Source organism: Bubalus bubalis, chromosome 13, assembly GCF_019923935.1.
Source record: "Bubalus bubalis isolate 160015118507 breed Murrah chromosome 13, NDDB_SH_1, whole genome shotgun sequence".
NCBI classification, from domain to species: domain Eukaryota; kingdom Metazoa; phylum Chordata; class Mammalia; order Artiodactyla; family Bovidae; genus Bubalus; species Bubalus bubalis.
In genome coordinates this window covers 76,931,846-77,053,741 of record NC_059169.1, presented here as the reverse complement: position 1 = coordinate 77,053,741, position 121,896 = coordinate 76,931,846, and the positions used below count along the sequence as shown (strand labels likewise).

Sequence of the window (121,896 nt, the reverse complement as noted above, 5' to 3'; positions counted from 1 at the left end):
GAATTCTCCAGGCAAGAACACTGGCATGGGTAGCCACGTCCTTCTCCAGAGGATCTTCCTGACCCAGGGATTGAACCTGAGTCTCCTGCATTGCAGGCGGATTCTTTACCATCTGAGCGACCAGGGAAGCCCCATTGTAAGTGAAGTCAGACAGAGAAAGGCAAATACCAATACATGTGTGACCTCTCTGAGTTTTTTCTGGTAAAGGAACCCTGAGGACTGATCAGCTCTTGCAGGTCTAAAACCAAGGCCCGTGGATCAATAACATTCAGGGCTGTGGCCATAGAGTTCTTTCAGCATGAGTGGGAATTTCTCAACCCTGTTCCAAAGAAGGTGTACCACGATATGATGATGGAGAACTATAGTGACTTGGTCTCATTGGGTCATTCCATTTCCAGGTCTGATATAACTGTGTTATTGAAGGAAGAAAAAGAACCCTGGATGGTTGTAAGAGAAAAAACAAGAAGCTAGAGTACAGATTTTTATTCAATTTGTAAAATAACCAGCAGTATAAAAACATTTATATATAGAAAACATACATCTCTTTTTCCAGTGCTTTTTGCTCCCATTTGTCAGACCAAGGCTCGAGGCCAGCATATGGAAAAGAGAGAGCTACAGGATATAGTGAAGCAGCAGGGATGAGTCTGCTGCCTAAACGATGCTCATTGCCCAGTTGTTGTTGTTTAGTCGCTCAGTTGTATCTGACTCTTTTGTGACTCCATGGCCTATAGCCCACCAGGCTCCCTTGTCCATGGGATTTCTTTCCAGGCAAGAATACTGGAGTGGGGTGTCATTTCCTCCTCCAGGGGACCTTCCCGACCCAGGGATTGAACCTGTGTCTCCTGCATTGGCAGGCAATGCACTTTATCACTGCACCACTATGGAAGCTCCTTGCCTAATTTTGTGACTTGGGGAAAGTCAACGATAAACAACACAGTCCCTGCCTGCCTTCAAGTAGCACAGCTCTCAAACAGGTTACAATGAAGCAAAAAATAATGGGTGAAGAGGGCAGGATCAGAGTGGAGAAAAATTTATCCCATGGAGGCTTCCTGCCAAATGAGTTTTCAGAAATTCTCAGGGGGAGTTAGACCCTTGGGGATAGGTAGTGATGTCACTTTCTCTAAGTGGACTAGATAGTTTTCTAGGGCCCAGGTGGCAATAGACACTTTAGAATTATGGGACTCCGCATCATCTGCATAGGTTAATGGCCTAGGACTGCAAATGGCAAGCAGAGATGAGAAGGCAGGCTCCCAGCCTTGGTCTTCTGCTTGTATTCCATTTATCGAAGTACTGGAATTTTTTCCAGGACATCCAAAAAATCTGGTATGACATGAACTACGTATTCCTAAATATCCTTTATTAGTGGGAACAGTGGGGATTGTGCTTGGCGGGATGAAGGAGAGGCTGCTAGATTTGAGAGCTGTAGAATTTGAGAGCACTTAGGAGCTGTAGTTGTGGTCAAACCAATATGGCAGGCTTAATGTTGAGAAGATGAGACAGGTGTCAGGCAGCTTTGCAAAAGCTTTTAAAGAGAAATTACCAGGATGCTACTGAGATTAGTAACATGCTGGTAGGGTTGTGCCTGGGTACCACTATTGACATATCGCTTGAAGGTCACTTTGGCTTCCTTGAGAAAGCTTGCCAATTAGCCTTTGTGACTTAGAACTCCTCACCATATTTTACAACTACAAACACTGACAAAGAGAATTAAGTCCAGGAAGTACCCTAGTTAGAAAATGTGGTTCATGTACTTTTGATATTCTGAGGTAAGGGTGGATGATATTTCAATTTAGATGGTGGGAAGGAGAAATGACCAATTAGATTTCTTGGTAGGGGGAAGAGTAGAACTGAAGATTATAACTTTAGGATTTGGCTGGTTATTTCTCTCTGGAAAGTATCCCAGGACAGGTCCATTTTGACTTGGCAGGAAAGAAAAGGTCTGTCTAGCAGGACATACATACAATGTCATTATAATTTATTTTACAAACTGAGATTTTTTTTTAAGAAAGAAAAGAGGTACCAATCACAGGCAAGAACCATGATTGTATCAGGATGGTATATGATTGTACCAGGCAAAAGCAGGATGTAAAGTGATCCTGAATATAAATATTGGGGCTGGGGTGACAGCGTGGTCCTGAGACTACAGTGATTTTGTTGATGCCTTTATGGAGGTCAAAGATGACCAATATGAACATCCCAGTGGCTCCTGGCATAGGTGGAAGTGGACCACTTGTCACTGGAACAGCCATGAAGTTGCTGTTACATCACTGAGAAGGAGGGAGCTTAGTGAGGAAATCCATCATGAAGGTGGACAGGGAAACTAATTTCTTGGCAGGGGACACAGAAAGCCTTTGGCTTCTCCCTGCAGGTGTTTGTGCTTGTCTATACTTGTGCATCTTTATGTTTCATTACTTTCACCTTTTGACCTGCAGGTATCAGAAGCCATGAGTCATGAAAAGCAGAACCCAAGTTGGCCAAAGTTAACAAATGAACAGAGGTCAGGATTCATGGCAATTCATGACAATCTTCTCTGACTTGTAGGTAATTTGAGAGAGACTTCTGATTGAGGGAAGGCAGAGAATTTGCTGGGTCTCTTCATATATTATGGGCTTCAGATGGTAAAGAATCTGCCTGCAATGCAGGAGACCTGGGTTCGATCCCTGAGTAGAGAAGGGAATGGCAACCCAGTCCAGTATTCTTGCCTGGGGAATTCCATGGACAGAGGAGCCTGGTGGGCTACAGTCCATGGGATCGCAAAGAGTCAGACATGACTGATCAACCAAGACTTTTTGTATATTATTGTCATTTCTGGATGAGGGACAAGAGTGGAATACAGGCTGGATCAGAGGATTGAACATTTTGGTGTCACAAAACCCTGTCTCCAGGGGAGGTGGTGAATCACATCGTTAAAACCAAGAAGAGGAAGCATTTGCCGTGTCCTGGCAGAAGGACGTGCCATGTCCTGCATACCATGCCCTACAGATTCCACATGGCATCTAAGAATCAATTACTTCTTCAGAAAGAGCTGTTCATTGTCCATTTCTGTTTTAATGAAGGATGCTGTAGCAGAAGGCTGCACTGACCTTTTTGATAGAGACTAGGTAGAAATGCAGGCACTTTGGAGCATGCCAATGTGAGGAGGTAATAATGATTCAGAATCAAATAGGATAGCATACATTTCAGCAGACATCCACCGAAGGCTTTAGTTCCTCCTGGAAGTTAGCTGAATTCTTGGCATTACATAAAGAGTACAGTGAGCAAGGAATGTTCATAATAATTAAGAATAGTCAAAAAAATTCAGACTAATATTAAAGTTGGCAGAGCACAGGATTTGACACTAATGTCCAAAGTACCTAGTATTGGGTTGATGAAAAAGGGATTGTGGTTTCGGACTGTGACTTTTAAATCAGTATAACTAGGCTCGAACACAACTTTATTCATCAAAATAGGAACCATTCCAGTCAATACATTTTTTTGCCAATGAGAAATAAGTTTGTTTATTTCTGTAGTGCAAAAATCCACACATTGGGATTTGATGAACTCTTGGAAGGCATCTTCTGCCTCCTGCTCATCGTGAAAGCGTTTTCCCTGCAAAAACTCATGGAGACACTTGAAGAAGTGGTAGCTGGTTGGTGAGAGTAGCCCAACTCATTTAACTTTTGAAGCGCTGGTTGTGCGACCTGCCATGTGGTCACGCATTGTCATGGAGAAGAATTGGGTCCTTTCTGTTGAGCAATGCCGGCTGCAGGCATGGCAGTTTTTGGTGCATCTCATTGATTTGCTGAGCATACTTCTCAGATGTAATGGTTTCTCTGGGATTCAGAAAGCTGTAGTGGATCAGGCCAGCAGACCACTGAACAGTGACCATGATGTTTTTTTGGTGCCAGTTTGGCCTTGGGAAGTGCTTTGGAGCGTCTTCTTGGTCCAGCCACTGAGCTAGTTGTCTCTGGTTGGTGTATACAATCCACTTCTTGTTTCACATCACAGTCCAATGACAACAACAATTTTTTTGTTATTTGTTATTTGTTCAAAACAACAATTTTTTAAAAAATTTGTGGCCAGCTCATGAAGCACCCACTTATCAAGCTTTTTCAGCTTTCCAATTTGCTTCAAATACCAAATGACTGTAGAATGGTTGACTTTGAGTTCTTTGGCAACTTCTCATGTAGTTTAAGAGGATCAGCTTCGATGACGGCTCTCATTTGATTGTTGTCAAGTTCCTATGGCTGGCCACTACGCTCCTCATCTTCAAGGCTCTTGTCTCCTTGTACATTCATTAGCAGTTCCTGGGCCAAACACGTTGCTGATCTTTTGAGCTGTCTCCGCTGCTTTACAACCCATTTTGAACTTGAAAAAAAAATCACTCAAATTTGCTTTTTGTCTAACATCATTTCTATAGTCTAAAATAAACAGCAAGTAATAAGTCATTAGCAAAAAAACATAAAGCAAGAAATGTGCATCAAAATGATGTATAACATAACCACATTCATTTAAGACTGTATTCCAATGTCAAAGTGCAACAGTGTAAAACCATAATTACTTTTGCACCAACCTAGTAAAGTCTTGACTTGTATTTTCCATAAAAGAATGACATTTCCACAACCCATATACAAAAGGTAGTGTGGTATTCTATTGGTTTTATTTTACTAAACATCTTGTTTTCATCAGATGTTTATATAGGAATTTCAGAATAGCTACTGACCAGCCCAGGTGGTGTCAGTGGTAAAAAGCCTGCCTGCCAATGCAGGAGATGAGGGTTTGATTCCTGGGTCAGGAAGGTCCCTGGGAGGAGGGCAGGGCAACCCACTCCACTATTCTTGCCTGGGAAAGCCCAAGGACAGAGGAGCCTGGCGGGCTACAGTCTATGGGGTCACAAAGAATTAGACACGACAGTGACTAAATAACAACAACAACAAAACTGAAGCGGCTAGGCTCGCATGCATGCACCTGAAAAAGAGAGTTACAGGCTATTAAAGTGTGAAACAGGAGCTCAGCAAGAATCATGTTACACCCATTACACCTTGCCTTTAATCATGATGTTTCAAGATAACAAGATCCTTGTAAGAATCTTATTACAGCAACTGATAAGGATAGCAACCTGTTCAATCAAATGTGAGATATGGACAGGCTTTCAAAAGGCAGCACTTTCCTGGCGGCTCAGATGGTAAAGAATCAGCCTGCAATGCAGGAGACCTAGGTTCCATCCCTGCCTGGGTCAGGAAGATCCTCTGGAGAAGGGAATGGCTACCCACTCCAGAAAAGCTCCAGGAAAAGGCCAGAGTTCATTCCAATACCAAAGAAGGGCAAGGCCAAAGAATGTTTAAAACTACCGCACAATTGCACTCATCTCAGATGCTAGCAAGGTCATGCTCAAAATCTTCCAAGCCAGGCTTCAACAGTACATGAACCGAGAACTTCCAGATGTTCAAGCTGGATTTAGAAAAGGCAGAGGAACCAGAGATCAAATTACCAACATCCACTGGATCACAGAGCTGTGCTGTGCAGGCTTTTCTCTTGTTGCTGCCGGAGGGGGCTACACTCTAGCTGCCATGGTCCGGCTTCTCGTTGCAGAAGCTTCTTTTGATGTGGAGCACGGGCTCTAGAGGACAGGCGCTTCAGTAGTTGTGGCAACATGGGCTCAGTAGTTGTGATTCCCCGGCCCTAGAGAACAGGCTCAATAGTTTGGTGCATGAGTTCAGCTGATTCTTGGCAAGTGGGTTCTTCCCGGATCAGGGATTGAACCTGTGTCTCCTGCACTGACAGGTGGATTCTTTACCATCGAGCCACCAGGGAAGTTGCTGTAGTAAAAATTTATTTTATAAAGTGTTGCTCTTCTATTTTATGATTAACTCTTTGTGCTTGTGCTCAGTCATGTCCAACTCTTTTGGGACCCCATGGACTGTAACCCATCAGGCTCCTCTGTCCATTGGGATTCTCCAGGCAAGAATACTGGAGTGAGTTGCCATTTCCTCCTCCAGGGGATCTTCCCAACCCAGGCTTCGAATACGTGTCTCTTGTGTCTCCTGCACTGGCAGGCAGATTCTTTATGACTGCACCACCTGGAAAGCCCACAGTTAACTCTATACCAACCACACAAAATAAGAAGGGCACTGATATTTTAAAAACTGTCTTATGAAGCAGTTATATTTAGACATTGTTTTTGAATTTCATACACTCATACATTATGTTTTCTTAAAAGACGGTATACCTGTATTTTACATATTGGAAGTTAAGTTAGTAATTTAGCTATGTGGGCTGCTGTCTATGGGGTCGCACAGAGTCAGACACAACTGAAGCAACTTAGCAGCAGCAGCATGATGTTTTAAATCAGAAGAATTATTATATATGAGTATGATATATAACAGCACTCAAATATATTTTTCCAATTCAATATATCTTTAATTTGGAGTGGCACTTATGAATTATCTTCTGTACTGTTTACTAATACTTATAGTCAGGATTTTAGCAGTCATGGAGCATTTAATAAACACCTACTATACATAAAATCATTACTGGGATTAACCATAATGGAAAAGAATATTAAAGAATGTATATATGTCTATGAGTCATTTTGCTGTATAGCCGAGACTGACACATAATTGTAAATTAACTATACTGCAGTAAAAACAAACAACAAAAAATGTTACTAGGTATCATTTTATACAAAAGGTTAAGATGAATTTTTGTCCTTTAGGAGACTCATTACAAACGAGTAAGGTAAGTGTTATAAATGACACAACAGATTGTGATGTAATATACACACTAGTGAAACTAAGTCAGGGCTTCCCAGGTGACTCAGTGGTAAAGGATCTGCCTGCCAATGCAGGAGATGCAGATTCAATCCCTGGGTCAGGAAGATCCCCTGGAGTAAGAAATGGCAACCCACGCCAATATTCTGGTGGTTGCTTTACATACATTACCATTTTTCTGATGGCTTAAACAGTCGGACATGACTGAGTAATCACTCACGCAAAACAAAGTCATGAATGAGATACTTCATCTTTTAAATTTAAAAAGTATTTTTATGTTTTTAACTGGCTGATGAAATTATAACTTTCATATTTTCCCACCTTCCAAAGTTGGTTTATTAAATATTACTAAATAATGTACGTAAAGTGAAAACGTTAGTTGCTTAGTCATGTCCGACTCTTTGCAACCCCATGGACTGTAGCCCACCAGGCTCCACTGTCTGTGGGATTCTCCAGGCAAGAATATTGGAGTGGGTTGCCATTTCCTCCTCCAGGAGATCTTGCTGACCCAGGGACTGAACCAGCATCTCCCGCATTGCAGGCAGATTCTTTACAGTCTAAGCCATCAGGGAAATGGTAATGTATGTAAAGCAACCACCAGAAAGGGAATCAGCTCTATTCTCTTTTCCTGTATTTTCCATTATTCTACATAACGTGTGAGTATTGATTTGTTATTACTAAAACCTCCCAAATCCCCAAACAGCAGCATGACAAAGAAGGACTGACATCTCTCTGTCACAAGTAAACAGCCAGCTGGCACCATCACTCAGGCAGGAAACAGGAATTTAGCAAGTGGGCCAAAGGGAGACTCAAGTTTTCAAACAGGAAGCGACATGGAATCTACTCCTGGCTGTCAGAGGTTGCTGGGGTTGCTGGTGTAAAGCTCCAGAGATCTGGAGGAAAGATGATGCCTGCTTTGTCGTCAAAAGGCCATTAGGAGGATTACATTGACAGCTAGCTTTGTGTCGCATGCCTAGTTCCATGGAAAGGCGGAACCAGACTGAACGAGCTAACTTTAGTCAGAACCATGACACTTAGTGGGCTTCCCAGGTGGCTCAGTGATAAAGAATCCACCTGCCAATGCGGAAGATGAAGGTTTAATCCTTAGGTTGGGAAGATCCCCTGGAGAAGCAAATGGCAACCCACTCTGTATTCTTGCCTGGAAAATCCCATAGACAGAGAAGCCTGGGGGGCTACAGTCCGGAGGGTTACAAAAGAGTTGTACCCGACTCACTAAACAACAGCCACAACAACATGATGCTTAATGCCCCAGGTGATCAGAACAAATCATTCATCCGGGCTGGGCCAGGATTCTTTCCTGCACCTATAACTCAAATGTCTTGGCTCCATTAGGCTATGCAAAACAAATGGAAGTAACATTTTCATTAAGTGGCAAAACTACTTTGGAGGAGATTCACCAGCCACTAACTTGACTGCTGGGAATCAGTCCACTAAAATGTGTCCTGGGGACTGGGGGACCACTGAGGCTTTCCTTGGTATATGTTAGGTAAAGTAGACACAGCCTGTGTTCTCTGACTTGTCATACTGAGGCCTCAGCTTCACTGTACACCAATGCCTTTCCCTCCGCACATCGCCCTCTCTGTAAGAAGCATGGGGTAGCAGATATGTGCCTCCCTTGCTACACCATCTCAAGCATGGGCCAGGCTTTCTATTCATTTCCTTTACCACAGCACAGATAGGCCTTACAACATTTATCAGGACCTTGCTTCAGGACTTGCTGAAGACCAGGACTTTCCTGGTATTAAAAAAATGCTTAAAGTAAACAATTTAGGTGATACAAATGAGCTAACTCTTCATGAAGTAGACAGCCTCCATTCCAAGAATTGCAAAATGGAATGAAAGGCAGGAAGCTTTTACAGGTTAAAAAACAGAGAAAAACAAAAATAGAAAATATCTGAGTGCCTGGAGCCACACTGCCCACCTTGCTTGGGGTGAGAAGGAACAAGGAAATAAACTCAGCGTTGCCTTGGCATTTGGGGATTTGTTGCTGTTTAGTCGCTCAATCATGTCTGACTCTTTGCCATCCATGGACTGTAGCCCGCCAGGCTTCTCTGTCCATGGTATTCCCCAGGCAAGAACAGGGGGGTTTGTCTGACTGAATATGCTGTGTTTCTGGTCTAGTGGATGAATTACAGGAACATAAAAGTTCTCTAAGTTTTGGTTTGCTGAGGTAGTACTGTGGGCCCAAGAGCCTCCATGGTGGGCTTATAATTTAGTTCAAGTCTAGAAAAACAGGGAAAAATAGAAACCCCCTTTCCTTCTCTTCCTTCCTTCTTCCCTTTCTTTCTCCTCCCACTCTCCCCTCCTTCTCCTCCCTCTCTCTTCCTCCCTCCTTTCCTTCTTATTTTTCTCTTCCTCTTCCTTTTCCTCCCTATCCCCTCCTTCTCCTTCTTTCTCTTTCTTCCCTCCTTCCTTCCCTCCTCCTCTCCCTTCCTCCCTTACTTCCTCTGAATAGTTGCTGAAGAACTACTAACACCTGCTGTGTGCCAGGCATGTTTAAGTAAAAACAGATGTGGTTCCTGCTCAGGGATCTTGCAGTCTAGCAGGGGAAAGAGACAGACAGTAACCAATTACTCAAATAGAAATCATTTTAAGTTGATGAATGCTTTGAAGAAAAAGTAGAGAGTCCTAGAAAAGGAGGAGTTTAGTCTGGGGAGTTAGGAAGAGTTCTTGACGAACTGAGAGCAGAGCAGGATGCTGGCAGATTCACGGGCATTCATTCAGAGGCTAAGGGGAATGGGGAGAGAAAGAACATTTACTAAGGAAGGAACAGCTTGTGGGAAGGCTCTGAAGCAAGGAGGGTCTGGCCCTACCTCCAGGAACTGAAACGAAGACTATCTGAGAAAGAGAATGACATCAGAGCAGGGAAGAAAGTTAGGAACATCATGGGTAGACCAATCATAAGCCACTGAAAGGTTTTAAACAGGGCAGTGATATGGCCAGATGTGAAATACCCAAATAGAAATGCCAGCCTTCCGGGGATGAGTGCAGATTTCAAACAGTAGGCAAAAAAGACAAAGCTAGGGGCTTCCCTGGTGGCCCAGTGGGAAAGAATCCACCTGCCAAGGTGGGAGACACAGGTTCAATCCCTGGGTCTGGGAAGATCCCATGGACAAGGGCGTGGCAACCTACCGCAATATTCTTGCCTGGAGAATCCCATGGACAGAGGAGCCTGGCAGCCTAGAGTCCACGAGGTCCCAAAGAGTCAGACATGACTCAGTGACTAAATAACAACAAGGAGCAAAGTAATTCTGCTAGAAGAAAAACATATGGACTTGTAAACTGGATATATATTATTTTTTAAAGTATTAAAAAAGAATAAACACCATCCACACAAACAGCCCCAAAGTGGAAATAAAACAAATGTCTATTAATTGATAAGTTGATAAATAAAATGTGCTATATCCATACAATGGAATCATTATTGGGCAATAAAAAAATGAACTACTGATACATGCTACATGATACATGGATGGCCCTTGAAAACATTAAATGACTGGAGTGAGACAAATGACCACATATTGGATAAATTTGTTAATACAAAATTTCCAGAATAGGAAAGTCTACAAAAGAATTTTTATATATAAAAAGAAAAAAGCTGTTGTGTAGGGCTGGGGACAGGGTGGAGGATTGACTGCTAACAGATAAGGGGTTTCTTTTGGGGGAAAAAAATTGTTCCAAAGTTAGATTTTGCTAATGATTGGGCAACTCTGGGAGTATACCCAAACCACTGAATTGTACATTTGAACACTGTATGATCAGTGGATTATATATCAATCAAGCTGTTAAAAAAGAAACTAAAAAAATTATCTAGAACTAGGGACACCTGTAGAAATAGATTTCAATCCTAATTTCTTCTCATTTTATATTTGTTGGCCTAGAAATAATTGTAGACCACAAGAGACAACAGTGACTGTCTTGCTAGCTTGAGTTGGGAGGGTTTATTGCTGTATTAGTTTAGGTTAGAATGGGAGAGTTGAGCCCATTGTGCATTAAATTAGCAGTATGGAGCAGCTGTTTCAGTTAATCATTATAAGGACTGCAAACAGCATTCAAAGAGTACTTGATTCTTTCAGCATTTTAAGTGAATGCTCTTAATATGTTAAAATAATACTTTTTCTCATTCAGTATTTTTCCTTTCAAAAAAATAACCCTATAGTGTTGAAATCTTATTTTCATTAAAATCGAGGTGTTGGCTTAACTTTAAAATATTGCTCCATATCTTTTAAACATTTCTAGTTCTTAAATTTTGATTAGGGATATGTGAATCATTATTTATTACACACTACATAGGTTCAAAATAGCTACAGAGAAAGGGAATATGAGGTTGAGCAGGTGGAATGTTTCCATTTTCACACTCTGAGAAGGCCAAGGTTTCTTAGGGAAGCATTCCTGGTATCTGTATTAATCAGTTTGATAGTTTCTCAGCTGCTGTGTGCGCGTGCATACGTGTGTGTGTGTGTGTGTGTGTGTGTGTGTGTGTGTGTGTGCGTACGAGCTTCCAATTTCATTTGACTTGTGCTGCTGATACTGTTAGGTTTTTATAAAAATTCATTTCATTTCCCTTTCCAGCTTCCCTCTTGTGGGTGGGTGCATGCCAAAATATAATTCAGGCTTAACCACTTTGTGTGCAGGCTAGTTCATTGTCTTGTTTTATGCATGAGGAAGCTGAGACTTAAGGATGATAAGGTACCTTGCTTGATTTGGTTGAGTCACCAGTTAATGAGTTATTCTAGTTGGAACCCAGTTCTCCTGATTTCTGTTTCTTGTTAGTGAAACATCTCCATTTTCTAGCCTTAGACCTCTATCTTTTCAAATCTTATACTCAGGAATAAATATCTGCATTGAACATCATTTTATGTTGGCTAATCTTAGAACTGACCTTTAGACAGAAGAGGTGGTTATCTGTGAGTTGTAAATGGAAGGGAAAAAAAATCAAAGGTAATGATTTTGGGGGGCCATTTGTTTTCCCGTGTAATAAAATTTCCCATTTCTCCAATTGTAATTAAACAGCAGTAACTGAAGAATATCTAGATTTTTTTTTTTTTAACAAAATATGGCAAACAGAACCAGGACTCTGACCTAACAGATTTTAGAACAGGAATGTCAATGTCATCGGAAATTAAAAATTTCGGGGCTCCTTCTTACATAGATTATAATCCTCTAATCTCCCTTCTTCCTCTGTGGCCTTCTTAAGATCCGTGCTCTGCAGCAAAGAGCTTAAAATTATTAAACCATAGGTGTCTCTTCCCTATTTAAAACTCTCCAGGGCTTTCCACTGCATTCAGAATAAACTAATTCCTATATTGGCTTACAAAACCCTACAGGATGTAACCTGTGCTTGTTTACTTCTCCAAGCGTGTTTCCAAGCTTACTTTCCTTTTACTTTCTCATACCTTCCCCCTCAAACCCAATTTTGGGCCTTAGAATTAGCAGTTTCCTTCGCCCCAAATTCTTCTCTGATATTTGCATGCCTGTTATGCAAACCGCTTCTTAAATGTTTCCTCCTCAAAAGGGCCACTTCATTGCAATAGTCATCAATCACATCATTCCCTGCATTTCTTCTGCGTGGAGCTTAACACCAAGATATTTTATCTCCCCTGCTCATAAGCTCCCTAGAACTTAGATTTACGTGTTTTTGAGGATGCTCAATCGAGAGTTTGAATAGTCCCTAACATAGAAGCTCAACAAAAAATTGTTAAGTGAAGAAATAAACATACGAATATGCCCTTTTTTCCTTGCCCTCCTCTCTCCCAGCCTGGGCAAAACTCATAATGAAGATATACTTAAAAATGTCCTTCTCATCTATCAGGTATCTCCACTCTTGAGGAATAGATGTCTCTGAGGAGACTGCAACTTCACTGGACTAGCCCTTCCGATTCTACCTTGATTCTAAACATACTAGCTTTTCATCTCTGTCTTGGTTTCTCCGTGATCAAGGCTTTACTTCCCGATTCTGACATCGCCTCACGACGGAAAGGTGAGCATTAGGGCCTGGAGATCCCTTGATACCAATTGTCCAGGTCTGCATGGGGCGTGGGCCTGGCGCGCTGTGAGTGGTCCTCTGGGAAATGCTGGGGGGAAGGGGCGGAGCTGTGTCAGAGGATGAGCCCTTCTAGAGCCGTCGGATCTCGAGGGGCTGCCGCTATGGGAAGGGGACCCCGGAATCAGAAGCAAGCACAAGCTAATCTGGGGCGAAGAAGGAGCCCAGCTGACCTCCGGCGGTAAAACCTAGGGGACGAAGGAAAGGAGGCAGGGCCTTACACCCGAACCGCAGAGCAAGCCAAGATTTGGATAGTTTGCCAGAGGAAAGGGTTAAACGGTTCCCCAGGTAACGGACCAGGAAGCGCGCAAGACGTCTGCAGAAGGTTCGTAGGTCAGCCTCGAGTTTAAAGCTCCCGTAGGCCTAACGGACTCTGACCAATGGGAATGCCGCTGGGCGTGGTCACGTGACGCGCGCGGCCATCCGGCTGGCAGCCCCGGAGCACGTGGGAAGGCTTTTTCCTGTTCCTTCTCTCCCCTTTAAAAGCCCACCCACTTTTTGCGCGGGCTTGGTCGCGGAGTTCTTCTCGCGAGAGGCGGGGTGTCCTCTCGCGATAGCCAGTGGGAGGCGTGAGGACTCTCGGAGGTGTTGCGGGCTGGAGCTGCGGTGGCGGAAGCCGGGGGCGGGCGGGCCGGCCGCGGGGCGGGGAGGGGGGGAGGGCTGGGGGCCGCTGCGGGAGGGGGGCGCCCGCCTCCTCGGCCGCTCGCGCCGCTGGTCGTTGCGGGCGGGTGTCATGCCTGTGAGCTGCGGAGGCTGCGGCCCCCCAGGTGAGCCTTGGCGCGGGTCCGCCCGCTGAGGTGAGCGGCGCCCGTTGGCTGGGGCGGCGGCGGGGCGTGGGGCCTCGCTGGATGGAGCGGCCGGGAGCGGCCCGCAGCCCCGGCTCTGACTTAGGGGCTGCCCGGAGCTGCGCCTTCGCACGGCGGAGGGAGGAGCGGGGCGGGGAGAGGAGAGGAAGCCTGAGGCCCTGGGCCTGAGGGGACGGGGACGAGCGTCCTCGGGCTCCGGAAGGGTCTTACCGGGGTCTGAGGGCGGCGTCGGGGCGGCAGCTCTTTGGGTGACAGGCCTAGTTTCCGTCCCCTAAGGTGGTCTTCAGAGCCGGGCCCTCGCCGTGCGTGCTGCTGCGTGTTGCCTCGTTGGTGTGCGTGCTGCACGCACAGAAACCTTTGCGGGAGGAATAGGAGGATGCATTTTGTCCCCCGAACCAACAGCCATCCTCTGTCAGATCCCTTTGAGCCCTGGAATCGGGCACAGCCCAAATATTGTGACAGAAACGGAAAGCGTCAAGCAGCTCCTCGGGGTGCTCCTTGGATTTATCTGCTCTCAGATTTACTTCAGCGCTGTTAAACAGTTCAAATGCAGGCCACCACCCCTCATCTGAATGGACTGGGTAGACTTATTCTTTTATTCCAGGCACTTAAACTGCCTAATTAAAAAAAATACGTGGGTGTGACCAAAGTGTTAAAAACGTTGGCAGAATAACAATGGCAGTAGAAGCTGAACCACAGTGTATGACGTGGGGACAGTCTTTCTGGTTTCCTTCCACTGAAACCCCTGTTAAACTGGAGGTGGTTTAGCTTAAGATGCTAAGGAAATTTCAGGGTGAGAAATACTGCTGAGACATATATCTAATGGCCTTTTTGCAGCCTGGCGTTAAACATTGTGGTTCGCTTTTCAGCTTTGTAATTCCTCAGTCCCTTGCAAAACTCATAAGCTTTCCTTAGGTGTTTTCCACCTTGTTAGGGATGATATATTGATTGATACTGACTTTGGTATGTCTGGAAATAGGAAATGTACTCAGAAAATTTAGGGTTCTCAGCAGTTATTTTAATGTCTTATTATTGTCTTATTTATGGTTTTAGAGGAAATGGCATCCCAGTGCCCAGCACAATCACTGTCAGTTTAGGTAGTACCATTTTAATGAAGCTCTTTAAATATACAGTTGTATTTTTCAAGTAGTACCCTGATTATGCATACTTCTTTATGGCCCTTGTGGCAGAACTGACCCAGAGGTTGACCGTGAATTTCACTCTTGGCTGTAACAGAAGTTTATGAGAAATCTGAGAATGTAGAGGGCAGTCAGAACAAATTCCCAAAATTGAACTGGTACCTGGTGATGAATATCTGTACCCACATAGCTGCTCTGTTAATAAGGGCCTAGTGGTTTACCTCCAGGACTCTTGCCTGGAAAATCCCATGGATGGAGGAGCCTGGTGGGCTGCAGACCATGAGGTCGCTGAGAGTCGGACACGACTGAGTGATTTTACTTTGACTTTTCACTTTCGTGCATTGGAGAAGGAAATGGCAACCCACTCCAGTGTTCCTGCCTGGAGAATCCCAGGGACGGGGAAGCCTGGTGGACTGCCGTCTATGGGGTCGCACAGAGTCGGACACAACTGAAGTGACTTAGCAGTAGCAGCAATGATATTTCCCAGTTACTGAGGAGATGGGACCTGCCGGAGAAATTCTCTAGCTTTACAACTCTTTGGAGAACTCTAGAAGCTGAAGAAGTCTTCCTTTGCCTTTCAAGGATGGAAGAAAGATAGTACATTTGTTTTTCTTTTTTTTTAATGAAACATTCCAGGAACTTAACTGTCTGGAAAAGTAAATCAAACCAAATCAGATGATACATTTTAGGTTGTTCTTAGGGAAATTTCCAGTAATGAGTAGGCTGTGCTGTTGTTTGTCTTTTTGAGAATGGGCAAGAGACTTGTATAGATTTAAGAAGTTCTCTGTCATTTCATCTTGGGAAGCTGATTTTCAGGGATAGAAAAAGTTTTATGCTGGTTTTTATCACTTTGGCAATATTTTCAGGTTTAGGATGTAGATACTTGTAAATGAAGTGACTTTGGGTAGGATGATTATTTAGGTAAGCTAAACTGTTCTTTTTCTGGCCTGCATTTTAGTAGTAAAATCAATGATTTGGAGGAAATGAGGAATGGGGCAGGTTAGGAAAAGATCTAAGCTGGCCTGGGCTTGAGTTAAGGGTTAGTGTATAAAGTGGTAAAGTAAGGAAAGAAAAATACTTCATCAATTTAGAAACAAATCAGACAGCTCCAAGTGGCTTTATTCTGGCACTCATCTTCATTATTAAAGTTTATTATAAAATACTAGCATAAAGGCATTTGAAATGTATAGGTTAGAGACTGGACAGGAGAAAAGAAAACATTTTTGGACTAATCAGAGAATGTTTCATGGGAAAAAATAGATAAATGGCATTGAGGATTGGAACAGATTAGATGTTACTTGAGTGAAAATGAGATACAGAGTAAAAGAAAAAAGTAGAAGGAAAAGAGTTTGTGTTTGGGAGTCCAGCAGATCTGTCCATTGATATTACAAAGCCTCTTTTTCTTCATCCCCGACAGGAGAGTTTTTAAAACCTTAGTTACGGTGAAGCATATAGTAACTGCTTACCCAATGTTTTTTCTTTGACCTCTTGTAATGTCTTGAGAATTATTTGGCTGCAAGAAACAGAAACCATTTGAATTAACTTACTTAAAAAGGGCATTTGTCAGACAGAAGCGTCTGAAGTCCAGCTCAGTGTTCTGGAAACCAGAAGATCTTCAGGCAGTTAACCAGCCAGTTTTTCTCTGGGAAGCCATGGCATGGGTCTTGTGTCTCTGTTACTCTGTAATGTCTGTTTCGACTTCTTCAGACTGACTCTTTCTTTCAAGTTCTTGGTTTCTGCTTCCCCATACCTTTGGTTTGCATGAGACTTTGGTTTGCTTTAGTGCCGACACAAGATGTTTTGATTTTGCAGTGTGGTTCTCTTGAGATATCTCTATGTCTTAATTCCGAATTTCTGGAGATATAGATGGTCCAGTTGGTCAGGTACCTTCTTGTAGTCCTGTTGGCTGAGGGTGGGGAAAGATGGGGGAGAAGATGTAGGTGTGCCCTACACAAAAGTCCCAAAAAAGTCCCACAGTTTGTATTTTTTCAGGCTGGGTACTGCAAGTTCTCTAGTAAAGGGGGTGTGAACAGGCAGGAAAAGGTGGGTATTTCCGGTGTACTCTGACCTCCTACAGTTAGAATTTTCCCCTTCGTACTCCTCTGAACTTGCTCTCACCAATGATCTCCTTCAGAACAGGTTCTAGGTGTATGAGGGAGAAATGTGTATATAAATCAGGTGTCCCCAACCTCCAGGATCTAATGCCTAATGATCTGAGGTGGAGCTGATGTAATAATAATAGAAATAAAGTGCACAATAAATATAATGTGCTCGAATCATCCCGAAAACATCCCCCCCCTCCCCAGCCCTGCCAGTCTGAGGAAAAATTGTCTTCCGCAAGACTGGACCCTGGTGCCAGAAAGGTTGGAGGACCGCTGAAGTAAATGTTTTGCGTCTCAGTTTTCTTATGTAAAAATGGGTATAAAACAGCAACTTCTGTTGTGAAAAATATAAATTCTGTGTATCAGCAATTCAGCAGTGCCTGCCTGGCAGAGTGTAAGGGATGTGGTGTGACTGACTGAGGGCTGTGGGTATTGTGTGTGGGTATTGTGGTGTGTCTCCTGCAGCATTTGAAGAAGAAACACTCATTCCTAGCTAAGTCTAGTACTTACCACTGCATACTTAAAACTGTTTCTTGACTTCAGTGATACCTGCTGCTGCTGCTCCTGCTGCTAAGTCGCTTCAGTCGTGTCCGACTCTGTGCGACCCCATAGACGGCAGCCCACCAGGCTCCCCCGTCCCTGGGATTCTCCAGGCAAGAACACTGGAGTGGGTTGCCATTTCCTTCTCCAGTGCACGAAAGTGAAAGGTGAAAGGGAAGTCGCTCAGTCATGTCCGACTCTTTGCGACCCCATGGACTGCAGCCTACCAGGCTCCTCCGTCCATGGGATTTTCCAGACAAGAGTACTGGAGTGGGTGCCATTGCCTTCTCCTCAGTGACACCTAAATTCTCCTAAATTGCTACCCCACTTGCTTTGACTGCCGCTGATTTGTGGTTCTTCGTTTACCTGCCCGGGGACTGTTTGTCATGATTGTCTTCTGTCTTGTCAGAGTCTCTAGGGTCGGTCAGCTTTCAAGCTGTCTCTATGCAGATAATTCCTAGAGTAGTGTCTCTGTCTCTGACTACCACAGCTAAATGTATTTTTTAGGTGCTCTTTGGATATTATCTTGACATAAAATAATGCTATCTTCCACTTACCCTCTAGTTGGCTTCACTTACAGCTCCCCAAGCTTGAAACCTTAAAATTACCTTTCACACTTTTTTTTTTTTTAAACAACTATTTATTTTTTTATTTGGCTCCACCTGGGTCTTAGTTGCAGCTTGCAGGCTCTGTCGTTGTGGTATGTGGGATCTAGTTCCCTGAGTAGGGATCGAACCCAGGCCCCCCTGCATTTGGAACACAGAGTCTTAGTTACTGGACCACCAGGGAAATCCCCACACTTTTTTTTTATGCTTCATGTATTCTGTTGGTTAATAGGTTCTGCACAGAATTTTAGAATGCTTCATATGTGCCAAGCACTGGGCCCATCTGTAAAGGAGATCTGTTCACTCATTCCTGCTGCTGGCAGTTTGGGGTAGAACCTTATTATTATTTGCACGAGCTGCTTAAGTGCCTTTTCAGCAATATATTCTTAGAGCTGTGAAATCACAGATGCCACTGACATGGAGAAATGTGTTCCTGAATTAAAATTTTGAGCATACTTTTTTGTTAAAAATAATCTTGTACGTGGCGATTGTGCAGAAGGTTAAGAACATTATTACCCTACCTTCTAGGACGTGTATTCACATTAAGTGCACAGCCTCAGTACTTTAGGGTATTTTTTTAAGTTGTGTTTGTTGTTCATATACAGGACATTTATAGAGAAGCAGATACCTTAGTAGATAATCAGATTACATTCACACTTCTTTTTGCATGAATGATTATTGTGTTGAAAGACAAAGTAGTAACTGATAGCTGTGATATTTTTAGATTTTAAATCAGACTGCAGGACTGTACCCAAGGAAGAAGCTAACATTTTTCAGTTCTTTCTACATCAGGTATTGTTTTTAAATGTATTAATTGTATTCTTATAACCATCCTGTGAAGATGAAGCTTTGAGTTCCTTACCTGCAAAAAGAGGATAGCACCTCTTCACACCACTTTGCTTTGTATTTGATGGTTGCTCTGGGGTTAACAAGATAACTTATCAATATCACTTCTTGTGTAGAACAGTATTTTTTTTAGTTCTTAACTGTGTGTAATTTTGTTACACATCTTACTTATATGTATGTTGTAAACCCCATAATTCATTGTTATTTTCAGTTTAAAGTTATTTTTTAAGGAATTAAAAAAGCAGAAAATATTTTTTATATTACCCTTATATTGACCCTTTGAGATATTATGCTTAGTTTAGATCCAAATTTGCATGTGATAGTGTTTTTCTTCGCCTGTAGAAAAAAAATTTTTTTAACACTTATTATAGTGCTGGTTGGTTGGTGATGAATTCTCATAGCTTTTTTTAGTTCACATAAATTTATTTTCTCAATTTTTGAAAGATATTTGGGAATGCGTATCTGGGTTGACACTCTTTAGATGTTTCCCCATTGTTTTATGGTTTGGCATAGTTTCTAATAAGAAATTTGTTGCCTTTGTTCCTCTGTATGTAATGTGTAGTTTTCTCTCTGGTTGCTTTCAAGAGGTTTCTCTTTATCACACATTTGCAGAAATTTGGTTGCAGTATGTATTGGTGAAGTCGTTCTCATGTTTGTTTTCCTTAGGGTTTATTAATCTTCCTTACATCTGTCAGTTTATGGTTTTCCTCAACTTTGGGACATTCTGAGCCATTTTGTCTTCATATGTTGCTCCTTGTTCTCACACTTTTTGGGATTCCAGTTACTCATCTTTTACAGTGAGTCATTTGTTTGTTTTTAAGTTTCTCTGTGCAGCATTTTGGGTAGTTTCTATTGCTATGTCTTTAAATTAACTGAGCTTCTCTCTTGCAGTGTCTAAGCTGCTGTTAATTGCATCTAGGATGTACTTTATTTTTATCTCCAGAAGTTCAATTTGAATCTCTTGCATCTTCTGTTCTCTCCTTATCATAATCATGTTTTCTCTCCCTTCTTGACTGTATGGAACACATTTGTAATATAGTTTTAATATCTTTTCTGTGCATTCCATTATCTCGGTCATTTCTGGATCTGCACTTAGTGACTTTTATCCTCCTGCTTATGGGTCTTATTTTTCTCCTCTGTATATCTGATAATTTCGGACTGTGTGCCAGCCATTAAATTTTATGCTGTTACTTGCTCAGTTTTGTTGTATTTCTTAAGTGTTGGAGTTAGTTGGAGTATACAGCTAGATTATTTGTAGTCTGTTGGGTGTTTTGAGGCTGGACTTTTATCTTTGTTAGGGTAAGTCCAGAACAGACTTTAGTGCTGACTTAGTTCCTCAGCTGAGGCAAATTTCCTTCTGAGGAGTCCATCCATTTCCTGGTATGTTACAGAGTTTTCCCACTCTGGTTGGTGGGACTTATTCCAAAAGTCCTGTGTGGCTCAAGGTACTATTTGGCCTATTGCTCTCTGGAAATTATTTCCCCACCCTCAGCTACTCAGCACATATCAGCAGTAGACCAAGGACCCTAGGAAACCCACTTTGCAGGTCTGTAAAGTTCTGACTCTTTCTGAGCTCTTTCTCCAGTACCTGCCCTGCAAATTCTAAGCAACTTGGCCTTCCCAAACTCTGGCCCCCGTTTCTTCAATTCGGTGAGACTGCCAGACTGCTTGGCATGCGTCTCTTTGTGTTGTGACCTGGAAGTATTTCTCTTGGATGATAGTCTTGCATAGATCAACTCTTGTTATGTCTCTTGTCTGGTAGTGTCTGAAACCAGTGTTTCACATATTTTGTCCTATTTAGTTGTATTTATATTCAATAGAATATTTATTTTTAACACTGGATATTTGGGATTTGGCCAAAATATGTATTTGGTGTATTTATTATAAATATGTTCCCAAATATTATACAATTAGAAATTATTGGCGACTTATATTTTCAGAAATAATTACTTAAATGTAGAGGTATCCATTTCAACATTTAAAGATCTACTTTGTACTTTAAAAATAATTTTTTATTTTTTTCAGCAGATGTTTGAATGCTTACTGTGCTTGAATACAAATACAATAAAACACTTTTGTTTTCAGAACTCAAAAAGAGGGAAACATGCAGTGTCAGTTTTGTATGTATATAATTTTTTAAAAAAATCACCGAGAGCACACTATTTACGTTGTTGTGTAGCTTTCTTTTTTCCTTAATATATTGTGAACACGCTGGACTATTGTCAGTATATATTGCTTTCTTTCCAACACAGTCATATGAATTTATTATAATTTATTTGACTTGTTGGGCTTCTAGGTTATTTTTAGTTTTCATCCTTTTTTGTCTTAGTGAATATTCTTTCACATATATCCTCGTGAATTTTGTGCAAGTATGTATATAGGATAAATTTTAAGAAGTGAAATTGTAGGATCAAGGATAGGTACAGTTTATGCAAAGTGTCTGATACCTGTTTTCTATGCTCTTTATAATTGTTTTTCTAGTTTTCATTTGTTTTCTTTTACATTCTGTGGTATTTATTTTTCCTTTGTGATATTTCTTAAGACTTTCTTGGTTGTTTGCGTTTCAGCAATATCTATTCTGCTTTTTTGCTGCTTCTCAGAAGATTTCATTTGTTTCATGGTGTTTTATATCCTGTGGCTTTCCTGAGCTCTCACAGCTTACTCTTCAGTTGTTTGCCTTGTCCATCTGTACTTTCTTTTCTTTGAGCTGTTCAGTAAAACATTATCCAGGTTCACTCTAATATTTGACTTTAGAGAAAAACCCTTAGTGATTTCCTGTTTAGGACTCTTGTTTATTCACCCAGAATGGAACACAAAACAAAAAAGCATTAAGGGAAAAGTTTATTATCCTAACATAAAGATGTTCCAGGGAAAAATACTGTATTTTTGCACCTTTTGTAAAATCTGTTTAAAAGTACATCTTCTGTAATTATGAAAGAGTGAGGAACCCTACTCTGTTACTCTTTCTCCCTCTATCTGCCTTTGTGTCTTTTCTAAAGAGATTTTTGTTTCTTTGCTTTATCAGAAGTATGAGTCATACCATCTCATGCTGGATTCACTGTTATGGACTGTTTCATAGATATTCTTTGATAGATTTCTTTTCTCTGCAAGGTTAATATTTTGCTTATGTTTTAAGTGAAACACAGAAGTAATGGAGTAGGATTCAGTAAGTATTTTTCTTCAGTGAGTGAAGCAGAGTGTAAACGTGGGATTAAAACTAGTTTCTTAAATTCTAAAAATAGATAATGTGAGTTTTGGGTGGCATGAGTATGTTCGGAGTTTGTTTTTTTTCCCTTTCTTCAGTGTATCTCGTGTGTGTGTGTGTTTTAATGATTCTTTGTAGGTTCATACTGGATTGTTTAGTTCTCAGCTTTGAAAAGGTTGTCCTGTTTAGGTCTGCCATTCAGGAATATTTCAGGTAGTGAGCTGGGGTAGTACACGGTGTCAGATACGGATGTTGTATCAGAGGCCCTGGCCTTCCCCGAAGGCCTTGTGACTGCTTCTTGCCTTGGGGGCTTGGCCTGTTGCAGACTCCACCTTCTGGTGAGGTAATGGGTCAGTTTCATGTTTGGTGACGCCACCATTGAGTTCAAGTTTAATCTTTGCTCGTGTTGCCTTTATTCTGCAGCTGCAAAGTTAATTGCTTTTAGCAATTACCATCTCTTAGCAACTCCATCTCTTGGGGAAGATTAGGGGTCAGAGAAAGTAGAGATGCTTTGCATGCTGGTTGTTTGTCCTTGCACATTGTGTACCATGGCCGACATCATGTCATGGTGGGAAGGCACTCTCGGGCATTCAGTCTTTCTGTTTCTGACATCTGGGGTGGTCCTTATTGCTATTACAAAGTGCGATGAACAGCTTTTCAGGCCTCTGTACACTGTAGAGAGGAGGATAAGCGCCTGGGGGCTAGAGTTTGAAGATCTGGATTTGCGTCTCAGCCCTCTGCTGCTAACTGTGGGGGCCTGGTGAGTGGTTAACTTTGCTCACCTCTGTTTTTCTCACTGTAGAACTGGATTCTGCCGGTCCTAAGGATTGAACGGTACGTGCAAGGAAGTCTTTTAGCACAGCTGTTGGTGTGTCTTAAGCCCTCCTGAGAACCCTGGCTGCTCCAGGGGCATTCTTTCCTTTGATGAATTCCCAGAAGTGGAGTGGCTGTGTCAGAGTGTAGGGGTGTTTTCAGGGTTTTGGCATGCATTACAAAATTGCGCTCCAGAAAGGTGGTGCCAGTTTACTCAGGAGCTGAGCTAGAGTTTCACTGTTGTCGCATCCTTGTGTTGGCCTCTTAATTTTATATGCTTTATGTGAAGTTTGAGGCAAGTCCACTTGTCTCTGAGGGTTTTTGGTAGCTGTAGAGAACTCGGGGTGGGGAGGGGTGGAAGGGAGAGTGTCTTGGACTGGGACAAAGAAAAAGATTATTTCTTTGCTTTGGTTACATAAACCTTTATACCTTGTTTTGAGAATTTTGGTCCTCTTAATCATTTTGGTCTGTAAGTAAATCTTTTACTTATGTTTATAGTTTTTGAAGTGCCTCTTATAAATTTCTATTTGATTCTTACAATAAACTTGTCCAGTAAGTAAGGTAGTATACATCGAGGTTAACATATATCATATACACCCAGATATATACATAGAGGAAACAGATCCAGAGATAATGCAGTTTGCCTAGAGGGAACAGAGCTAGTGAGCGTCACAAGGGGGATACAAATGCTACTTTTCTGTATCCCAGTGTATCGCTCTTTATCTTGTGCTATCTGGACATTCCTTGTCTTTCTGACAACTCTGCTTCAATTCCAGTCACTAATCACATTTTATTGTTAAAGAGACCAGAATAGAAGTTTATTTTAGTTCAGAATAGAAATTCTTTGTCTGAAACAATTAAATTCTGGGACTTCCCTGGCAGTCCGGTGGTTAAGATTGCACTACTCCTGCAGAGGGCACAGGTTTGATCCCTATTTGGGGAGCTGATAGCCTCCCCAAATGTGTGGCCCCCCCAAGAAGTAAATAATATAATTCTTTGGGAAAAATTAGAATCTAGGAATCCCTAAAGTGAGGTGCATTTGTGTGCAGGCGCTGATACTTCAGTTTTATCTTTGTAGCAAAAGAATATAAAATTAGAGCTCCACTATAATTTAGGTTTTCTTTTTTCTTTTTTTTTTGCAGTTCTGTGGGGGACTAGTTTGAAGTTTGGTTTTGTGTATAAATCTCTTCATAGTATAAATTAATACCAACCAAATGTCTTGAAAACTTCAACTAGGTAATTCTTGAGAAGACCAATTTGACTAAAACTGATTAGGCATGTCTTCAATCTCTATTCAGATTTTTTTTTAGTATTAAGGATTTAGAATTCAGTTCTCACTCCTGCCCTTTACAGTAATAAAGCATTTTCCTTGTAAGGTTCTGACCCAGAAGGGCTGTATATGCCCCGTTCTATACCTGTATCCATAGCATCTGGTGCCCATAGATTGTGAACGAAGGGACAAGTTACTGTGGTCAAATGTGGGTATTCAGTGGTTAATACTCAAGTTGATTTAAGCTCTCAAAGGTGTTTCATTAAAGCATTGATAAAAAGTGACAGAGCTCTAGCGTTTTCTACCAAGGAGGGTGTGTGTGTGTGTTTTAAATACTATGGTATTAATCATTTGAATTGGATGTTTTTGAATTCTTGTCATTGGTATGCTCTTAAGAGCCGTGTAGAAGGGATTTGTTTTTATCTGATTTTATCTGATATGTACAGATTTCATATTTTCATTTGTATATTATTAAACCTTTCTCCCCAAGAAATAAGAATATCTAGAGCATTCATGGTTGCTGTAGGAATAGAGTCACTTTTAGGAGACAAGAACGTTGAGGTTCTTTCTGTGATATTCTGTGTTTTAGGTTTTGTTAAAGTTTTTGAAATATTTCTTACTAAGGCTTTCAGATATTATTTGTAATTAAAAAGGGCTAAGACTGACTAGATGTGGGTAATTTTGAATATATAATAATTTTGAACCTAAAAATAACATTTTGTAATAGTTTGATCTCATTAAGGTGCCAGTATTCATAGTTTTCATGAATATTCAAATATTCATGTTAGACTGTTGAGTACATTTTTATGTCTGAGAATTTTTGTTTATGTTTTCATTTTTCTTAAGTGACTGAATTTGAAGAAGTTATTTTAGGACAAAATGCTTGCCTGAATTACTCAGATCAATAAATTAGTTTCTTTTACTATTTTTTCTTTAGGTCTTTAGTGGATTAACTCTTCATTGATTACATACAACAGCAGAATAGTCATGGCGACCTTCCAGTCTTTCAGAAACAATCACATGAAAACTAGAGCATCTGTCAGAAAAGTAAGTTCACTATATTAAATTTCTTTTAGTGATCGTTTTAATAAAAATGTTGATCCTTTTTCTGAAGTCAGAGTCTTTTTAAGCAGCTGTGTTATATTACTGTTTTTACACTTGATCTTAGCCAAAAGGCCAAGAAGGAATTGATATTACTGTTTTTAAATGCATTTTAATTATTGAAATCAATAATGATAAAATGCAGAGATTGGGATATATGAAAATAGTGATATGAAGTCATGGAGACAATAAACTTTATTTCCCAAAGATCAAAATCTCTCCCTATTCCTTCTCAGTAGTTTTCTTTCTTCTTCTTCACAATAAAAGCATCAGGTGTGACTTTTCTTACATAGCTTTAGCTTTACCTCAAAATATTACTGTTCACTGATTCACTTAGCAGATATAAACTTGAGTGCTGCTAGTATGCCTGGCCCTAGGCTAGGTAGCAGGTGGAAAATAAAGAGCGAGCAAATGAAATGCGATTCCTAATGCTTCCGGGTTTCTAGTCTGAGGAAGAACCCTCTCTCTTTTCCTCTCGTGATGATTTTGTTACCCTTTCATTCTTGACATTTTTCCTGACTAACACTGTGGGGGTGTCACTTGATGAAAGGGAAAATGAACACTGGAGGACGGTTAGCAGTCTTTGTCAAACCTTTTTTTAGCTTCATCTCTTACATTATATGACACTGTTGACAAGTCCTTGCTTGATAAATGGTTTCTGACTTCTTGCATTGTAGCTTTTTCTTGCTCCTCTCTTATGGTAGCTCTTGTCTTCTCTGCAGATCTTCTTTCCAGCTTCTCATTGTTAGTGTCCTTAAAAGCTGCTAGGCCTGCTTTTTCATTTAGCTATTCATTTCTTCAGAGATCTAAGAAATGTTTGGGTTTGACTGCTAACTGGAATAGAGTGATTGTCGAAAAAGGTGCCTGTAAAGTTGGAAAACAGAAAGTAAACTTATTTATTTTATATTTTTTATTGGAAGATAATTGCTTTATAATATTGTGCTAGTTTCTGTAGTAATTATATTTCTAAGTAATATGCCCTTTGTGTTTTCAGGGACTTTTAAACTTAGTAGGTCCCCTTTTTAATTTGAAAAAAAGAAACCTGGGTTCTATCCCTGGGTCAGGAAGATCCCCTGGAGAAGGAAATGGCAACCCACTCCAGTACTCTTGCCTGGAAAATCCCATGGATGTAGGAGGCTGCTGGGCTATAGTCCATGGGGTTGCAAAGAGTTGGACACGACTGAGCAACTTTACTTCATAGTAAAAACTATTTTCTCTGTGTTTTTACTTTTTGTAAACTATAGGTATAGTATAGTTTTTTCAGATTAGCCATTGGATCCATAGCTTTAAATTAGTAATTAAATTGTACTGATTGCTTTAAATTAATATTAGAACTAAGAAATGCACATATACAGAAAATATAGTAGTGAGTTAGTGACCATGTACTCCAAGCATTGTACTACCTACCTATTTAATTTGAATTCACCAGTGTATTCAGCCACAGCCAAAATTTCATACTGTTAATTTAATATTGTTATTAGCAACCCACTCCAGTACTCTTGCCTGAAAATCCCATGGACGGAGGAGCCTGGTAGGCTGCAGTCCATGGGGTCGTGAAGAGTCGAACTTGACTGAGCGACTTCACTTTCACTTCTCACTTTCATGCATTGGAGAAGGAAATGGCAACCCACTCCAGTGTTCTTGCCTGGAGAATCCCAGGGACGGCGGAGCTTGGTGGGCTGCCGTCTATGGGGTCGCACAGAATCGGACACGACTGAAGTGACACAGCAGCAGCAGCAGCAGCAGCAGCCCATTGTTTATATTAGACATATGATAAAATTCTGGTTTGAATTCTCTTGAATATTTGAAAACCCTTTTAGATAGAAGTATATGAATCTAAATCTTACATACTCTTTGTATGTGTGTTCTGCATGCACAGTACAACTTCTGACATTTTTTATTTCAAAAGGTCTGTGTGTGTGTGTGTGTGTGTGTGTATAAGCTGGAAAAACTTCCCTGTTGGCTAATGTGGAAATTGGAAATGTATACTCAGATTTTCTAGATTTCACCTTACTTTGCATTAAAGATAAAGAGATACTTTGAATATTTATTGGGAATCAAGGACTATGAGAACCAGAAAGAACTGCACTTTCTATTTCATTAATTTTTTCTAACATTTTATTATGAAAATTTCAAGCATATAGAGAAACTATAGTACACCCATATGTTAACCTACATACCAACCACCCCTATTCAGCACTTAATATTTTTGTTTTATTTCTGTGTGTATTTAATTTTTGGCAGAACCATTTGAAAATTAATGGTCTTTATTTTTTTAAAACTATAATTGATTTACAATATTGTGTTAATTTGAGGTGTAGAGCTTCAGATTCTTTTCCATTATAGGTTATCACAAGATGTTGAATATAGTTCCCTGTGCTATACAGTAAATCCTTGTAAAAGTTAACATTCTTGATGTTTCATCACTCCAAACATGATCACATTCAAGAAAATTAAATATAATCCCTTATATCTAATACCCAGCCATACTCAGATTTCCTTTATTACTCTGAAAATGTTTTTTATAGGCCGTCATCCACCCCACTTCCATTTTGGGTTCAATGTAGGCTCCTATTGCATTTGAGCTAATTGCATTTGATGGTTATGACTCATGTTTTTGAGGAGTGGTTCTGAAAGAGCTTCTCTTCTTTTTCTCTGTTTTTAAATTCAAGACTGACTGGTTGAATGGGCCAGGCCAGTTTCTTGTACAGTGTTCCACATTCTGCATTTGTCTGGTGGTTTTCTCACAGTGCTGTTTAACTTATTCTTCTCCCCTCTCTATATATTTCATATAAACTAGAAGTTAGGTGTAAAGGCTTAACTTAGATTTAAGTTAAAAATTTTTAGCCAGGATACTAAAGGGTAGTGAGAAGACAAAATTGCAGGTTTTCCTAATGATTAGTGTTGCTAGAATCGATCAGTTGATTAGGGTAGTAACTGTTGTCCATTTTAAAAGTGTCTGTTTTTTAGTTAGCAAATAATCTATGGGATGATACTTGGTGGTGTGCAAGCATCTTTTTTTTTCAACCTTCATTAACACTTTTGGCATCCCTTGATGGTCCTTTCCTGCATCTAGTTCCTGAAAGTTGCAAAATGGTGATTATCAATTTTCAGATGAATGATTTGGTGGAATAGTCACCTTACATGGATGCTAGTAGTTTAAATTTATTTGTGTTGCTCTGGAAGCATTGATTTTAAAATAACTATGTTTTCTTTCTTTTATTTATTTGCAATCATTTATTTATTTATTCACTCATTTATTTAAGTTGCTCAGATTGCCCCAGACTTGGTCCGTATAAGCCCCTTCAGGCAATGCCAAAGTCCTTTTGTCTCAGGCTTATAATTCTTTAATTGCTTCCTTGCTTTCTAGTATAAGACTGACCCTGTTTCTGCTTTACCTTCCTCAGACCTGGAATGGGCTCTTTCTCCACAGAACCTTTTGATTTTAGAAATCAAGATCTGGGTACTAACTGTGACTGTTGTTCTTTTACTATCAGGAGTTTATGTTGATTGCTTATGTTCAGATTGCACATTTCATATTTTTTCCTTTTTTAAGTTCATGTTCATAATTTAGCCTGAAAATTTCCACTCATTAGTGAAAGAAGAATCATTTAAAATTTTGAATATTCAAATATTGGGGGGAAAAGCAGTACAATGAACACCACATCCACTCTTCACTTAGATTCACCCTGTTAACATTTTACCAAACCCATTCTATCTGCGTGTGTATATATGTACATACACACTTCCCTTTTGAAACCAAATGAGAGTAGGCTACAGACATTATTTTACTTCTCGTCTTCCTATGCCAGCATGCTTCTCTTAAGAACCTCAGCATTATTACTGTCCTTCAGAAAATCATTAATTCAGTAGCACAGTCTTAACGTGCAATCCATGCATAAATTTCCCCAGTTGTCTCAGTATCCTTGTGATTTTCCCCTTGCCTCTCATCTAGGAGTCAAGTAAGGTTGACATTCTCTATTTAGGTATTGTATCTTTTTGATCTCCCCACCCCCGTCGGCTCCATCTCTGGTCTAAATTCTTTTCTCATGATGGCAAATCTTTGGAAGAGTTTGTAGCACTTATCTTGTAGAACATCTTCATATTCTGAGTTCACTTGTTTTTCCCTGTGGTTAGGTTCAGTAGGAACACCTCACGGATCATGTCATGGTCATTCTAGTGTTTCAGATCAGAAGGTGCATCTTTTTAAGGCCAGGCTTGACCAGATAGTTAGTTACCCTTAACTACCTTAACTCTGATAAACCACCAGTTATCTGCAGCATAAAGACACATAATCCCTTTGTAATTAATACTGTTAATAAGTAATCTATAGAGTGATGTGGCAAAACACTATCTTATTCCCCAGTAGCTTTTAATCTGGTAGATTAGGATACATTGATAGTCCTTTCCTGAATCAGTAGTTATATTGGGAGTTACAAATGGAATTTTTAAATTTTGTCATTCTGTTCATATTTGTTAGCCAGCCTTCTAAGGTAAGGTAGCACAGTCCTCCAACCCCTACCCTTTTATCTGTCTCTTTTAATGGACTGGTAGTTTCTTTTAAAACTCAGCTGTCGTACTCCATTACCATCTGTATTCTTTTGATGCTTAGATTATCCCATATTTGGCCAATTGGAATTCCTTCAAATGTTCTTCAAGCTTCTGTGTTCTTTTGAGACACTTTCTTCCATTGTGTCACAGTAAGATGTTCAGCTGCACTTCATAAGTTTCCGCCTCAGACCTGGAATTCCTTCACTCAGAGAACTTCTAGTTCTTTTAATTGGTGAATGGTATTTAATTGGTGAATGGTAAATACCATTCCAGGAATTTGTGTGCTGGATTTGCTCATTGCTTTTAAGGGTCATTGATCCTATGATCTATCAATGGAAAAAATGTAGTACATATGTTTAAAGAGCCCTGAGTTCATATTGAAAGTTCAGATTTAACATTATATTTTTTTTGTTAATTGCTTTGATTTCATATTTGCATCTTTTCTCTTTGAGTTCATATTGTATGTGAGGTACTGAAATCTGGGGTAATAGATTGAGTGAGGTACTGAAATCTGGGGTAATAGATTGAGTAAAGGACAATTACTTCAGTAATTTGGATTAACAGGTAGGAAAGACATACATACAAAAGCAGTAATTATAATACATTGTGGTATAGATTAAATGATCTTAATGTGCAAACAATACAGTAGGAAGTTTGGGAGAGCTTTATTACGACTAAGGGATGGGAAATCTTCACAGGTCTTGGAATACGTAGGATTTCTACAGGGGAACATTAGGGAATAAGGACATTTTTGCCAAAATAGCAGATCAACAAATCAGAAGGGGAATAAGGTAGAGAGAAATTAATGTTCTCTTTATATCCAACTATAATATTCATTTATGAAATTTTCCTCCTCCTCTGTTTCTTTGCACTTATGACATCCTTTTCTTTCAAATCTGGAATGCCTTCCCTCTTTCATCATACTGCTGCTTTAAGAACCCTGAAAAGCCTTATTTTGGGTTCTTACCTCTTTGATTTTTCCATCCCCAACTTCGCTATGAAATTAATCACATTGTTAGCATACCTTACTGTAAGCCCCCCCATCATCATCTTGTGAATTGTTTCTTCTGTTCTGCCAGTGACTTGGAAATCAGGTGTGCGATCTGCTAGGTGTCAGTGCAGGGTGGAAGGGAGAGGGCCTGGCTGAGGGCCTCACGACTCTCTAGGTTGAGAGCCTGGGGCTGTTGTGTGTTGAGCATGTGGAGTTCTGCTTCAGCCTTTTGTTCTTTCTTTCTCTCAGTTGAGTTGAGTTCTGTTACATCAAAAGGTGCCCACTGAATATTCTTTGGAAAGTTACGGACTCTCCATTTAATCCATCACCAGGTTCTTTTACATTGTCTTAGAATTAAGTAAAGTAAGAGTATCTTTTGTTTTCAGAGCTTCAATGAAGATGTGTTCCAGTCTGTGAAGTCTTTATTGCAGAGCGAGAAGGAACTATGCAGTGTATCAGCCGAGGACTGTTTGAAGCAGGATGAACATGCCAATTTGACTGAGGTTTGACGGATTACTCTCTATACCCTTTTCTAATACAGCACAGTGTATTTTCATGTATCTTTGTAGAACTACGTGGTCTGTTTTTAAATGCCTAAAATCTTTGCACGTTAATTCATGTGTGAGAAGTACCTGTTTTAAGTACCTGCTAAAAGAACCTGCCTGCCAGTTCAAGAGACGTAAGAGATGCGAGTTCTATCCCTGGGTCAGGAAGATCTCTGGAGGAGGGCTTGGCAACCCACTCCAGTATTCTTGCCTGGAAAATCCTAGACAGAGGAGCCTGGCAGGCTACAGTCCATGGGATCGCAAAGAATCCCACACACCTGAAGCAATTTAGCACGCACACACAGCATAGTCATCTTAGTGTATTATAATGCACACATTTAATTCAGTGCACAGACATTACTGACCACTCATCAGACACACAGCTGTGTATTAGATGATTTCTACTATGTTCAGTAATTGGGACTTACATTCTGAAATTTTCTACTCTGAAACAAAATATATACTTATTTCTAATACTCATTTATTGGTTGTTTAATTTCAGTGCTTTGATTCAAAAATGAAATAGTGATATATTTATTTTGAAGTAAGATATTTGCCACTTAAGGATATGATATACTACTTGCTTACCTTTTTCTCTGTTGCATCGATGTTTCCAATCTTTGTTTGAATTTATTACTATTAAAAGGGGTAAAGTTTTTTTCTACAATATATAACCATAGTCCATCTATACATTTATTTACCAAAGAAGAGTGACAGGATATTGGGGTCATTGAAGCTCAAAACTGATAAATATGTTGATTAAAGATTCTTTTTTGAAATCAGGGTTCTAATAAAAATATTGGTTATTATTTTGGGTATGGTTTTCTTTCATATTCCTTGAGAAACTGTTTGAAGTAGCTGCACAGGATGGTGAGCACAGCTTTCAGGCCTGCAGTGGCTTCTGACCCGAGCCTCTTCTTTTTGTGTGAGCTCGGTTCTCTGGCTCTTGGCTGTTTTCCTGTTTGTTATCCCTTATTGTTTTATTTTAGTCGAGCCAAGACTCTCCTGATCTCCTCAGCTGTTGCCAGGCATGACAGGTCTTCTGTGTCCTCTGCCCTCAACCGGGGTCCCAGCCGCCTCTCTCCAGTGGTTTACTCAGTGACCCTCTGAGCCCACATTCCTTAAGCACTGCGAAATGCAGCACTCTGCTGGCACCTTCAGACCTCCATGCCAGCTCATTTTCTCTCTTGTATTCAGTAAAAGGAAGCTTAAAAGAATAGAAGGAATTTCTGTCTCATGTTAGGGCATATATATTTGCCAAGTATCTTTGTTGAAGAAAGGAAGCTTGTTATTTGAGTGTCTCTTTGTTGTTGAGGGCCTGTGATATGCTGGGCACTTTCCTCCACATTCTCTTATTAACCCTCACAACCGTAGGAGAGGAGTTGTGTTGCCTTAAGATTTATATGTAAGGAGACAGGTTCCTACAGGTTAATGACTTTACCTGGACACCTGGAAGTTAACTGTAACATTTCTGTGAAGGCAGTACTCATAATTAATGAGAATAAAGATTCTGCAACAATCTTAAGATTCTGACTTGCTTTTGAGTCATCAGAAAGATGTCAGAAGTATATTGAGTGTTGCTTTGTATTTTAACTATGCTGTTTTCCATTAATTCTTGAGAATTGATTATCTATATTGTTGCCACTTATTTCATATTTTTAGTCATAGAACTTACTTGGTGGACAGTTACTAGTCTAGCTTCAAGCAGTCAAAATTTCTTCTTATGATGTCAAAGACAAGGAAATATAAATTTTTAAAGTAATGTTATTCAGGTTACAAAACTGTACATATTCCATATAGAAAAATAAGAAATACTGAAAGTATTAAAAAAAAATGTCATTAATCCTGTAAGTGAGGAAAGAAAAAACCATAGGGGGGAGAAGTAGAGAAAAATAAGATCACTTATAATTCCATCATTAAAAGTTAATCCCTCCTTATAATTTGGTATATTAACTTCCAGAATTATTTTCCTGGTGTATATTTTTAAAAATAAGGTTGAAATTGTGTAATATAGTCTATATCATTTTTCTATAATTTGTCCTTTTTGCTTAATAATGTGACATTTCTTCAGACCATTAGATTGTCTTTAAAAATTTAATTTCTATAAACTTTTGTAGAGAAATCTCCATGTAAAGGTATTGAAGGAAATAAATGTGATATCACAGAGAGTCAGTCAGGAGGTACCTTGGGAGGTTCCCAGGGAAAGCCTCTCTGTGGAGATGACATTTAGGTTGGAACTAGAAGAACAAGAAGCAGCTAGACAGGTAAACATCCAAGGAATAGGGGTCTGGGTTGAAGGCTCCACTCTGAAGCCCTTAGGCAGGAACAATCAGGCGTGTCTTGGACCCAGCGAGGGGGCCCATGTGTTTGAATGAAGGTGAGGGAAAGTTGAAGCCACCAGCTAAGCCGGAGCCTTGGGACCTCCATTAGGACTCTGCATTGAGCAGCTTGGAAAGGTTTTGACAGGGAAATGACAGGATGATTCCTGAGGCAGGTAGGAGAGGACTGGGGTCATGTCGGGGAGAAGTGGCCACAGAGGCTGTGGAGAGAAGAGACATGTGCTTTAAGTTTGAGGGTGAGGATTGAATTTGCTAATGAGTGGGTGTGGGAGAGGTTTGGGAACCCCAATTGGAGCCAGACTTTTGGTGAAAAACCTTTGTGATCATCTTTGAAAAAATTAATCATCTTGCAGTAGCATTTTAATGCATTGTGTGCTTTGCTTTCTGTTTCTCAGCTCTGTCAACAATCTAATTGAGACAAGACTTAAAAATTTTAATGGACCTTTATTCCTTTTTTATTCAGGTCACATTTCTAGGTTTTAATGAAGAAACAGATGCTGCTCATATACAGGTATGGTCGATTTATTGAACTGGAAAGGGACATGAGAGATTATTTGAAACAAATTTTGAGAGCATGTAAAATTTGCCTCATTAGCCTTAAAGTTACATTAAACTCTTCTGTTATCATTCCTATTTAAAGTTAAAAGATGACATTTTGAGGTCAACTTTTGAGTGTGTCCTCGACATTTTCACTTTTAGTGTTTTCACTGAGTGTTTCTGTTACGGAAAGCAGTTTTAGGTCAGGGGACCACAAAAGTCATTTATCTGAGAAGGTTGCAAACCACAGGCTAACTTTTCCTGCATCTGTCATAATGTAGAATGGAAGATTTATTTTTTATTTCAATGGTTTTTATAATCTAACTTCAACAGTCATATTCTTATGTTTTTAATTGAGAAAAGAGTTAAATTTGTTAAAGTAAGAGTATGTTTGTAAAAAATAAGAACCAGTGTAAAAATTGTAGCCTGTTTGATTTAGGCAGGTGTTCATAGAGGCACTGGCAGTTGAGATTAGGATCAGCCAAGCAAAGCTGCACACTTAGGTGAAGAGGAGTGGAAGCCCGGGTAGATGTGATAGGGGTACTTCCTTTTCCACCTTGTACTGCTTCTTAAAACTTGTGCTTGTTGTGTTTCCTTTTGTGTCCGTAAAACACCTGGCAGAAGCAGCAGCACTAGCACTGCATTGTTTGCAAAGGTAATGCGTCTCTGGTGATGAGAAAAGAAACCTCTGCTGTGTGTCTTGATTGTGCCCTTACCTGAAGGAAATAGTTTAGACAGAGGGCACAAGAGAAGATATAGTTGCGAGAGCGTAAGGCTGAAAAGATGAATCCAAAGTTATTTCTTTCATACTCCACTTCGTCTTTAAAATGACTGATAAAACCATGTTTACGAAGGAAAGTACTGTATGAATGGTCAGAGATGGTAATAATTCTTGCACTGGGCCAAACAGTTACATAAAAGGGGCAAATGGAAAGAAAAACAGGCATTTTTCTTTACATCTTCATAAAATTTTCACTAAAGGGAGGAAAGGCAGAAAAATAGACTTGGATTATACAAATATGTAATTTAACCGCCAAAGAAGTGTAAAAACAAGAATCCCATTTGAGACATTTCATGGTTAAACTTGAGGACTCCAGATTTGACATTTGCTGCTGAAAACTATTAAATGCCTCGTTGTTGTTGATGTGTGAGGTACCATGTGAAATCTTGTTACAGTTTGGTATCATTATGTTTAAAATGCTACAAAAATTGTCAATTTTAAAATATTTTCGTACATTTTATTTTTGAGTTTCTAAACAATACATGGTGGTCAATAAACTGCAAGTGTTAGCTATTATGAACTGGAAAGTTTACTAACTAGTAGACTTTAGCGTGCTGCAGTCCACGGGGCTGCAAAGGGTCGGACATGATTGAGCAACTAAACAACAATAACAAGTAGACTTTATGATTTTAGTTCAGGGCCACAATATAAGGGACTTAAAGTGTTATGCTACAGTGTTATTTATTGTGTTATTGCTTTACATTAGGATTTGGCTGCAGTTTCTTTGGAACTCCCAGATCTTCTGAACTCACTGCACTTCTGCAGTCTAAATGAAAATGAAATTATTTGTATGAAGGATATAAATAAATCATCAGATATAAACAGTGATCCTCTAAACCAGGTAACTTTTATATCTTATTTCTAATGAGTTTTTGTTGGCACATTTTATAAATGACTTTTAATTTAGCGTTGTAGTTCACTCTCTCAGTCCTGTCCGAATCTTTGCAACCCCATGGATTGCAGCATGTCAGACTCTTCTGTCCTCCATGATCTCCCGGAGTTTGCTCATATTCATGTCCATTGAGTTGGTGATGCCGTCTAACCATCTAGTCCTCTGCCTCCCGCTTCTCCTTTTGCCTTAAGTCTTTCCCAGCATCAGGGTCTTTTCCATTGAGTCAGCTCTTCATATCACATGGCCAGAGTATTAGAGCTTCAGCTTTAGCATCAGTCCTTCCAGTGAATATTCAGGGTTGATTTTCTTTAGGACTGACTGGTTTGATCTCCTTGCTGTCTGAGAGACTCTCAAGAGTCTTCTCCAGCACCAAATTAGAAAGCATCAGTTCTTCAGTGCTCAGCTTTCTTTATGGTCCAACTCTCACACCTGTATATGACTACTGGAAAAACCATAGCTTTAACTGTATAGGCCTTTGTCAGCCAAGTACTATCTCTGCTTTTTAATATGCTGTTTAGGTTGGTCATTGCTTTCCTTCCAGGGAGCAAGCATCTTTTAATTTGATGCCTGCAGTCACCATCTGCAGTGATTTTGGACCCAAGAAAATAAAATCTGTCACTGCTTCCACCTTTTCGCTTTCTATTTGCTGTCAAGTGATGGGACCAGATGCCATGAGTTTTTTTTCCATTGTTGAGTTTTAAGCCAGCTTTTTCACTCTCTACTTTGACCATCTTTTGGGTTTGCCAGGTGGTGATAGTGGTGAAGAACCCGCTTGTCAACGCGGGAGACAAGAGACTCTGGTTCAATCCCGCATGGGAAGCTCCCATGGAGGAGGGCATGGCAGTCCACTCCAATGTTCTTGCCTGGAGAATCCCATGGACATAGGAGCCTGGCGGGCTACAGTCCATAGTTGCAAAGAGTCGGACACAACTGAGACTTAGCACCCACGCAAGAGACTCTTTTCTTTAGTTGCTTTTCATTTTCTGCTATTAAAGTGGTATTATCTGCACATTGAGGTTGTTGATATTTCTCCTAACAATCTTAATTCCAGCTTGTGATTCATCCAGCCTGGAATTTGGCATAATGTACTATGCATATAAGTTAAATAAGCAGGGTGTCAATATGCAGCCTTGACGTATTCCTTTGACAGTTTTGCACCAATCACTTATTCCTTGTCTGGTTCTTTTACTTCTTGACCTGCATACAGGTTTCTCAGGAGACAAGTAAGGTAGTCTGGTACTCCCATCTCTTTAAGAATTTTCTACAGTTTGTTGTGATCCACGCAGTCAAAGGCTTTAGTGTAGTCAGTGAAGCAGAAGTAGATATTTTTCTGGAATTTCCTTGGTTTCTCCATGATCCAACGAATGTTGGCAGTTTGATCTCATGTTCCTCTGCCTTTTCTAAATCCAGCTTGTACATTTTGAAATTCTCAGTTCATGTGTTGCTGAGGCCTAGCTTGAAGGATTTTGAGCATAACCTTACTAGCATGTGAAATGAGTGCAATTATCTGGTGTTTGAACATTCTTTGGCATTGCCCTTCTTTGGAATTGGAATGAAAACTGACCTTTTCCAGTCTTATGGCCACTGCTGCATTTTCCAAATTTGCTGGCATATTGAGTATAGCACTTCCATAGCATCATCTTTCAGATTTGAAACAGTTCAGCTGGAATTCCATCACCTCCACCAGTTTTATTCATAGAAATGCTACCTAAGGCCCACTTGACTTCACACTCCAGGATGTCTGACTCTAGGTGAGTGATCACACCATTGTGATTATCTGGGTCATTAAGATCTCTTCTGTATAGTTCTTCTGTGTGTTCTTGCCACCTCTTCTTAATATCTTCTGCTGCTATTAAGTCCATACCATTTCTGTCCTTTTTTGTGTCCTTCCTTGAAATGTTTGCTTAGTATCTTCAGTTTTCTGGAAGAGATCTTTAGTCTTTCTGGTTCTGTTGTTTTCTTCCGTTTCTTTGCATTGTTCATTTAAGGCCTTCTTATCTCTCCTTGCTATGCTCTGGAACTGTGCTTTCAGTTGGGTATGTATTTCCCTTTCTTCTTTGCTTTTTGCCTCTCTTCCTTGCTCAACTATTTGTAAAGCCTCCTCAGACAACCACTGTGCCTTCTTGCATTTCTTTTTCTTTGGGATAGTTTTTGTTACTGCCTCCTGTACAGTGTTAAAAATCTCCTTCTGTAGTTCTTCAGGCACTTTCTCTACCAGATCTAATCCCTTGAATCTATTGATCACCTCCACTGTTTAATCATAAGGGATTTGGTTCACTGAATCAAATCAAAATGGTTTTGATTTGAACCACTGAATGGTCTAGTGCTTTTCCCTACATTCTTCAGTTTAAGCCTGAATTTTTCAATAAGGAGCTGATGATCTGAGCCATAGTCAGCTCCATGTTTTGCTTTTGCTGACTATAGAGCTTCTCCATCTTTGGCTGCAGAGAACATAAGCAATCCGATTTTGGTATTGACCATTTGGTGATGTCCATGTGTAGAGTTGTCTCTTGGGTTGTTGGAAAAGGGTGCTTGCTGTGACCAGCATGTTCTCTTGATAGAGCTCCGTTAGACTTTGCCCTGCTTTGTTTTGTACTCCCAAGGCCAAACTTGCCTGTTACTCTACTCTGGGTATCTCTTGACTTGCTACTTTTGTATTCCAATCCCCTATGATGGAAAGGACATCTTTTTTTTGGTGACAGTTCTAGAAGGTCTTGTAGGTCTTCATAGAACCAGTGAATTTCAGCTTCTTTGGCATTAATGGTTGGGGCGTAGACTTGGATTACTGTGATGTTGAATGGTGTGCCTTGGAAGCGAACCAAAGTCATTCGGTCATCTTTGAGGTTGCATCCAGTTACTGCATTTCGAACTCTTTCATTGACTATGAGGGTTACTCCATTTCTTCTAAGGAATTCTTTCCCATGTAGTAGATACAATGGTCATCTGAATTAAATTCGCCAATTCCTGTCTATTTTAGTTGACTGATTCCTAAGATGTTGATGTTCAATCTTGCCATCTCCTGTTTGACCACATCCAATTTACCTTGATTCATGCACCTACATTTCAGGTTCCTATGCAGTATTGTTCTCTATATATCTGACTTCACTTTCACCACTAGACACATCCAAAACTGAGCATGTTTCCACTTTGGCCCCTGGTCTTCATTCTTTCTGGAGCTATTTGTAGTTGCCCTCTCCTGTACCCCAGTAACATATTGGACACCTTCCGACCTGGGCAGGCTCATCTTCTGGTGTCATAACTTTTTCCTTTTTTATAGTGTTGCTGGGTTCTCCAGGCAAGATTATTGGAGTAGGTTGCCATTCCCTCCTCCAGTGGGCCACATTTTGTCAGAACTTTCAACTATGACCTGTCTGTCTTGGGTGGCCCAGCATGGCATGGCTCATAGCTTCATTGAGTTACATAAGCCACTTTGCCACAACAGGCTGCAGTCCATGAAGGGGTTAATTTAGAGCATTAAACTTTAAAATGCTTGGGTGAAGTTTCTTTTTGTTTAATACCATCTCAAGGAAATACAGTTCATAAGAAATCGAACTCATGAATCTTTGAAATCACTGAAGGGTAAAATAATTTTGGTCATAGCTTTAAATTAGATTTTCCATGTGTGAAGCTCCATAAGTTGTATGTAAGACATACTAACTTTTTTCTGAAAATTGATTATTTCTGGATTTCTTGAATTTTTACCTGTGTGTAAGTCATATAAAATTTTCCCTCTTCTTTCCAACTCCAAATTTATGTAAATATTGAGCTGTATCTTTTAAAGAATATACTTTAACTCATTTTCTGGTTTAAAAAATTTCATGTTGAATCAGTACCTGAAGATGTGTTCTTTCTTTATTTATAAGCAAAAATGTCACCTTTCAGTGAGGTCACTAGTATCATAACATTGAACATTTAGTTCTTTACTAAGTGTTAATTTATTGATAATGCACCAAACAAAAATGCATTGCATATTTTCCCTCCTAAAAATTGAATCAGTAGGTTTAAATTTAGGTTACTTATTCCTTCAAGTGTTATAGACTACTGTGTTTTTTATGAGATTTACAGATAAAAGTAGAACTGTGCTCATTTCCTTCATTAGATTCTTCATTTATATTTACTGTGTTTTATTTACGAGAAGAGGTGATCAACTATTTTATCTCATTTCTAGCCTTTTGAACAAGTCATTTGTCAACATCTGTCTTTTAAAATAATATGTATGGGAAAGTTCAGTTGGCTTTTTATTTTTAATCAAAGCTATAAACCTTGGAAATTGAAATACTAGGGGAATTTAGGAGAAAGGAAGGGACAGTTCTTTTATGATAGAAGAGAATGTATTATCATGCTGAAAGCTGCAGGAAAATGGGATACGGGAAGACTAAGACCTAGTTCCTGTCCTTAAGCAGTTAATAATATAGTTAGTGAACCAGGTGAATGATTAAGAAAAAGCACAGGGCTGTATAGTAACAGGAAAGCATCATTGTCACAGAAATGGATGGCAAGTTCTTTTGACATTTAAAGAGACGTAATAGGTAGAATTTGAATACCTGGTTAAGAGAAAGGTGGGAGAAGACACTGGAAAGTGAGAAGTGTTGTGAAGAAAGAATGAAGAAAATAATTAAACATTACAAAATCAGGCAGCCTTTTAGGATGCATGTGTTTCTTTTTTTTTTCTTTTAAAATGGTATCGTGTTATTTCTGGGCTTTATTTCCAGGTAATGTGTCTTGTAAGTATAGTATATTTTGAAATTAAAATTGTTATCATCTTTTATCTTTTCCCAGAGTCAACATCCTGGAATGCTTTGTGTCATGAGAGTGTCACCTACATTACCAAGACTTAAAATTGATTTTATTTTTAGTCTCCTAAGTAAATATGCTACCGGCATAAGGTACACCCTGGACACATATTTGCATCACAAGCACCAACTTGAGGCCACCAATGAAGACGACGATGATACTAACCAGTCTGTATCTTCCATCGAAGATGACTTTGTCACTGCTTTTGAGCACTTAGACGAGGAAGAGACTTCAAAGCCATATAATGATGGTTTGTTCTTTGCTAGATCTTTTTTCTTGAAATAGAGAATTAAGGTTTAAAGTTCAGTTTTAAAAGTTTTAAGACAGACTTGTTCAGTTGACATTTATTTTGAAATTTGTTCAAATTAAAGCATTGATACCTTTTTTTTTGTCTGATTGAGGAATTAACTTTCTTGTGTCTTTTAAGGTCATTGTTACCTGGTTTTTAGTTTTGCTCTTTCTTTTATTAGGTTGTACTGTTCAGACACTGTTTCTCTTAAAAATGCCTAAGTTCAGACTTGAGTTAGCTGTCAGGGTCACCTAAATATTAGTGTTTCTAACATGTGGCAATGTGCTAGATATTCCTTATACCAGGTATTCCTAAATGTGGGGTAGAATGAGAATATTTTAGTAATGGGTAAACTCCAATACTTTGGCCATCTGATGCAAAGAGTTGACTCATTGGAAAAGACCCTGATGCTGGGAAAGATTAGGGGCAGGAGGAGAAGGGGACACCAGAGGATGAGATGGTTGGATGGCATCACTGACGCAGTGGACATGGGTTTGGGTGGACTCCGGGAGTTGGTGATGGACAGGGAGTCCTGGCGTGCTATGGTTCATTGGGTCGCAAAGAGTTGGAACACGACTGAGCAACTGAACTGAATACTTGCTCTTAAGTACAACTTGAGATGAATCTGTTAATTCAGTGGTCCCCAACCTTTTTGGCACCAGGACTGGTTTCATGAAAGATAATTTTCCCATGGAACTAGGGCAGGAAGGGGATGGTTTCGGGATGATTCAAGTGCATTACATTAATTGTACTTGTTATTTCTAGTATTATTACATCAGCTCCACCTCAGATCATCAGGCATCACATCTTGGAGGTTGGGGATCCCTGTGTTAAAATAGTATAGAAGATACTTACAATACAAATGAGTATTTCATGCTTCAAGTCTACTTATTCCCATCGATTTAAATCAGTTAAATTCTTTTCAGGAATAATCATTTTATTCTTTTCCTCTAGGATTAAACATAATTGCACTAAGGAGCCAGTGTGATGCTGCTTCACAGACTATTTCTGGTCACCATTTGGATACCCATGATTTCAGGGTTCTGGTTGGCTCTGAGCAGCAGAAGTCATTGGCTAAACCTTCAGCTTCTTTAATAAACATTCTGGGACATAAAAAACTGCCTCCAGCGAGAACTTCAGTCACGACATCAGTCTCTGAACCATGGATCCAGAGGAGTTTCTATAGTTCCTTTGCTGCTTCAGAGAAAGGTAGTGATGCCCAGAAACCATTGTTCTCGTCTTCTCCTGCCTACTCGTCTGAATCAGAGTGCTCAAGTCCAAGTCCTGTTATTTTCTTGGATGAAGAAGGTTATCAAAAAAGTTTGAAAGCAAAACTTGAGTTACCTAAAATTCCTGTGATGAAAGATGATATTGAGGATTCAGACTCAGAAGTGAGTGAGTTTTTTGATAGTTTTGATCAGTTTGATGAACTAGAACAAACGTTAGAGACTGCTTGTCCGTTTCTGAAAGATCTTGCTGTAGGGAAGCCATCGCAAAAGAAAGGGCACAAACATGAAAAATTGTGCTCTGTAACCACTACTATGAATCCTCAAAAATTCAAGTTTGATCGGCCAGCTCTCCCAGCTAATGTTAGGAAGCCAACACCTCGTAAACCAGAATCCCCTTATAGTAACCTGTGTGATGCCCCAGATTCTCCCCGCCCCGTGAAGGCCTCAGGGGAAGACAGTGGTTTGTTTAGTCCTATTCGATCCTCTGCTTTCAGTCCTCTTGGAGGCTGTACTCCAGCTGAATGCTTTTGCCAAACAGATATTGGTGGAGATAGGGGTCATGAAAATCCTGATTCTCTTTATTATACCTATGAAGATTATGCAAATAGCCTTTCCTGTGAAGTTCTGGGCTCAGTTCTTCATAGCCAACATACTAATGCAACATCCAACACTAATAGTGTTAAAAAGGGAGAAAATAAAATGGTAGCTTTTCAGCATGGAAGCCTTGATCAAAAAAGTAAATCTAAAAATAAACCCATAATGATTGATAGCGTTCAGAAGTTTGCAGCAGATCTCGTGGAAAAAAGTTTTGGCAGTGCATTTAAAGACTTACAGAAAGGGGTCTCTTCATGTACCAATGCCTTATGCCAGTTAGCCATCAAATTGACGTCATCCATTTTTCAAATGGCATTTAACGAACTGAGAAGGCAGTGTGCCTTTTCACTGAAAGAACGAGCCATTAGTGGCCTGGCTAGTTTTTTGGTGAGTGAGGCATTCTCAAATGCTTTAAAAGATCTACAATATGTAAAGAAACAGATCTTCACTAACACCGTCACTAGATTTGCTGCAGATCTTGCTGAAGAGCTTGTTTTTGAAGGCATCATGGAAGTGTGTCAGTTCTCATATCCTCCAACACCTGCATCTCTGCAGGGTCGGTCATTTCACTGTGAAGACAGAGTGGTGAAGTCCTATGCAAGAGATCTGTCTGAATCTGTAATACAGGAAGCATTCATTGAGCTGTCTCAAGTTGATGTTACCTTTACCACAAAGGCAGCAGTTAGTGTTTCCCCAGAAAACATCAAGTTTGTGAGCACAGAAGATGTAGTGCCAGCAACACAGACTTCTTTGTGTTCTTCTACTTCTAACAGTCAAACAGTTACGGTGACAAAACCAGTGCAGGAGTATAAAAAGGAATACACGGTGCAGCAGGCCTTGTTCTGTACTTCAGGAATTGTTACTTCAATACCAGTGCCCTTGGCAGGAAGTGCCCTTCACCCATACCGTATTTCTTCTAATACGTATCAGACAAAGTCTCATCCATCATGTGATGATAGTCATTTGAATGGTGGTCCTACCCCAGCAAGTGTTGCCACAAAAAACAAAGAAGAGGAGCTAGCTTGTCTCAGGAATATTTGTTTACCTTCAGACCACAACCCCGGTAGCCAGAATGAGGTGAAACCAACTAGTGATGTTGTTGAAACAAAAAGCTCTTCAAAGTTAACAAATGATCCTGTCATTATTGGCGATTTTTCTGCCGCAATGGTGCATACGATAGTAAATGAAACTATAGATTCACTGACATCTTCCAAAGTTGCAAAAACAGAAGAACACACAGATTGTTTAACTCAAACAGGAAAGGGAAAAACCCCTTCTTTCTACTGGGATCAAGCAACAGTGCCACACAGTGAGGCTAGAAAGAAGGACATGTTCGCTGATCGGTTATCTAAATCTATTATCAAACATTCCATAGATGAAAGCAAGTCAGTGATCCTAAATGTAGATAAAAATGTCCTCCCCAAGAAAGACTTGCCTGTTTCTGGAGATGAGTCACAGTTGACCTTGGAAGAGTTCCCCAAGTTTCTTGAAGCTCAAGATCATTTAACTCACTGTTCACTTTCAGAAGTAAAGGATTGTGTTCCAGAAGGTAAAGGTTCTGTGGCTCCTGGATTTTCTTTGGAGACGCTACCACCTTGTCTAGCAGCGGCAGGCCAGAAAGCTGATCTGAAGGAAATTGCTAAGGACAAATCTGTGAAAAAGCAGAATTTGCATAATTCAGCCCTCGAGCCCTTGGCTTTTGGGCAGGAAAACTCTTTTCCCCATTCACATGCTTTCTCATCCACAGTGCTCACCTGTGTAGATGGTTTGCATGTGGAAGATAAACAGAAAATGAGAGATGGGAATGTAATACCTGACACCCCTCCATCAACTCCTCTGGTTCCATCCCAGGCTCCTTCTGATTGGGATATCAAGAAGTTAACCAAAAAGCTTAAGGGGGAGTTAGCAAAAGAGTTTGCACCGGCCACACCACCATCCACACCTCACAACTCATCTGTAAGCAGTTTGTCTGAAAATGAACAAAATGCAATAGAAAAAGAAGAGTTCATGTTGAAGCTCATGCGGTCTCTCTCAGAAGAAGTTGAAAGTAGTGACGGCGAAGAGCAGCAAGAGATGGACGTGAAATTGGAGCCAGCAGGGAAAAAAGTTCAGTTTGCAGACGCATTAGCGACGCACATCGTTTCTCTTGCAACCGAAATGGCAGCTTCCCATTTGGATAATAAATTGATTCAAGAAGCCGGGGTGACAAGTCCTTGCTTAAATGTGCAGAGTCAAAGAAGCCTATCACCTGCTTTTTTAAATTGCTCAGATGAAAGCTTACAAGCATTATGCAGTTTTGCAGGTGATATGGCAGCAGAAGTCATTACAGAAGCTGAAAAAATAGCAAAAGTTAGGAGCTGTATGTTTTTCAGGAGGAAGAGGAACAGTTGTGTTGATGGTGACCAAGATCGTAGATCCGAAGAGAAGTTGGATGTAGAGGCTGTAGCGCACCCGGGAGGAGTAGATCCGTTTGTTCTTCCTTTACCACCAAGTTCTTGTCTGTCAGGTCTAACGTACAAGTATCCCAGCTGTGAAAGTGTGACAGATGAGTATGCAGGTCACATTATCCAAATACTAAAACAGGAAGGTGGCAATAGTGAGTTAATAATGGACCAGTACGCCAACAGACTTGCCTATCGGTCTGTTAAGTCAGGATTGCAAGAAGCAGCTAAAACAGCCAAAGTGAAGTGCAGCTCCAAAATACTCCCTGTGCAGAGCTCACAGGTGAAAACCAACGATGAACTGTTACTGTTTTTAAATAAAGAACACCAGCAAGAAGCAGATAAAAAAAGACAAAGCAGAAGTGCTGCAAGTTACCTTCATAAAAACCGGACTTGTGAGTGGACACGGGACATGTACAGAAACGAGTGCTTGGAACTACGTAGTTTTTCAACCTGTCTTGCTCACAGCATCACAAGAGATGTTAAAAAAGAGTTGATGGCATCAACAGGTGGCTTGCCAAAATCCTTAACAGATTCTTGTCTTTATGAAAAAAACGTATGTGACGAAGATACTGAGACTCATGTCGGGCCAGAGTTTCCCAAGTCTCTTCAGCCTTCTTCACAGAATCACAGATTTTCTCAGAGTACAGGCAGCTTGAGTGGGTGTGGCTATGGAGAGACTGTCGTTCAAGCTATAGAGCAGTATGCTAACAAAGTCGTGGGCGACACTTTAGAGCTGGGTTTAGGATCTGCCATCTTCCACGTGTCTGAAGCCACAAAAGCAGTTGATAGGATTACTTACGCAGAAAAGCTGTCACCTCTGGTGGGTCAGGCTTGCCGATACTGTGACCGTAAAGAGCTCCATGACTGCACTAGAAATTCGTCTCCTCACTTTCCCAGACCGGATTCACTTGCTGGTAGTAAGCCAGTTTCTCATTCACAGCTTAGCAGCTTCTATCAGAAATCTAGGATTTTTCATCTTGATGTTCCTCAAATTCACGTTGATCTCGATAAGAAGACAGTGCTTGCTGAGAAGATAGTTGCTGAAGCGATTGAAAAGGCAGAGAGAGAGCTGAGCAGTACCAGCCAGGCAGCCGACAGTGGGATCGGACAGGAAGGTGTCAGCTTTGCCGAGAGCCTCAGCACAGAGATACTGGCGTCAGCAGTGGTCAGTGCTGGACAGGCCATCAGCAGGTAAGCTTCTCATTTCTTTTGGGTTTTGCAGTAAAGAGTTAACTTGATTATTTATGTCTTAGAAGGATGTTCAGAAAGGTGTGATTCTTTTTAATCCTAAATGAACAAAAAGAAATACTCCCTATTACATTTGCATATCATTGATATCCTACCTGTTACTTTTCATAGACACTGTCTCATTCTCCCCCAGCAGCCCTTTGGGGGAAGAAAGGTATGAGCCATTTCCTTAATTGGAAGGTGAGGCTTAGAGTAGAAAGTCCCTTTGCCCAAGTTTACACAGCTATAGACTAGGTAGGGTTGAATCAAGGAAACAGCTGGAGAAGTTCATACAGCAAGTACTGAGTATCACCATATTAATGTACCACTCTGAGATTATGTTTTTATTTCTGTTCACAAAGGTAAGTTTTCTTACAAAGAGTATAATTGAACGTGCCAGGCGTCTCTGTCCATGGGATGTCCCAGGCAAAAATACTGAAGTGGGTTGCCATTTCCTTCTCCAGAGGGTCTTACCCACCCAGGGTTCTGTGTTGCCGGTAGATTCTTGACCAGTTGAGCCATCAGGGAAGCCCCATGAAGAAAGCAAGTGTTCTCTACATAGCTCCCTCCTGCCACCACTCCTCTTGATAAGCCGCTGTCTAAGGGGCAGTTCTCTGTGATAGTCCTACAGTGTTTTGTGTTTCAGAGACTGTGCCTTGTGCTCAGTGGTCCTAACAGCTTAGTTCAGATGTTTACTTTTAGCCTTCTCTCTCCCTGGGAAAACATCAGGACTGACTTGTGTTATTAGTTTGTAGGATTATTTTTGTTAGTCTTATGGAAAGAGAAAGTTTCTTGAACTGAGAAGGAATTTCAATGAGCCACATGGTAACCCAGGATATTTTAGTAGCTTTTGTCAATGCTGTGACAAGCACTGCCTCTTTTCTTGGCCAGAGGGAGATGCAGGGAGCTAGTGCTGGGGGTGGCGGTGGGCAGCAGCAGGCGGGGGTGGCGTGCAGTTTTGAAGAGGTAGCAGGAAGCAGCTCGGACAAAGTGACATTTGAGCAGCGAGCCAAAGGTGAAGAGACAGTAAGCTAAGTGGGAATCAGGGAAATGGGGTTCCCAGCCAAGGTTAGTGGGACTGTGTGTTGGGGAAACAGCAGAGAGGCTTGTGTGGCTAAGGTGGGTGAGCCAGGGAGAGCAGGAGCCCAGTGGAGGTCATGAGAGGTTATCATACCAGATGCATGTTAAAAGGGTTTGGACTCTTATTTTGACTGATGAGAAGCCACTGGAAGGTTTTGATCAGAAGACTAACACTTCCCCTCTTAATGTTTGAAAATATGGGGCAAGATTGGGGTATAGGGTTAAGAGGCACAAACTACTATGTGTAAAATAAGCAACAAGGATAAATTGTATAGCATTGGGAAATAAATATAAGCCATTATTTTGTAATAACTTTAAATGGAATATAATCCTCAAACATACCGAATCACTGTGTTGTACACCTGAAACTAATAAAATAATGTAAATCAACTGTACTTTAACAAAAAGTTAAAACATCACTTTAAACTGTTCAGTTCAGTTGCTCAGTCGTGTCCGACTCTTTGCAACCCCATGAATCGCAGCACGCCAGGCCTCCCTGTCCATCACCAACTCCCGGAATTCACTCAGACTCAGTCCATCGAGTCAGTGATGCCATCCAGCCATCTCATCCTCGGTCATCCCCTTCTCCTCCTGCCCCCAATCCCTCCCAGCATCAGGGTCTTGTCCAATGAGTCAACTCTTCACATGAGGTGGCCAAAGTATTGGAGTTTCAGCTTGAGCATCATTCCTTCCAAAGAAATCCCAGGGCTGATCTCCTTCAGAATGGACTGGTTGGATCTCCTTGCAGTCCAAGGGACTCTCAAGAGTCTTCTCCAACATGACAGTTCAAAAGCATCAATTTTTCGGTTCTCAGCTTTCTTCACAGTCCAACTCTCACATCCATACGTGACGACTGGAAAAACAATCGCCTTGACTAGATGGACCTTTGTTGGCAAGTAACGTCTCTGCTTTTGAATATGCTATCTAGGTTGGTCATAACTTTCCTTCCAAGGAGGAAGTGTCTTTTAATTTCATGGCTGCAGTCAATCTGCAGTGATTTTGGAGCCCGAAAAAATAAAGTCTGACACTGTTTCCCCATCTATTTCCCATGAAGTGATGGGACCGGATGCCATGATCTTCGTTTTCTGAATGTTGAGTTTTAAGCCAACTTTTTCACTCTCCTCTTTCATCTTCATCAAGAGGCTTTTTAGTTCCTCTTCGCTTTCTGCCATAGGGGTGGTGTCATCTGCATATCTGAGGTTATTGATATTTCTCCCAGCAGTCTTTATTCTAGCTTGTGCTTCTTCCAGCCCAGCGTTTCTCATGATGTACTCTGCATAGAAGTTAAATAAGCAGGGTGACAGTATACAGTCTTGACGTACTCCTTTTCCTATTTGGAACCAGTCTGTTGTTCCATGTCCAGTTCTAACTGTTGCTTCCTGACCTGCATATAGGTTTCTCAAGAGGCAGGTCAGGTGGTCTGGTATTCCCATCTCTTTCAGAATTTCCACAGTTTATTGTGATCCACACAGTCAAAGGCTTTGGCATAGTCAGTAAAGCAGAAATAGATGTTTTTCTGGAACTCTCTTGCTTTTTCGATGATCCAGTGGATGTTGGCAATTTGGTCTCTGGTTCCTCTGCCTTTTCTAAAACCAGCTTGAACATCTGGAAGTTCACAGTTCACGTATTGCTGAAGCCTGGCTTGGAAAATTTTGAGCATTACTTTACTGGCATGTGAGATGAGTGCAATTGTGTGGTAGTTTGAGCATTCTTTGGCATTGCCTTTCTTTGGAATTGGAATAAAAACTGACCTTTTCCAGTCCTGTGGCCACTGCTGAGTTTTCCAAATTTGCTGGCATATTGAGTGCAGCACTTTCACAGCATCATCTTTCAGGATTTGAAATAGCTCAACTGGAATTCCATCATCTCCACTAGCTTTGTTCGTAGTGATGTTTTCTAAGGCCCACTTAACTTCACATTCCAGGATATCTGGCTCTAGGTGAGTGATCACACCATCGTGATTACCTGGGTCGTGAAGATCTTTTTTGTATAGTTCTTCTGTGTATTCTTGCCACCTCTTCTTAATATCTTCTGCTTCTGTTAGGTCCATACCATTTCTGTCCTTTATTGAGCCCATCTTTGCAGGAAATGTTCCCTTGGTATCTCTAATTTTCTTGAAGAGATGTCTAGTCTTTCCCATTCTGTTGTTTTCCTCTATTTCTTTGCATTGAACGCTGAGGAAGGCTTTCTTATCTCTTCTTGTTATTCTTTGGAACTCTGCATTCAGATGCTTATATCTTTCCTTTTCTCCTTTGCTTTTCACTTCTCTTCTTTTCACATCTATTTGTAAGGCCTCCCCAGACAGCCATTTTGCTTTTTTGCATTTCTTTTCCTTGGGGATGGTCTTGATCCCTGTCTCCTGTACAATGTCACGAACCTCATTCCGTAGTTCATCAGGCACTCTATCTATCAGATCTAGTCCCTTAAATCTATTTCTCACTTCCACTGTATAATCATAAGGGATTTGAGTTAGGTCATACCTGAATGACCTAGTGGTTTCCCCTACTTTCTTCAGTTTCAGTCTGAATTTGGCAATAAGGAGTTCATGATCTGAGCCACAGTCAGCTCCTGGTGTTGTTTTTGCTGACTGTATAGAGCTTCTCCATCTTTGGCTGCCAAGAATATAATTAGTCTGATTTCGGTGTTGACCATCTGGTGATGTCCATGTGTAGAGTCTTCTCTTGTGTTGCTGGAAGAGGGTGTTTGCTATGACCAGTGCATTTTCTTGGCAAAACTCTATTAGTCTTTGCCCTGCTTCATTCTGTATTCCAAGGCCAAATTTACCTGTTACTCCAGGTGTTTCTTGACTTCCTACTTTTGAATTCCAGTCCCGTATCATGAAAAGGACATCTTTTTTGGGTGTTAGTTCTAAAAGGTCTTGTAGGTCTTCATAGAACCGTTCAAATTCATCTTCTTCAGCGTTACTGGTTGGGGCATAGTCTGTTAGTCAAGAATAAAATGTAGAAGGGGCATACACAGTAATTGAACAGCAAATGGAATTTCTTGTGAAGATAGAATAAAACTATAAATGTTTTTTCGTTGAGGAAAAAAATGAGAGGGATTATGATCCATGCTCAGAATGTTGAAGAGATTTGGCTAGTCAGACTGTACCCTCGATTGACAGTCTAGAATTCCTTGAACTACTTTTTTTGTTGTTCTTAAAGCCAGAAAAGGGGTAATTTTTGGTACAAATAAAAATACTGTTTTACAAAGCAGATGTGGCAGACTTAGGAACTTGTGGTCCTTCATAGTGTCACTGTTGAAAATATGAACTGCTTTGAAGAGAATTTGAATAAATGATGTGCTTGGGATGAACCCATAATGAACAGAGTAGGTTAGGGGTATCAGTGGGTATCTCAATTAATTTTGAAATTAATAAGCTCTCCTGCCAAGTCTCTCTATTAGCAGACCCAAACAAAGGGTTAGATCGACCACTGGTCTAATTCTGAAGGTCCCATTTCTTGTTTTTGTCATCGATATCATCAAATGGATATTCCTGTTAATAATACAATTCAGAACCTGATGCTTTTGGACTTATTTTCTTTCTTTCTTTTTTCTAGTCCAAAAGAAACAGAAGAGATTCAGTCAGCTGAGTCTCTTGGTAGCCAGCAGATGCATCTCAGTATTGGTGAGGACAGTACTGGGAGCTGGTCCAACTTAAGTTTTGAAGATGAACACCAGGATGAAAGCAGTAGTTTTCACCATCTAAGTGAAAGGTAACTCTGATTTTGCATGTAATTGCATAGTTTAGGTACTTAGACTCCTCAGAAATAAGTCCCAAATTATACTGAATTTGATTTTAAAATTCTTAATTTGTAAACCTAACCATTATTATCAAAGTGTATTTAGTTCCAACATTATTTCTAATGGTTTGACATTTATTAAATATAGTAATTAGCTGGACTAATTTTCTTTGTGCCAATAATTGAAAAATATATCATACATTTAATTTTATATGCTTCATGCTATACTTGGCCTTCTCATGACCTTTTGAGAAAAAATTTTCTTTCTCACTTTAAAGGACAGGAAAAAGAATAATTATCTGTAAAAGGCATCAAAATGGTCCTATAATTTTTTTAATATTATAGTAGTATTTTTCTAGGGGAAGGTCCTTATTTGTCCATTCAGGAACACTGTAACTTGAGCAGTTATACCTGAATGACTGAAAATATGTAAACTCATTACAAAAATACAGTATAATATAACAGAAGGCACTTCATGTATCATTCTCTCAGTTAACCTTGTTCCTAAAACCAGTTTTAGAATATTTTATTAATTAGAATTATTTCTTTTATTCGTAATGCTGTACAGACCTTCCTGAGTAACCTATAAAATGTTACAAAATCTTTATTCACATTAAGTGATACTTGGAAATAGTAAACACTGATCATAGCTGAGCCTGGGGAGAGGAGGGGGTTTTGGGCACTTGTAGAAAGGACCCTGTGAAGCTTCTGTAGAACAGGCCCTTGGAATGGACTTACCAGGAGGAGGAGGAAAGAGGGGATGAGGAAGCAGAAGGAAAGGAAATGGCTTTTCAGCTGTTAGAACACATCATCTCGGAGTACTTGGTTTGATGCTTGGATTAACCAGTGAGTGTTAATATTTTTATATTTTTATTGTCATAGTTTTTAAAATGTGACACAAGCCACCAATATTTTACAAAATTTAAATCCAAAAAAGGCAGTCTTTAAAACTAGTAGTAGGAAGTGGGGTAATATCACAGATTATCATTTGGCCCTCTCCATAGCTTTAGAAAGTTTACACTTAAATTCTTCTCTCACTTTGAGAAACAGGCTTCTAGAATTTCAGTGGAGTTGACATTGTTGCTTATGAAATCCTGGTGTTAAAGTGGAAGAACTTAAAGACTAGTGGCCATAAAAGGACTGTAGCTGGTTGAACGACTCAATATGGAATGCTGTCCAATATGATGAAAAGAAGGAAGTGCCTACCAGGGTCAGCCCTTGGTTCTTCCTCTTTAGCATTATTTTATCAGTGGTGTAGAACACTCATTATTTGTGAGTGACTCAAAACAGAGATGAAAAGGTTAATCCTGTTAATAGAACCAGAGTTCAGAAAGACCAAATCAGGCTGAGGCTAAACCAGTTGTGTTTAACGTGAGTAAATATCTTTAGGTTCAGAAGATTAATTACTTGAATGGGAAAAACCTGACCTGATAGCATTTTGTCCAGGAAAAAAAAAAACCTGTGGTTTAATTGACCATAGAATTAATAAGAACTAACAATACTGTGTGAATTTAAGGTTCCGGCACAAAGAAAAACTTACTGGGGCTCATCCAGGGTTGGTGGTGTGCTTGCCTCCTAGAGATTAAGATTCACTGGGTCATTGGCAGTCCCAAGATTCTGCATGCTTGATAAGTGCCTCAGATGATTTTAAAGCAGGTGTTTCAGAGACCTCACTTAAGATACATCCACTTTAGTGTAGAAATGGGTAAAAATTTTAATTTTGTAATTTTTTTCTGTGTGTAATCATTGTATTAATGGAAGTAAATATGGTGTTTGAGATCATTAATTTTCTCTCTCTTTGGCTCACAGCTGTCTAACCATTCTGTATTTCCATATTTTCTCGATTTTGGTTTGTCTGTCACCAGACTGTGTAGGCAAAACTGGTTGGTTTCATGGTTTTACACTAGAGCTAAATTTGTTTGAATGTAATGCTGAAAAGACACTGATCAGTTTTAATTTTTATTCTGTAATGCTTTACGGTTTGTAACAGTTGGATAGTGCTAATATGTACATGTTTATTATTGAGATAGCCTGAAAACTCTTTAGAACTTTTAAGTAATCAGCCCCTTTTTGGGAACCGTATCAACATTTACTGATGCATAAAAGGTGATTTTATGTTAACTCATTTTTAGAACCCAAATTTTATATTGTGTAAATATTTTTATAATTGTCTAGCCTACTATGGGAAAATACAGCTGCTTATCACTGCAAACTAATGTGCTTACTAATTATTTTAATGATAAGAATTTTTAAAAATTGCATGTTTAGATTTTAATCTGAAAAGCTGAATTTAGTTTTGTTTCCAAACACAGTTGCTTTTTGTGTTGTGTCGCTTTGCCGCACTTGTGGAATATAGTTGCTTTCTTCTTCTGATTAGGCAGTAAGAAGGTATTGGTGGGGTGTTAGTGACTGGCTGATCTGTCAAGTGTAACACTTGATGAGACCTTGGCTATGCAGTATTCTGAAGAAAATGTATATTATTTAACCTGCTGAATTATACATAATGTGTGAAATGAAGGTAATTGACATAATAATGAGTATCTTAAAATGAGAAGATGTCTTTTCTCCCCGTAGTTAGACAAGGTCTTTTGGGAATATGTTTCAGTGCCTTCGTTCTCATCCTTTTCCCGTCCTCCTTCCCCGCCCTGGCCGTCACTGTGTGCACTCTCTGAAGACTCAGGGGAAAAAAAAGACTCGAGAGAATGTTAACCTGTGTAAACTTGATCCAAACTGAAGAGCATTGGCTTTTTACAAATTATGTCCTAAGTTTTGCCATAGACGTTAATTTCATTGTGAAACTTTTTCCTTCTTCCATTCATTTACTGTCCTAAAAGTCACTGTCTGAATCTGTAAAATAAATATAAATTTAGAATAATTTTCATGAACTGCTGAGGACAAGTAAGAAAACTCCCTAATCTCTGAAGCTGTCAAACACCTCGTGTAGTAGCAACAATGGTCTTCACGTAACTCCATGGATGCTGCGCCCACTGAGGCAGCTTCAGAACATCCTCAGTTATCAGTGATGGATGCCGTTCCAAGGAAAACCAGTGTTGTTTTTACCATTCATTTTCTAGTTCAGCTCTGTTCTTTTCTTCCTCTGGCAGTAATGGTAACAGCAGTAGCTGGAGCAGTCTTGGTTTAGAAGGAGATTTGTATGAGGACAATTTATCCTTTCCAACATCAGACAGGTTGGTCCAGTCCAGAAATCTAAACACTGATGAGTCTTTCACCACTAATGCATGATATCATATTCTTAAAAGAATGTGGGTTAGAGTGCCAACATGTATCAACCTGCTTTTCTTCTATATTTGATTCTGCTTGATAAATTTACATCTAATGAAAAAATTCAACTCTGCTAAGATACGACTGACACCTAATTGCAAAATGTGTTACTTTTATGCATGTGTTGCACTGCTTGCTATTTTTCATTCTACCAATTACTGTTTCATTAAAAAGAGCTTGCTTCCTACAGGATTTCTGTTGTTTTGTTTTATTTTGTTTTGTTTCTGTATATAGTTTCATTTCATTTATAAGAAAAGTATAGGAAAAAATGTGTTTTTAACTATTAAAAATAGACAAATGGCATCAACCGAAGCACTAATAAATAATTACTCATGGCATTCTGTGATATTCAAATGCTGTGTTATCTAAAACCAAATTAGCATATTTTTGCTTTAAATTATTTTAAATTTTATTATGTAATTACTTGACACTCTGTATGTCATGGTCAGGTAGAAATTCTATTACTGATAACTTCCCTTTAGGCACCATTGGCACTTGAGATTTTAACATGAAATGGTGTGAGAAGCAAAGCTTCCTTTTTATTGTCATTTCTCCCCCTTTTAAATGTCATATGTCATATTGTAACATTCATTTTTTGGTCACATTTTAAGAATTGACTTTAATACCATTATTAATTAAAGCTTTTTTTTTTTTTTAACTGCTTTTGCTTCATTTGGTAAGTGATGGGCCAGATGATGATGAAGAGGAGCGTCAGACTGATGTAGAAGGTAACTGGCTGTTTGTTTGTTTTTTAAAGTGTTTGCCTGTTTTTTGTATAAGGTATAAAGTTCTTTAGGAAAGTCTTTAATATTTGTGCATTTTCATCAAATAGGCACTGTATTATTGATGAGTAATCAGGGTTTTTACATTGCAAAACAAATTCTTTTTTGTTTAAATTCATTAATTTATTTGCCATTTTACTAGACTTGGAACATTCAAACAATACAAACATACCAAAAAAAAGACGTTATAAGAATCTATATGGAGCCCTATCAGATGGGAAATACTAACTGAAGACTGTTATTAATAACAGAAAAAATCATTTTATAATTCCATAATGTTTTTTTTTCCCCTTCCCTTTTGGTTATTAATGTCTTTTGAGATCCCTTCAACACAATATTACTCATTTAAACTATTCAGTGTAACTTGAAATTATTTATTAGGACAAACATTGATTTATTTTTAAATTGTTTTCCATTAAAATTACAGAAGTTTGCAATTGGAGTAGACCCAGGAGAAGTTCTTGTCTACATTTCTTATTACACAGATAATAAAGGAATTGAAAGATGAAGAAATATTCCAAATCAGGGTATTCTTGAACTAATCTATCCAGTGTCAGATCTTTTGCTGAGCAGCTTGTGTTATTTGATTGTTAAACTAAAAGGAGGGGGTACTCATCAGTATAAAGATGAACTACTTTAAAAGAAGTATTCAGTTATTTGAGGGAGAAATTTATAATAGTCTCTTCATATAATTTTGTTTAAAATATAAAATTCTTATATTATGAGATATAATTATTATAATTATCACATGTCAATTTGTTTTCCTTTTAAACTAGTTATTTCTAGAATTAGTGTTTGATGTCAATCTTAAAAAAAATCAGTAAATAAAAGATATTTTTAAACCAGTTCTCCCTTCCATTAATTCCAGTCTTACACTTGCACATATATTTGAAGAAAATACTCATTTCTTCCTTTAATGATCATGGTTCCAAATGTGTAAATACTACAGTTCTGGAATGTGATTTGTAATTCTTAGTTAAATATATTAGAATGTCTTAAGCAAATCTCAAAAACTTCTCATGTTGAAACTGAGTTTTCATTATATTTAGATGGGTGTTTTTTTCCAAAAATCTTATTTTCCTTTATTTCTGAAAATAACAATAATGTCTTCTATAGAGTGGCATGTAAGAATATTCATGTTTAGACATTAGTTTTTGAACCAGTGATTCTTTAATCATCTCTTTAGAAATAGGCAAACAGAAAATTGTAGGAACAAATTACTTAAAATGTACTTTCCACCTGGGTTTCCAGTTAGTTTTATTACCAACTGTATTTTTTTAATTTAGAAAGGTCATGTATCAGTTTTGAGTCCAAATCCTCAGACCTAAGATTATTATTATTTTAGTTCTAAAACCACTCCTAAGTAGCCATTTTTCATATAGGGTTTCTGGAAGTAAGTTTTTTTCCTCATCAGATATAAAGTAGGGGTGAAAAGGGAAAGTAAAAGTGAAAGTCACTCAGTTGTGTCCGACTGTTTGAGACCACATGGATTATACAGTCCATGGAATTCTCCAGGCTCTAATACTGAAGTGGGTAGCTTTTCTTCTCCAGGGGGATCAGACAGTATTTTTAGAGTTTTTGTTAGACTGTTTATACTTAGTTGCTCAGTCGTGTCCAACTCTTTGTGACCCCATGAACTGTTGCCCACTAGGCTCCTCTGTCCATGGGATTCTCCAGGCAACAATAGTGGAGTGGGTTCCATGCCCTCCTCTGGGGATCTTCTCAACCCAGGGGTCGAACCCAGGTTTCCCACATTGCAGGCAGATTCTTTACCATCTGAGCCAGCCAGGGAAGAATTTTTGCTTTATTTTTTGCTGACTAAAAACAATTCAGAATTATGGAAATCCTAAGGCAACAAGCTGTATTTATTTATTTATTTTTGTTTGTAGTTGTAGGATGTCAGTTCTTTCTCTTTTCACTAGAGTTGAATGACCTCTCTTAGAGATCACTCTTAGGCAACCAGACACCCTGAAGTGAAAAATCAAGTGATACAGAGAACCTTTCAACTCCATGACCTCTGCAGAATTTATAGAATGGCCCAAAGACTATGGGACTGTTGTGTGCCAGACCCATTTTTGATAGAGAATCAGAGTGCGGAAAGGAAGGAAATGATAATACATTTATTTTAAGAGAATAGCATGAACCAATTTTTTTAAATGAAAAATCTTACAGGTCAGTAGGAACCCTAAAAATTAGTAGTGGTCTAAAATGCCCTCCCAACTGTAGAAAAAAATTAGGGACACTCACCAGCAAATGTCCATTACTTGTGCAAATTGGTGTGGTGTCTGCCCACATCCCCCCTTCCTGCTTCTTGTGGGGGAGGCCCGGGCCTCAGCACTGCTGGTTGCTCAGCCACCACTAAGCAGTGGTATTCAATACAGGATATTGGTTTAGTTTTATAGTCAACAGAGATTCACCTTTTTTTATGTTGAAAACATAATTTTATTAAAAAAAAAAAAAAAAAAACTTGAGAACAGTGTCTTATAAGACTGTACCAGAAAAGTCCGTGGTTTGGTTTTGTGGATGTAAGTGGTTGCATATGACTTTTTTTTTCTCCCCACCCACCTGGCCCGCCCACCCCCCCCCCCCCCCCCCCCCCCCCGCCATATTTTACCTGAAAAGTGAAGTGATTAAGAGCATGGAGCCAGATTGCCAATGTTAATATCCTGACTCAACTGTGTCCCAGCTGTGAGACTCTTGGTCTGTCTCTACCCCTGATCCCTCACCTGTAAAATGGGATGATAGCAGTTCCCTCCTCCTAGGGTGCTTGTGAGAGGTGAGGGCGTTAGTGTGGCTAAAGGGCTTAGAACAGCACTTGGGCTGTAATATGTGTGATCCGAGTATTCACTCCTGCTGCTGTTTCTCTTAGTTCAGAAAGCTTTCTGAAAGTCCATTTAATATATTTATTTGTGTTTTGATTGTAATTGTAGCATTTTCGTTTTATTTGCTATACTTGTGGATTATATTTTGACATAAATTATGGCATTTGTGAATTGCCAGTTGAATTCAGTGCCTCAGAATAGAGTTTTGCATTGTGCTGTCACGGATGATCAAACTGTTTCTTTATTTTAGCATTATTTTGCCCTTTCGAAGTAATGCTTTAGTTGGTGTTACGGTGCAGTTAAGAAAAGATTATTTTTTGGAAAATTCCTTGGAATCTTAAGAAATGGAAAATGCTTATATATCCTTAGAAACCAGAGTACTGACAGTTGAATTGATGGATTTCACTGCATATTGCTTAAAAATTTAAATTTTAGGTTTGGAGCAAGATGGAAAGACTCTGCTAATTACAAATATTGACATGGAGCCATGCACAGTAGACCCCCAGCTAAGGATTATTCTTCAGTGGCTCGTTGCTTCTGAGGCAGAAGTTGCAGAACTTTATTTTCATGACTCTACAAAGAAGGAGTTTATGCAAGTAAGTACCTACCTTGTAGGGTGGGTGTGAGGGCACAGTGTATGCTGCTCTGTGTCACACAGTTGATCTGATAAGATGCCCACTGATAGCAAATGGGCAGATGCCCGGGCATTAGAGTCCAGTGCTTGGGCTCAGATACCAGCTCTGCCGTAGTCACACCTTGGGTGGTTCACTGGTCGCAGTCTTTTTATCTGGACTGTGGACATGAGCATAGAATTTACCTGGCAGAGGTTTGTGAGGATTAAATATAACACTGTTAAAAGGTGCTTAATCCAGTGCCTGGCACATCCTAAATTCTCAAAGCTGGGTGTCTTTAATAAGCATTTCATGTGCTCATATGAAAAGATTGAGTTATTCTTTGTACTTAATTGATGCATAATTATGCCTAGTAATGAGTATGTCTCTTCTGTTAATCCAGTGTCATTAGTATGAGAAGCTAGCATAAGCAAAAGCCCCATTTAATAAGGGATAATAGTTCACTTTGAGCATTTAGTAGGGTTCTAATAATAAAACATTCAGATTAGGTGCATTAAGAGAATATTTTTATTGATAATTTACCGTGTACCAGTTACATTATTAGCCAAAATTTTTAGTTTGCAGCCTTAAGGTTTTTGTCCAGGACTTTTCTTTATCAGAACTTTAATTTAATCTTATTGTATAATGTAGAATAGTTCAAAGAATAACCAATATAAAATGATTAATAGTAACAAAAAAGGAATTGTCAAGTTACTCTTGATTTCCGGTTCAGAATTTTCAAAAATATTACTGAAAGAAGTATGTGAAAAAGATATATTAAAAAATTGTTTTTTGTATTTTGTTGTTTTTATTTAGACTTCTTGAATTTTTCCAGCATAGATTTCTGTTTAGAGGCAGAGGGAGAAAATAAGACAGAAAATAAGTTCAGGAAATGAATTGTCAAGGGGAAAAAATGGGTAGGCAAAGTATTAGAACTGACTATATGGAAGCAAGCATTTTCAAGTCGTTTAGTCTTAGATAAATTGAGGACTAAGGAAGGCCTTAGGCAGAGCTGAGTGTAATGGTGCTGAGGTAAAGGAACCGCATCCCCACATAACCTAAGAAAACATTCTTGCAGTTCCTCAAAAAGTCAAACACAGCATTATTATATAACCCAGAAATTCTCCACCTAGGTCTGTACCCAAGAGGAATGAAAACATATGTCCAAGGCAGTGTTATTCGTAATAGACCAAAAGTGGAAACATCCTAAATGTCCATTAACTGATGAATAAAATGTGGTCTGTCCATGCAGTGGAATATTGTCTGTCAGTAAACAGGAATGAAGTAGAGACATGCTACACCTTGGAGGTGGAGGACCCTTGAAGTCATTATGCTAAGTGAAAGGAGCCACGTCACAGAAGGCCATGTATTTTGTGATTCCATTAAAATGAAATGGCCAAAATAGGCGAATCTATAAACTGAAAGTAGATTAGTGATTGCCTCGAGTTGACGGGGTTGGGAGGAATGGGCAGTGATTATTAACAGGTAGGACTTTTTTTGGTAACAAAGATATCCTAATGTTTGTGGTGATGTTGCATTCAACTCTGTGAGTACACTAAAAACCATTGGCTGGTCTATTTTAAATGGGTGAATTGTGTGGTATGTGAATTATATCACAGTAAAACTATTTTTGAAAAGGTTAAGCATATTTATATTACAAACAATTGTTTTTATAGAACTAAATAGGAAAAAAATCTGAGTTGAAGACATATTTAGATTGGTGATGATAGTTTAAACCTGTATTTTTATACTTAAAAAAATGAGGTATAATTGATATATAACACCATATTAGTTTCAGGTGAACAACATAATGATATTTGTACATACTACAAAATGATTGCCACAGTATTTAATATTTATTTACTTTTTTTCTGAAACATGAACATTTCTTACGTGTTTCTGTTGAGCCCGGAGTGCGTATTCCAGGGGAGAAAGCCACTGTATGTTGTGGAAGGAAAATCCACATCCTTTTATTAAGCTTGACATTGTCTTTATTATTTTATGTTCCCAGTTGAGGGTGTGGCAGATGTATTTAGTTCAGTTCAGAGTTTCCTGTAGAGATGGAGCCTCTCCACGCCCACACAGACACTGTGCTGGGTGAGGTTTGTGGGGTTCAGACTCCCGCAATCCCAAAGTGTCACTCTGTGGAGGAGAGTATTTATAAAAGCCAGGAAGGAAAAATGTTTAATTTGTGTAAAGAGTGGTGGTTTAGGGGAGAATACCTTGTTATAACTGGGAAACAGTATTTTGCTGCAAACAGCAGTTTCATCCAGTGTTATAAATAAAAATGAAAACTTTATTAAAAAATTGCTTTTGGTTAATGTTTGGCTTATCTTCCTTTTTTACTAGCTTTCAAAACGGCTACAGGAAAAAGGGTGGAAGGTGGGAGACCTCCTGCAGGCTGTGCTTAAATACTATGAGGAGGTGGAGAAGAAGTCCAGTGAGGAGAGATGCAAGTCCCTGTTTGATTGGCTCTTGGAAAATGCATAGAACAAACTCCAAACCAGTAAATTTTATTATTTGTTTTGGGAGAGGAAGAAACAGATAAAGACACATAGGGTAAAATTTGAGTAGTGAATATTAACATTTAAAGTGAATTGGGAGGAAAGTAAATAGCTATTAAGTGTGTTGTGTCATCATATGGTGTATATAGTTCATACTTTCGTAATCTGTCAGATATTATCTTCATTTATTCTTCTGTACACATGTGCAGTGTGTTAAAAGTAAGACCCTAAGAACATGTATTTGAAGGAAGGTCTGACTGTGAGGCTTTCAGGAACATTGACTGATGACGGCGTTCTTTTCGCATCCAAATAGTGCTGCTAGAAATTGCACTGAGGTGGCTGAAGGTGGGTTCCAGGGATAAAGAGTTATAATTTTGCTCCTTTACAAGCAAATGGTTTCCTGTTAATAACAAATCTGACATCAAAAAAACAGCATTGAGGCTAATTTATTTTTCTGACATCTTTTTCTATTTTTAAGGGTCAGTTTTATTTTCATGGTTCAGCTATTGGTATTTTCTTGAATCCCCCAAGTTATTTAATTTCTTATAAACAGTAGTTTAGGTTTCTATAAATACTATAAATGACAGTTTCCCCAGCCTTTCATTAAATAATCTTATTTGCTAATGTTTCCAGTTGTTCTGGCATGAAAGTGAGTGAGTGAGAGTGTGTTTGTGTGTGTGTGTGTGTATTTGTGTGTATGTAAAGGAGAACTTAAACCTTGCTAGTGGTGGGTACCCTCTTTTATTTTACTCTTTTCTGGTTACAAACCCACTGTTAACATTAAAAAGGTGCTTTAAAATAAAATGTCTATAAAGATTGTGCAGTAAGAATTTTTCTTTTTTGACTATTTTGAGTCCCCAACTTATTCTTTAAATGAAAATAAAGGTGCAAAACATATTGAAATTTTAAAATTTAATGTTCATTTGGAAATGCATTTAGAGAAGCCCAATAATTGTTTTCTCTGTTGGGATTTTGAAAAAATCCTTTAGGAAGGATTTTTAAATTAAAACTCCACTTTAGCAGGGTTAAGCTTTTTCTAGAAAAAACGGGACCTTCCCACCAACCCCTTCCCCAGTAAAATGTATCTGTACTGTTTTGTAAAGTCCTCTGATACAGTCTTTCTGGGCTCTGCATTTTGTTCCACTCGTCTTTAGTAACTGCGAGTTGACTTGAATAGAGGACCAGGATTGTGTTTTGTATGAGGGTATGTGCATGTGAATTTTTGATTCTTCCATTAGCAGATTTTTAATTGAGAAGAAATCATTTTTGTTGGAGGCTTTTGGTTTTGCTCTCACTTTTTCTTTTTTTCCTGAGAACTGACTCTTCTGGAAGCTGCACAAAGTATCGAGGACAGTAGCACCTGCAGGGGACAAGGAACAGGGCACTTGCATTGATTTGAATTACAGTTATGGCAGGGAAATCATTGCTTCTTAAGAAAAATGCCAAAATCTATTTAAATGTTTTGAGGTTACACTTACAGAAGCTTCTATTTTTCTCAATTTAAGATGAAGAAATAGAGCAGGCCTTAAAAATAAATTTTGCTAAAGTTTCTTTGGGCATTTTTTAAGGTTGGAGAAATGTAGGAAATGTATGTAAGCAGAATTGATTCTGTCTTTAGCTTCTTAGAATTTGATCTGCAGCAGCACTGGACTAGGTTCTTAATTGTTAGGAAGCAGGTTGTTATAACATAGATTAATTGATTATTAAGCTTAGGTTGAATTTTTACAAGTGTATAGCTATCAAATTGTGTTTGGTATTTTCAGTGTATGTACGGGTGTTATTAACAGCAAAACTGAGTTCTGAATTTCTTTTAAGCTAAAGTGACAATATGTTAGTTCTGTAAAACTCTCTACTTGAAAATGTTGATTTCCTGTATGGTAAGGTTTTCCTCCTGTCTTTGTTTTTGTTCGTTTTCTGGAGCTGTGCTGGATTCCGAGTTCCCTGTTCAACCACTGTGGCCCAACAGACCAGTCCTTGGACCCTAGCGTGTGTTACTGATCACAGTGGAGCTGCACACATAGCGGTTCAGTGCAGGGATGTAGAGAAAAATGTTTAACGTTGGCAAATGTGAAAAGAAGCGGGAGTTAAGCTTCCTTATATAGAGAGAGAACATTGGAGTTTAGAGCAGTATCTTTTAATCAAGAACAGTCTAAACTTACTTTGTTTAAAGGCACTTTGTGATTTTTCCAAAGATGTAGATCTATTTGGTTGCTTAGCCTTCAGAACAGATCTGTTTGTTGAGGACGACTCTGTCTTATTTTGTTAAAAATCTATTTGATGTAATTTTATTATGATACTGTAATATTGCCATTCTACATACTTTGGCCCTTATGAAATATCATGTCTTATTCAGAACTGTTAAAATTGTGATGTGCTTTGGGTTGAATTTTCTGTTTTATCAGTTTCAGAACCATTGGAGAACTGTGAAAAAAAAAGTAAAGGAAGTCTTGGATGGGGTTTTTAGAACATTGTTTCAGACGGAACTTCTTTTTCCAAGCCAAGTTTAAAATTCCATTTATATTTGGGGTATTAACTCATTTTGATTTTGATTTATTTCCTGATTTTCACAAAAGGAATGCTTCATTTATAAATCACAGAAGAAAATTACAGTATCTCTGGGATGGTTTAACACAGTTTAATGGTTTAATGGAGTTTTAAAATCTTTGAGAACATTTACTCAGTGAATATATGTGATAACATCTTCATAGTTTGACAACCATTCCATTTACCCTTTTAGATATTTGACATGAATTAATTCAACTCATAATACTTCCATTTTGCTTAAATAAAGGTTTTATTTTGCTGGTAGGAGAAGTTAGTTAGTTATTAAATGCACCAGGTATAAAGTAAAAGATGGTTTACCCACGTGGTTTTGATATCACGCACATTCCCCAGATGCAGTGTTTAACCTTGACTCATCATCAGGGTCTAGACTCAGATTAGTAAATATTCCTCTCTCACAATTAAAATGATCAGTTTCCCATCAGTCTGTTGCTTTAAATTTTGTTTCTTCAAGAGAAACTTTCCACAGAATTAAGAAAAATAATAATGCATCCATATTCAGGGTGTAGGGAAAATTCTTTCCATTTCAAGCTCTGTCCACCCGTCACCAGCACAAGAGAAGTAGAGCTTCCCTGGGAATTACGAAGCTGTGCTCAAGTGAAATGCTTTTTTCCTCACTCTCGTTTGAGGCCCTGCATACATTGACTAACTCACCGTATTCCTGCTCTGGAGATGCAGATGCAGTGTTGGTCACACTTGTCACTTTATATATTTATTTTTTTCTACCATCCATGTACATTCCTTTCACAGGGGTAGAATCATAGGTCTAGAAGTTCATTGTCTTGTTTTTTGTTGTAATGTTTGAACACTATTTAATATCAGGTTTTAATATTGCTGGATTTGCTACCTTTTGTTACTTGTGCAGTGTTAATAGTAATAATTCACATTCTTGTTTAATATACCAGCTATAGAGCAAAAGCAGCTTTGAATAATTATAGCTGTTTATTTGACTGTGCTGAATTATTCCGTTAAGATCTTGTATAACAGTAACTTTTTTCTTTTGCTTTTTCAGTAATTTAATATGTTCATTTACCAAAATATGAACTTCAGGATGCACTAAAATTTTGTTTTTGCAGTGGCTCAAAAATAAACATTTCAGAAATTACTTTTGTAATAATTTGCGATCAATTGTTCTTTTATTTTTTCCAATTGTTTAAGTCTGTGATCTTTCTCTCCCAATTAAGAATTTCCCAATAAACTTAAGAGATGCCTGACTTTGGTTTTCAATCTGTAGTATCTTGTTAACACACTCAATACTGGACTAAAACAAAAGCATAGAAGGCACATCAAACAACCTCTACGTTTCTAACATTATTTTAAAGAAGAACGGAAGCTAGAATATTTTTAATTGGACACTGAATCCTAAGTTTTTATTCGAGTGCCTCTGAATGCTGACAGGATGACTTGACAGGCTGTTTGCCTTTTGGATTTTAGTGCAAAGTAGAATATTGTGATTGCCTTGAATATAAGTGTGTTAGGGAATTCTCCAGTTTGGACTGAGCACTTCTTCCATAGGATATAGAGATCAGACCTTTGTCATGCTATATAGTATCAGGTACTTCAAAGCTAGGTGCTTGATTATTTATTACTAATGGAATTTGACTTTAAGTGTCTTCAGCCTTGGAATTAGTGATCTTCTAGCTTTTCATGAACGTTTCAGAATGTTAGCAAATAATGATCACATATAATGGCTTCGGTGTGAGTACATCTCAGGAACCAAGAAAACAAAATGCTTTCAAACCATAAGATTCTTTTGACTGTAATTCCAAAGAGGAAAAACATTTCAAAAGGAATGGGACCTTGTGACAAATGACATTTGAATACCTTTGCAGCATCATTTATTTACAGCAGAAACAGTAAAGGGTTTAGGAAGTTGCATTTTGGGAGGCAGTGGTGGTTGCATTTTTTCCTCTTATCATTTGAGATCTGTGTTTCAGCTGGGATAAGGAGGGAGGATGAGAGACAAGCCTTGAAGAAGTACCTCACATTTAAAGTATGAAAGATGGAAGAGCCACATACCCCAGGATGAATATACTCTTGGTGCTTTTATGCAAAGAGGGTAGGAGTAAAAACCTCAGAGCCGTTAGCAGCAGCATTTACAGCAGAAACAAGAGTTCAGGAAGGCTGCCCCTTGGGAGTGGAGTGGTGATGGTTTTTTTCTCTGTTCTTAGTAGTTTTGTAATCACCTCACCTTCATTTTACTTTTGTGCTCTGGAGCAAGAAGGGTAATATTTTAGATTGGAAAGAGATGAAAAGAGACATTGCAAGAGGATTGAAGCTTCAAATTTGACATTTTAGGTCTTTCCCTCCCTGCCTTTCCCCATCCTGCACCCCATGTTATCTTTTAAACAGACACTTCGATTTTTTAGTTTAGAGCAAGGGATTAAAATCGGACTCCTTGGTCCAATGTGAGATCTGATTTTTAAAATAATTGCCAACACTTAAAAATAAGGAGATTTCACATTTAAATAGGTTTTGTATTTCAGCATCTCTTGAAGCATTGGATGCCATGGAGTACTGATTGGGGGCTTCCCAGGTGGTGCTAGTGGTAAAGAAACCCGCCTGCCAATGCACAAGACATGAGACACACTGGTTTGATCCCTGGGTCAGGAAGGTCCCCTGGAGGAGGGCTTGGCAACCAGCTCCAGTATTCCTGCCTGGAGAACCGCATGGACAGAGGAATCTGGTGGGCTGCAGTCCATTGGCTCTCACAGAGCTGGAACAGTTGACTGAAGCAGCTTTGCATGCACGCACGCACTGATTGGACTCCCGTGTGGCAGCAGTTTGACAGGAGCTGCATAATGGTTGCTCCTGTAGTCCAGCCTTGTGTTTCTCTTGGCCTGTGGCCGGACATGCTTCACTTTACTCACTTGTGTTGCCTGCTGGGGCCCTATAGGAGTTTGAGATGCAAACTGACTTAAAGCAGATGAGTTACTTGATGTGTTTAGAAAATCTGAATGATTCTCTAGCAGCTCTTTGCTTCTCTAGGATTGTGCAGAGTTGGGAAGGAGAGTCTAGAAATTAAAGACTTGGTGAGTTTATTGCTCTTGAACAGGAACAGATCCTAATTATTAATAGCATGTAGAGACGAAAGAAGGGAAAGCCAGCCTGGCTTTACCAAGAGCAGATTCAGTTTACGTTTCCTTTTTCAACAGAACTACCCGGTGGGCATGATGGAATACCAGAGATATAGTATCTTTTTTAATGAGGCATTTTATATGGATAAAGGAATGACAAATTGTGGCTTCCTGACTTTTTGAGAAGGCACAACAGTTCGATTAGCAGTCTGCTCAACAGTGCGCTGAAAGAGAATAGCTTCAAGTGCTGGTTAACCATCAAATCTAGAAATTCATATTTTTCTAAGCTATTTTTCAAGAGTGATCATAAAAATTAAGGTAATTTCCAATAGACTGAAAGAATTTATGTTTACCTCTGTTGAGAATAAAAACTACTGAAGTGGATACTATTTTTCTAAGAAGGAAATTGAACTCTAAAGAAACAGGGTTAGCAGCATTAAAAAAAAATAATATAGAAAACGAAAGCCACCCCAATGCAACACTTATTCACATAATCCTATTTACCATTATGGCAAGCATTCCATGTCATTGAATCCAGACATCAATCTTGTTGTTATGATTCCTATTTTTCCTGTGAGAAAACTCAGGCTCAGGTTGAAATTTTTTACAGCAGGAATAGTTGTGATGCCCTGATCTCCCAGGCTCCAGAGCCTAAGTTCTGCTCGTCACACTACATTGTTTCACCATAATTAAAAACCAAAATACAAAAACATGATGAAACCACCTGTAAGAATACATGTTAAATTGTCTCTGACTCCTTTGTGACCTCATAGACTGTAGCTCACCAGGCTCCTCTGTCCATGGGGTGCGTTTACATCTGTCTAGTTCCAGAAAAACATCTTTCTGCTTTATTGACTATACCAAAGCCTTTGACTGTGTGGATCACAATAAACTGTGGAAAATTCTGAAAGAGATGGGAATACCAGACCACCTGACCTGCCTCTTGGGAAACCTATATGCAGGTCAGGAAGCAACAGTTAGAACTGGACATGGAACAACAGACTGGTTCCAAATAGGAAAAGGAGTACGTCAAGGCTGTATATTGTCACCCTGCTTATTTAACTTCTGTGCAGAGTATATCATGAGAAACGCTGGGCTGGATGAAACACAAGCTGGAATCAAGATTGCCAGGAGAAATCTCAATAACCTCAGATATGCAGATGACACCACCCTTATGGCAGAAAGTGAAGAAGAACTAAAGAGCCTCTTGATGAAGGTGAAAGAGGAGAATGAAAAAGTTGGCTTAAAGCTCAACATTCAGAAAATGAAGATCATGGCATCTGGTCCCATCACTTCATGGCAAATAGATGGGGAAACAGTGTCAGACGTTATTTTTTCGGGCTCCAAAATCACTGCAGATGGTGACTGCAGCCATGAAATTAAAAGACGCTTACTCCTTGGAAGGAAAGTTACGACCAACCTAGATAGCATATTCAAAAGCAGAGATACTACGTTTCCAACAAAGTTCCGTCTAGTCAAGGCTATGGTTTTTCCAGTAATCATGTATGGATGTGAGAGTTGGACTGTGGAGAAAGCTGAGGGCCGAAGAATTGATGCTGTTGAACTGTGGTGTTGGAGAAGACTCTTGAGAGTCCCTTGGACTGCAAGGAGATCCAACCAGTCCATCCTAAAGGAAATCAGTCCTGGGTGTTCATTGGAAGTACTGATGCTGAAGCTGAAACTCCAGTACTTTGGCCACCTGATGCAAAGTGTTGACTCATTGGAAAAGACTCGGATGCTGGGAGGGATTGGGGGCAGGAGGAAAAGGGGACATCAGAGGATGAGATGGCTGGATGGCATCACTGACTTGATGGACATGAGTTTTGGGTGAACTCTGGGAGTTGTTGATGGACAGGGAGGCCTGGCATACTGCGATTCATGGGATCGCAGAGTCGGACATGACTGAGCAACTGAACTGATATTATCTATTGATATCTATTGATACTTGTCTATTTATATCTATCCATATCTATTGATACCTATTTATCTTCTATTGAGAATGATTTATTTTAAAGCATTAATTCACATGATTGTGAAGGCTGGTAAGTCCAAAATCTAAGTGGGCAGCAGGCTGGAGACCCAGGGAAGAGTTGATGTTGTAGCTCTAGTCCAGAGGCATCCTGCTGGAAGAATTCCCTCTTTTAGGGGGAGGGGACTTCAGTCTGTTTTTTCGTAAGATCTTCAACTGGCTGGATGAGGCCCACCCACACAATGGAGTGTCATCTGCTTTACTCAGAATCTACCGATTTTAATGTTCATCTCATTAAAAAGAATTCCTTTTCAGGTAAATATATTTGCACTCCAGACATGTGTGACCAAGTATCTGGCCCTGTGGCCTAGCCAAACTGAGGCATTTTTCCTTAACCATCACACCAAACTTTTGGGCATGACCAGAGTGAAGACCTCAGATGACTACACCCACAGTATCAAAGTGAAGTTGGGGTTGGGGGAACAGCTTTCCCACTCTGGGGCTTGGAAGAAAACTTCTCTAGAACTTTGGCAGTGACTCAAGTTAAAAGTCTTTCATGAGACTTGATAGGCTAACTCTCATGTGAGCAGTTCCTCAAAAAGTCAAAGTTATATAATTCAACAATTCTGTTCCTAAGGAGATTCTCAAGGGAAATGAAAACACAGATTTCTACAAAAACTTGTGCATGAATATTTATAGAACTATTCATAACAGTCCCAAAGTAGAAGCAACTGTCAATCAGTTGATGAATAGATAAACAAAATGTTTATCCATAAAATATTCAGTCATTAAAAGGAATGAAGTAGTGATACGCATTACAACATGGATGAACCTTAAAAATACTATGCTAAGTATAAGAAGGCAGACACAAGTGGTCACATGTTATGTGATGCAATTTATATATAATGTCCAGAATAAGCAAATCCAAAGCGATACTTAATTGTTTCCAGGGTCTGGAGAAAGAAGGGAACGTAGAATGACTGTTAATAGGTACAGGGTTTCCTTTGGGTGATGAAAATGTTCTGGAATTATATAGATTGAGAAGGCAATGGCAACCCACTCCAGTACTTGCCTGGAAAATCCCACGGGCAGAGGAGCCTGGTAGGCTGCAGTCCATGGGGTCACGAAGAGTCCAACATGACTGAGCGACTTCACTTTCACTTTTCACTTTCATGCATTGGAGAAGGAAATGGTGACCCACTCCAGTGTTCTTGCCTGGAGAATCCAAGGGATGGAGGAGCCTGGTGGGCTGCCATCTATGGTGTTGCACAGAGTCGGACACGACTGAAGTGACTTAGCAACAGCAGCAGTGGTTGAAGAAATCAACCATCAATATTCATTGGAAGGACTGATGTTGAAGCTGAAGGTCCAATACTTTGGACTCCTGATGTGAAGAGCCGACTCATTTGAAAAGACTGTGATGCTGGGAAAGATTGAAGGTAGGAAGAGAAGGGGACGATGGAGGATAAGATGGTTGGATAGCATTACCAACTCAATGGACATGAGTTCACGAAAACTGCGGGAGATAGTGAAGGACAGGGAAGCCTGGTGTGCTGCAGTCCATGGGGTTGCAAAGAGTTGGACTTTTGAGACTTAGCGACTGAAAGTCCGACATGTCTTAGCAACTGAAAAACCATAACAAGTGATTGTACAACTCTGAATAAAGACTGAATTTTATATTTAAAAGGATGAATTTTGTGTGATAAAAGTTATATATCAGTAAATTGAATTAAAAACAGCAGAAAGCAAGGAAATAGTTTTAAAAAACAAGTAAAAACTTCTAAAATTAAAAAAATAATGGAGCCAAAAAACTCAAGAGTTTAATAGCAGATTAGTCATGGCTTAGAATATTGAAAAAAAATGTCCAGAATGCAATGTAGAAAGACAAAGATGTGATATATTAAAGTTTAAGTGACCAGGAGGGAAAGGACAACTAATAAAAGGAGAATAGGGCATGAACAGGATCAATAGCTGAAAAGATGATTGTTGGAAATTTCCTAGAAATGATGGATGAACCACTCAGTTTCAAAAAACCTAACAATTCTTAAGTAAAAACAATATACATATTAGATTTCCCAGGAAAAGCTATACACATACTTGTCTACTTTTCTGGATTATTCAATAAGCAAGCTAAAATAAATTTCTAGGATTGCCAGTAAAAGAATATAAATTTTATATATATTTAAAACTAGCGGAGAAAAAAGATTAGAAGCCAAGAAAAACTAGAAAAACAACTGGGGCAAAAAGTGAAAAGCACAAAGTAAGATGGCAGATCTAAATCTCGCTTCCCTCATCCCTCACAGGTGTTCCTGAGAGCACCCCCTCCCAGTAAACTTCCTTCCAGGAACATCCCGGTCTGTTTGCAGGGCAACCTCATCTGTGAAATGAGGACAACTGCTTTGGAAAAGGATGATTACTTAGTTAAGGTGGACGTGTGTGTGCCCTGTGACATGTCTACCCTTATATGGAAGCTCTAGAGAAAATCTTGCTTATGAAGACCAGGAGATGTGTACAAGTGTTTATCAATAGTATAAGTTATGGTGTGTTCATCCAGTGGAATAGTCCACAGTGGTAAAGAAGGATGACAGATATATGCTTCAACATAGACACGCTGCAAAAACAGCCAAAGAAGCAAGTCACAGAAGAATATAAAAGAGTGAGTCCATCTACGTAAGGTTCAAAAACAGGCAAAACTATGTTCAGTTGACCCTCTATATCTGTGGGTTACGTGCCCCTGGATTCCAACCAACTGTAAATTGAAAATACCTTTTTAAAAGCCCAAAAGTTTCCAAAAAGCAAAATTTAAATTTGCTGCATGTCTACAACAATTTACATAGCATTTACATTGTGTTTACAGCAATTTGCTTTGTATTTACATTGTATTAGGTATTGAAAGTGATCTAGAGTTGATTTAAAGTATACAGGAAGATGTGCATAGGTTAAGTGCAAATATTAGGCTACAGTACTTGATATAAGGGATGTCAGCGTCTGTAGATTTTGGCATACAAGGGAGTTGTGGAATCAGTCCTCTGATGACTGAATTATGTTGTAATATATACATCTACACATACATGTATGGGCTTCCCAGGTGGCTCAGTGGTAACCCACCTGCCAATGCAGAAGATGCAGGACATGCGGGTTCAATCCCTGGGTTGGGAAGATCCCCTGGAGGAGGAAATGGCAACCCACTCCGGTATTTTTGCGTGGGAAATCCCATGAACAGGGGAGCCTGTCACAACGAGTCTGACATGGCAACTGAGCATGTGTGCACACATGTATGTATATATACCATGCATTCATTAAAAATTTTACTGTATTTTCGGCTGTGCTGGGTCTTGTCACTGCATGCAGGCTTTCTCTGTTTGTGGTGAGTAGAGGCTACTCTCTTGTTGAGGTGCATGCGCTCACTGCGGCAGCTTCTCTCATTGAGCATGGTTCTCGGGCTCTTGGACTCAGTAGTTGTGCAAGGGCTTAGTTGCTTCACAACATGTGGAATCTTCCAGACCAGGGACTGAACCCATGTTCGCTGCATTGGCAGGCAGATTCTTAACCGCTGGACTACCAGGGAAGTCCCATACAACCACTTAATAGTCAAGTATGGCAGAGGAACCAGAGATCAAATTGCCAACATCCTCTGGATCATGGAAAAAGCAAGAGAGTTCCAGAAAAACATCTATTTCTGCTTTATTGACTATGCCAAAGCCTTTGACTGTATGGATCACATTAAACTGGAAAATTCTGAAAGAGATGGGAATACCAGACCACCTGATCTGCCTCTTGAGAAATTTGTATGCAGGTCAGGAAGCAACAGTTAGAACTGGACATGGAACAACAGACTGGTTCCAAATAGGAAAAGGAGTACGTCAAGGCTGTATATAGTCACCCTGTTTGTTTAACTTATATGCAGAGTACATCATGAGAAATGCTGGACTGGAAGAAACACAAGCTGGAATCAAGATTGCCGGGAGAAATATCAATAACCTCAGATATGCAGATGACACCACCCTTATGGCAGAAAGGGAAGAGGAACTAAAAAAGCCTTTTGATGAAAGTGAAAGAGGGCAGTGAAAAAGTTGGCTTAAAGCTCAACATTCAGAAAACGAAGATCATGGCATCTGGTCCCATCACTTCATGGGAAATAAATGGGGAAACGGTGGAAACAGTGTCAGACTTTATTTTGGGGGGCTCCAAAATCACTGCAGATGGTGACTGCAGCCATGAAATTAAAAGACGCTTACTCCTTGGAAGGAAAGTTATGACCAACCTAGATAGCGTGTTCAAAAGCAGAGACATCACTTTGCCAACAAAGGTCCGTCTAATCAAGGCTATGGTTTTTCCTGTGGTCATGTATGGATGTGAGAGTTGGACTGGGAAGAAGGCTGAGCGTCGAAGAATTGATGCTTTTGAACTGTGGTGTTGGAGAAGACTCTTGAGAGTCCCTTGGACTGCAAGGAGATCCAACCAGTCCATTCTGAAGGAGATCAGCCCTGGGATTTTGGAGGGAATGATGCTGAGGCTGAAACTTCAGAACTTTGGCCACCTCATGGGAAGAGTTGACTCATTGGAAAAGACTCTGATGCTGGGAGGGATTGGGGGGCAGGAGGAGAAGGGGACAACAGAGGATGTGATGTCTGGATCGCATCACTGACTCGATGGATGTGAGTGTGAGTGAACTTCGGGAGTTGGTGATGGACAGGGAGGCCTGGTGTGCTGCGATTCATGGGGTCGCAAAGAGTCGGTTACGACTGAGCAACTGAACTGAACTGAACTGAAGGTACCAGTGATGTTCTGTTAATGAGAGGTAGATCCCTGGATGTTCACTTTATTATTTTTCTTCAAATTATACACATTCTTTTATAACACTTAAAATTTCACACCCAAAATATTCATTCAAAACAGATTACTCAACAGAATTTGTTCAAAGAGGTTGCGGGGCATATTAATTAGGTGTTTTCTCAAATGTTTCTAAAAACAACTTTGAAGAAAAATTCAGTTTTTAAGCACAACTGAAGATTAAGGGGGAAAAGCTGAAAACTTATCTGTTTCCCAAATTATGCCCTGTGAAAAGGTATGCATTACCAAGGCTTTCTGCTTGTCAGCCTCTTGGAGTTGGGGCGGGTGTCATTGAGGGAGGAGGGGAGAGAAGCCGCGGCTGCCTTCTCTCTACGTCTGTCCTGCATTTCCTGGTCTGTATTCCCACATCTGGACTCCACCCCAGCTCCTGACACAAGCTGGGTTTATCCACTCTTGTTTAGCCACTAAGTTGTGTCTGACTCTTTTACTACCTCTTGGCCACACATGCAGGGCAGGAGAGGCAGAAGACACGGGTTCCATCCGTGGGTCAGGAAGATCCCCTGGAGGAGGCAATGGCAACCCAGTCCAGTATTCTTGGGCTACAGTCTATGGAGTCACAAATAGTTGGACGTCTGAGGGACTGGGCAGGGACTGTAGCCCACCAGGCTCCTCTGTCCATGGGATTCCCCAAGCAAGAATACTGGAGTGGGTTGCCATTGCCTCCTCCAGGGGATCTTTCTGACCCAGGGATCAAACGTGTGTCTCCTGCACTGGCAGGTGGATTCTTCATCACTGCGCCTCCCGGGAAGCCATATCCATTCTTCCTCTGAGGTTGTATCAAGAAGTGTCTGTGGCCCTGCAAAGGGACTGGATCTGAGGGAGGGGATGGAGGGTGGTGGGGTCGGGCAGGGAAGGACACGGGGAGGCTTAAAGCAGAGCTAGCACCATCAACAGGCAGCAGTGCTGGATGAAAGGACACCATTCGGCCAGGAGATGAAGAAGGGCGCAGCGCCCCGGCCAAGAGTGGGGAAATGCTGAGCCCCAATCCCTCCCACCCCCCTGGGAAGCTGCCTCGTGATCCAGCCTGCAGAAACAGGGACCTGAGATGCCTGAGCTCTGGGCTGGGGTGATCATTTTGGCAGCGTGCTCTCCACAGTGGTACTCTGCATGCCCCAGCCAGGCTGGACCTGTCACAGAACAGATTGGCTGGAGGCCCTGCCCTTCTGTAGCAATCTTGCAGCCTCTCCCACGGGGTTCATAGCAGGGAAACCCCATAGCCAGCCCCGGGGCATAGGGCACTTTATTACAAGAGGCAGTCTTTGGGAAGGGGCCGCAGAAACCCAGCTGAAACATCGGGGAGGCGGCTGTCCTAAAGCTGCAGTCTCACTTTGAGCCGCTAGGTGGTACAGCAGCCCAGCCTACGGCTTAACAAAAACCAGAAGAATTAATACAGCTTTGCACGATGCTTTGTTCTTGTTCAGGCACTAAGTCGTGTCCAACTCTTTGCGACCCCTGAGATGCTTCCTAAGGCACAATTCCCACCCACCCCACCCTGACGCTTAAACCATATCTCAGACACTTGAGGGCATTCTTTATTTCAAAGAACCTGCCTCCTACTCCAGCCCGGATTTTAGGATCTTTTCTTGCTGACTTCCTCTCTTCCATCCCTGATCCAAATCTGGTTCATCTCAGTGTTTCAGGCTTCTGTTCAGGTTCACCCGTCAGTTTCAGAGGGCTGAGCTGCTGCCCTGTGACCATGGCCCCTGTCTTTATGCCCCCCTCCCCACTGCCCCGCCCCAGACAGTGCCAGGCACCCAGGACAGGTACGTGCCGTTCCTTGTGCAGTCACAGGGAAGCTCTGGTGAGCAGCCTGTCACCACTAGCATCCCTCGGGTGTCCAAGCCACCTTCTTCCTTCTTATCTTACCTGCCTCCCCTCCACACACATCCTCAGTCACTCCTCAGGCACTTTGCTAAATTTTTTCTGGAATTTTCTATTAGCATTTCATTATGTCCCTGCCATTCATGATCAGCTTTTATTCTGAGTGTACTGTAAATTGTAATTCAAATTTATTCTCTGCTCAGTGTCACCTTATTAGTATGGTTGTCCCTGAGCTTGCATGGGAAACAGCAACCACCTTCCAGCACCCTTTATTCCCTTGTTGTTTAGTTGCCAAGTCATGTCCAACTCTTGTGACCCCCTGGACTCTAGCCCACTGAGCTCCTTTGTCAGTAGGGTTTCCTGGGCAAGAATACTGGAGTGTATTACCATTTCCTGCTCCAGGGGATCTTCCTGACCCAGGGATCAAACCTGTGTCTCCTGCATTGGCAGGCACATTCTTTACCACAGAGCCACCAGGGAGGCCCCTCTTTATCCCCTTGGGTTGCTTTATTTTCCTTCTTAGCCTCTTTTCCGCCTGAGATAAGTATGTATTTGTACTCTCTTCATTCCCTAGAGTGGAAGCTCCCTGAGCACTGGAACTTGGCTGGTTTTGTTCTCTGTTGTGGCCTCAATGCTAGAACAGTGTCGGGCATGTGGTGGGCACTCAGCAAATGTTTCTTGAATGAAAGGGTAGATGGATGGATGGAAGGATGAATGAATAGTTGGAGGGACAGATGCATGCATGCACGCATGGATGCATGGGTGGATGAGTGGAAGGATGAATGAGTAGATGGAGGGATGGATGGATGGATGGAGGGATGGATAGATCTGCCTCTCCCCAGTAGGCCATGGGAAAAGCAGTGTCCTGGGGGTTTGAAGTCTTAAGGTTTTTGGCTCCAATTGAGCCACTACTGGACTTTGAGCAAGTAACTAAATCTTCCAGTGTGGCCTGTTTCCTATTTTGTAAAATGAGTGGGCTGGACTTTGTGATCTGGTGTTTGTTCCTGCCCTGACCAGTTTTGGTTTTATAATTATTCCCAAAGGTGCTGAGGTCATTAGCTAGGTAATAGACAACATGCTTTTTTGGCAGAAAGCTGTTGCAAGTAATAACTTAGAATCAAAAGATGCATTTATATATGTGGATAAAGACATAATTGCTTCACAATATTGTCCTATGAAAATATTGGATGCGTTGGTCTTTGCTTATATTTCCACCTTGACCTATTACTCCAGGTATTAATGATTCTGATTATTCTGACAAAGAGATTTTTTTAAAAGTTATTGTTCTTCATTTGGAATTTTCCTTGGTTATTTCTTTTCATTAGTAATTTATGATTATTTAAAGAGTTGAAAATATTCTATAGGAGACACACCTACAGGTTTTGGAAAATTAGTAACATTATTTTCAAAAAGATATCATGTTTCTAGTGCACTTCCACTATTGTAAGCAGATTTTAAAATAAAATACTATTAACAATATAAAAATTCTTAATGTTGAAGAAGAATGATCACCCAATGTCATGATTTTCCTTTTGCTATTTGGTTGGGATTATGTAGGATTGGCTTGTGTCTGGTATCTAGAAAACCTTCAGATGTTTTTGAGTGAATGGCCAGTGGCCTATGAGAGAAAAGACTCATCCTGAGATATAGGTAGAACTTCATGAAAGTAGTTCTTTCTTTTCCAAGAGCAGAAATCTAAATGAGCTTAGGAACAAAAGGAAGGACTCTCTCCTAAATCCTCAATTCTATTTAATCAGTTAATTAATTTTGAATCAAGGCTGTCTTTTTTTTTTTTTTTTTGAAAGAAACTATATTTATTTAAAATTTTTTTAATGTGGGCCATTTTTAAAAGCCTTTATTGAATTTGTTACAATATTGCTTCTGTTTTATGTTTGGGTTTTTTTTTTTTTTTTTTGTCCACATGTGGGATCTTATGTTCCCCACCAGGGATAGAACTCACGACCTTTGCTTTGGAAGGCAAAGTCTTAATGACTGGACTACCAGGGGAAGTCCCAGTCCTCAATTTTAAATGTTTACTCTTCTCTGTAATAAGGGGTAACAGAACTTGATACCTGTGGTTAAATACAGTAGTGGCCCCTCAAGTCCAAGTCCTTCTCCCCAGGAACTGTGACTATGTCACCTCATCTGGTCAAAGGGACTTTGCAGATGTGGTGAAGTTGAGATGGAGACTGTATCTTGGAATATCCGAGTAGGCCAATTTAACCTTCTTGAATTGGAAGACTTTCTCAGCTGCTGTTGGGGGAAGATGTGGTTAGAGAGGAGGAGTGAGAGGCGGGGCATGGCTGGCTTTGAAGATGAAGGCAGATGTCAAGGGCCAACGGGTGCAGACTGTCTCCAGAAGCTGGAAAAGGCAGAGAAGTGGGCTCCCCCTCAGAGCTTCTAAAAGAAACGCATCCCTGATGACACTTTGATTTCAGACTCGTGAAACCCAAGTCAGACTTCTGATCTACAGACCTGTGACAGGGTGCAATTTGTGCTAAGCCACTAAATTTATGGTCATTTGTTACAGCAGCGACAGGAGACTGATACATTACCTTTTCTTCTTTTTAACTTAATTTTTATTGGCGTATAGCGTTTAGTTGCTTTACAAAGTTGTGTTAGTTTCTACTGTGCAGCAAAGGGAATCAGACATACGTATACACATATCCTCTCCCTTTTGGATTTCCATCCCATTCAGGTCACCACGGAGCACTGAGTGGAGGTCCTGAGCTATACAATATGTTCTCATTAGCTGTCTGTTTTATACAGAGTATCAATAGTAACAATATATTGTATGTCAGTCCCGATCACCCAATTTCTCCCACCCTCCCTGTCCCCCTTGGTATCCATCTATTTGCTCTCTATGTCTGTGTCTTTGTTTCTGCTTTGTAAATATGATCATCTATACCATTTTTCTGGCTTCCCTGGTGGCTCAGATGGTAAAGAATACGCCTGCAATGCAGGAGACGTGAGTTTGATCCCTGGGTCGGTGGGTTTGATCCCTGGGTCGGGAAGATCCCCTGGAGTGGGGAATGGCAACCCACTCTAGTATTCTTGCCTAGAGAATTCCATGGACAGAGGAGGCTGGTGGGCTACAGTCCATGGGATTGCCAAGGGTTGGTCACGAGTGAGCGACTAACATACACACACATATATACCATTTTTCTAGATTCCACATATATGTGTGAATATATGACATTTGTTTTTCTCTTTCTGGCTGACTTTGACAGATGCTAGGTCCATCCATGTCTCTACATGCATTGCCTTCTTATTTCAACAAATGCTTTGAGGTCCCCAGAGTGAAAGAGAGAGGCCAGGCAGAGAGCTAGAGCTGGGCTAAGCAACACGGTAGCCACTGGAAAGGCAGCTGGTCTAAATTCAGTGCTATGAGAGAAATATACATAGATTTCGAAGAGTCGGTATGAAGAGAAACTTATGACTCATTTATTTTTATTGATCAGATGTTGAAATGACACTGCTTTTGGACATACTGATTTAAATAAAAAAATTATTCAAAAGCATTTCACCTTTTTTTAAAAATAACTTTTAAAAACTGTGACTGTTAGAAAATTTAAACCACACACATGGCTTGCATTTGTGCTTTTGAGTCAACTCTTCCGCTGTCCTCTGAAGGATAAGAGGTAATCATTCCCAGGGCAGACAGTTCTCCGGCTAGGCTGTGATCTGGGACATGCAGGTATAGGTTTTCAAGAGGATGGGTCAGACTTCCCTGTATCTTCCTGTACTGGACTTCCTGGAAGAGAAGGTGTCTCGTGGGTCTTTATATCTTCACCACCTAATACAGTGGTCAGCTTATGTGGAGACTGTTTGCAGAGCACACACAGATGCCGCTGACCCTAGAAGGTGCTTTGACAAGGCACAACAAGGTGATAAATTTGTCTCTAGCAATTGTTCCAACAGACCTAGACACTGTGGTCTAACAGAAAGCAGGATCCAACGGCTGAGCCTTTTCCCCTTTTAGCCAGTATTTGCTCCCGTATCTTTCCCATCCCGGAGAAGGTCTGTTAGCATTTCCAGGAAAGAGAGATGTCAAAAAGAGAAACCAAGAGGCAGCCTCAGATGTCTGCGAGCCTAAATACCAAGAACCATTCCATACAGTGATTTCTGCTCAGCCTGTTTCTTGTCTCTGTGGCAACTTCTCAGTAACGCTTAGAAAAGGGGCTTGAGCTGAGGACCAAGAGACAAACTCTTCATTTGAAATTTTGGTTCTCTCACTGATGTGCCCCATGCTGAATTTACCTCCCTGTAGTTCCCCTCATCATGCCTGCATAAAGAGGCCAATGTTTACATTGATCAGTACCGAGCGCCCTGAGGATTAATTAGTGACTGTGATTAGAAGCGTTCTTTAAATATCAGGAATAGTTTGTGTTCTGGGAACAGGACTGGGGATCTGACCGGTTGCTTAGCTGCAACCCTGAATTTGGCATTTGCAGAATATTTGGGGTTTCAAAGCTGAAGCTATGAAAGTCAGGACTGCCTGTATGTACAAATGTATGCTGTCCATGCACAAGACAGTGAGCTTTCTTTGGGATCCTGGAATAATAGAAAGCACGCCCCAAAACCATCTGTCATCATTTAGTTGCTTAGTCATGTCCGACTCTTTGCCACCCCATGGACTGTAGCCCACCAGGCTCCTCTGTCCGTGGGATTTTGGAGGTTCAAAAGTTATTAGAGGTCCAAAATGCCATATTGGAAAGTGTCTACCATGGTTACATGCAGCTAAATGTTGCTGTTCCCCCCACCCCCGCCCCACCGTATGGTATCATTTGCTTAACTCAAATGAACTTTGTGCCATTAAAAATGGGGAAATGCAATTGATTTCAATGTCATTTGAGTCTGTTTTGAGGTCTTGTGGACGGAAATATCCTGGTTACTTGGTTCCGATGATTCATGTCATAAACTTTATCTTGTCTTTATTTTTGTTTTCTATATGGAAACTCATCATTTGAGGTTGGCAATGTGGATGTGGACTGAAGTTCTTCAATGAATTTTTTTCCGTGGTTCTCTATTTCAGACCCCAAATCTCCAATTCTAGGCTGTTTTCCAAAAGCAAACATAATCATGGGCCCTCTGAAAGACGGCTGGCCTGTCGGATATTACAGTTAGCCCTCCTTTGAGGTTGGTTAGGCTCAGAATTTATTGCCTTTTAGTCAAAAAGAGAGAGTGTTACAATTCATTCCCAGGAGGGAGGAAGCAAATTAGTCATGAAAACATTGTCTGGAAGATTGTTGCTGGTACACAGGACAAGCTCATTAGTCTGAGTACCTTACTGGGGCAGGGGCCGCTGACCAGGAAGAAAGTGCTGATGACCAGGTGATCGAAGACAGCGTATGTTCATATTCATTGCCCTGTCTTCAGCAAGCGACACGGCTGTTTTGGTTAAAGACACACACACACACACACACACACACACACACACACACACACACACAGTTATGTCTTTCCTGATGCTTCAGCAAAGTCTGTAAGTTAAGGCAAATGATACGGGCTGGGAGTAACTAACCATCCTGTCAATATGGAAATGTCGTATTTGCAGGAAGTGAATAATTTGCTCAGTAAGAAAACAAACTATATGAAGAAAGAGGTCAAGGCATTACCTATCCACAGAGGGATAACAGACAGATACTCCAACCATTCCAAGATTTCTAATAGCCATGTATGTTTATCCTCTCTAACTTCTTCAGTCACTAAGTTGTATCCGACTCTTTGCGCCCCTGTGGACTGCAGTCCTCCCTGTCCTTCACCATCTGACTAACAAATGTAATAGTCTCAAGGCTCCTATTTAAAATTGAAGACCACTCCTTAGATAAAACTGTATTTCTCTGAATTGACCACATGTAGAGTAAATATCCTAGGGCTTTGAAGTATACCATGAGACCATATACAACTAAGCCCTGGTGGATCAAGCTTTGAGGACATACACAGCACAACCCTGTCCCTGCTCCCCACCTCGTGAATGCGTAACCTTGTCCATGTGATGTTGTGTTTAGTTTGAGGGCCGCTGGAAGCAATGTCTTTTATTTCCTCTTTTATTTTCTTTGTCTTGCTAGCTCGCAGGGCTGGAGGCCGCAGGGCAGTGTGTTATCACCATCGCAGTTTAAAGTTTAACACGCTGAATGTGACCATACGTGGGGGTTGTCAAAACCTGAGGAAATGTATCCTTTGGTGAATGGCCCTGGGGTAATAGGACCACATTTTCAGGGTGGCCAGGCACTTGGAATGCTACTCGTGGGCCAGGCAGGCATGAATCCATCCTTCTCAACCTTGGAGCCTCTGGTACTCAAGTGTGGGGGAAGGTAGACATTTTGTTGGCCATTTGTTTGTCTCCTTATGGGGGCTTCCCTGGTGGCTCAGATGGTAAAGAATCTGCCTGCAATGCTGGAGATCTGGGTTCAGTCCCTGGGTCGGGAAGATCCCCTGGAGCAGGGAATGGCTACCCACTCCAGTATTCTTGCCTGGAGAATCCCGTGGACAGAGGAGCCTGGCGGGCTACAGTCCTTGGGGTCGCAGAGTCAGACATGACTGAGTGACTAACACTAATGCACTTTCAAGCAAATGCATCTGGATGGTAGCCTTTAAAAGATGGCACGGGCGTCTGCTGTGGCACCACCTGGCTCCCTCCCTCTACCTGTCCATGGCTGAGCCTTGCACCAGACCTCCTGAACTGCAGCCTCTGGGCACAGGGTCCCCAGAAATCCTAATTTCTTGAAACTTTTAATTTTAGAAGAGTTTTAGGTTAACAGAGAAGTTGCAAAGATAGCACAGAAAGGTCCCATTTATACTATACCCAGTTCTTTATTAAACTCTTACACTAATACAGTACATATGTTATAATTTTAATGAACCAATATTGATGTGTGATTATTAACTAACATCCACATTTTGTTCACATTATGCCGTTTTTCCATGACAGGACCCTGTCTGAGATAACCACATTACGTTTGATTGTCAGATACATGTCTCCTTTGGCTTCTCTTGGCTGTGATGGTTTCTCAGTCTTTCCTTATTTCTGATGACCTTTCAGAGTTTTGAAGAGTCCTGGAGACAGTTTTGTAGACTGTCTCTCGATTGGGATCTGTTTGATGTTTTGCTCGTGGCGAGACTGGGGTTATGGGTTTGGGGAAGGAAGACCACAGAGGTAAAGTGCCCTTCCCATCACATCCCATCAGGGGTTCGTAGCATCAACATGACTCATGCTTGATGTTCACCTTGATCATCCGGCTGAGCCGGTTTTGACGAGCTTCTCCACTATAAAGTTTTCTTTTCCCCCACCTTTTCATACTGTATTTTTTGAAAGGAAGTCATTGTGGGTAGCCCACACTGAGAGAGTGGGGAGTTATATATAGTCTACCTCCTCGTGGGGGGAGTAGCATTGGGATTCTTCTGCTTAGGGCATTTGTCTATTCTCCCGCATTGATCTGTTCAATCATTTTATTATATCAGTATGGACTCATAGATGTTGGGTTATAATCCAATAGTAGTTTGTTGATCAAATTCCTCCTGCTTTGCATATTGGGGATTTAAATTTGCTCCTTTCGACATAGCCCCATTATTGTGGTTTAGTGGGTGTACCTCTGGGACTTTCAGCCACCAGAGGCAGCTCCAAGAATCCACATTTTAAAATATATTTAATTTTATTTGTGTGTATATATATACACACATATATATATGAATCTACCTTAAAAACAATGTCCACATTAAAAATATCCATATTAAAAATAGGCTCCAACACAGTCTAAAATTCAAGATTTATCATTTCCAGCCATGGAAAGCAGACATTTCCAAATGGCCTGCTTATTGATAAATGTGACACCAAGTGGTTAAAAAGAAGTTACAGAATAATTTGTATCTTCAAAGTCTCTCTGAGTTTATTTTGTAACATACAAAGCCAAGGCATGTATGGAGAGGCAGGTATTCAAATCCAATCAAGAGACTAGGGATCCCCCGAGACATCGTCAGGGAAGCACCTTGCTGAGCCTGGCAGGGCTTCTGGGTGACAGGCAAGTCCGAGGGAGGGCAGAAGCTGCTCTGAGCTGTCTCAGTCCCTAGCCATGAGGAGCCGGAGCCATCTCAGCGGCTTCCTAGGGACTTCCTGGTGACTTCTCTGAGAGAGGGTCAGAGAAGACCCCTGGACAGCAAAGCTGAGGGCTGGCAGGGTTGGGCTAGGTGTCCCTCTGGTGGAGTTGTACAGAGAAGACCAGGACTATAGGCACGGGAAGGAAGTGACTGTGTTTGCACAGGGTACTGAGTATGTGTTGCTCTGTGTGTGTCCACGAAGACTTGCAGAGGGGTGAACACTTCTTCCATCTTCCTTAGTTATGATCATCTACACTTTATAACTGGGTTAGACTGAGAGCCTGTTATTTTGTTGTTTGTTTTTTGCCAAACCTCGATGCATGCAGGATCTTAATTCCCTAACCAGGATTGGAGCCCATGCCTCCTGCATTGGAGGGTGGAGTCTTCCTTCCACGTGCCAGGCGAGTCCCTAGACCAAGAACTTGTTCCCGAAGCCATGGATGCTGTGTCAATACACTGACTCCACAGAGACACACCTAGTGCCATTTCTGATTCTTGTTGAACAGTCTATGGTGATGTTGCAAATGCAACCACCGTACCCAGAACCATCCCAGCAGGAAGGCAACCGGCTCCCGCTCTTCTTGGCTCTTCCTTGGTTTCCATATTTGCTTTGGCTCCTCCACCATCTCTGAACATCTGTTTACCTTTACAGAATGCATCTGGTAGTGTTTCTAATTAGTGATCACAACAAATTATATGTACTCCTAGACCTCACGGCATGTTTAAGCTGCTGCATGTCTAGTCTCATGGCCAGGAATCACTAGTTATTATTAGGTGTAGCCCCACATTATCCTTTTTGTGATTCTTCTTCCTCTCTACACCATGTCACTCTCCCTGCCCCCATCCTCCCCGCCCCCAGCACGCATATCCTCTCTCAGTTGTGCCGAAGATGTGGAAGAACCTCCTCCAGGTAACCTTCCCCTGCAGGCTAGCGTGTCAGCAGCAGCTGTCCCTAGTATGATTCCTGGCACCCTGTAGCAAAAAAAGGAAGAACTTTTTTATTTTTTTTCAGTGCTTCAGCCTTATTGATCATTTTTTCTTATTGCGGATTAGGGGTGTTGTGTTTTGTCTCATGGGACTTCTATTCCATCTGTTGCTGGGCTGGAGTTTATGGCAGAGATTCATTTGAAATGGGCTTGGTGTCTTTTTTTTTTTTTTTTTCCGTTTGAGGCAAGAGTGCAGATGGGCTGTACTTTTAATTCTCTTGCTGCCACCTGGGAGGAATTTGTCATTTCATTCCTAAAGTAAAGAAGGAAAAAAAACCCACATCTGAAATTATCTGATGCCAGTGTGTGCCAACCAGTCCAACAACTGCACCACAGCAATTCTAACAACTTGTGTGATTATCTATGTCTAGAAAGATCTGTCAGTGGGAAGACTGCTTCTGAGTTTCCACTCAAGTCTGTAATAATGATGATAAAAGTAATGTTAACAGCGGCAATAAAGTAACTTATGTTCGCTGAAATCTGCCTAATTGGATTAAAAACCCTTTTACCTAGTTTGGCTTTCACAATAACTTTATGAGTTAGACAAATCACCTCCATTTTATGGCTGAGAAAACTGATGCTGAAGAGTTTATTTTTTCTCCTTTAAACTCATCAAACTCCTAGAAGTGTGTAAGGATAATTTGACTGGAGGATCTAAGTAAATAAACCAGGCAACCAAATTATCAGAGGGCTGGTGTTGGGACTTCCTGGGTGGCTCAGTGGTATAGAATCTGCCTGCCAGTGCAGGAGACATAGGTTTGATCCCTGATCCAGGAAGATCCTACATGCTGAGGAGCAGCTAAACCCGTGCGCCACAGCTGTTGAACCTGTGCTCTAGAACTGGGGGGCCGCAACTACTGAAGCCCGCATGCTGTAGAGCCCATGCTCCGCAACAAGAGAAGTCAGCACAGTGAGGAGTCGTCATACCACAGCGAGAGAGCAGCCCTCGCTCACTGCAACTAGAAACAATCTGCACTACAGTGAAGACCCAACACAGCCAAGATAAATAAAATTAAACTAAAAAAAGAGGGCTGGTGTCAAAGGACAGATCCAGAAATAGGGAAGAAAGATCCTCGCTTATCTTCCTGGATTGAACAAAGCATCTTGCCCCTAGGATGCTGGTCCAGAGTTCCTGCACAGGGTCTGCCTCTTTGTTTCTCCTGGGGCTTCCGTCTCTTCTGGCCTCAGCTGCTCTGCACGTCTGGTCAGTTTCTCTCCGGATCTAGCCCCAACTGATGAGGTACTTTCCTGTCTATCCCCCAGGGATGCTCCTCTGGGCTTCCAGCCACCCAGCATTGACCTTGCAGTCACCTCCTTCATTCTCTTCCTCTGAGGGGGTCTCAGTGGGATTCCATGCTAACCCTTCACCCATTTCTTCTCCCCAGACCGACTGAAAGCAGCTAGAATACTATTAAGCATTAAATGCTGAGACCTGGCTCTTGGATCCTATCCTGCAGTGGTTGCCAAGGCTCACAGGCGGGCTTGATTGATCATCACAGCGTCTATTCTCCCCCATGACCAGTTAGGAGCACTGCCAGGAGCAGAGCGTGGCACATGTGTTTCTTTTGGAGATATCTTCTCGAGTTTTCTTTGGACAAGGGAAGCTGACCTTGTACCGGCTTCAAGAAGCCCCCTTTCCTCTTGCTTTTTTTTGTTTGTTTGGCTGTGCTGGGTCTTCATTACTTTGTGCGGGCTTTCTCTATTAGCGGTGAGCTACTCTTCATCGCAGTGTATGGGCCTCTCTCGTTGTGCAGCGCGGACTCTAGGGCACACAGGCCGCAGCACACAGGCTCAGCAGTTGCGAGCCCCGGGCTCTAGAGCACAGGTCAGTAGTTGTGGCTCAGGGGCACAGTTGCTCCGTGGCATGTGGAATCTTCACAGACCAGGAACAGAATCTGTGTCCATCCACTGGGCCACCAGGGAAGTTCCCTTCTTGGCTTTTTGCACCCTTGCTCTTTCTGCATCTCTCCTCCAGGGTTCTGCTTCATCCTGCAGCGAGGGGAGCATCTCTTCGTGTTTAGATGTGGGCCGACTCTGTTAACTCTGGATCCTTAATGTACTTCAGAGCCAAGTACCCCTAAAGCTAAAACAACAGCAACCACCAACACTCTTGCTAATATCAAGTGGATATGTATTCTGCCAAGCCCTTCCCATCCTGAACACACACCACACAAAACCAGCGGTGAGGCTGAGAGAGTAAGGGTGAACAGAAGCTCGTTTTGTGCCATTAGCAATTCTCCAGGTCTATTTAGAATTCAGGAATTCTCAATTTAATTCTCAAAATTAAATTGAGAATTTAATTTTGGAAAAGGAAAGGAAAGTGAAGGTGCCTAGTCATGTCTGACCCTTTGTGACCTTGTGGACTGTAGCATACCAGGTTCTCTGTCCATGGGATTTTCCAGGAAAGGGCCCTGGAATGGGTTTACCTTTTCTTCTCCAGAGGATCTTCCCAGCCCAGGGATCGAACCTGGGTCTCCTACATTGCAGGCAGATGCTTTACCATCTGAGCCACCAGGGAAGCCAGCGTTATATCAGTCGCCCTAAAGCAGGATGCAGGGGCTTCCCAGGTGGTGCTAGTGGTAAAGAATCTGCCTGCCAATGCAAGAGATGCAATAGATGCGAGTTCGATCCCTGGGTGGGGAAGATCCCTTGGAGGAGGGCATGGCAACCCACTCCAGTATTCTTGCCTGGGAAATCCCATGGATAGAGGAGCCTGGCAGGCTACAGTCCACAGGACCACGAAGAGTTGGACAGAACTGAACATACACAAAGCAGGATGTCCCCTCTGTTTCTTTCCAAACGTGCACTTCCTTGGACAGCAAGTCCCTGCTTCTCACGTGAGGGACCCCTCCATCTCAGAGTCAAGCAAAGATGACTAACGTCCCAGAGCCTATGGGCGACTGCTCATACTTCCCACAGTTCCATCGACTTCAGGTTTTCTTATTGACTCATGCCATTCCCTGTACGCCATTCCTTGCAAACCTTCATTGAATTGCTGTTCAAATATTGTGCCAGACAGGGTGAGGGGGGTAGTGCAATCAAGGGAAATGTTTTATTCTTGCTCTTCTGAGACCCACGGTGCAAGGCAGAGGGGGGCCATTGGATAGGCATTTTCATAATCTACATTTCCTCCGAGTCACGGATTGTGTTTGTATGTCTAGTGAACTGAGAGCGCTCCAGAGGAGGGAAGGGGGAGCTTTAATGCAGACAGCCAGGAATGTTTCCTGTGGGAGGTGGCATGTGGTCGTGACCTTGAAGGACGTCTAGGCCTGTGACCGGCAGAAAGACACCACTTAAAGAGTGATTCACGCACAGCGGAGCTCAGGAGTGGGCCCTGCAGGGCTTGTCCTCAAGACCCCGTGTAGATCCAGATGACTGCTTCTGTGACCGGCATGGAACCTGTGAAGAGATGTGGGAAGAGGACTGGGAAGGCACAGAGGAGTGCCGCTGTTGTGGGATTTCACAAATGAGTGTTTTCCTCGTTATTCAACTGATAACAATAGAGAAAGTACTTCACATATACATTTCTGTCCACCCTCGGTCACTCAATTGTGTCTGACTCTTTGCGATCCCGTGGACTGTAGCCCACCAGGCTCCTCCATCCATGGGATTCTCTAGGTGAGAATACTGGAGTGGTTTGCCATTTCCTTCTCCAGAGGATCTTCCTGACCCAGGGATCGAACCTGGGTCTCTTGCGTCTCCTGCACTGGCAGGTGGATTCTTTACCACTGAGCTATCTGGGAAACTCCCTGTATATACATTAGACATTATATAAATATTCAACATCATTTCAGGGTGAAGGCGGCTGTCACTCACCACTCTGCTGTCACTTCTGGTTTTGAACTTTCTGGAAGATATGGAAAAAGATATGCACCAGTATCCTTGTGCCTGCATGGAAATTTTTGTCCCTGAAAATAATTTATTTAACTCTGTTTTGACTTTATAAATGGTTTGATGCCTTTTATTTTTGTTCTATGCTTGTAGCCTGTGTGTTTTGGGTTTAAGAATGCAGGCTTGGGGGTCAGTCTGCCTGGGTTTAGATCTTGGCTCTGTTGCATCCCAGAGGTGTGATGAAGATCAGATTACCTAGCTCCTGGGTTTCTTACTTTCTTTAACTGTAGAATGGGAATAATAATAGTATGTACCTTTCAGGGTTATTGTGAGGATTAAATAAAATTATGCATGTAAAAGCCCTTACTGCCTGGCACAGGGTAAAAGTCATTATGATACTTTTCAAAACAAAATGAATTATTCATGTTGGTGTCAAAAGAACTGAAAGAGTAATATGTACCCAAGATAAAGCAACAACCAGAACACTCTGTAAGTACCAGAGGGTAACTAGTCAATGAAACTCACACCCTGAACCTCCCGATGCCCGCCCCCCTGCCCCCAGCAAGTCTGAGACAGTGCCTGGTACATTTCTCAGTATCCTTGCAGAACCAGCCTGAGTTTCTGGAGCACATATATGTATATGCTCCCCTCTCTCTGAATCTGAAGTAAACGTATGTATGTGTATGTGTGTGTGAATGTACACACACAAAGATCCCGTACATACATATATGTATTGTTTTGCACTTTATATTTTCAGAATATAGCACATCTTAGTGATCACTCTGTATCTGCAATATGGACCTACATAACTTTTAATGATAACACAATATTTCATATGTATTTATAGATCCAATCCCTTATAAACGGAGTAATAAGATTGCCTCTAATCTTTGTGTTGCAAACAACTTTTCAAATGTCATCTTAAAAAATAATTTTACTTCTTTTGGCTGTGCTGGGTCTTAATTAAAAATTTCCTCAATCTTTCAAGTTTTATGGAGTGAACGTACTATTTCACAGTGGAAAAGTGGAATAATAAGACTTTTAAAAAATAACAAAAATAACAGTCCAGTAGACTGCTGGAGAAAGGCACACAGATTGTATGAAAAAAGGACAAACCGTGGAAAGGCCACAGAAGAATTAAGAAAGCATAGCAGTTGGGTCTACAGCTAAAGCCCTGGAAACTCCAGGCAACCCTGGGGATAAGTGCTACCACTATCAATAAATATTAATATTTGGGAATGTTAAGTCATTGAAAAAAAATGCTTAGCGAAAGCATAATGAGTTGGCTCAAGTGAGCTAGTGAGGAAGTTTGTAGTACATGTTAAAATAATCTTCATCAAGATAATTTTTGAAGTGTTGTCATTTAAAGGGGAAACCAGCTGCTATTTGGAAAATGCACTTGTATAGACAGCCTTGTTGTTTAACAACACTGGATAAATGGCCTTACTGTACCTAGTCTTCGTAAAAGTCTGCTTTTAAAAATGCTATCTTCAGACAGATCTGTGTGCTCCTTACTTGGTTAACTGTCTTTGATTATACTATTCCCTCCTTGTTCAAATTGTTTAAGAAAGCATCACAGAAAGAATCAGAAAAATGACCCACAGGTCTAATTCCTTTCCATAGAATTCAAGGGACTTTCCAATAATTTATTTGAATTCCACTTGGAATTGCAGTTCAGAAAGCGGTTGATAGAAGCTTATGTTTTTACAATCTATAAAGATAGGATTTACAGAGTGTATGATTTAGGTTTTACTTTCAGGAAGCTAATTTCTTTTTTTTTTTTAGTTGGAGGAAAACTGCTCTACAATGTTGCGTTGGTTTCTGCTGTATAACAATGCAAGTCAGTCATAATTATATATATATATTATATATATATATGTAAAATCCCCTCCCTTTTAAGCCTCCCTCCCCTCCCCTATCCCACCCCTCTAGGTCATCACAGAGCACCAGGCTCTGCTCCCTGTGTACACAGCAGCTTCCTGCTAGCTCTCTATTTTATGCCTGATAGTGTGTGTATGTCAGTGCTGCTTTCTCAATGTGTCCCACCCTCTCCTTCCCCCACTGTGTCCACAATATACAGTGGATTAGTTCAGTTCAGTTCAGTCACTCAGTCGCATCTGACTCTTTGCGACCCCATGAATCGCAGCATGCCAGGCCTCCCTGTCCATCACCAACTCCCGGAGTCCACCCAAACCCATATTCATCGAGTCGGTGATGCCACCCAACCATCTCATCATCTGTCGTCCCCTTCTCCTTCTACCCCCAATCCCTCCCAGCATCAGGGTCTTTTCCAATGAGTCAGCTCTTCGCATCAGGTAGCCAAAGTATTGGAGTTTCACTTTCAACATTAGCCCTTCCAATGAACACCCAGGACTGATCTCTTTAGGATGGACTGGTTGGATCTCCTTGCAGTCCAAACGACTCTCAAGAGTCTTCTCCAACACCACAGTTCAAAAGCATCGATTCTTCAGCACTCAGCTTTCTTCACAGTCCAACTCTCACATCCATACATGACTACTGGAAAAACCTTAGCCTTGATTGGATGGACCTTTGTTGGCAAAGTAATGTTTCTGCTTTTCAATATGCTGTCTAGGTTGGTCATAACTTACCTTCCAAGGAGTAAGTGTCTTTTAATTTCATGGCTGCAGTCACCATCTGCAGTCATTTTGGAGCCCCCAAAAATAAAGTCAGCCACTGTTTCTACTGTTTCCCCATCTATTTGCCATGAAGTGATGGGACCGGATGCCATGATCTTTGTTTTCTGAATGTTGAGCTTTAAGCCAACTTTTTCACTTTCCTCTTTCACTTTCATCAAGAGTCTCTTTAGTTCTTCTTCATTTTCTGCCATAAGGGTGGTGTCCTCCTCATATCTGAGGTTATTGATATTTCTCCTGGAAATCTTAATTCCAACTTGTGCTTCTTCCAGCTCAGCGTTTCTCATGACGTACTCTGCATAGAAGTTAAATAAGCAGGGTGACAATATACAGCCTTGACGTACTCCTTTTCTTATTTGGATCCAGTCTGTTGTTCCATGTCCAGTTCTAACTGTTGCTTCCTGACCTGCATGTAGGTTTCTCAAGAGGCAGGTCAGGTGGTCTGGTATTCCCATCTCTTTCAGAATTTCCACAGTTTATTGTGATCCACACAGTCAGAGGCTTTGGCATAGTCAGTAAAGCAGAAATAGATGTTTTTCTGGAACTCTCTTGCTTTTTCGATGATCCAGCGGATGTTGGCAATTTGATCTCTGGTTCCTCTGCCTTTTCTAAAACCAGCTTGAACATCTGGAAGTTCACCGTTCATGTATTGCTGAAGCCTGTCTTGGATAATTTTAAGCATTACTTTACTAGCATGTGAGATGAGTGCATTTCTCATCTCACTCATCTTTGAGCATTCTTTGGCATTGCCTTTCTTTGAGATTAGAATGAAAACTGACCTTTTCCAGTCCTGCAGCCACTGCTGAGTTTTCCAAATTTGCTGACATATTGAGTGCAACACTTTCACAGCATCATCTTTCAGGATTTGGAATAGCTCAACTGGAATTCCATCACCTCCACTAGCTTTGTTCGTAGTGATGCTTCCTAAGGCCCACTTGACTTCACATTCCAGGATGTCTGGCTCTAGGTGAGTGCTCACACCATTGTGATTATCTGGGTCATGAAAATCTTTTTTATACAGTTTTTCTGTGTATTTTTGTCACCTCTTCTTAATATCTTCTGCTTCTGTTAGGTCCCTACCATTTCTGCCCTTTATTGAGCCCATCTTTGCATGAAATGTTCCCTTGGTATTTCTAATTTTTTGGAAGAGATCTCTAGTCTTTCCCATTGTATTGTTTTCCTCTATTTCTTTGCATTGATCGCTGAGGAAGGCTTTATTATCTCTCCTTGCTATTCTTTGGAACTCTGCCTTCAAATGGCTATACCTTTCCTTTTCCCTTTTGCTTTTCACTTCCCTTCTTTTCACAGCTTTTTGTAAGGCCTCCTCAGACAGCCATTTTGCTTTTTTGCATTTATTTTTCTTGGGGATGGTCTTGATTCCTGTCTCTTGTACAATGCAATGAACCTCCATCCAGAGTTCATCAGGCACTGTCTATCAGATCTAATCCCTTGAATCTATTTGTCACTTGCACTGTATAGTCATAAGGGATTTGATTTAGGTCATACCTGAATGGTCTAGTGGTTTTCTCCACTTTCTTCAATTTCAGTCTGAATTTGGCAATAAAGAGTTCATGATCTGAGCCATAGTCAGCTCCCGGTCTTGTTGTTGCTGACTGTATAGAGCTTCTCCATCTTTGGCTGCAAAGAATATAATCAATCTGATTTCGGTGTCGACCATCTGGTGATGTCCATGTGTAGAGTCTTCTCTTGTGTTGTTGAAATAGCATTCATACTCATCCATAAAAGGAATGAATTCGAGTCAGTTGTAGTGAGGTGGGTGAACCTAGAGCCTACTATACAGAGTGAAGTAAGTCAGACCGAGAAAAGCACATATTGTATATTAATGCATATATATGGAATCTGGAAGGATGGTACTGATGATCTTATTTCCAGGGCAGGAATGGAGACATGGACATAGAGGATGGAAGCTAGCTTCTTAGGGTCATCAAGTTTTGTTCCAGGCATGTGTTCACAAGCAAATGGTATGCGGTCTGACATCACTGATCTGCACAATCTTCCTATTAACTTCCAAGGACTCTATTTGACAGCAATCTATTAGTCTGCTTGAAATGACAGATTTTATTTTTGGAGAGTCAAATTTTTCTTCCTAACCTTCTGTCATTCTTTAAATGGGTCTGGATTATTGAAGTTAATATTTTATTTCACTTAACTAATACCTTCTACCATTTCAATAATTACTGGATTGAAGAGTCTTGAAATTATGGAGCTTGCATTTTGATTTTTTTTTTTAATGTGGAGATTTGGTTGCCATGGTTCCTACTTTGATCTAGACACCTTGAGTAGTCATTTCTCCTTATTTGCAGCCTGTTCTTACCCAGTGTTAATGAAAGTTCTGGTGGATGTCCCCCACCCTGCTGTTTTCCTCTGTTTTTCTATTATAGGATATACAGTTATTTAAAAGGATAAACCACTGTTGTTCTCTCATAGACAAAAGATGGTATCTTTCTTATAATTTTCCAGTGACTGCCCAGCAATGCCCCCAGACTCAGGCCCTCATGATTCCAGTGGCCCCTTTCAGATGAGGGCAACTGACAGGCCGGCCCATCTGAGCACCTAGCAGAGCCCTCTGTGTTAGATGACCGCATTGCTGACATAAAGGACTTGGCGCTGGACCTGGGACTCCAGGATTTTTTTTTCCAACTCTTGAGCTTGGCATGTTACTCTCTCGTCGTCAATGCTGCCATCTTTGGTATACAAAGGTGTTAATTTTAAAAGGTCTTTTCTGGCTCTCAAATCCCATGATTCTAGTGAAAGCAAAAGAAAACCACAGTTTAATTTCAGATGTATTATTAAATGATTGATCGATTGAGCTTTTGGCTGCTCTGGGTCTTTGTTGTTGCAGGAGGGCTTTCTCTAGTTGCAGAGAGCGGGGCCTACTCTCTAGTTGCGGTGCACGGGCTTCTCACTGCAGCGGCTTCTCTTGTTGCAGAACATGGGCTCTAGAGCTCCAGTAGTTGCGGTTCTTGGGCTTACTTGCCCTAAGACATGTGGAATATTCCTGAACCAGGGATCAACACCTGTCCCCTGCATTGGCAGGTGGATTCTTCACTACTGGACCACCAGGGAAGCCCAATGATGTATTTTTAAGCCTGATTCTCACCTGCTGAGACTTTCCAGGTCTCTTTCCTCTTCCTATGTTCCAGACCTCCCCATTCCTCCCACTGTGTCCCCACAGTGCTTTGTCCTTAAAGGCTCCACATTGGACAGTTTATCATGTGATTTTTATAATTATCTGTTTATAGTATCTGTCTCATCTATGGTACCATGATTCCCTAGAGGGCAGGAGCTGTATCTCTCTCACCTTTATATCTCCAGCTTCACACTCAGAATCCATCATATCAGGCCCCTGAAATGAGTGCTGAACGGTCATCCATCTCTAGGAATAAAAAGCAGCAACTCTGAGATCCTGAGTCTTTTTTCTTATGAGAGCACCTGACTGGCAGTCAAGAGACTCTGGTTCAGCAACTGACCAGCTCTGGGCCCTGCATGCCTTGCTTAACCTATAGTTTGCCAAAAATCACTGGGTTGTGCTAAGGGTCAGATGGGCTTCCTAGGTGGCACTAGTGGTAAAGGACCCACTTGCCAATGCAGGAGACATAAGAGATGCAGTTTCGATCCCTGACTCGGGAATATCCCCTGGAGGAGGGCATGGCAACCCACTCCAGTAGTCTTGTCTGGAGAATTCCAAGGACAGAGGAGCCTGGTGAGCTGAAGTCCATAGGGTCACAAAGAGTTGGACACGACTGAAGTGATTTAGCACATGCACAAAGGTCAAATAATATATAACACACCAGAAAATACCTTGAGAAATAAAGTGGTATTACTAAACTCACCATTACCATCCCCATTTTATGTGTGAGGAAACCAAGACTCGGAGGTAACTGCTTTGATGCACAACAGTTAGCAGGTGGGTGGACTGGGATTCAAAGCTCTTTCCACTCTACCACACACACTGCCTCTGACTTTGCGGTGCGTATTTGTTAAAGTAATACATTAACATTTAGTGAATACATGCCATGTGCAAGGTTGTATATGTGTGTACGTTATTGGTGGTGAGGAGAGGTTGTAAAAATATAGTACTTAGATGCTGCAGTCACACCCAGTGGGTAGTCTTTAGTCCTCATCCTGTTTAATCTCTCACCAATATTTGACCCTGTTGGCCACTTTCTCCTTGAAATGCACTCTTCCCTTGGCCTTTGTAATACAGTCCTCTCTCTGTGACTATTCCTTTTCAGGTTTTTTTTTTTTAATATTTTTTGATGTGGGTCACTTTTAAAGTCTTTATTGAATTTGTTACAGTATTGCATCTATTTTACGTTTTGGCTTTTCGGTCATGAGGCCAAGGACCTCAGCTCCCTGACCAGGAATCAAACCTGCACCCCCTGCATGGAGGGTTTAATCTTAACCTCTGGACCACCAGGGAGGCTCCCCTTTTCAATATTTTAAAAAGACTTTCCCCTTTCTACGTAGCCATCAAATGTTGGTATTTCTAGACACTCTCCTCTTTTCATTCCTTCTTTCTTCCAATACATTACCATCTGAAACAAAGGCTTCCAGGGCTATTTCTATACTGATGAGTTTTAAATTCATATCTCTGGGCCCCAGGCCAGTATGCCTACTAGCCATCTCCAAGGCACTACAAATATAGGTCCAAAGCTAAATTCAATCTGTCTACCTTTCTCCCAGTACCCCTTCCTGATCTTCCAGTTTTTCTGAATGACATCATCGATGAAAGCCAAAAATCCGGGATTCATCCTTCGGACTGCTCTCTCCTTCCCTCTTCCTCTGGGTGCAGCTCATTGCCAGTTCCTATCAATGTCTCCACTAATTAGTTCTCAGCTCTGTCTCACCTCTCCATTTCCACGGTCCCGCTGCAGTCCAAGCCAGCCCCACCTCTCAGCAAGACTGCCGCATTAGCATCCTGACTTGGTCTTCCACCATCCTCTCGGGCCCTCCTCCTCAAGTCCCCAACACAGAGTAATGTTGTTATTATTTTTTTATTTTATTGACTTTATTTTATTTAATATTTATTTTCATTTATTTATTTGGCTGTACCGGGTCTTAGCTGCAGCATGGGGGATCTCAGCTGTGGCACGTGAGGTCTAGTTCCCCAGCTAGGGATTGAACCCATGTCCTCTGTAGTAGAAGTACAGCATCTTAACTGCAGGGCCACCAGGGAAGTCCCAGAGTGATGCTTTTAAAAAAACGAAAATATACTCCTTTTCCTCACCCTTAATGGATTTACATTTATCTTAGGAAAAAGACGGGATCTTTCTCACGGCATGGGTTCTCAATGATCTGGTTCTTGCCCACTCTTCTGGCCTCATCTCATTCACCCTTCCTCTCTCTTTACACTTCAGTATCACTGGTCTTGCACTTCTAAGGACTTACTCTCTCCAATCCACAAGTGGGTCCTGGTATAGGCCGTTTCTTCTGTTTGAAATGCTCATCCTACCTCTATCTACCCTGTGGCAAGCTGAATATTTGCCCCCAAAGATATTCCAGGTTCAAATCTCTGAAATCCATGAATGCTACCTTATATGGTGTTAGGGGCTTTGCAAATATGGTTAAAGACTCTTAAATTTGGAGATTATCCAAAATGAGCCCTACATGGAATCGCTAGAATGAGACAGAAAGAGATTTGACATAGAAGGCAGAAGGCAATGTGATGACGGAAGCAGGGAAGCAGGAAGGGATCTGAAGAGGTTGTGATCGGGCTTTGAAGACAGAGGGAGATGTCTTGGCCAAAGAATATAGCAAGCTGGAAAAGGCAAAACAACGAATTCTTCTCTACCGCCTTCTGAGGAAGCACGGCCCATGCGCACCTTAGTTTCTGCCCAGTGAGACACCTTTTGGACTCAGGCCTCCAGAACTGTAATCTGAGATGCTTCTAAGAAGGTACTGAATTTATAGTAATTTTTACAGCAGCAGTAAACTAGTCAACTAGTACAATAGCTTCCTGTTCAAACAAATGCTTTGAAGCAATGGAGCCACAGACATAGAGACAGACTGATGGATGCAGATGGGAAGGAGAGGGTGGGATGAGTTGAGAGAGTAGCAGGGAAACATACACAGTACCATATATAAAATTAGATAGCCAGTGGAAATTAACTGCTGGATGCAGGGAGCTCAAATCTGGAGTGCTGTGATAACCTAAAGGGGTGGGATGGGGTGAGAAGTGGGAAAGAGGTTCAAGAGGGAGGGGACATATGTATGCCTATGGCTGATTCATGTTGGTATGTGGCGGGAACCACGATATTGTAAAGCAATCATCCTCCAATTAAAAATAAATAAATACATTTTAAAAAAAGAAAGAGGAAAAAAAAAATGGTTTGAACTCTCCAAAGAAGAGAGGCCAGGCCAGGGGGTTGGAGCTGCGCTGTCCAATATGGAAGCCAGAGCTCCAGGTGGTTACTGAGCACTTGAAAGTTACACTTGAGTTAGTGTAGCTGAGGAGGAACGAGGGAAGATTTAGGTCATTTTCCTAAAAGCACTGCAAATCCAAAGGAGGTGAAGGAAAGGAATGCATTTGAATTTGATGGAACTGCCAACTGAACTTAACTTTCCCTTGCCCCTGTCTACAGTAATGGGCACATGACCCAGGCCTGGCCAATTGTAGTAGACTCTCCCCAAGGCCGTGGTAGCTGGCCTGATGGTCTCATACCCAGGCCAGAGCAATCAGGAGTGCCTCCAGGGATTGTATATGAATGCAGAGAGGGCAAGCTCTCTTTTCCCCTCAGAGCTGCAGAGCTGGGATTATGTAAAACTGGAACTATCTCTGACCCCAAGCTCCCCTTCTCCCTCTGCTTGGGGAAGTGCTGATAGGAGGGATAATAAAGTTGACATACAGAGAGAAGCAGAGTTCAGATTGGCGGGGGTGGGGGTACAGAGAGAACGATCTGATTACATTTCTAGAGTCCCTGGGTCCTTAAGGTCACTGTGGTCCCTGCAATTACAAGGGAAAGGATCACACAAATCTGGGATCGTAGGAGGCCACCTTTGCCACTGTGTGGAGGGAGCTTGCCAAAAATGAAGCCAAGAGGGAAGGAGGCAGAGATGAGAAATCATGGAAAAGAGCAGGCGTCCTGAAGAAGAGCTTATGAACTTCTGGGATCCAATGAGTCTGATGCTAGCATGACCTCTTAGCTGTCCCCATCATGTGAGCAAATAAGTTCCCCTTTTTTTCCTAAGTATTTTGAGTTAGGGTTCTTTTGCTTGACCAATCCAGTTTTATTCATATGGCTAGCCAAGTGACTGTGCATTATTTGAAATAAGATGTTTAAATATTTACATTTGCACCATGCAAAGGAAAAGAAACTATTCAGAGATTCTCATAAGAAGATTAGGCAAAAGAAGCAATAACCTATTATACAACAGCCTTATAAACAGCGGCGATAAATTCAGGTCCCAGTCAATCAGTGGCCTCCCTGCTGAGTTCCATTCCATTCCACGCACTCTCCCCCTCACCAGTCCTAGGGTGAGCTGTGATGCCAAAGGAGACATAGGGTCTGTGATCTCAATGCTTTTATTATCCTCTGTCTCTATCCTGGTGATGATGATTTCAAAAGTATTAAAGTATAAGGTCTGCAAGGTAAGGGGTTTTGATCTCTTTTGGTCCTTGTATCTTCAGTACCTAGAATAGTGCCAGGCCGATAATAAGTGCTCAAAAAATGTTTTTGAATTGAATGAATGAATGTCAGCAACAGCTACTTTGCACCCATTGTGTTAGGATGCAGATCAGGAGATGCAAGAGAACTGAAAAAGTCAGGAATGGTTCTCGGCCCTTGCAGAGGGTACAGATTAATTTTGTCTCTAATTTTTCTTTATTATTATTATTTTTCTCATTGCCCTGCTCCCACCCTGCCCTCTGCCCCCCGATTCTTTCTTTCTCAATCTATTTTAAGCCATAGCCTGAAAATCATTGAGTTTGTTCCCTTATAATTTTCAAAATGCTCTTCCAAAGAGCACCCATGTTCTGAGAAATTCTCACGTCATGTCATCTAGTTCAGATATTTCCTTAGATGCTAAAGTGGGTGTGGATCAAATGCTTAGGATTTACAGACTCCCTGGAAGCCCCTAGGAGATACAATTGTTTGTTTTTAAGCTTAGAAAATAAACACGGCAGGGTAGGATGATTTAATTCCACATCTGGGGTGAAAAGATGGCAGCACATTCTGTGTTACTCATGGAGCAAACATAACCCATTCAAGTAAGCCACTGGAAATTGTGAATAAAATTACCATAGTGACTTCGCGATGGTGGTTTTCTGAATGCCACCAGTCAGTCCACAACGGGAGATCTGCCAGTGTCCCCTCCGCTTCTGAACTGGGCTTGAGTCATGGCCAACCTACTGACACTCCCTGACCTGAATGCATTGTTTTTGGTAATCCACGTGGACCTTGGAGGCTGGGCTGCGGGTACCCAGTGCGCATGCGCAGATCAAAAGCTGGGTTCCCAGCATCAGCACGTTGGGCATAGGGAATTCTGCCCATAAGGTCAGGGCAGGGTTACAGCAGATGCTTGCTCCACCCTGACACAGTGTCTGAAGGCAGCAATCTATAAACCCATAGAGGCCGTCAGCCTCCCAGTGTCCTCCCACCACGAGAGTGTGCACAGGGCTTTTAGCACCAGGAGCTGGGCGCCATACACTTCTGTTTGCTTAAGCAGTCATTATCAGCCAGAAAGGAATTATGACGTCAGTCTGGTCTTTGTGGATTTCCTGATTCATTGTTTAAGAAGGAGACATACTCCTAATGAGCCTTCGCTCAGATATTTGGTGAGGTATCTGGTTTAGTCTATGTCATAGGACCATCATTTTTCATTTTCCACGCCCGGAAGAGAGGAACGAGGGTCTTGTTTTCCATCTTTCTTCCGTTCTAGCTATAGGGCGGGGCTGCAAACAATGAAAGGCAGAAGACAGCTGGGAGGATCCTGATGATTTTCAGATTCTGTCTTTCATAAAAAGCTGCAGTTTAGGCACCCTCTGCCATCCATCAGGTCCTGGTGTCCCGGAGTCGGGAGTGTTTCCGAGGCTGAACGCCCTTCAGCTCTCTGAACCACCCGCACGGGAGATCTGAGATCTGCGTGGCTCCTTTTCTCAGTGGCGAAGCGAGGATCTGAGGGCTGAGCCCCTGTTTGCGTTCAAGGAGCAGGATAGTGTCTGTGAGGCTCTTGGGCCTTTCAAGGCAGGTGCTGTAAGAACTTGAGATAAAAGTTTCCGGAGATGAAACGCTGGTCAGGAGGCCCTTTGAGGGCTGATAACAGCATCGTGCAATTGCTTCCCACCCCCCGCCCCCAGCCCCCCTCTGTTGTCAAGCCCTTGGCATTCGGTTGGCTGTAATGTAAGGACTTGAGGCGGGTAAGGTCCTGCATTGTAACGCCTCTTCCCTGGCTCCCCCTTTAGGGAAAGGGGCGAGAAGAAAGGAGGGGAGTCGGGAGGCTGGAGGGGGCGGTGAGGGAGGGTTCTGATGCTGATCTCTTCCCAACAGCGCCGCAAGAGGACAGAGCCGCTGAGATGGCCCCACGTGCCTCATGCTCACTCTTTCCAGGATGTCTGGGGCCTCTGTAGCTGCGGTTCCCTCTTATCTCCTCCCTGGCTGGGAAGGAGGTGAGGCTTCCCCTGAGATTGGCGGCTGGTGGCCAGCCAGACCCCCCTGGAACTTGGTGATGCCCCTGCTCCAGAACGTGGTGGTGTTCTCCGCCATTCATTATCTGTGTCTCCCAATAGACGGAGCTCCTTCTGAGGACAGGAGCTGGGCTTCCTCCACGTTTCCCCCACTTCTCTGATTCTGAATTCCAAGAAAATCTGCTGGCACAGAACCTGCTCGATAACAAGAATTGAAATGAAAGGGACTTGGACAAACTAGGGCTTCAACTCTTCTCCAAAACACACACATACATATATATGTGCGTGTACTCAGTCGCTTCAGTCATGTCTGACTCTTTGCGACCCTATGGGCTATATAGCCCTCCAGGCTCCTCTGTCCATGAGGATTCTCCAGGCAAGAATACTAGAATGGGTTGCCATGCCCTCCTCCAGGGGATCTTCCCAACCCAGGGATCAAACCTGTGTCTCTTATGTTTCCTGCATTGGCAGTCAGTTTCTTTACCACTAGCACCACTTGGAAAGCCCATTTATATATAACTGAATCACTTTTCTGTACACCTGAAACTAACACAATATTGTAAATCAACTATCCTTCCATTGAAAAAAAAAAAAAAGACTGATACTACAAGAAGTGCAAGTCCAGGGGAGTGGTGATACTCCAAAACCTGAAGGTCCTAGCACAGCCATGCCACTGGAATGGAGTTGAAAGATGACAAATTTGAACCTTTGTTGTTGTTCAGTCACTAATTCATGTCTGACTCTGCGACATGCCAGGCCTCTCTGTCCTTCACCATCTCCCAGAGCTTGCTCAAACTCATGTCCCTTGAGTCGGTGATGCCATCCAACCACCTCATGCTCTGTTGCTCCCCTTCTCCTCCTGCCCTTAGTCTTTACCAGCATCAGGGTCTTTTCCAATGAGTCAGCTCTTCGAATCAGGTGGCCAAAGTATAGGAGCTTTTGAACCTTGAAGCTGGTTAATTTCACAAACAGCCCACATCCTGTTAATCTACACATTTGTTTTCTAAATGTTATCTGTACGATGCTTTTCTTTATAGGGAGAGATCTCATCTCATTTTTATTTATAAACTCTGTGCTTCCAAACACCCCTACTAATGCAATATTCTGCACAAAGGTGTTTGTATAACCTTAGATTCCTCATCCTACTTCTATGATATGGTTGTGGTCAGCAGAATAATGACTCCTAAATAAGTTCACATCCTAATTGCTGAAATCTGTTACTTTTATATGGCAATGGGACTTTCCAGATGTGATTGAGTTAAGGATCTCAAGAGGAAGAGCTTATCCTGGATTATCTGGGAGACTGGTACATAGGAGGGACACAGGAGGAATTGGAGGAATCAGAGGAGAGGACGCTGAGACCTTGGAAGCAGGGGTCAGAGTGATGCACTTTGAAGACAGATAAAAAGGTCACACATCAAGGAATTCAGGTGGCCACAAGAAGCTGAAAAAGGCAAGGAAGTGGATTCTCCCCTGGATCTTTCAGAAGGAGCTAGCCCTGCCAACATCTTGACCTCAGCCTTGTGAATCTCATTTTGGATTTCTGACCTCCAGACATATAAGACAATGCATTTCTGTTGTTTTATGCCACAAAGTTTGTGGGAATTTGTTACAGCATCAGTAGGGAACTCTGCAGTGGCAGGGCTAGTACCAGGGGTCTGGGTGACTGCAGGGCAGGGTGAGAGTCCTGCTGGATGGAGGGGGCAAGAAACAGGTGTAGACAACCTGCTGATGTCCAGCCCTCTCCCTACAGGTCTTGGGCTGGGGAGGTGATGTTGTTCCAGCTTTGTCCATCCCTAGGGATTTAAATGCAAAATTCTGGCTATGGTGGTTGCTTGGTGATGGAGCAGCAAATGGGAACAAGCAACAATGCTTCTATGATGCCTAGGGCTTCCTACATGAAGCTTGTCCTCACCCCTGAAAATCACCCACAGTGACACAAGCTAGGGCTTAGACTCTACTCCAAAACACATGCCCAGAAAAAGAATCTAATGGTCCCAGAGGAAATGAACCTGAAAGTTACTGCTTAAAAGATGAGTCAGATGCCATTGGCCATATAGTGACAGAGAGCCAACTGACCCAAGCACATAGCACATCATATATATATTGGGTGTGCTCAGTTGCTCAATCATGTCCGACTCTTTGCAACCCCATGGACTGTAGCCTGCCAGGCTCCTCTATCCATGTGATTTCCCAGGCCAGCATACTGGAGAGGGTTGCCATTTCCTACCCCAGGGGATCTTCCCGACCCAGGGATCGAACCCTCATCTTGTGCATTGGCAGGCAGATTTCTTACCACTAGTGCCACCTGGGAAGCCATATATATGATAAGGGACAGTATTAGAACTATAAGATAAGACCAACTGAGAAGTAAAAAAAAAAAATTAGAAGTATGTATGAAAAATTTAATAGTTGAATCAGTAACATGGAGAAGGGAAAAATACTTGGAAGAGTACATCTGAGACCAAGCTTGTGAGTTTAGGATATAAGATTGAGGGACTTTGCCAGAAGGAAACTGGAGAGGAAATTTAAGAGAAAAGCCAAATCCAAGGGCACTGAAGACTGAAGTAGAAATGCCATTGTTCATCTGATAGGAACCACCAGAAAGAGAAAAATATGAAAAAAGAAATGTATGGAGAAATCATGGAGACTAACTTCCTAGAATTACAGATAAAAGATTAAAAGACTCATTAGCAAGATAAAGAGAACCTCACACATAGACATATTAAAAGAGGGACATAGGCAGAGACTGAGGAAGAAAATGGAACATTTATTAAGCCATAAAGGAAGTTGCCATAAGAACCAAAGGACTAGTATCATGTAGTCTACATTCTAAAACTATAAAACAATATGGGCCCATTTCGCTGTTGAATGTAGCTGTGTAATTCTTAAAATGTCAGCTAGCTGAATCCAACAATGGTTTTATAAATAAATCATGATCAAGTGAGGTAGATCCATAAACACAAACATAATGTTAGATGGAGCATCATAGATATATCTTAAAGGTACAAAGATGAGTAAAGTGAGAAACAGAGTGAGATACACACGAAATACCTTTAACATGAAATAAAACCACATGCACGCAAAACACTGGCTCATAAATCTTGGGAATGGGTTTCCCCAGTGGAACAGTGGTAAAGAGCACCTGCCAACGCAGGCGATGCAGGAGACACAGGTTCGATCCCTGGGTCAGGAAGATCCCCTGGAGTTGGAATGGCAACCCACTCAAGTATTCTTGCCTGGAGAATTCCACGGATAGAGGAGCCTGGTGGGTTACAGTCCATGGAGTTGCAAAGAGTCGGACACGACTGAGCACGCACACACATACAAAGGAAAGATGCACAATGAACAAATCAGAATGGTTACCATTGGGTAGGTGAGAGAAACTGGAATGGGGGTTGAGCATAAAAAGATAAGTACTGATAAAAAGAGGAAAATCTGAGTTTAACATGGTAGAGCTCAGTTATTCCTTCTGTTTCCTTCTAAGGTTGGTTTTCAAAATGGCCAGGGTAATTTGCTCCTCTTCTTTAAAAAAAAATTAATTAATTTTAATTGGAGGTTAATTACTTTACAATACTGTGGTGGTTTTTGCCATACATCAACATGAATCTGCCACGGGTGTACACGTGTTCCCCATCCTGAACCCCCCTCCCACCTTCCTCCCCATCCCATCCCTCTGGGTCATCCCAGTGCACCAGCCCCGAGCACCCTGTCTCATGCATGGAACCTGGACTGGCAATCTGTTTCATATATGGTAATATACATGTTTCAATGCTATTCTTTCAGATCATCCCACCTTCACCTTCTCTCACAGAATCCAAAAGACTGTTCTTTACATCTGTGTCTTTTGCTGTCTGACATACAGGGTGATTGTTACCATCTTTCTAAATTCCATATATATGCATTAGTATACTGTATTGGTGTTTTTCTTTCTGGCTTACTTCACTCTGTATAATAGGCTCCAATTTCATCCACCTCATTAGAACTGATTCAAATGTATTCTTTTTAATGGCTGAGTAATACTCCATTGTGTATATGTACCACAGCTTTCTTATCCATTCATCTGCTGATGGACATCTAGATTGCTTCCATGTCCTGGCTATTATAAACAGTGCTGCGATGAACACTGGGGTACACATGTCTCTTTCCCTTCTGGTTTCCTCAGTGTGTATGCCCAGCAGTGGGATTGCTGGGTCGAATGGCAGTTCTATTTCCAGTTTTTTAAGGAATCTCCACACTGTTCTCCATAGTGGCTGTACTAGTTTGCATTCCCACCAACAGTGTAAGAGGGTTCCCTTTTCTCCACACCCTCTCCAGCATTTATTGCTTGTAGACATTTTGATAGCAGCCATTCTGACTGGCATGAGATGGTACCTCATTGTGGTTTTGATTTGCATTTCTCTGATAATGAGAATTTGCACCTTTTCTTATTTTTAACTTCTTGCTGTTGGCCACACACTGCAGTGTGTGGGGTCTCAGTTCTCTGACCAGGGAATGAACCTGGGCCATGGCAGTAAAAGTCCAGAATCCTAACCACTAGGCAACCTGGGAAGTTCCCACAACTCTTCTTATTCAGAGATGAACTCTACTTCCCCATCCTTTGTATTTCTTCTTTGATCAAATTTCTTAGAGGACGTTTTGACTGTATGTCTCAAGAGACCATGGAGCTTCCACTATTCCTGCTGGGGACCCTGAAAATACAATGCAGTCCTCCCGGGTTGCTGTTGGAGAAGAACCATAGGGAGAGATGCCCCAGTGGTCCCCCACTGGCCTAACAAGGCTAGCACCAACCAGCCAGCCTCCATCAACTCACCAGCTTATGTTCTAAGAGGATCACTCTGGCTGCTGAGTTGGGCAAAATTGCTGGGGGGGGGCAAAGGTTTGTGACCACTTGACCCTGAACTTTTCCTGTAGTCATTTATCAGACCACCTTTGATCCCTATGCCCTGGAATTTTCTTTATCACTTTGCCCAAACCTCTCCCTTTTGTTTCTCCCAAGTATGTGGTGAATAAATGTTGAGTTAATGAATGAATGAAGGGCTGATCTTCCTCTTGGGACCTGACCTTGCACTTCACAGTGGAGATGAGCCCCATGTCTTCAAAGAAGGGATGGGTGACATTTTACCTGGAGAAGCACAGAGAGGGACACTGGCTTTATGACTGTGTTAGCTGCTGGGGAGTCAAAGAGATGCAACCATTGGCATTGAGCAACTCATCACCTACTAGAGGGACAGATAGGTATACTCATTAGTACCAGGTGGAGCGTGCTATAAACAGGTACATGGAGGGAATTCCTTGGTGGTCCAGTTGTTAAAAGTCTGTGCTTTCACTGCAGTGGACATGGGTTGGATCCCTGTGCAGGGTAAGATCCTGCATGCCGTGTGGCCAACATGTGTTCAGAACCTCTCTAACAGGCAGGTGGATAGGGAGGTTTTCTGGAATTTGAAGGAGACCCTGTATTCCTCAGATATCTGTGTATACAGGACCATACACATGCTGTCACGTTAGATAATGTGCCCTGAATGCTTGTTACTCTTTATTTTCTTGTGTGTTAGACTTCTATATCTGACTGCACGCTGCCTAGGCACTGCATGCTACTCATGCAATCGTGTCCGACTCTGCCCCCTCATGGACTGCAGCCCACCAGGCTTCCCTGTCCATCACCAACTTCCAGAGCTTACTCAAACTCATGTCCATCCAGTCGGTGATGCCATCCAACCATCTCATCCTCTGTCATCCCCTTCTCCTCCCGTGTTCAGTCTTTCCCAGCATCAGGATCTTTTCCAATGAGTCAGTTCTTTGCATCAGGTGGCCAAGTATTGGAGTTTCAGCTTCAGCATCAGTCCTTCCAATGGATATTCAGGACTGATTTCTTTTAGGATTGACTGGTTGGATCTCCTTGCAGTCCAAGGGACTCTCAAGAGCCTTCTCCAGTACCACAGTTCAAAGCATCAATTCTTCTGTGCTCAGCTTTCTTTATAGTTCAACTCTCACATCCATACATGACTATTGGAAAAATTATAGCTTTGACTAGATGGAGCTTTGTTGGCAAAGTAATGTCTCTGCTTTTTAATATGCTGTCTAGGTTGGTCATAACTTTTCTTCCAAGGAGCAAGAGTCTTTTAATTTCATGGCTGCAGTCACCATCTGCAGTGATTTTGGAGCCTAAGAATATAAAATCTCTCACTGTTTCCATTGTTTCCCCATCCATTTACCATGAAGTGATGGGACTAGATGCCATGATCTTAGCTTTCTGAATGTTGAGTTTTAAGCCAACTTTTTCACTTTCCTCTTTTACTTTCATCAAGAGGCTCTTTAGTTCCTCTTCACTTTCTGCCATAAGGGTGGTGTCATCCTCATATCTGAGGTTATTGATATTTCTCCCAGCAATCTTGATTCTAGCTTGTGCTTCTTCCAGCCCAGTGTTTCTCATGATGTACTCTACATATAAGTTAAATAAGCAGGGTGACAATATACAGCCTTGATATACTCCTTTCCTGATGTGGAACTAGTCTGTTGTTCCATGTACAGTTCTAACTGTTGTTTCTTGACCTGCATACAGATTTCTCAGGAGGCAGGTCAGGTGGTCTGGTATTTGCTGTTAGCAAGTGTTTATTCTTTGAATTCAAAGCCTTGCCTGGCTTATGTGTTGGCACATAGTAAATGTTTGAGAAGTTGAATTGAAAATTATAATTTATGTGGGAATAAAACTAGAAGACAGGATGGATGTAACTTTAGGCCTACAGTTTCCTGCATTATCAGAAAGGTTTAGTGTAAGCAGTCAGTAGCCCACCCAATTATTGTCCAAAGATGAGAACCAGCAGGTGGACTCAGAGTAAAAATCTCTCAGGCTATGAAAATGTAGAAACACGGTGGAAAATTGGAGCATACTCTAAAAGATTTGTTGACAAAAATGTTTCTTTTTAAAAGTGATTTGGTTAGTAAATCAAACACTGAATAAAAATAAAGCATATCCATGTTAAGTAGTGGCTTTGAAAAATGACATGAATTTACTATCCTGGCACCTTAGAGCTGAAAGAGTCTTGAACATCTTAACTCCTCAGATTTCTGTTTCCTTATCGACAAAAAAAAAAGGTGGGGGGCATTGAAGTGGCTTCTCTAAAGTCATATGACCTCTTGTGCCAAAATTAGATCCCATGTCAGTGCTTGGTCCAGCAGGGTCAGCTGCTCTCATGGTAATTAATTGTGATAATTATCAAACCAAACATGTTACATTCTGATGCCTGTCAAGCCTGCTCCTCCTTCTGCTATGATGGCATTGCCCTCCTCCCAACTATCTTCAGTTGGATAGTACTGATCAGAATGGCAATCTGTCATATTGTGGGAGGACATGTTAGAATGTGTTAAGTCAATGAGTCAGGAAAACATACACAGATTAGCTGATGAGCGGAGAAAAGCAGATGTGATAGCAAATATTAGGCCCCAGAAAATTTACATTCTTTAGTCAAAAGAGTGAGATAAACCAAGAAAATATTTTGTTTTTTTAAAAAATCTGTTAAATAGGCTATAAAAGACTGGACAAAAATTGAACTTCAAAAATACTCTTCCCATGTCCCTTCAATTATGGTTATTTAGTTCATTGTAATATTCTGATGTGCACTTTACTTAACTGTATTCAGTTTTATTCCTTCCAAGGATATAAAGCACATTGCTGTGTACACAGGGGAAAATAATAAGTAATATGCTGAAGTAAGGTGCATTGCAGTTTTACAGTCCAGCCCTATTAAAAATCAAAGAATTTGTTTCTCTCTATGTCCTTTTCACTCACATTAGTTTATACACATTGGATGATTCATACAAGTGAAATTAAATAATTAGATTGGGGGCAAGCACATATTTTGATTTGTCCCAGTCTTTGGAAATTTTTAGACCATCTCAGCTTTGTGACCTCAAGATGTGTTTTTCTACTTCTCTGATCCTCATATTTCTCTTCTGTAAAGCAAGGATAAAAATAACAGTCTCACAAGAGTGTTGCATGTATATCTCTTGAGTGTCTGAAAACACCAGCAAAACATCTCATACATAGAAAATGCTCCAACTATTTTGTTTCCACGGACATTTCATCTTCTCCACTCCTCTTTCGTCTCTTCAAGAATATCAAATCATCCTTGAAGTATAAATTTAGGTTACTGAGAGGTTTCCCGCCTAATATACAGGGACGTAGCTAGCACTGGTTAATAATTCTCCTTTTGTCTGATCTTACCCATATTTTTTGATTGGGGGGGTCATTTTTATTTTTAATTGAAATATAGTTGATTTACAATGTTGTGTTAGTTTCAGGTATATAGCAAAGTGATTCTATTATATATATATATATATATATATATACACACACCTATCTATATTCTTTTTCAGATTCTTTTCCCTTATTGATTATTACAAAATAGAGTATAGTTCCCTGTACTATACATTAGGTCCTTGTTAGTTATGTGTTTTCTGTATAATAGCAGATATATGTTAATCCCAGACTTCTAATTTATCCCTTCCGCGTCCTTTCCCCTTTGATATTAAAAGCTTGTTTTCTTTCTTTCTCCTTTAGGCAGTGTTGTCTTTATCGCTGCACGAGGGTTTTTTCTAGTTGCAGTGGGCAAGGGCTGCTCGTCCTGCGGTGCGTGGGCTTCTCACTGCTGTGGCTGCACAAGGGCCCCAGAGCTCAGGAGTGGTGGCCCACAGGCTTAGTGCTTTGCGGCATGTGGGACCTTCCCACACTAGGGATCAAACCCGTGTCTTCTGCATTGGCGGGTGGATTCTTAACTGCTGGACCATCAGGGAAGTCTCCATAAATTTGTTTTCTATGTCTGTGGGTCCATTTCTGTTTTGTATATAGGTTTATATGTATCATTTTCTTTAGATTACTCATATAAGGGATATCATATGATATTCGTCTTTCCCCGTCTGGCTTATTTCACTTCGTATGACAGTCTCTAGGTCCATCCATGTTGCTGCCAATGGCATTATCTCATTCTTTTTTAACGACTGAGTAATATTCCATTGTATAAATATGTACCATGTTTTCTTTATTCATTCATCTGTCAGACATTTAATTTGCTTCCATGTCTTGGCAATTGTGAATAGTGCTGCTACACTGGGGTACATGTATGTTTTCTAAATGTTTATGGAAACAGAAAGGAACCTTTCCATGGTTGGTTCTTTCATCCTACAAATAAGATAGAATTACCCTGTAAGTGGAACATGTCCCAGTCACAGAAGCACTTTGAGTATAGGTACCACCTCCTATGTGTGACAAGAGATCTAGACCCTGGATGAAGCTTCAAAAGAGGTAGTTAGGTTACGTATCAGGAAATTTATTTCTGCAGCATTTTCCACCCAGAAGTGGGTCTGGCAGCGTAGCTGTCCAGTAGCCTCTGCTACATACACAAAAGCAAGGGCTTCTAGAAACAGGTTATTGAACTGGTTGATAGGATTTCCTGGATTCATTTCTCAAATTTCATAATAGAAAACATGGAAAGACATGACTGGGAAAGAGCAGGGGAAACAGTGCAATGAGATATTGAGCCACTGAATGGAAGTGGTGCTTGTCAATATTCTTGGTGATTTTCTCCAACCAACATCTGTTATGAGTATTGTGTGTGTGTGCTTGGTCGTGTCTGACTCTTCGCAACCCCATGCACTGTAGCCCACCAGGCTCCTCGGTTCATGTGGTTTTCCAGGCAAGAATCCTGCAGTCCGTTGCCATTTCCCTCTCCAAGGGATCTTCCTGACCCAGGGATCAAACCCATGTGTCCTGTGTCTTCTGCATTGCAGGCAGATTCTTTACCTGCTGAGCCATCAGGGAAGAAATCCATTACACATATAATCAGAAGTTAAAAAGTGATTTGCAAAAAAAGCTCATTCAAGGAAGAAATTTGGAGGAAGATGTCCTGCTTCTTGAGGCAGAATCAAGTTTGACTGTGATGGCCAATGACGTCTCCAGTGACCAGGAGAGAAGCAGTTCTGGAGTGGGATTATTGCGGAGCTTAAAGAAATGCTTTGTTTGAAAAAAGTCCTACATTAAACAAATTATTTTAGATTATACATGCTTAATATAAACATTTAATTCATTCAGAAAACAGTAAGAAAGAACCTCATTTCCAAATCTTTTCGGATAACAAATCCATACACATTTATCCAGACACCTTTCTATGAATTTATATAATTTGAGTATATGTACGCAACTTTCCTGGAATGTGAAGTCAAGTGGGCCTTAGAAAGCATCACTACGAACAAAGCTAGTGGAGGTGATGGAATTCCAGTGGAGCTATTTCAAATCCTGAAAGGTGATGCTGTGAAAGTGTTGCACTCAATATGCCAGCAAATTTGGAAAACTCAGCAGTGGCCACAGGACTGGAAAAGGTCAGTTTTCATTCCAATCCCAAAGAAAGGCAATGCCAAAGAATGCTCAAACTACTGCACAACTGCACTCATCTGACATGCTAGTAAAGTAATGCTCAAAATTCTCCAAGCCAGGCTTCAGCAATACGTGAACCATGAACTTCCAGATGTTCAAGCTGGTTTTAGAAAAGGCAGAGGAACCAGAGATCAAATTGCCAACATCTGCTGGATCATCAAAAAAGCAAGAGAGTTCCAGAAAAACATCTATTTCTGCTTTATTGACTATGCCAAGCCTTTGACTGTGTGGATCACAATAAACTGTGGAAAATTCTGAAAGAGATTGGAATACCAGACCACCTGACTTGTCCCTTGAGAAACCTGTATGCAGGTCAGGAAGCAACAGTTAGAACTGGACATGGAACAACAGACTGGTTCCAAATAGGAAAAGGAGTACGTCAAGGCTGTATTTAACTTAACTTTAGCAGCAAGTACCCTGCTTATTTAACTTCTATGCAGAGTACATCAGGAGAAACGCCGGGCTGGAAGAAGCACAAGCTGGAATCAAGATTGCCAGGAAAAATATCAATAACCTCAGATATGAGGATGACACCACCTTTATGGCAGAAAGTGAAGAGGAACTAAAGAGCCTCTTGATGAAAGTGAGAGAGGTGAGTGAAAAAGTTGGCTTAAAGCTCAACATTCAGAAAACTAAGATCATGGCATCTGGTCCCATCACTTCATAGGAAATAGATGGGGAAACAGAGGAAACAGTGTCAGACTTTATTTCTGGGGGCTCCAAAATCCCTGCAGATGGTGACTGTAGCCATGAAATTAAAAGACGCTTACTCCTTGGAAGGAAAGTTATGACCAAACTAGACAGCGTATTAAAAAGCAGAGACATTACTTTGCCAACAAAGGTCCGTCTAGTCAAGGCTATGGTTTTTCCTGTGGTCATGTATGGATGTAAGAGTTGGACTGTGAAGAAAGCTGAGCACTGAAGAATTGATGCTTTTGAAATGTGGTGTTGAGTCCCTTGGACTGCAAGGAGATCCAACCAGTCCATTCTAAAGGAGATTAATCCTGGGTGTTCTTTGGAAGGACTGATGCTAAAGCTGAAACTCCAATATTTTGGCCACCTCATGCGAAGAATTGGCTCACTGGAAAAGACTCTGATGCTGGGAGGGATTAGGGGCAGAAGGAGAAGGGGACAACAGAGGATGAGATGGGTGGATGGCATCACCGACTCAATGGATGTGAGTTTGAGTGAACTCCGGGAGTTGGTGATGGACAGGGAGGCCTGGCGTGCTGGGGTTCACGGGGTCGCAAAGAGTCAGACACGACTGAGTGACAGAACTGAACTGAACTGAACTGAACTGATGCAACTTTACCTAAATGGCATTAGGCAGCTTGCATTTTTACCCAACAAAATATATATATATATATATATATATATATCTTAGATTTCTATTGGAAAAAAACAGAAGTCTTTGTCATCATTGTTAATGGCTATATAATATTTCATTATGTTGGAATTTACTCACAAGACTCCATTTGATTGGCTCTAATAAGCAATGTCTTCCTGAAATGTGGGAGACCTGGGTTTGATCCCTGGGTTGAGAAGATCCCCTGGAGAAGGAAATGGCAACCCACTCCAGTACTCTTGCCTGGAAAATTCCATGGATGGAGGATCCTGGTAGGCTACAGTCCATGGGGTCTCAAAGAGTTGGATACAACTGAGCAACTTCACATAATAGACATTGATTTGAGAATCCAACTCTTCTCTACTAAATCAGACATTAAAGAACTATGCAAAAATGTGAAACAGCAACACTTTTCCCTAAGAAAAGTGTTTTCTCACTTTTTTTTTTGGTTTGAAAAGTAGTTATTTTTCCTAAGAATGTATTATTTCTATTAATGTGCAGTAATGTCACTTTTGTTATTTTTAACTGAACTACTACATATTAAGAGTTTTAAATTTTAACATGGTAATTGTTGATAGATACAAATAAAGCTTTTTGAGTTTCTCAATAATTTTGAAGACTGTGAAGGTGTCCTAAGAACAAAACATTAGAAAACCAGGAGAAACAAGGCCATATACAGCATTAACTTTTGAGTTAATTGCCTTGAATTATTAGTAATCTCTTCTTTGTAGAATCTCATTGGTTTTCTAGTCTTTCTCACAGCTCCCAAAGTAGTGCTGGACTTAGCAGTTGCTCAGTAAATACACACAGAATCAATGTGAGCCTTACCGTTAAGCTGCCTAACTGCTTTTCTGTAGTTGTTCTTTGAGGCAACACTGGACCTTGAATACACAGGCAGAGTTCACACTTCAGTACCTGCATGTTTGAAATACTGGGTATGACTGAAAATGTCAAGTGTCTTTTTGCCTTGTTGGTACTTACCACTTCAAATCATCTTCAGTTTGCTTATCAAGTGATGTGATGATTGACATGTTTACTTTGGTTTCTCTTTCTTTTTATCAAAGGTAATGATCAAATATCCCACATGAGCATGAAGCTTCGTAGTCACTACTGAGAAAAAAAAAGATATAAAATCTTTCCCTTCAAGGAATGTACAAGTTAAGGTGATTATTCTTCTAAGAAAGATTTGTGGGAATTTATTGGGGTTGTGATATGGTGGATTCAATATGATGTCTTATAAGACAGAAACCGTACCCTCCAAAACCTCCCTATGTGGGCGGGAGACGTTAAGATGATGACAAAAGCATGTTGAAGCATAAATGTTTAGAGTCTGAAGCGCTATTATTAATATTTGATTAACCCTTATAATCATGAGCTTCTGTAGAAGGGAGACAAAATTGTAACAGGTGTCTCAACAACTGAAAACTATGGGTTAAAAAAAATTTTTTTTAAGACAAAGACATCGAGTGGTATGATTCAAGTAAATACAGTTACTAATACTAAAAATTACAATAATAATACTGGGCAAGTTTATTTTAAGTTTAGTTATAGCTCAAGTAATTAATATTAGTATAATTTGTGAATGTCCATAATCTTCCACTAGCCATGTGGCATGAATTTCTAGAAACTTTTGAAGCATAGTTTACAGACAGAAGTTTACATTGTATTTTTCTTATTTTTATTGGAGTATAATTGCTTTTCAATGGAGAAGGAAACGGCAACCCACTCCAGTGTTCTTGCCTGGAGTTTCAACGCTGTGTTAATTTTTGTTGTAAGGGAATCATTTATGTGTGTGCATATTTGTCCTCCCTCTTGAGCCTCCCTCCCACCCTCATCCTACCCCACTAGGTCATTACAGAGTACCGAACTGATCTCTCTGTGCTCTGCAGCAGCTTCCCACTAGCTATCTGTTTTACACGTGTATATGGGCTACCCTGGTAGCTCAGCTGGTAAAGAATCCACCTTCAATGCAGGAGACCCTGGTTTGATTGCTGGATTGGGAAGATCCCCTGCAGAAGGCATAGGCTACCCATTCCAGTATTCATGGGCTTCCCTGGTGGCTCAGATGGTAAAGAATCTGCCTGCAATGCCTGGGTTAGATCCCTGGGTTGGGAAGATCCCCGGGAGGAGGGCATGGCAACTATACCAGTGTTCTTGCCTGGAGAATTCCCATGGACAGAGATGCCTGGTGGGCTACAGTCCATAGGGTCGCAAAGAGTCAGACACGACTGAGCGACTGTGAGCCACTAAGCACTGCACAGCACACTGTGTATATGTTAATGCTACTGTCTCAGTTTGTCCCACCTTCCTTCCCTCCCGTGTCCACAAGTTTGTTCTACATCTGCTTCCTGCCCCGCAAATATACATTTTTTTAAAAAAATTTCCATATATATGTATTGATATATAGTACACATTTTTCTCTTTCTGACTTTCTTCACTCTGTATGACAGACTCTAACTTCATCCACATCATGACAAATGCCCCAATTTTGTTCCTTTTTATGGTTGAGTAATATTCCATTGCATATATACATACCACATCCAGAAATTTACATTCTAGATGAGTTGAATGCAAGCTGTTGCAATAAAAACAATTTGAAGCCAAGAGCATTCTTATTTCTATCTATATGACAAAAGGAAGTCAGAACAGAGGACTCTGCCATTTAACCTTTCTGGGTACCAGCATCTGTTTTATCAACCAGCCAGAACTCTTGGTTAAATTTACTTGTCATAAATCCATTGTTTAAAATCAAGGAAGACTCCTAAGTCACCTGCCTAGTCAATTCACTTTTACTTTTCTCCCCCTTAAAGCCAATCACAACTATTTACTGAGCGTTATGGAGGACACACAATGGGAAAGGCACTCTGTTAAGCACTGCTGCTGCTGCTGCTGCTGCTGCTGCTGCTAAGTCGATTCAGTCGTGTCCGACTCTGTGTGACCCCATAGATGGCAGCCCACCAGGCTCCCCCGTCCCTGGGATTTTCCAGGCAAGAACACTGGAGTGGGCTGCCATTTCCTTCTCCAATGCATGAAAGTGAAAAAATAAAGTGAAGTCGCTCAGTCGTGTCCAACTCCTAGCAACCCCATGGACTGCAGCCCACCAGGCCCCTCCGTCCATGGGATTTTCCAGGCAAGAGTACTAGAAAGGATTAAAAAGCAATATGGAATCTCTCTCCCTCAGTTCATACTGGCTTCCTTTCAATGTCTCCGTTTCGAGTGCTTGAGGATGTGGGGTGTATCATTCAGATCGGCATTACATTTATCTGCTTCAGACAAATTTGTGGATTCGAAGGAGAGCACAGCTGCTGGCGGCCGCAGGTCCAGCCCAGCATTTCTGCAGCCGGCCTGGCCCTCGGCCACCTCCAGCACGCGTGACTGGCCACAGGAGAAGGCAGGCGCTCCAGGGTTTGGGTTTACTTTAGAATCCCACGCCACTGCCGGACTTGTTAGGTTGCTCAAACCTGCACTATCTGAAGCCACTTGAGTGGCTGCATACAGGAGGAGGAAGCCTGTGTGATGAATCTGGCATTTGACTCTGGCAACAGAAGTCTCATTTTGTCAGGCGTCATATGCCTCACACACGCCATGGATTCAAATCGAGCTTCACTGCTTGGGGGACATGGTGTGGCACAGGGAAAGCACCATGTCAGCTATAATGTCCACCGCTACAACTTCTGGGTAAGCTTAGGCAATTATTCTCTGGGCCTAAAATGAGAATTGGAGGAGGAGATGGCAGCCCACTCCAGTATTCTTGCCTGGGAAATTCCATGCAAAGAGGAGCCTGGCAGACCATCGGGTCGCCAAGAGGCAGACAGGACTGAGCAACTAAGCACACAATGAGAATAATGTCCATTGTATTTACCTCGCAATTTCATTGTGATGCTGGAGAAGACTCTTGAGAGTCCCTTGGACTGCAAGGAGATCAAAGCAGTCCATCCTAAAGGAGATCAGTCCTGAGTATTCATTGGAAGGACTGATGCTGAAGCTGAAGCTCTAATACTTTGGCCTCTTGATGCAAAGAGCCGACTTATTGGAAAAGACCCTGAACTGGGAAAGATTGAAGGCAAAAGTAGAAGGGGGCGGCAGAGGATGAGATGTTTAGATGGCATCCTCGACTCAGTGGACATGAATTTGAGCAAACTCTGAGAGATAGTGGAGGACAGAAGAGCCTGGTGTGCTACAGTCCGTGGGGTCACAAACAGTCGAACACACTTCGCGACTGAACAACAACAAAATCATTGTGAAAATTATAAGAAAGATTACATAAATAGTAATTAGCATAGTGGCCAATAAATAGTATAATAAAGAAATTATAGCTGTTGTGATTATTGATGTTGTTATTGTTACTGTTATTCCTGCTATTAAGGCTGGAAGGATGTCTACTTCTGCTCAGCCAATACATCATGGCAATGGATTATGGAAATGTTGCTCTTAGGCGCTGATATTTTCTAAACAGATAAACATCATATTCACTGCTGTTTTGATCATTTAGAATCAACATTATCATATATTTGTTTTGTAGGAGCACCATAAAAATCTCTTCATTAACACACTGATAGCATCTTTTATTTTCCTACACTCAATCAGAAGTTTTTTTCTGCCAACAATTAGTCATGTTTCATCAAAGTAACAACTACCTAAAGGAATATGAATGTTCTACAGAACTTCATCCTTCTTGCATTTGCATGGGAAATTAAGATCCGACCCCAGTCACAGCCGATAGCACAGGAAACATGTGATTCAGAGAACAGCACCAGCTTGCTTTCTTGTTGTTGCCAGATAACGCTGAACCGTAGACTGCAGAATTGCTCTGGGCTGAAAAGCTTCTTTCTCCACAGATATCTTCCTTTTACGATTGCCAGAGTCATTGAAAGTAAATTTCAGATCTAGCTAAAGGAAAATATCAAAGGCACTATGTGGTGACAGCCTCCTGTGTTTGACAGAAAATTTTATACTTCTGATTCAGATTCTTTGGGGAAAAAATGGAAGGATACTTACAACAAATAAGGGATACTGCTGCAAGAAACCTTTGCTTTGTTGATAGTTTGCAAATCGTGTTCTAATACAAATACTAGTATTGTATTTTCATTGGATAAAAGTATTGTATTCTCATTTGATTAAAGGGTATTTTATTCTCATTTGATAAAAGATGTCGGAGAAGATTCCTGAGAGTCCCTTGGACTACAAGTCAATCCTAAAAGAAAGCAACCCTGAATATACATTGGAAAGACTAAAGCTGACGCTGAAGCACCAATACTTTGGCCACCTGATGTGAAGAGCAGACTCATTGGAAAAGACTTTGATGCTGGGAAAGATTGAGGGCAGGAGGAGAAGGGGATGACAGAGAATGAGATGGTTGGATGGCATCACCGACTTGATGGACATGAGTTTGATCAAACTCAGGTAGACAGTGAAGGAGAGGGAAGCTTGGCATACTGAAGTTCATGGGGTCACAAAGAGTTGGACATGACTTAGTGACTGAATAACATTCTCATTTGATAAAAGATGTTGGTAAATAACCCTGCTCATAAGTTTCATTAAGATTTTGATATTGTGGCATGATCTCCTGTTGTATTCACTTTTCATTTTATCCTTTTAGTAATATGATCTTCCAAGTTTTAGTTGGGCACACAGGCTCCATTTCCTAGGCTCCTGAAGCTAGGTATGTGATTACATTCTGGTCCATGGGCTGTGAGCTGCCTTTAAAAAAGAAGCTGGCTGTCTTTCATCCTTTCTGTGGGGTGGAGTGGAAAAGAGGTGCTGTAGATGAGGGTAACATCCTGGGGAACAGTGGAGCCCCAAAGTAGAAGGGTACATTTAAAATTGGGGGCTTCCCTGACAGTCCAGCAGTTGGAACTTTGCCTCCCAATGCAAGGGATGCAACTTTGATCCCTGGTCAGGTAGCTAAGATCCAACATGCCTCTTGGCAAAAAAAAGCAAAACATAAAACAGAAGCAATATTATAACAAATTCAATAAAGTCTTCAAAAAAGGTACACATCCCCCCCCAAAAAAATCTAAGAAAATAAAAAGAGTAAATTGGACTCTATATAGATTAAAACTTAATGAAGAAAATAAGAAAGAGAGCCTGCGTTCTTGGAGGACCTCATGGAACAAAGTTAGTTTCTTGTTCTGACTTGCCCCAAATCCCTGCACTCCTCCAATAAAAGGAAATACGTGTCCATTCTGTTTGAGGTGCTGTGTTTCGAGGTTGCCATGCTATGGCAGCTTGGGCTGTATCCTAAATTTTCCACACTTGCTATTTTCCCGTTGGATCAGGTGCTCATGGGACACAGTATATGTTGAAAGGAAAAACAAAAATGACTTCTCTGACACTCTCTTCCAAGATGGGGGACGAAGCCCCACTTCACATCATGGGCCCTTTTAGCTTACTATGTGTCGTTAGCGTCTGTATCAGTTTCAGTGCCTTTCTATTTTTTCTTATTTGTTAAATAAAATGAACAGTAACCATGCACAGCTATTACAACCCACTACAGAAGTAGTAATGCTGTTCTAGTAAGTCAAGGGGCCATTATTGTCTTTGTCTAGATAAGCAGGACCTCAGCGGGCAATTCAACATGCCATGGAAAATGGTACAAAGACAAAGGAAACTGTGTTAACATGAATAAGGGGTGGTTTGTATCGAGCATTAGGGTTGATGGCAGCTAACCTTACCCCTCCCTAAAGACATGCAAGAAGTCCCTTGCCTTTATTAAGTCCCCAGGCTGAATCCTATAAGCAGAACTCTATGCATCATGCTGTTTTGCTAAAAGGAAATAGGGAAGCTGTGGGGCCCCTGTGAAACCTCCCTTGACACATTTAGCCTGTGGCCTGTGAGTATTCACTCCAGCTCCAGATGTGTGGGTGCCCTTTAGTCAAATCGGACTCAGTTTTGCATCTGTCTCCCAGGGCAGAGATGAGAGACAGGGAGCAGGTGTGACGGTCTGCAGTAAGAACACAGCACAGACTTCCTTTGAAGTCTGAGTGTGGGTACGTTTTGTTTCACTGATACCCTTGGTACATCTGGGATGGTAAATGGCATGGTGAGTCATTCAGAAAGTGGAAACGGAAAGTGTTGATGGGTCTGATATTGGGTTTTGCAGCAAAAAGTGTACATCTAGAGAAACTTGGAGAGTACCGAGTTTCCTTCTCCTCCTTGGAGAGCTTTTAATTGTCTCTGTTACCGTTATTTAAATGTATGTATGGCTGGGAATCCTTGTAGTACAAGATTTTAGGGATTTGGGGCTTCCCTGGTGGTCCAGTGGTTAAGGTTTCATGCTTCCAATGCAGGGGGCACAGGTTCAATCCCTGGTCTGCGAAGTATGATCCTATATGCTGTGCAGTATGGCCAAATTAAAAAAAAATTTTTTTTTAAAGGATTACAGAATTTAAGTCACCAGTGTCTTAAATATGGTTCCCTCAGAAATATCAGAGAAAAAGACTTCTCAACATGGGAATTTTGACGAGTCCAGAAATAGTCCAAATTCCTGACTGTTGGTATGAGAAGCCCCTTCCTAGTCTGTCTTATTTCCCGCCTCTGCTTCTGCCTCCTGGGGGTATGATCTCAAATGGTAGAGGCATTGAAACCAGCAGACTGGATTGCAGTTTTTGGCCACATGGTACAATCCATCATTCTTTCAGCGTCTTGGTGGAAAAGACCGGCCGGGTTACCTTCCTTGCGTCTTCATTGGATTTTTTTCCATGCCTGAGAGGCTCTCATTGATAGGGTCCAGAGGATCATCCTGAGATGGTTCTCGAAGAAGGAGGTGGTTTAGGGAGTAAGAGGCCGTGCTGTCTGCTGAACCCCAGCCTCAGCCCCCGTGTGCCCGGCCAGCCTCGGAGGGAAGACCGCAGTGCTGGGGTGCCGGCCCTTTCAGCTGTCGCCTTCTTTCCTAAGGTCCTTAACGAGCATGCTAATTAGTGGCCATTTCCCTGGTGGTTTGTGTGATGTGGAGACTCCTCCACTAAGAAATGGCCCAGAACCGCAAACTCATTTAAAATAGTCAATCCTACTGGAGATAGAAATAACTCCTTGTCTGTGTTGATCCTAGCTAGTGACCAGTGAGCAGGAGGTAAAGTCTTGGGAAGAGAAGGCTGGGCTCTGACTCAGCAGAAACCACCGTCTGACATTTTTAGCCTCTTCTTTGGTCCTACTGGAGGGACTCTTCTTCCTACAGCCAAATTGGACAGAGTATCTCTACCAGCTCACCTTCTGCTGCGCCAGCTGCCCTCCTGCCAATCAATTTGGACTTATCTTGTTACCCTTCTGATGCTTGAGATTCATAGCACACATCTCCGAGGAAGCCCCAGATTTGTATGAACTTGAGCATGATATCCAGGAAGAGGAGACAAAACTAGCATCCCCAGAGATCAGTACTGCTCAGCCAGGAGTGTCTTGAATTCTCGGGGACATTTCAGAATGTCTGGGGACCTTTTTGGTCATCACAACATGGGGAGAGCAGGGCTTTGGTGCTACTGATGTGTAGTGGGTCCAACATGGGATGGCTGCTAAAGATCCACAAGGCGCAGAGCAGCCCTCATGACTAAGCATTCTCCAGTCTCCAATGTCAATAATGCTGATCTCGAGAAGCCCTGGGATAAATGAAGGCAAAGAAATGTTTTCATATATTCTGCAGTGTAAGAAATGAGAAAATTTCACTGAGCATCTATTGTGCATGTAAATGATATGATGTTTTATGAGAGAGTCTATAAGAAATGAGTCATATTCACTAACATCAGGAAGTTTCTAATTTATTTGGACATAGTATATATGCACTGAAAAGTTGTGTTATTTGCTACAGCCATAACTCACTTGCAAGGGAGATTGGTATTTATATTAGTTTGCTAGGGCTGCGATAAGAGAGTACCACAGTCTGTGTGACTTAACAGAGTTTTATTTTCTCACAGGTTTTGGAGACTAGAAGTCCTAGATCAAAGTGTCAGCAGGGTGATTTCTTCTGAGGCCTCTCTCCTTGGCTCTATAGAGCTGACTTCTCCCGGGGTCTTGAGATGGTCTTCCCTCAGCAGCTGTGTCCTAATCACCTCTTCTTTTAAGGACACCAGTCGTCTATCCAACAAGGACCACTGTGGAGCACATGGACCTCTGCTCCATGTTATGTGGCAGCCTGGTGGGAGGGGAGTTTGGGGAGAATGGATACATGTGTATGTATGACTGAGTCCCTTTGCTGTCCACCTGAAACTATCACAACAATGCTATTCAGCTGTACTCCAATATAAAATTAAAAAATTAACATAGATGTTAAACAGATAAAAAAATTGAATAAAGGGCACCAGTCCTATGGATTGTGCTTAGTCGCTCAGTCGTGTCTGACTCTTTGCGACCTACTGG

General features: G+C 41.1%; 1 protein-coding gene and 1 non-coding gene across 7 annotated transcripts; one reads left to right on the top strand and one right to left on the bottom strand.

Moving 5' to 3' along the window:
* Positions 1 to 12,901: 12,901 nt before the first annotated feature.
* On the top strand, positions 12,902 to 65,053 carry AKAP11 (A-kinase anchoring protein 11). Of its 6 annotated transcripts, XM_044926845.2 has the most exons (13): positions 13,428 to 13,580; positions 25,077 to 25,186; positions 31,169 to 31,285; positions 34,130 to 34,177; positions 35,691 to 35,825; positions 40,656 to 40,920; positions 41,914 to 46,417; positions 51,094 to 51,249; positions 54,381 to 54,464; positions 55,240 to 55,286; positions 58,598 to 58,758; positions 61,123 to 61,279; positions 63,198 to 65,053. In XM_044926845.2, the coding sequence occupies exons 2-12, from the start codon at positions 25,127 to 25,129 to the stop codon at positions 61,261 to 61,263; spliced, it is 5,718 nt and encodes a 1,905-aa protein (XP_044782780.2). In that variant the 5' UTR covers positions 13,428 to 13,580; positions 25,077 to 25,126; the 3' UTR covers positions 61,264 to 61,279; positions 63,198 to 65,053. The 6 variants fall into 6 exon arrangements, with proteins under 6 accessions (XP_025118819.3, XP_044782778.2, XP_044782780.2 ...); XM_025263034.3 differs by lacking the exon at positions 13,428 to 13,580 and adding an exon at positions 12,902 to 13,138 and having other exon boundaries at positions 61,123 to 65,053; XM_044926843.2 differs by lacking the exon at positions 13,428 to 13,580 and adding an exon at positions 13,297 to 13,398 and having other exon boundaries at positions 61,123 to 65,053.
* A 22,036-nt stretch (positions 65,054 to 87,089) lies between these two features.
* TRNAC-GCA lies at positions 87,090 to 87,161 on the bottom strand. Its single transcript has one exon. It is a non-coding gene; the product is annotated as a tRNA-Cys (tRNA).
* Between the last annotated feature and the right edge of the window lie 34,735 nt (positions 87,162 to 121,896).

Excerpts from the sequence above, each read along its gene's own strand:
- AKAP11 (XM_025263034.3), top strand. The coding sequence starts at position 25,127 with ATGGCGACCTTCCAGTCTTTCAGAAACAATCACATGAAAACTAGAGCA. Across the intron at positions 34,178-35,690 it reads CAGATGCTGCTCATATACAG|GATTTGGCTGCAGTTTCTTT; the intron begins GTATGGTCGATT and ends GCTTTACATTAG. Across the intron at positions 54,465-55,239 it reads TCCTTTCCAACATCAGACAG|TGATGGGCCAGATGATGATG; the intron begins GTTGGTCCAGTC and ends TCATTTGGTAAG.